The sequence below is a fragment of the Ziziphus jujuba genome, chromosome 1 (genome assembly GCF_031755915.1).
Source record: "Ziziphus jujuba cultivar Dongzao chromosome 1, ASM3175591v1".
Taxonomy (NCBI): Eukaryota; Viridiplantae; Streptophyta; class Magnoliopsida; order Rosales; family Rhamnaceae; genus Ziziphus; species Ziziphus jujuba.
In genome coordinates, this window is record NC_083379.1 from 39,356,459 (window position 1) to 39,465,853 (window position 109,395).

At 34.5% G+C, this 109,395-nt stretch overlaps 6 protein-coding genes across 42 annotated transcripts; 3 read left to right on the forward strand and 3 right to left on the reverse strand.

Moving 5' to 3' along the window:
- Positions 1-11,788: 11,788 nt before the first annotated feature.
- On the reverse strand, positions 11,789-16,155 carry LOC132800462 (uncharacterized). The gene is made up of 2 exons (XM_060814154.1): positions 15,612-16,155; positions 11,789-12,237 (listed from the first exon to the last, which is right to left on the reverse strand). The coding sequence occupies exons 1-2, from the start codon at positions 16,153-16,155 to the stop codon at positions 11,789-11,791; spliced, it is 993 nt and encodes a 330-aa protein (XP_060670137.1).
- A 4,124-nt stretch (positions 16,156-20,279) lies between these two features.
- LOC107431946 (plant UBX domain-containing protein 1) lies at positions 20,280-21,053 on the forward strand. Its single transcript, XM_016042985.3, has one exon. It carries the CDS (start codon positions 20,280-20,282, stop codon positions 21,051-21,053), a length of 774 nt encoding a protein of 257 aa, XP_015898471.3.
- Positions 21,054-21,690: 637 nt separating this feature from the next.
- On the forward strand, positions 21,691-47,774 carry LOC107434299 (uncharacterized). 37 transcript variants are annotated; one of them, XR_009634210.1, is made up of 12 exons: positions 21,726-21,888; positions 22,038-22,113; positions 22,827-27,412; positions 28,549-29,017; positions 29,120-29,271; positions 31,390-31,523; positions 31,603-31,714; positions 32,126-32,288; positions 33,759-34,016; positions 34,125-34,596; positions 34,726-34,778; positions 34,862-35,089. XR_009634210.1 is itself a non-coding variant. In XM_048463028.2 (5 exons), the coding sequence occupies exons 1-5, from the start codon at positions 21,802-21,804 to the stop codon at positions 24,970-24,972; spliced, it is 501 nt and encodes a 166-aa protein (XP_048318985.2). In that variant the 5' UTR covers positions 21,691-21,801; the 3' UTR covers positions 24,973-26,046. The 37 variants fall into 37 exon arrangements, 1 of the variants encoding a protein (XP_048318985.2); XR_009634155.1 differs by adding an exon at positions 47,220-47,774 and having other exon boundaries at positions 21,724-21,888; positions 34,125-35,968; XR_009634182.1 differs by having other exon boundaries at positions 34,125-34,778.
- Positions 47,775-55,772: 7,998 nt separating this feature from the next.
- LOC107433158 (putative fasciclin-like arabinogalactan protein 20) lies at positions 55,773-56,272 on the reverse strand. The gene is made up of 2 exons (XM_016044418.2): positions 56,150-56,272; positions 55,773-56,015 (listed from the first exon to the last, which is right to left on the reverse strand). The coding sequence occupies exons 1-2, from the start codon at positions 56,270-56,272 to the stop codon at positions 55,773-55,775; spliced, it is 366 nt and encodes a 121-aa protein (XP_015899904.2).
- A 1,589-nt stretch (positions 56,273-57,861) lies between these two features.
- On the reverse strand, positions 57,862-58,816 carry LOC132800369 (uncharacterized). Its single transcript, XM_060813889.1, has one exon. The coding sequence runs from the start codon at positions 58,768-58,770 to the stop codon at positions 58,018-58,020; it is 753 nt and encodes a 250-aa protein (XP_060669872.1). The 5' UTR covers positions 58,771-58,816; the 3' UTR covers positions 57,862-58,017.
- Positions 58,817-89,519: 30,703 nt separating this feature from the next.
- LOC112490679 (receptor-like protein 33) lies at positions 89,520-92,510 on the forward strand. Its single transcript, XM_025070903.2, has one exon. It carries the CDS (start codon positions 89,520-89,522, stop codon positions 92,508-92,510), a length of 2,991 nt encoding a protein of 996 aa, XP_024926671.2.
- The last annotated feature ends 16,885 nt before the right edge of the window (positions 92,511-109,395 follow it).

A 109,395-nucleotide genomic window follows, 5' to 3' on the forward strand; every position in this document is an offset into this window, starting at 1 on the left:
GTCAATGTAAAATTCCACCGGAAGCAAAAAGTCAACATTTGATCCCTTCTCGGTCAAATTTGAGAAATTTCTGGTGTACTTCGGGACGGGGTAGTACATATGAAGTTAATTATACGGCAGCTATTTATATACGACAAGTTGAGTACGAGAATCCATTAATAGTTTCCAACATATTAGTATATATTATCCTTACAATCACAATTCTTTAAAGAAAGACAAATCAATGACCAAATAACAATTAATAGTGAGTATTAACATGCCTTTGTGTATGTATTAGAGAACAGAGCGAAAGATATATTATGCATAAAAATATTACATAGACAAAAAGAAAATTATTAATTAATTACCAAGAAAATAACTGAAATTACATAAAAATCAGTCTAATTGGTCCCAAATCTTAAACATCCTCATCATCAACTTCCTATGCACCCTGCTGTAGAGGAACGTATTTATCGTCTCCATGACTACTATTCCTAAAATAGTTAGTCTAGCAAGAAGTACTAAGCGAAAGCAATACTAAAATTAAACCGAACACCATGAAAGGTAGTAATGGTAACAAGTTCTCTGTAAAACCCTTTGATCACCCAAGAAAACCTGTTACTAGCTTCATTGTGGATATCTTTCTTCACATCGTACCATGATATATCAAGGTCTGAAAAGCAGGGTCAAAGAAGTTATCAACACCATGAACAATCAGACCTCCATCGTTATAAAGATTTAGTTCAGTGACTGTGACTCCGTTGAGGGATGTGTATCCATCTGTTCGTAGAGTAGTGACTACCAGAGGATGACCGAGAAGCAGTGTATCAATTTTGGAACCATGGTGAAGAGATTGTAGAGCCTCGCCATCAAATTTCGAAGGCACAACATGATACTGAAGCAGAGTTAATGGTGGCTGTGTGTATTTGGAGGAATAGAAAGCACCATCTTGACAGCTAATAATAGTAAGAGTGGAATTGCCAGTTAACAGTTCTGAAACATTGAGATCGTTGAGGAACACTTGGAGGATCATTGACATTACTTGGTAGCCTTTATCGGAAAGGGTTCTTGCCGCTATGACCAAGTTGAAGTTGTTGTTTCCTTCAGCTTGAGTTGAGACGAGGACCAGAAAAACAAGAACACTCAAGACTAATTTGGATGCTATGTGTGTATGAGATAGTGTAATTAAGGATATTATGGGAAAGACAGGAATTAGTTAGGCAATTATATATATATATATATATATACGCGAACCGACTCCCTAGTCCTCTTCCTATAATGATTTTAATTTTACTTGTCTATCCAGGAAAGTTTACTACTAATGGTATTGTGATATTTTCAAAATGGTATAGGAAGAAATTAATTATTATAATTTGTACGTTATACTTGTAAATCTATTTACATGTTAGGATACTACATTACACACCAAATTGAATCAGAGTACTTGAAGAGACCAATCACTAAGCCATTATGTAAATTTTCCTTGTTTTGCTTTCAAATAGGACAATTATGCTTCAGATTTTATTTTATTTTTATCTTTATAAATTTTTTTCACAAGTATATTCAGTAGTTCGAATTGCTTTCTTGAGAGGCACGCAAGGCATATGTGAGATTTGGAAGTCTTCAAACTTCAATATTGAAATTTGTTAAATAGCAACATACATATATTCTTTTGCTCGAAAAGAAAAAAAAAATTGTAAAAAAACATTAGTTTACTTGCTTTCAGGTTTAGAATAACAAAATTGTTATCATTTTTTTTATTTAAATACAAAAATGTTATAATTAAGAACATAAGTTTTAATGAAATCACTATTTACCATGCTTAACAGTTCAGCTGAGCTATCTTTAGTTACAACAAATTGTCACAAACTTGGTGCTATATTTTTGTGTAATTAGAGAAGTCATGGGCACTTACACACACACAAAATGTAGAAATCAATGTGCTTTTCTAGTTGTAGCCAAAACAACTAAGAAAAAAGTCTAGGAAAAATTCTCTTTAGAGCAGCAAAACATCCAAACTGCCTGAAACTTAGGGATATTTGGCAATGTTTTTCTTTTATTATGAAAGCATATTCCAAAATGAAAATTACGAATGAATATTTTTCTTTTGTTCTAAGAAATTAAGGGACTCTAAGTACTTATCTCAAATATGGTACCTGAAAAAAAAAAAAATCTATATATATATATATATATATATATATTTTTCCATGTTTTGTAATTTTTTTTCATTTTTTTTCATTTGTTTCTGAAAATTATTTATAAAAGGACAATGAACAAACATATGTAAGGTTTTCAAAGAACATTAAGTTTTTATTTCTTTAAAATATTAAACTGCTTTCAAAACAGTTCTCCGCAATAATTATGAACAATAACAGGGGATAAATTCAGCCAAAAAAAACAGGGGACATATGTTCAAAGGGCCCATGCATATTCTCTTTATAATCAATGAATCTTAAATCTAAAACATAGAAATAAAAATATAAAAGGATACAAAGTTTACAGTGGTTCGGCTATAATAAGACTACATCCATCCACTCTTCAATTCTCTCTCTGACCAATTCTTATTAAAACCTCCTCTGTGACAGTATAACAATAGCAGCTTAGAATCAACAAACTAAACTTGGTTCTTGAAATTGAAGTAAATAATTAAAGACAGTTAAACCCCAAAACCCTAATTACACCTTTAATTGAACTAATTTACCAAAGATAAACATGTTTAACATCAAGAACATGATCAAGTATACTTTCATATCCATCATCTTTATCGCAACAAAAGTAATACCCAAACCAACCACAGCCATTGCTAATAGCAAAAACCAATAATCTGTCAATTCTATTATCACCCAAGAAAATCCACTTACTACTCTTAGTGGGTATCTTCGTTCTTCATATCGAACCAAGAATATATAAGGCCTGGAAAGCAGGATAAAAGAAGTCATCAATGCCGTGGATAATCAAACCTCCATCATTATGAAGATTCCATTTGGTTACTTTGACTTCATTAAGGGATATTGGATATTCATCGCTTTGTGGAGTAGTGACAACCAGTGAATGACCAAAAAGCAGAGTATTAATCTTGGAACCATGAGGAAGAGAACTCAAATCCCCACTCTCAAGTTTCAGAGGCACAACATGATACTGAAGCAGCGTCAGTGGTGGCTATGGGTATTTGGAGGAGAAGAATACATCGTCGGGAGGACAAAACACAGTGAGCGTGGAATTGCTGGATAACCACTCGGAAACATCGTGAGTCTTGAAAAAAGGTCAAAGATCATGGACATTGCATGATAGCCTTTGTCAGAGAGCGCTTTTGATGCCATTGGCAAGTTGAAGTTATTGTTTCCTTCAGCTTGGATTGAGAGAAGAACCACCAAAAGGAGAACGCAGAACAACGACTTGGATGCCATGGGAGCTTAGCTTCAATATTAACGCAGCGGAAAGCTAAGACACAAAGAAATTTGTTAGGAAAGGATATGAGAGTTGTGACTTGGAAAACTGGTCATGTATATACGGAAATTCTATGGTGAGGACGGTCCGCATGAGGACCACAGTATTAGTGACGGTTTTTCATAGTATTAACGACGGTTTTTTAGAAAATCGTCACCAATACTATGAAAAACCGTCACCAATACTGTGGTCCGCATGAGGATCGTCCGCACCATAGACGGACTACATGTATATATATATATAGATGGAATCCCAATTTTGGAAACTTATAATACAAGTAACATTATTATTGGTATTAGAATTATTATTGGTATTAGAGTTCTAATGGACTCTGAATTACTAGTATTGGATTAGAGTTCTATATCACTACAAATTCTGAAAACTTGAGTAACCTTATTGGATTAGAATTCTATTGGACTCCCAACCTAAACTTAAATAGCATTTATTTTGATTAGACTTCACAAAAATGTAATATAATTTTATTCCAAAAAAGCGAAAAGAAAAGAAAATTCAGATTTCTTATTACTGTACATAAAGAAAGAAAATGTTTCTAACTTAAAAACTCGTCCTTATATGTGTACTTTTTGTTTGCTTTGTTATATATGTTAGATTTATCAACTAATAATAGTTGCTTCCCACGTAACGTATAAATTAAGGTTGCATTTGTGGATATATATATATATATATATGAAATATGCTAATTAATTTGCTGCAAATTCTCATGTATTAGAAAATGTCATGCTTAAAAAAACAGGAATAACATGCATATCATGGTTCGATTTCATGTTGCGGATTCAGGGGAGGGTAGTCCATTGTCAAATCGTTTTTGGACTGTACAAACTTAAAATATTATGTCCATGGATATATAACTAAGCCACACTATACATTTAATCACTAAAAAAAGAAAAAAACTTTATTTGATGAGAGTAAATTGCTAAATTAGCATTAGCTAGATGTTTAATTATCCAGATGGAAAATTGAAAGGACCTTGTACATATAAACACATTGAATTCATTTAAAATGGACTGCAGGTAGCAGGGGAACATTTTTTAGGAACAACATGAACCTAGGCAGACTACCTTGCCAAAACATTGAGCTCAAGGACATCAATCTACATTATACTCATGGAATTGTGCATTCCCAGTGTTAAGTTGTAGGTTTTGCATTCCTCTTGTATTGAGCAATGCACTTATTTAAATAGAAATCCAATCTATTAGGAATGAAAAAACAAACATAAAATTCTCAGTAGCTAGTTCTTGAAGTTTGTTGAAAAATATTGTGAAGTTTGTTATTAGACTTGTGTAGCCGAACTCTAATTAATAAAATTTGGATTTTAATTGAAGAATTGAGATGTTTATCAAATTAACCTATATATGTTTAATTGATGACCCGCATATGAAGTAGAAATAATAAGTTATGACTTGAATATGATAAGCAGAATTCTACAACTCTTGATCCATAAAAGTAGATAAGGATATAGTTTTCTTTTCCTTTGAGTAGAATTAAAATTTCTAAAATAAATTTCTAAAAGTTAGTTTTGAAGCTTCATCAAACTCATTCGATTACCATATATAGAATTTAAAAATTAACATGCCATTACAACATTCATTTTTCTTTTTTCCTAGAAAAATCTTCAAGCTCTAATTATTATTTAACAGCCATCACAGAGTGATTGTACTATTTACAAGCTTTTAATCCGAAAAAATAAAAAAAAATAAAAAAAAAAATATATATATATATATGTAACACCCCGTCCCAAAGTACGTCGGAATTTTTACATATTGACCGAGGTTAATTGTTGACTGAGAGGGTCAAAATTTGACTTTTTGTTCTGGATGGAATTTTACATTGACCAAGGCATCATTTCAAAGTACGTATCATCCCGAGTTCGTAGACTACTAGCATGTTGAAATCGGAGCTACCATTTGAAAGTTATGCGCAAGGCAAGTTGCAGTCCAATCTGTCCAAGGGTGCCAAGTTTGACTTTTTATTTATGTAGAATTTCGATTTGATTCTTATATGGTTGTAAAGTACTCGTCGATACGAATCTATAGACTAGCGGCACGCCTAATTTGGACATCCAGTTAAAAAGTTATGGACTCGCAAAGTTTTTTTGATACATTATTATTTTATATTATTTTTAATTAAATGGTTTTATTGTGGAAAATGAGCGCCACGTGTCAAGCCCTCAGCCTTTCCCGTGAGTGTGCAGTGGCACCCATGGGATGGCTTCTTATTGGCTCAAACCCGTGTGTGAGCCGGTGACCAAAGAGAGAGAGAGAGAGAGAGAGAGAGAGAAAGAGAGAGAGGGGAGGAGAGAGAGAGCAGAGACCACCACCAGCCACCCTTTCCTTACACGCACCACCCTACCTTGAAGTACACTTGAAAACTGACCGGCCAGCCAAAAATCACGGCCAACCGATCGTCGACGCGCCCTGATCGAGACTTTTTCCGGTGGCGGCCCCGACTTCTTCAAACCTAGATTTCTCCCTATTCTAGCCTCTATTTGCCTCACCGCCAGTCCCATCCGTTCACCCATCCTTCGATCTGCATTTCCTCCAAAAATCACGACTAGTGGCCACCGGACGCGCCGCTGGCGGTGACGAGTTCCGGTGACCATGGCAGCTCATCGGGAAATCGACTTTTCGGCGAGTTTCTAGTTGCATCGCTCATCCTTTCCCACTAATTCCAACCCTTTGAACCCAAATCCGGTGTTCACTTTCCTTAATTCTTAACGGATTGTGAGAATCAAAGGCCTAAAATCTAAGAGCTTTCCGATGAGATTCCGGCCACCTCGGGTCCGATCTCCGGAAAGTAAGACCAGATTCGTAATCCTCATTTCACAAGCTTCGATTCAGTATATTACTCATAAATTTTGGTTTTCGTTTGTGTTCTTTCCTTGGGTATCCATGTCAGGACCCGTCCAGAATTCCTTCCCCGGAACCCTAGACAAGCTCTGATCCCAGGGAAATACCACCGAACCTTCCAACGGAAAATCTGGCAGCACCTCCCCTAAGGGTAGGACTTACCAAAAATTACCTGCACTGAAAACACATTTCAAAAATTCATCCCCTTATTCCTCCCACATTACTACAATTTAATTCCACAAATTTACAGCACTTCAAATAACAGCAACTCAGTGCATAAATAATAACTACACGTCCAATACAGTATACAGAGCGTTATACAACAAATGTGGAATTAATACCATGACAGATAAGAAGTAATACAAGATGAAGAGGAAAAAGGGAAGAAATACTTCTTGAACCTTCGGCAACGAACTGAGACGTTGGGCTCGCCCCGGACAATCAACGTCTCCAACCTGGACCTAGGGGAACGGAATTTAAGAGTGTGAGATGCTAATCATCTCAGTGAGTGACCCTATCTACTATACAATATAATATCACGGTAATAACGTAGGTAAATAATAATTACTTGGAAATAATAATTTCTCTCAAAACCCTTACAATTCTCTCGGTTGGAAAAGTTCCCCTTTTAAAACCTTTTCACAAAACCCTTTGTTCGTACTTTCCGAAAACCAAGGAACCGAATAATTTAATAAACAACAAATAAATAAATAAATACCCCAAATATAAATGAACTGCAATAAATTATAATAAATAATTTTGTACTCTTTGGGGTTTGAAATTTTATCTGAAAATTACACTTGACGCACCACACCATATACCAGTGATGCCCTCCGATACCCAGCGTCCTGAGCACCGACTGGCGGGGAGATTAAAGAGAGAAACTTGCAAACGGCACTTCGGCGTCCCGACAGTACCGCTGCTGAAACCATCATCCCGGCCAAGGGAGGGGCGGTTGTGGCCAATATCAAACTTGCCTGCCCACGGTCCAATGGCAACTCACGGGTGAAATAATAATACTTGCGCGCTGAACCACATATACATATACTAGAACACCAATACTGTGTGAATGCGTCTAAAACAATTATTAAACCAACCGTACCATTTTCCAAAATTACTGTGGAAAATATACCAAATTTTCACAAAATATCATCCCACATATTTTTATTTAACAAACCGGTATGAAAACATCGATAACAAATAAACCATAATTTTCTCGTAATACGAGGTTCAACAATTCAAATACCGCGGGCATAATTTATAAAATCAGACCACCAATTGAAACAATTATTTTCATAAAATATTTAACCCAATTATGCCCGAAAAAATAATACTTAAAACCACATACGACTATTACTGAAATATACTTTGCTCATGCACAATAAATAAATTAAACCACAATAAAACCATAACTAAATTGTACCACATGAGCATAATTTAAATACCAATTAAACATAATTAATTGCCCAAAAATGATATAAAATCCAGACACAATCAATTACTGAAAATACTTGCTCATGTGTAATAAATAACATTTAATCACAATAAAATAATAATCGGGAATTTCTTAATGACCCCAAAATTTCATTTAGCACCAATGGGTAAATATATATATAAAATAATATTTTTCCCGATTATATTTAAGATACGCCACATGAGCACCAATTACAGATATCAATTTAATACCACATAAATACAATTAATTACCCCATAAACATTTTCAAAGGTGGGTCACTCACCTGGAGCACGCAATTAACCTAAGATCCACCATGGGATCAATTCCATGACTCACTCGTGCTCCTAGAACAAAATCCACACATAGTCAAATAAATTAATATTTTAATCGGGTAATAATACCCGGTACCCGGGGGGTCAAACACAAACGTTATCCAAAATAATCGAATAATATACCGAATCGAAGCTTGAGCGACGAGGATCACGGATTCGGTCTTACTTTCCGGTGATCGGACCCGAGGTGGCCGGAATCTCGCCGGAAAGCTTTCGGGTTTCGACTCCTCAATTCTCCCAAACCGTCGCGAATTGGCGGAAAAGGATGTTGGATTCAGGTTCAGGAGGTCGAACACAGTCGGGAGGGATCGGCGGGGTGACTGGGTACTCGCCGGAACAGTAACTTCCGACGAGTCGCCGCGGTCACCGGCAACCGTTGGCTGAGATTTTTTTGGCGGTTTTGTAGATCGAGGGGAGAGGGTTCCAACAGGACCAGCGGTGAGGCAAACGGAGGCCGGACGGCGGAGAAATCACGGTTTGAAGATTTCCGGCCCCTCGCCGAAAAACGCTCCGATCCCGGTGCGTCGGAGGTCCGATGGCCGTGAAATTTGGTGGGTAGGCCGGACTTGAGGAGGTGGTGAAGGGTGGCTGGCGCATGTGACCAGAAAATGGCCGGAATGGGGTCAATTGGCGGTGGAGGGAAAAATTGCCGCCGAACTTCGCCGCCTCGATCCGGGCGAGTCCGGCTGCCGACGGTCGTGAAAATTGGAGGTTTGGGTCGCCACGAGTTGGGCTTCACCAGTGGCCGGCGCGTGTAGCTTTCCGGTTTCCGGACGGTGGCCAACCGGTGGTGGCTGGTCGTTTCTCTCTCTCCCTCTCTCTCTCTCTTCTCTCTCCTCTCTCTTTCTCTCTCTTCCCCGAGATTTTTGTCAAATAAAAGCCACCGTGTGACACTGTTCATCCACGTGGATCAATCAGGTGACGACACGTGGTATTTCACTGTTCATCAACTTAAAAATATTAAAATATTACGGTATCCGGCAAACTTCACCTGTCCATAACTTTTTAACCGGATGTCCGATTTAAGCGTGCCGCTAGTCTGTGAACTCGTATCGACGAGCACTTCACAACCATGCATGAGTCAAAGCTCATTTCCCCATAAATAAAAAGTCAACTCCGGCACCCATTGGACAATTTGGACCTCAACTTGTTTTGCTCATAACTTTCAAACCGTAGCTCCATTTTCAACGTGCTACTAGTCTACGGACTCGTGCCAACGTGTACTTCGTAACAGTATCTCAGTCAACCTAGAATTCCAATCGGATCAAAAAGTCAACTTTTGACCCCTTCGGTCAACGGTCAACAGTCAACCTCGGTCAACGTGCAAAAATTCCAACCTGGTTCGGGACGGGGTGTTACAATCCATTTGGGAGTTACCTGATTAAAATATTAAAATAATTAGTTTTGCGTATTGTGGATATTTGAGGTGCACGTGTGGGTAGTGGAGTTGATCCTGCAGAGGATCTCGATTGATACACGTACTTGAGATGAGTGACCCACCTTTAAAACTATTTTGGGGTGATTAATTATATTTATTTTGTGTTAATTTAATATTTAGAAAATATGCTCATGTGGTGGAATTTATTTATAACTGTGGTAAATTGTAATATATATATATATATATATATGCCCATTGATGCTAAATGAAAGTTTGGTTTATTAAAAAATTCTTGATTATTATTATTGTGATTTAATTGAATTTATTACGCATGAGCAATGTGTTTTCATTTAATTAATTGTATTTGGATTTTAATATTATTTTTGAGCATGATTCGATTTTAAGTATTTCAAGAAAAATATTGGTTTAAGTTTGGTGCTTTCAAATTATAGAATTATGCCATTGAAATATTATTTGATTGATTTTATGATTTGGGAAAAAGTTATTTATATATTTTTATTGGTGGATTTATACTGGAGATATTAAAGAAATAATGTGGGATTGTGAATTTGAAAAATTGTATGTTTCCCACGGTGAGTTTTGGAAAAATTATTATTTTTCAAATAATATGGTTATTCGTTTTAGACGCACTCATACAATACTGGTTTTCTGTACTGTATATGTGGATGAGCGCGCAAATTATAATGTCTCCTGTGAGTTGCCATCGGACCGAGGGCAGGCAAGTTCTATATGGTGCACATACGCTGCCCTCCTCCATGGCTGGGTTGATGGTTTAAGCAGCGGCGTTGTCGGGACGCCGAAGCGACCGTATGCAAGTTTCTCTCTTTAACCTCCCACCGGACGGTGCTCGGGATGCTGGGTATCATAGGACATCACTGGTATATAGTGTGATGCATTAAGTATTATTTTTCTGATATAAATTTCAAATCCTAAAGTTTTAAAATTGTATTTAAATTAAATGTATTTAAATTGTTTTATCATCTATTTTCAATTAGTATTTTTCTAAAATGTATTCATTCATATTTTATGACCCTTATTTTAAATTAATATTTTTAAAATGCATCTTGTCATATTTTTATTATATAGATTGATTGAATATTTCAAAATGAATTTTATAATATATTTCTATCACTTATTTTACATGATCGAATATAATTATTTAAATTATATTTTTGACACCGTTTAATTTAGTTTATTAAATCAAATTTTACGAATTATATATTGAATTTCAATTTTATGTTATATTTCTTTAATGCAAGTATTCTAAATTTATTTTATTATATTTTATTGTATTTTATTCGTATTTGGAATATTTAATTATTTATTAAATTAATTATTCCTTGATCTTTGGAGCAAAAAAGATTGGGTTTTGCGAAAATATTTTAAAAGGGAAACTTTTCCAACGTAGTGAATGGTGAAGGTTTTGAGAGAAAATATTGTTTTCAATTAATTATTAATTATTTACTTATTTATTTTTTTCAATTATTCAAGTGTACCATGACTATCGTTGCAATTATAATTGTACAGTAGATAGGGTCACTCACTGAGATGATTAGCATCTCATATTTCTTAAACCCGTTCCCCTAGGTACAAAGATTAGTAGACGTTTGTCCGGAGCGAGCTTGACCTTCGTTGCTGTCGTATTTTGAGGAGTTCTCTTTCTTTTCATTTATTTCTATTGTAATATTTCTTTCCATCCTTTGTTATATAGCTTTCATATTTAATTGTACTTTATGATGCTCTGTATACTGTATTGGACATATTTTATTAAATACTGCATTAGTTCCCTGTTTAACTTATGGAAGTGCTGTTTATTGTGGAATTAAATTGTAGTAAAGTGGAGGAATAAGGCGGTATATATATAGAAGTGTGTTGAATTAAATTGTAATAAAGTGGAAGAATACGGCGGTATATATATAGAGTGTGTTTTCAGTACAAGAAATTTGTGGTAAGTCCAACCCTTATGGGAGGTTCTGCCGGATTTCCTGGGCAGAGCTTATCTAAGGTTCCGGTGAAGGATCTTGGACGGGTCCTGACATATATATATATATTGTATAAATCATATCAATTATCTTAACATTCAAGGACAAAGCACAATCAGACCCAAAACCAATAATATCCCATGTAGATAATGGAAGAAACCAATTTTATGTTTGAACAGCCTAGAAAATCCATTACTGACTTGTGTGTAATTTTCATTCTCCGCATCTGAAATTGGATCTGGAAAATACAAAGGCATAAAACCATTCCCGATGGGGATTATCATTAAGTATTTATTTACTGCATGGATGATCAAACCTCAATCGTTTTAAAGATTCCATTGAGTAACTTTGACTTCATGGAGGGATGTGTAGTTGTCATTCGGTAGAGTGGTGACTACCAGAGGATGACTAGGGAGCAGGGTATCAATCTTGGAACCATGAGGAAGAGAGCTCAAATTCCCACTCTTAAGTTTCTGAGGCACAACATGATACTGAAGCTGCGCCAATGGCGGCAGTGGATTTTTGGAGAAGAAAGCATCGTCGGGTGGACAAAAGACAGTGAATATGGAATTGCCGGAAACATTCATGTGATTCTTGAAGAGCACGTCCAAGATCATGGACAACATTGCATGATAGCCTTTGTCAGAGAGGTTTCTTGATGCCATTGCCAAGTTGAAGTTGTTGTTCTTTCCTTCCGCAGTTTGGGTTGAGAGAACAAGAACCAGAAAAATAACAACCCCAAAAAATGATTTCGACGATGCCATAAGAGCTATAGCTACATGAATGTAATATAGAAAGACTACAAGAAAAGAAAAATTAGATGGAAAGGATTAGAAAGCTAAAGGCTACTTTTTTTTTTTTTTTCCCTTCTTTTTAAATCATTAGAGCTTGGCAATAATTATATATATATATATATATATATATGCACGGAGTCCTAATCCTATAATAATTTTAATAGGATAATTTCACTATTAATGGTGGTGTTATTAGGAAGCTCAATATGTATAGAGTTTCAATTCAAATCAACTACGGAAACCATATTTAGGAAAACTATAGTATTTATTACATCACTATAACGTATGGTATAGCATATAATTAAACATATATGGCTATATATATTATAAAGTTCAAATGTGCCTAGGCAGTTTTAAAAAATAATATATTTTATATAATTATATATATTGTTATTAGAAAACCATATATTACCGATATATTGCTATGTGTTAATTGCATATTAATATCCGGAAATTTTAAAATTTTGTGATTTAAATTCTAAAATTTAGAATTGCATGAATTATATTTTATATTTTTAAATTATTGCAAATTAGTCTAATTGATTAATGCGTTAACTTTGTCATTAGATGACACAACTAATTTTTCCAACAGAAAAGCACAGTATTTTTTGAAAAAAAAAAGTCATTACTTTTTTATTTTATATTTATAGTTTTTTATTTGAAAAAATTTACCTGTTTCTATTTTATTTAAATTAATTTCAAAGAAATCAAATATTTTTGGATCTAAAATTAGATTAAGAATAAAAATAAAATTTTTGATTTAATAAAATATTTTTATTAAAACGATAATTAAATAGAATAATTTTACTAGGCTCAAAAATATTTTTATGCCTAAACCATAAAAAAAATTAGTCCAAAATAAAAAAAAATTAGACAAAAATAAAAATTATTTTTTTTGGTTTTTCATTTCGGTCTAATAAAATAATAAAAATAAATTATTAGACAAAAAAATAAAATAATAAAAATAATAAATAATAATAAATTTATTTTTTATTCTTTTTGTTAGACAAAAATAAAAAAGCATAAAAATTAAAACTTATTTTTTTTTCTAATTACAGTCTAATTTTAATTTTTTACAGTTTGGGCATGAAAAATTATTTTATTTTTTGGTCTAATAAAGTTATTTTATTTAATTTCTGACCTAATAAAAATATTTTTATAAGAGGAAAAATTTCAATTTTATTTTTTTTATTTTTGTCCCTGTTTTGGTCTAATTTTAGTTTTTAAATTTTTTTATTATTTTCTTTTTATGGTTTGGGCATAAAAAAATATTTATTTGATTGTTGATCAAATAAAAATATTATATTTAATTTTTGTTATATTTTCATTAGACCAGAAATTCCAATAGTTTTATTTTTGACTTTTGTCTAATTTTTTATCTAATTTTATTTTTTTATTTTGGTCGAATTTTGTTTTTAATGGTTAGAGCACAAAAAATACTATTAATTTTTGGTCTAATTTTTAGTCCCAAAATATTTAATTTATTGCTAAACTTAATTTGTATAATATAAGAGTGGATACAATTTTCCGAATAAAAATTATAAATACAAAATGGAAAAAGAATAAATTTGTTATTTTTTTATTATTTAAAAAAATTATGATATTAGCTTGCTGCTGGTGTTAGCTACTGACAAAGTTAACTTAGAAAATTGGGCCAATTTGCAAAAAATTTAAAACTTTAAAATTCAATTTACACAAATTTAAATTTCATGGTTTAAATCATATAATTCTGAAATTTCAAAATTCCCATGCACAATTAACTCTTTTACTATTATAAATCATATAAGAAAGCACTGATGAGATTCATTTAATATTATTGTAAATTGATAAAGTCTGAATTTTTTTTTTAACCCTATGTAAGTTTTTTTATTTGTTTATTTATTTTTTTATTACAATTTTCTTTGTTTATTGGACATGAGATAAAATACTTAAAAATATGGTGGACAAAGTTCCATTTATCATTTTTTTTGAATCATATAATATGCTACTTTTAGTCAAGTAATATTTATTTAGTTAGTATGCTACTCACATTTACATCTAGAAAAAGGTTGAGGGTTTGAGATAGGGGGATTGTTGTAAAATGATAAAAAAAAGAAAAAAAAGAAAATTGCCACTTTTAAATCATTACATAAAGTGCTCATGTATAGTTAAAAAAAAAAAAAAAGGGAAATCTTATAAGGTTATGCAATAGATAATGGATAACTGGAGCACATACATATATGCTACTTAGAATAAATATAAAAAAACTAAATTCAAGTTATCATTTAAATTTTGGGTTAATTATTAAATAAAATTACTTTTATTGCTTGTTGCTCACAAAAACCTCCCTCTTGCATTGACCAACTTGTATACAAAGCACTACAATTTATATATTAGAAAAATTAAAAAGAAAAAATCACAAACACACAGATACTAAATTCTTATTTGCATGAGGCTACTGCACCCTAATTAATAAATTTAAATTCGACCGAGAGTTGAGGTGTTGAAACAAGTATATATGTAACTCTTTTTTACCGAGGGATTTGACACTACTTTGTAATCTTCCTAATATCTGGCATATGGATTTTTTGTTTTTTTTTTTTGTTTTTTTCTATACTTCTATTTCAAGGTCCAATATTAAATCTATAAAATTTCCCCGTGAATGTGCCAATATCTCTTCATTTTGTTCAAATAATCATAAAACAAGCAAGAATTTCCCTGTGAATGTGTACCGATTAATTGATATGTTTGGAGGAAAGATATTGTCTATTGCACTTTGAATCTCCCTAAAACAATAGATTAAGAAGGAATGGCCAAAGGTAAACATCTAAAGAAGATACAAGTTGTTTAAAAAAAAAAAAAGAAAAAAATATACAATCCAAATCAAATAAATTTAAGATTGATGAAGTTAATTATACGGCAGCTATTATGTACGACAATTTGAGTATACGAATCAATTAGATTCCAACATATTAATAGTGAATTTTAATATGTAAATGAGGACAAATCAAAGACCAAATAGCAATTAATAGTGAATATTAATTAATGTGCATTTATATATGAATAAGGAAACATAGGATAATATTATGCATAAAAATATAACATAGACAAAAAAATTTAATTGACTACAAAGAAAAGAACTAAAATCACAGAAAAAATAGGTCTAATTGGTACCAAATCTTAAGTAAACATCATCATCCTCATCAACCCTGTAGAGGAACATATTTATCGTCTCCATGAATACTACTACTAATATAGTTAATCCATAAAGGCGTACTAAGTGAAACCACTACTAAAATTAAACCAAACAGCAAGAAAGATAGTAATGGAAACAAGTTCTCTCTAAACCCTTTGATCACCCAAGAAAACCTGTTACTAGCTTCATTGTGGATATCTTTCTTCACATCGTACCTTGGATATATCAAGGTCTGAAAAGCAGGGTCAAAGAAGTTATCAACGCCATGAACAATCAAACGTCCATCCTTATAAATATTCGATTCAGTAACCGTGACTCCGTTGAGGGATGTGTATTCATCTGTTGGTAGAGTAGTGACTACCAGAGGATGACCGAGAAGCAGTGTATCAATCTTGGAACCATGGTGAAGAGATTGCAGAGCCTCGCCATCAAGTTTCGAAGGCACAACATGATACTGAAGCAGAGTTAATGGTGGCTGTGTGTATTTGGAGGAATAGAAAGCACCATCTTGAGGGCTAAAAACGGTGAGAGTCGAATTGCCCGTTAACAGTTCTGAAGCATTGAGATCGTTGAGGAACACTTGGAAGATCATTGACATTACGTGGTAGCCTTTATCGGAGAGGGTTCTTGATGCCATGACCAAGTTGAAGTTGTTGTTTCCTTCAGCTTGAGTTGAGACAAGGACAAGAAAAACAAGAACGCTCAAGACTACTTTGGATGCCATGTGTGAATGAGATAGTATAGTGTAGCGTAGTGTATTATGGGAAGGATATGAATTAGCTAGGCAATGATATACATATATATATATATATATATATATACACGAACCGACTTCCTAGTCCTAATCCCAGAACGATTTTAATTTTACTTGGCTATCCAGGAAAGTTCACTATTAATAAATTTATTGTTATATTTTCAAAATGGTATAAGCAGTACAATTAATTTTTATAATTTGTTTGTAATACTTGTGCATCGATTTAAACGCTGGGATACTAAATTAAACATCAAATTGAAATAGAGTTCTTGAGGAGTATCCAATTACTAAACCATTATTTAAATTAACCTTGTTTTGCTTCAAGTTGGATGAGCTTCATATTTTATTTTATTTTTATCTTTATATTATTTATTTTTTACAAGGAAAAAGTTTCATTTACTCTATTTAATTTTATTATTATTTCATTTAGATCCCACATTTTTTAAAAATTATCATTTACCTCTCTTTCGTTTTCAAAAATTACCAAAAGGAAATTTATTTGTCAATTTTCACAAGTTAATTTTAACGATTAAATATCAAATATAATACTTCTATAATGTTATTCAATCATAAAATATATATATTTTTTACTTTTTTTTGGGCTTTAATTGTTATAATTAATTGGTAAAAGCTGAGAAAAACAGTAAATAGACTTGTTTTGATATATATCAAATATTAAAAGAAGTTTAATGATAATTTTTTAAAAATATAGGCTTTATATAAAATAATAACAAAACAAAAAGGGTGTAAATAAAATTTACCCTTTTAAAAATATATTAACAGTTTGAACTACTTTCTTGACCCAAGACATATACGAATATTATTAATTTTTTTTTTCCGCCTCCTATTTCCCACTTAGACGTATACGCGTTGGAAGTCTTCAAACTTTAATGTTGGAAATTTGTTAAATAGCAATATATATTCTTTTGCTAAAAAAAAAAAAAAATTGTCAACAAACATTAGTTTACTTTCTTCCAGGTTTAGAATAACAAAAATTGTTATGATTTTTTTTTTTTGAAAATACAAATTTGTTATAATTAAGCTCATGGACAGCACATAAGCTGTAATTAAATTACTATTTACCATGCTTAAAGTTGGATTATTCCATTAGGACAGTCCAACCAAGCTATCTTCCTTCATTAGTTATAATAAAATGTCGCAAACTTGGTTATATATTTTTGCAGAGGGTGTAAAAATCATGTTATTATCTAGTTGTAGCTGGAATAAATTGGAAAAAAGTTTGAGAATTCTCTTCTAAACAGAAAGACATCCAAATTGCCTGAAAACTAAGGGATATTTGGCAATGTTTTAAGAAATTAAGGGGCTCTAAATGATATATTTTTTTTCTTCTGTTTTTAATACAATAAATTTCTCCCATCTGATGTTTTAAATCCTGACTTTCAATTATTTGTATGAGTGGCTTACTGATTGGGTTAACTCATTTTATTATATCAAAATGATACTTGAAAATAAATTTTTTTACATGTTTTTTAATTTGTTTTTTGTTTTAAAAAATTATTTATAAAAAGACAATGACCAAACACGTGTAAGGTTTTTAAAGATCATCAAGTTTTTATTTCTTTAAAATATTGAACTGCTGCTTTGAAAAGAGTTCTTCGCAATAAGTATGAACAACAACAGGGAACATATTCAACGAAAAAACAAAAAAAAGCTCATGCATATTCTCTTTATTATTGCACTGGTATCCTAATGAATCTTGAATCTAAAGCAAATAAGAAACAAGGCAATTAATTTTTGTTCCGAACACAATGGCCAAACATATATAAGGTCTTCCAAGAACATTCGTAAACACAATGGCCAGAAATATGTAAGGTCTTCTAAGAACATTCATTTTATTTTTTTAAATATTAAACTCCTTTCAAAACCGTTGTCCCCTATAATTATGAACAGTAGCAGGGAATGTGTTCAAAGGACCATGCATATATATATATATATATATATATATGTATGTATATATATTTACATTGGTATCCTACGGAATCTTTAATCTAAAACAAGAGAGAAATAATAAAAATATAAAAGATTAAGACAAGGTTTTATAGTGGTTCGGCTATAATAGGATTATAGCCTACATCCACTCTTCAAATCTCTCTCTGACTAATTCTTATTAAAACCTCTGTGACAGTACAACAAAATCAAAGCAGCTTACAATCAACAAATTACACTTCGTTCCTGAATTAAACTAATCAATTACGGAAAATTAAACCCAGCAACCCCAATTACACCTTTAATTGAACTATTTACTAAGCATAAACAGCTTTAACATCAAGAATATGATCAACTACCTCCTCCGTCTGCTGTATACGCTCATATCCATCTTCTTTATGTTTGCAGCAGCAACGAAAGTAGAGACCCAGACCAATCACAGCCATTGCTAATAGCAAAAACCAATTATCTTTCAATTTGCTTATCACCCAAGAAAATCCACTGACTACTTCTGTGTGGATATTGTTCTTCAAATCGAACCATGGATATATCAGGGTCTGGAAAGCAGGATCAAAGAAGTTATCAACGCCATGAATAATCAAACCTCCATCATTATAAAGATTCCATTCGGTAACTATGACTCCATTGAGGGATGGATATTCATCGCTTTGTAGAGTAGTTACAACCAGGGGATGGCCAAGAAGCAGAGTATCAATCTTGGAACCATGAGGAAGAGAACCCAAATCCCCACTTTCAAGCTTCAGAGGCACAACTTGATACTGAAGCAGAGTCAATGGCGGCTGTGGATACTTGGAGGAGAAGAACGCATCGTCGGGAGGACAAAACACAGTGAGCGTGGAATTGCCGGATAACCATTCGGAAACATCGTGGGTCTTGAAGAAGACATCAAAGATCATGGACATTGCATGATAACCTTTGTCAGAGAGAGATTTCGATGCCATAGCCAAGTTGAAGTTGTTGTTGTTTCCTTCGGCTTGGATTGAGAGAAGAACCACCAAAACAAGAAGGCAGAAAAGCGATTTGGATGCCATGGTAACCTTCAAGATTAACTCAGCAGAAAGCTAAGGCAGAAAGAAATTCTTAGGAAAGGATATGGGAGTTCTGAGTTTGAAACAGGCAAATATATGGATATATATAGAGATGGAATCCCAAAATTTGGAAATTTATAATAGAAGTAACATTATTATTAGTATAGGATTAGGATTAGAGTTCTATTCCAACAGCAATTTGGAAAACTTGAGCAGCCTTGTTGGAGTAGAATTCTATTCGATTTTCAACCAAAACTTACGCAACATTATTAGTATTGGATTAGAATTCTATTGCTCTACCAATTTCAAAACTTGAGTAATATTTTTGGACTAGAGTTTATTTACTCCAATTGCTAAAAAATAAAAAACGAAGTCGTTTCAACTTAAAAACTTTTCGTTATGGTTGTTTTATTATATTTGTTCATTTTCTTTTCTCCGTTATGTTAGGTTTATCAACTAATAATAGTTGCTGTCCACGTAATAAATAAATTAAGGTTGTATTTATAGAATTATATATGCTTAAAAAAAAAAGAAAAAAAAGAAATAACATGCATATGTCACGGAGACCAACATGTATGAAAATCCGATTTTATGTGGCGTATTTGATAAGGTGTAAAATCTGTATACACAAAAATAAAAAATAAAAAATAAAAAATAAAAAATATATATATGTATATGAAGTCCTAATCTAACTAGGAATATAAAACCAAACAATTATAGGAATAGGAAACTAAACAACGAATCACAAAATAAAATCCTAAAAAAAAAAAAAAAATCTCATAACCCCAACAATATATATATATATATATATATATGGATTTGGAAAGTAGAAAAATATAAAATAAAATAAAACATAGGTACAGGAAACAAGTGAAGTGGTCCAGTCCTATCCCTATATATACAAAACAAAACGCACGTGCGTTTTAGCTTTTGCTATTTGGCCTTTCGCATACCAGCGTATATAAGATTTGGAAAGTAGAAAAAAGGAAACAAGACCCCAGTTCTGTTATATATATAATACAATACAAGAAGCTGTTTTTTATATATATACATATAAGAGATTTGAAGAATAAGGAAACAAGAACATCTAAATTCTCAATGACGGTTGATTGGTCTGCTACCGTAGCTTTGAAAAGAAGAAGGTTCACAAACATTCATCCAATGGACGCCCAGAAAGTAAAGGCCAAGCTTGCAGCTGCAAAAGTCAAGTTTGGACGGGAAATCCATGTGTTTGAAACATCATCACCACCATCTTCTTATTCACAACCATATGAATATGAAGAGAAGGATGACTTGTATGAGTTTACTGCAGAAGATTACTATCGACTATTGTCATTGTCAACCTCCAAGAAAAAGGAAGATAACTTTTTGTTGAAGACTCGGAAAATCAGAGAGGCAGAGGAGGCGGCACGCAGGTCAAAGATAACAAGGGCCACAATCAGGGTCCGATTTCCTGATAACCACACATTGGAGGCCACGTTCCATCCATCGGAAACAATTCAGAGCCTGGTTGATCTTCTCAAGAAAGCTATAGCTCGACCAGATTTACCATTCTATGTATATACAACACCTCCTAAAGAGAAGATAAAAGACATGTCACAGGATTTTTACTCTGCTGGCTTTGCTCCTGGTGCCATCTTGTATTTTGCATATGATATACCACCAAAAGGAGATCATACTGCACTTCCTTTCCTCCAGGAAGAGATAATGTGTTTGAAAGGTTTGGAATTCATCGTTGAGCATCAAGGTTCTGTTCAATACTCTCAGCCTGTACCTGAACCATGTACAACACAGGCACCAACCCTTGTTGTCCAAGAGCGGAAGCCTGCTGCAGAAAAGAAATTAACCAAGCCAAAGTGGCTGAAATTGTGACGCCCTCAACAACTGTGTATATATGATTATGAACTTGTCAAATCTGTTTAAATTTATTACCTATTATTTATGTAGTTCATGAATTTTAATTCTATGAATGCCAAATTACCTATATAGTTGGCTCATTGTCAAGATAAAAAAAACAAAAAAAAAATTAATAAATTTTTATATTATTTTTTTCTAAGATAAATGTATAATAACCCTTTTATATTTTGGAATTTAACTTGTTTCGTTCTAACAAAAAGGAATTATATGATCCTTTGGCCAGATTAGTATTGTTCGTTAATATATTTACAATATTAACTATGCATTACGAGTGTGACTAACAATTTTTCTATGTTTATGCGTATATATATACTTTAAAAAACACAGAGTAATTAAAAAAAATTAATTATCTAATAAGCATAAATTAATAAAATATATATTTTTAAAAAAATTGATAAAAATATTTTATATTCCATAAGCAAGGTCGCCAAAAAATGGGGTACGGTCAAAGATGCAACGGGTACAGCGCATCCCTATTTTTTTTTTTTTTTGGGGGTAATTTAATTAGGTAATATTCTATTTTTTAGGCGGTCGGTTTTTATTTAATTTTTAAATAAATGAGCCAACCTGGAACTTTCGATAACTAGCCGGTAAGTTTTAAAAACTAGCCGTTGGACTCCTTCATATAACCACCTTTGCGTCACAATTACGCTTACTTCTGAGTTGGAGAGAGAGAGAGAGAGAGAGAGAGAGAGAGAAAGAGATGGCTCTCTCCCATCTAGGGTTGGACGGAGAATTTTTGATGTGTCCCGAAGCAGGAGTTAAAGAGTTTTTCAATCTGAGTACGCAGGTTTAGTTGGATATTTTTCCATCTGTAAAATCTGGGTGATCTGGGTTCTTCCACTTCTTCCTTTCCTTTTTTCTTTCATGTTTAAATTTTTTCTTTATATGATTTTTGATTTAGTTTTCCTTTTGTTTTGTTTCTCTGTTCTGTATCAGAAAAGGATTCTTATTTTGGTTGGTTGGTTGGTTTCAGAAACAAAGGGGATTTTGATTCGAACGTCAAATATTCAAGGTAACTCGATCAATTTATCAGAGGCCGATCACCACTACTATGGTTTTGATCTAAAAATTAGAAACTAAACCCTAATTTAAGAATCGCTTTCTTTTCTTTTTCTTTCTTTCTTTTTTTTTTTTTTAGCAAAAAAAAAAAAGAAAAAAAGAAAAAAGAATTGTATTATTAAATCCTAATTCTTTTTATGCTGTCTGCGATAAAATTCCACCAATTCCAGTTAATCATGAATTACGAGGTCAGAAATTGAACGTTTCCTTCTTGATTTTCTTCTTCTTTGGGTTATTTGGTCTTTTTGCTTTTGTTTTTGTTTTTGCCTTTTTTTTTTTTTTTTTTTTTTTTTTGAAGTTTGAAGTGGTGGCTTCTTATGGGAGAAATTCTCTCAAACTCTAATTTTTACAAATTAAAATCTGCATAAATTGCAAATTGCGTTGAAAGAAAAACGCTGACTCCTAATTAATGCCTTTATTCAGAATTCTTCTTTTTAAACTGTTCTTCTGTTTCGGTTCCTTTTTTTAAGTGTTGATTTTGAATGATATAAAAATATAACATTTATAACTATAAAAACAAAATTTTAAATATCTATTGATTTCTTCCTTTATCCTCAATTACAAGAAAGTTAAAATTGAATAATTAGCATGAGTTGGAACTTTTCTTGTCCATGACTTACTATACCTCATAGTGATATTCATGGAAATTTAGATCCATTTGTGAAGGTTCATGGAGGGGTTCCTGTGGCTTCTAGAGTTCATTTCCAAGTGCAAAACCTGGATGCTCAAGTCCAGCGCAATTTGGTGATGCAATCTTTTCAGTTGGAAAGGATTTGGAGGTTGATGGAGGAAATTCAAATCTGTTCACAGATCCAAGTAAGCTTTCTCAGATATTTAATTTCTAGTATCAGGCTCTTTTTCTTGTCCTATTCCCTGAGTAGGATTCTTAACCTTTATTTTGTTGTTTAGTTAACCTTTCTTTTTTTGTTTAGTTATTTGCTTTCTGTGCTGAAATTTGATGTATGTTATATATTATATATTTATTCCTTGAAGAAAGTTTTGAACAGAAAATCAAGGAAGAGCGATAAAAGAGAATCCAAGAGAGGCATAATGAGTTCTTAAATGAGATTTCTGTTCAAAAATAGGCATTGCCTCTTTTTTTTTTTTTTTTTTTTTTTTTTTTTTTTAAATAAATTTGCTTTTCACTTTTTATTTTTCTTATGCATTTCTCCTTAAGCTATTTGCTTTTAAGGATGAGGTATGTTGATTTACTAATTTCCTTGCTTCTAGCCTGTCGGGTATTGCTTTAGTTTGTAACCAGCTGGAAACCAAAAACGATAGGGCACCTGGATAGACTCTAGTGGTTGTGCCATCGTTAGTTTAACCTGGATGGGAATTAGAAGTAAAAATTTGGCTACCTATTGTACATAAGGTTGTCTATGCTTGGCTTCCAGTTTTTGATTAATGACATGAACACCAGACAACTATTTATATTTATTCCTTCCTTTTATCATTTGATGTTGGGGTTCCAGTTTTAAATTAATGACATGAATGCCGGACAACTACTTTATTATTCTTCGTCCTTCCAGTTTGTAACCTGATGGACACCTGGATGGACCCTTTCTAGTGGTTATGCCATCTTCAGTTTACCTGGATGGGAATGAGAAATAAACAAGTACCTAGTGTACGTTTGGCTGTGTGATTCCTCATCTTGCAGGGAAAAAAATTGTTCACCAGATATTGAATGTGCTCCTGACAACATATGAGTATCTGATGAACAAGCATGACAGACCAAAAGTAAGTAAATTACACTGGCATGATATCACAATATATGAATGACAATTGAATACAGAATGCTTTTTCCAAGTTAAATGCTGACTTAAAGCGTTATATCATACTTTTTAAGTGTTTTGAGTTTGTCTTGATACATTGAAGCTTATTTATTAGCAATTTATAGCTCTTTGAATGTATGCAAGTTGAGGTTTTAAAATTTATAGTTCTTGTGATGTAGCTGTATGTTTCAGCAGAAATTCTTTCACAACACTTAGCAATTATAAAGAACCAGTTGGATAGAGGTATGTTTATCTTACAACTACATACATGTGCATTCATGTCCATACTGCTCTCAAGTCTTAATTGACAAGAAAATGCATTTGCTACCTAAAAAATTTATGGCAACAGGATTTGGTGTTAACGTGCCCATACACCAAATTTCTCAAACATGCTTCTGTTGCTAAAATTTTAATTCTGTATAGGTTTCTAGAGATGTTCATTCCACGAAGATGTTGTTAATGTCACTATTTGCAACTTTAACACTGGTAAGGCTAGTGGTAGCCTAAATCGTGATGTATAATTTTCAAAACAGATTAATATCAAAATGGTGTTCTTGATCATTTGTAGATCTGTATAATATTTGTTAAGGTTTTTATTGCATCTTGCTTGTTTATTTAGTATGTTTTTCTTTGCTTTGTCTCTTTTTTGTTTGTATTCGAGGATTCTCATCCTCTCTTTTGTAATTTTATTTATTTTTTTGTTTTTTATATGATGAAGTAAAGTTTCCTAATTTAAAAAAAAAAAAAAAAGATTTTTCAAATTACATTACCTTATACTTTTGACAATATTTTACTTGTGAATGCTTAGAATTATATTGTTGAGGTTTTTATTCAATATATTACTTGGTCTATCAATCTTAAGTTCTAACTTCAGTTGTTCTTTCATTCTTGAATTCTGTTCCTTTGTTGAAAATGAATTGCCCAGAAAAGATTGGGAGACTTGTAGGATTTTAAGGCTTCTCTTATCAGAAGCTTTTGTTGAAGGAGGGTCGAAGAAAATCAGGATCAATTGGAATTTCGAACGTAACACTGCATGTTAGTTGAATTCTTATACTGTGCTTTCTTTCTCTTGAATATTTACTATTCCCATATAATTACACAATTTTATATGCTCAGACTATGACCCAAAAAACAAAAGAAATTTACATGCTTGGTCAGGTCTACAACTTTTTATGCTTGGACTATGACCCAAAAAACAAAAGAAATTTACATGCTCGGTCAGGTACACAATTTTATATGCTCGGACTATGACTGAAAAAACAAAAGAAATTTACATGCTCTGTCAATGCATGACTCTGCTATGGAGAGGCATGCTTGGTCAATGCATGACTGTTACTTTGCAATAAATGCATTCATCCTTATCTTAGCTTGCTTCATATGGAGAGGCATGTTCTATCAATACATTTGGTTTTTTTGCTCTTTTAAAAGGGCTGAGGGAAGGGAGAAGAAAATGGTCTCTATCTGTGGCATGAGTTTTCAAGCTCTCTCGAGTGCCTTTCCCATATGTAACCTTTAAGTACACAATTTTATATGCTCGGACTATGACCCAAAAAACAAAAGAAATTTACATGCTCTGTCAGGTACACAATTTTTCATGCTCAGACTATGACTGAAAACAAAAGAAATTTACATGCTCGGTCAGTGCATGACTCTGTTATGGATTGGCATGCTCAGTCAATGCATGACTCTGTTACTTTGCAATAAATGCATTCATCCTTATCTCAGCCTGCTCCATGTGGAGAGGCATGTTCTATCAATACATTTGGAAGGGAGAAGAAAATGGGCTCTATCTGTGGCATGAGTTTTCAAGCTCTCTCTCCTGCCTTTCTCATATGTAACCTTTAAGTACACAATTATATATGCTCGGACTATGACCCAAAAAACAAAAGGAATTTACATGCTCGGTCAGGTACACAATTTTATATGCTCGGACTATTGACTGAAAAAACAAAAGAAATTTACATGCTCTGTCAGTGAATGACTCTGTTATGGAGAGGCATGCTCAGTCAATGCATGACTCTGTTACTTTGCAATAAATGCATTCATCCTTATCTCAGCCTGCTTCATGTGGAGAGGCATGAATCAATACATTTGGTTTTTTTGCTCTTTTAAAGGGGCTGAGGGAAGGGAGAAGAAAGTGGTCTCTATCTGTGGCATGGTTTTTCAAGCTCTCTCGAGTGCCGTTCCCATATGTAACCTTTAAGTACGCAATTTTATATGCTTGGACTATGACCCAAAAAACAAAAGAAATTTACGTGCTCTGTCAGGTACACAATTTTATATGCTCGGACTATGACCCAAAAAACAAAAGAAATTTACATGCTTGGTCAGGTACACAATTTTATATGCTCGGACTATAACCCAAAAAACAAAAGAAATTTACATGCTCGGTCAGTGCATGACTCTGTTACTTTGCAATAAGTGCATTCATCCTTATCTCAGCCTGCTTCATGTGGAGAGGCATGTTCTATCAGTACATTTGGTTTTTTTGCTCTTTTAGAAGGGCTGAGGGAAGGGAAAAGAAAATGGTCTTTATCTGTGGCATGAGTTTTCAAGCTGTCTCAAGTGCCTTTCCTTTCCTCGTTTGTAACCCAACATTGAGTTGGTTCATATTTTCATTATCTTCATTTGCTCATGTTAGTTTGCCTCTAAATATACATTTATTGTATTTTTTCTGCAAGTCAATAGTAATACCTAAGCATTACCTTCCAACTGTTATTATACTTTGTGGGAAGCTTGACAATTTAGATCGGATATTATCCAAGTTAAAAGCAACAGATCATCATAGGGTGCGATAATTTTTTCTTTTCAAGTGCTTTTACTTTACCCGGTTCTAGGAGAACGTTGATCCCAAAAGAGTCTTCGGTCCAGTTTGAGCTTGCTCTTGAGCTGGATTCCAAGGACTCGAACTTTAAACGGAAACCATCATAAATATATTGTCACTCACCAGTTTCTTTTCTTTTCACAGTGACCCAGCTATATCCATTATGGAGTATTGGTACCTTTGGTTTTACATGTGGGAGTGCATGTGGTCCCTCATTGAACAGTTTAAGAGACCAAATTCACCAATATCTATATTTATTCTGAGGGGATTGATTCTGAAAGTTTTTAATGTTCCTGGTATCCTTGTTTGGTTTTCACTTGTTGAGGTAGTTGTTGGCCAGTTATGCATCTTGTCCTCCTTAAAGCTTGAGGGAAGTGAAGAAAGGGTACAAAGTGTTAATGATGGATGGCCAGACTTTTGGGAGCACACTAAGTGCCATCATCGAACAGTTTAACAGAACAAATTCACTAATATTTATATTTCCTTTGAGGTGATTGATTGGCCAGTTATGCATCTTCCCCTCTTCAAAGCATGAGGAAAGTGGGGAAATGGTACAAAGTGTTAATAGTGGATGTCCAGACTTTTGGGAGCACACTTAATGCCCTCATTGAACAGTTCAACAGACCAAATTCACCAATATTTATATTTCCTCTCAGGTGAGATTGAGATTGATTCAGAAAGTTTTAATATTCTTGTTGTCTTTTTTGGTTTTCACTTGTTAATGTCAGAAATTGAGCACTACCTTCTTTATAATCCTTTTGAATTTTGTAATTTTCTTCTTTTTTAGGCTATTTTCTCTTGTTAAAACTGTTTAGGAAGCTACTGATAACCGCGGTGAGATATTATCTTGCAATATGTGTTTGTGAGTTCAAATTTTATGAGTATGACCTTCAACCATAGTTTGCTTGTATATTCGCACACTTAAAGTAGGGTTTGGATCTGTTTTCCCATTAATTTTCCATTTATTGTTTTTTCTACATTATTGGTTAAGTTGCTTGAGAATTAAGGATGAAGGTGCTCTTTTTTTTTTTTTTTTTTTTCCCCAGTAATTGTAATTGGTGCATTAAACACTACTAACTGGAGCTGCTGACTTCTTTTTTCACAAATGTTCATCTTTTTTGGTTCCATTTTTAAGATTTTGATTGACTAAGTGATATATTGATTTTGAATGATATAACATCTATAACCTAAAAAAAGGAAATTACAATATCGATTTATTTTATAACCTAAAAAAAAGAAATTAAAATATCGATTGATTTTCTTCCTTTCTCCTCAAGTAGTAGAAAGTTGAAAAGATTCAATAATTAGTAAGTGTTGGAAAGTCTCTTTGAGTCCATAAGTAAGTATAATGCCTCATGTTATATTCATGGAAATTTAGAGATCTGTTTGGGATGGTTCCTGTGGCTTCTAGTCCATTTCCTGTTGCCGAACCTGTATTCCCAAGCCCAACGCACTTTGGTGGTACAATGCTTGCAGCTGCAAAAGTATTTGAGCACGATAGGTGAAAGCAGCTGCAAAAGTATTTGAGCATGATAGGTGAAATTCAGAGGAAACTTTTTGAGCAAGTGAACTTTCTCAGATATCTAATAGCTTGTCATTATTTTTTCAGTTTTCTATATCCTTAACAAGCTTCATTTTATTTATTTATTTATTTATTTTTTAATCCTATTCTCCGATGGGCGGATTCTTACCATGACTTTTGAACAAATACAGTTTTAATTAACTTGGCTTCTTTGCTTAAATTTGATATACGTAGATTATAATTTTTTTGTTTTTTTTTGAACAAATACAGTTTTGAACAGAAAATGAAGAGCGACAAAAGTGAATCTAAGAAAGACATAAGGAGTTCTAAAGTGAGAACTTCACTTTTTATTTTTCCAAGACATTTCTCCTGGGGATTTGATTTTGAGGATGATCTATGTTGATTTAGTTTGTAACCTGATGGAAAACCGAAAACGACAGGGCACCTGGATGTGCCATTTCTAGTGGTTGTGACATCTTTAGTTTCACCCGGATGGGAGTCAGAAATAAACATATGGGACCTGGTCTAGATAAAATTGTCTATGTTGGGCTTCAAGAGGAGAGGTGTAGGACAGTTGTTTCATGACAAGAACACCAGGCAGCTACTTTAATTTTCTTCCTTCCTTTTATCATGTAACATTTAAGCTTTGTGATTCCTCATAATCATATTGCAGGGGTGAATTTTTCACCAGAAATTCAATGTCCTCCTGACAGTATATGAGTATCCGATGAGCAAGCATGTAAGACCAAAACAACAAAGCATGATAGACCAAAGCTACTTTAGTTTTCTTCCTTTTATCATGTGAGGTTTAAGCTTTGTGATTCTCACAACCATATTGCAGGGATGAATTGTTCACCAGAAATTCAATGTCCTCCTGATGGTATATGAGTATCAGATGAACAAGCATGACAGACAAAAACTAAGTAAAATTCACAGGCATTATATCATAACCTATGAAGGATGATATAAAGAATGCTTCTTTCAAGTCAAATGGTAAGTTGAAGCATTATTTTTATTTACATGCTTGTTTATGCATCAGTGTAACAAATGTAGAATGCTTTTCCTTTTATGTGCATGGATTCTGATATTTTTGTTTTTCCCTTTTAAATAGAACAACCTCGAGGAGTGCTGGACTACCTGTTGCCTAATATTTTTAACTCATAGGAGACGGTCGATTTTTTTTTTTTTTTTTTTTTTTTGGGGGGCCAGTGGTTTAGCAAACCATTTGAGAGCAATGATCTTTCCTTTCTAGACATTGATCTTCTTTGGTTCTTTTTTTATTTTTTTCTTTTTATCATCCTTTGTTATTGTTGTTGTTGTTTTGCAATTGCATGGAAGATATCTAATAATCCTTGTAATTGTTCTTGATTCATCATAATAAGGTTTTACTTTCTAATGAGGAGAATCCCTTGATCATAAATTTGTCTTCGCTACTTTGATCATTTGTGCTTCAGAGGCTGAAAGTCAAGTTTAAAAGATATCTTACATTTATCACTTCTAATTTCCACTTTTGAGGTGTTTTTAGTTCTTGACACATTCAAGTTGAAAATTATGAGAAAAATATAGCCACATTGAAGCGTGGCTATAAAATTTTTAGTTCTTCTGATGTAACTGTATAGTTCAGCAGAAATTCTTTCATGACACTTGGTAATTATACATGACCAGTTAGATAGAGTTATGCGCATCTTTGGTACACATGCATGTGCATTCATGTCCATACTACACTGAAGACTTTTGTTGATTTAATGATTAACAAAGAAAATGCATTTGCTACCCATAAAATTTATGGCAAAGAACTTTGGTTTAAATATGCCCATACACAAAATGTCTCAAACATGCTTAGGTGCTAAAATTTAAATTCTGTATAGGTTAGCAGAGAAGTTGACTGCACAATAAAGAGGTTGTTGTCACTTTTTGCAACTTTAATGCTGGGAAGACTAGTGGTAGGCTGAATTATGATGTGTACTTTTTGATACAAGTAAATATCAAAATTTTGTTCTTAATTAATCATCTGTAGATTTGAATTATATATCCGGTGAGGATTTTTTTTTTTTCATAATATTTATTTAAGTTGCTTATTGCATCTGGCTTGTTCCTTAAGGTGCTTTAGCTCTTTTTGTTTGTATTTGAGCATTCCCGTCCTTTCTTTTCTCTGTGTGTGTGTGTGTGTGTGTGTCTTTTTATTTATTTTTTTGAACTATAAAGTAAGTTTCCTATTAAAAAAAAGAAAAAAAAAAGAGAAAAGATTGTCTGACAACATTAACTTAGGTGTTTGACATTATATTTTTATTTGTAATGCTAAGAATGTTATTGTTGAAGTTTTTATTCATATCTTATTCAGTCTAGAAATCTTAAGTTTTAACCACTGATATTCTTGCATCCTTAACTTCTTTTGTTATGTTGAAAATGAATTTGCTGAAAAGATTGAGAGACTTTTAAGATGTGAGAGTCAGGGTTCTGCTTATCATAAACTTCTGATAAAGAGGGTTGAAAAAAAATCTGGGTATTGGAAGTTCAAAGGTAATATAGCCTTTGACATACTTCGAAGGAATTCATAAACTATGCTTTCTTTTTTACTTTTCTCTTTTTTAACCTTTAAATACTTAATTTTACATGCTCGCATGACTCTGTTATGGAGCTTTGCAATACATGTAATCGTCTCAGCCAGCTTCATGCGGAGAGATATGCTCTGCTTCTATTTCATTTGATCTCTTTTTGCTTTTCTAAAATTCTGTGAGGGAAGGGTGAAGAAAATCATCTTTCTTGGTGGCTTGATTTTTCAAGCTTTCTCGGTGCCTTTCATTTCTTCAGTTGTAACCAACATTGAGTTAGTTCATATTTTCACTATCTTTTCTTGCTCATGTTAGTTTGCCTAACTACATGTTTATTGTATTTCATCAGCAAGTCAATAGTAATATACATAGGCATTACCTCCCAACTGATATGAGACTTTGTAGGAAGCTTGAGATTTTAGATTGGATATTACCCAAGTTAAAAGCAACAGATCATAGGTTGTCCAATAGTTTTGTCTGTTCAAATGCTTTTATACGTTTGTTTTGAAATATTCTAGTTTGGATATATTGTCACAAGCTGAAAATTGTCACTCTCCAGATTCTTTTCTTTTCCACAATGACCAACCACTTGATCTTATGGTTGGATGGCCTGACATTTGGGAATGCATATGTTTCCCTCATTAACAGTAACTACAACAGTCCAAATTCACCGACATTAAAATTTCTTCTCAGGTGATTGATTCTGAATTTTTATAATGTTCTTAGTATCCTTTTTGGTTTTCACTTGTTGAGGTTGTTGTTCACTTGCTAGGCATCTTCCCCTCTTTAGAGCTTGTAGGAAGTTGTGCAAGATATCTCCAGTGACCGAAGTGTCAGAGGGAGTGCTGTTATTTGGTCATATAGCATGTCTCAGAGGGCATTTGGTAAATGGATCCTTTTTCAGTTCTTAGAAAAATAAATTGGTTATCAAGCTACTTTTATGCTTTTTGCTGTCAACTTGATTAATTTCTTGCACCACCCTTGTACCACAAGTGCCCAAATAAACTATTTGATGTGCCTTTTTTTTATATTTTTTTTTAAATGATTACATTTATTTTTGGCTAAACCTAGTGAAGAAACTTATAGGTCTGACTTTTCTAGTGCCATGATAGCATTTGGGCTTGTGGTGTTGGAATAATAAATCTTTAAGTTGCTGATACAGTGATCATATTTGATACTAACTGGAATCCACAGGCAACATATGATATTACCATTTCTTGATTTCTGTAAAATTGAAACGGTTTGTTATTTAATAATCTAAAGTTGGTTTAGTTTTCTGGTTGATATGTGATCAGGTGGATTCGCAAGCTAAGTCAAGAGATCATAGAATTGGCCTGAAAAGGGATATGCTTGTTCTTTTTGATTTGAAAGTAGGCATCTTTATCAGTTACCATGCTCTTTGATCATAGAATTGGCCAGAAAACGGATAATTTGAAACAGTAGGCATCTTTCCGCTTGGTAAGATTATGACATCTAACACTAAGCTTTATCAGTTCATAATGTTTTCTGTTGTCTATATCATGCTCTTCTTTTTTATCCTTTCTGCCGAGGAGGATTCTTACCATGCTCTTTTTGGCTTCTTTGTTCAAATTTGGTATATGTAGATTATATATACATTTGCTTAGTGTAGATTGTATTTAAATTTATTGTATGTGTGGCATAATCTGTAATCTTGCTAAATGATATATATATTTACTAACTTGCTTGTGTGTGGTGTTTCTTAGTTGAATTGGATTAAGTAGCGGTTCTAGAAAAGATTTGATATCAAAGAAGCTGCATCTCAAAATTGCACTTGGAAACATCTTTCATCTTTCTTAATGAAGAGTATCTCCTTTGACATTTTCTATCTGATTTTAGTATCCGTACAAGAGACATGAAACCTAAGAATAGGTTGCCGAGCTAATCATCTCCTAAAGCTCATTGCTTGTCTGCCAAATAAATTTTTTTCTGGCTAATTGCTGTAAAAGTATTTTGTAAATCAGTGTATATATATTATATGCTGTTTTCTTTTTTTTTTTTTTTTTTTTTTGGATTGAACGCATTTGTTTGAGGCTAAACTTAGCAGAGAAAGATAGTGTGCATATATGCTTTTTGTTACTCCATGATAGCATTTGGGCTTGTGGTGTTGGAGAAAATTTTCAAGCTGCTAATATGGAGATCATATTTGATATTGACTGGCATCCCCAGGCAATGTATGGAATTACCATTTCTTGATTTCTATAAAATTGAAATTGTTTGTCATTAAGTCTATTTAGTTTTCTGGTCAATAATATGATTAGGTGGTTTTGCAAACTCAGTCGAGAGCCATAGAATTCACCAGAAGTAGGGATGTGCATGTATAAGAGTAAGCATCTTTCCCCTTGGTAATCTTATGATGCTAGGTGAATGTATAAGGCTTCATCTTCAGCTTTTCTATCCACTTGGACCTTTAATTGACTGCTCCGGGTTCCAAGTGATGAAAAATCTACTTTTTAACATAAATCTTCTTCACGATTTCTAGGGACACCTTCAGTTTTCTTTAACATTTGGTGTTTGGATCCTTTTTCAGCTTGTAAACGATGACATAGTGTGATTGGTTTCTTTTAAGGTTTATTTGTGTTTTCTTTTATGGTCTATTCTATGTTTAATGTGGGTCCACCTCTTTGATGTGCTTTTAGAAAAAACCTTGTTTTGGACAACATAAATATGAAACTCTTACTGAAGTCTAGAATTCATGTTGCCGAATATATTTAACTCATCAGAGGATTTTTCTCAGTGGTGTGCAACGAACCACTTGCTCATCAGATAAAGCAAGTCTTGAATTTCCTTTGCTTTCTAGACATTGATTTTCTTTGTTTCTTTCTGTTTTTTCTCATCCATTTGTTATTGTTGTTTTGCAATTGCATGGATATCTAATCATCTTTCTATTTGTTTTTGGATCATCATAAGAAGGCTTTACTCTCTGAGGAGGAGAATCTGTTGATCATAAATCTTCACCAAGTGTGTGCTTCAGAGGCATATCTTTCCTTTATATGAGTTTTAATGTCCACTTGGGAAGTATTTTTTAGTAGATGTTAATACATTGAAGTAATTGAAGTATTTATTGTTCTGCTAACTAATTTTTTTTTTTTAATGCCTTGCAGAATTCTGTCTATGTACCACCAAATTATATGGCATGACAACCAGATATTAACAATGAAATGAGAGGTATTCTGCTGTGAGTTATTTTAACAAGAGATATTCATTTTTTATTTTTATTTTTTTATCTATGTTGAAGCTTAATAATTGAAACATATTTCTCGTTCAATGTTTCAGGGACAAAGACCAAAAGAAAAATGTTGACACAATATTTAAGTTAACATGATTTAATGACAAAAAAAAAAAACACACACACACACACACACAAATAAAAAATTAAGTAAAAATAAAGACGCCAACTTTAAAAAGATAGAGTAAAACAAAAAAAGCCATGAATAAGAACAAAAGATTTTAGTTAAAAGAAAAAATCATAAAAATACAACAAAAAGAAATAAGTTAAAAAGAGAACGGAATTAATAATACCAGACAAATGATGAATTAAATATATATATATATATATATATATGACGGAAAAAACAAGAGTTTTTAAAAAAAAAAAAAAAACACTAAAAAAACAAAAATACAAATTAAAATGAGCACATAGTTGTTGATTCCACTGGTGGTTACTTGTTTGTAAAGAAATAGATGTAGGAATGGAAGTGCAGCAAGTTTTTCACTCTCCGACACAATTTTTTTGAAGTTTGAAGTGGTAAGTAGTGCTTCTTTATAGCCGATGCTTATCATTGAAATTTTCTCATACTCTATTTTTTATAATTTAAGATCTGCATAAATGTAAATTGTGATAAAAATGCATACTCCTATCAATGCCTTAATCCAGAATGCATGCTTGTTTAATATCTGTCCTCGTCCTTGAGCAATACTTTGCTGCAGGTTTGCAACTTTCTATTGATTTTCTTCTTTCAAGTGTTTCCTTAGGAAATTTTTTTATTACATCCATCGGACATTGATTACAGATTTAGTTTGGAGTACAGTGGAACTATTTTAATATCCAAGAGATGTGGAAATGATTCTGAGCCTCTACCCTCTGTCCTCATTATTTGAGGAATTTATTTTATTATTTGCTGTGGGCATGAACCCCGGGAAAGTCAAGTTTGGAGTACAGTGGAACCACATAAAAAAATCAGGGATTTAAAGGGAAGCAATAACAATTTTAATTAGTGCCTTGAAGCTTGATTCATATACAGATAGCTTTTTGCTTTTGAAAATGCAATATATTCCAAGCCAGATTTATGTAGGGACAGTTTTTGACCATAAAAAATGCAGTATATTCCACAATGAGAAGGATTTTATCAAGATTTTTAAAAATCTTTTTACTGGATGGTCTTCTGATTTGCAGCTCTTTTGTCCCATGGGAGACTTTGGTCTTATTCTTAGAAATCCAGTTAGATTTATGTTATTTTTTCTTGCATGGTGAACTCAATAATCATGTCATATTGAACATGAATTAAAAATGACAGTCCAATATGTTTCCTATGTTTCTGGATGGTCAGGAAAGGATGGATGGTACGTTAATTTTGTTATGTGTCACAGAGAAAATTCCATCCATTTTAAATATAGTTGTGAAGATAGGGTCAGTGGGCATTTGGTCGATCTTATTCCTAGAAATCCAATTAGATTTATGTTATTTTTCTTATTCCTAGAAATCCAATTAGATTTATGTTATTTTTCTTGGATGGTGCATCAATCTTAATAATGTCATATTGAACAAGAATTGAAAATGACAGCTCTGTATGCTTCCTATGTTTTTGGATGGGAAGGAACTAAGAAGGGACAAGAAAAGAAGATTCATGGTGTTAAAGATACCCTTGGCACCTACTATTACAGATCTAACATGTATAGATGATCTTATGATGTTTTGTAGTGGTAATGAATCTTAAGTTCTTCCTGTTGGGTCAACTTTGAATTTTAAGACATCAAGTTTGTTCTTTTCTAATAATTAAGAGAATAAGAGGTCATGCTAAAGCTTTTTTGAAAGATATAAGGAATCTCAAATAGGTCAATTGCGATCAATATAAGCATAAGACGCCAACCTTTTCAATCAACAGACTGATCTGAAACAGGTAAATTTCTCGTTGTTTAGTTATGTTTCTTGAAAATATTTTTAGTTCTGTTTCATGGTTTTTCCTGCTGTATTTCCATTTACGTTTGTGGGTTTGTTAGTTGGCTTGTCTATTTCTTTTTGCATTAATTTTATTTTTATGCTATCCTTCTGATTTTGAGCATTTTGCCAAATTCTCTGGTTGTTTGGAATTGTGAAGTAACTTAGAAAAACAAAAGTATGTTGGTTTTGTTGGCTCTGTTTTGGGATTATTACTTATTTTGGTGTTGTAAGCCTACATGGACTCTTTTCCTAAATCTAATTAAGTGGAGTAGTCCCCTTAGGGGGCGTTTGGTACGCCGGATAGGTCCGGATCGGACAGGATAATTAGTGCAGTACTATGTTTGGCATAGTTACAGACTGAATAATGGACTAATTGTACCATGTTTGGTGCCAAATCGGATTGGATAGGACTATTTTGTAATTATATTTTTAATTAAAAAAAATAAAAATTTTAAAAGTTAAATTTATATTAAAAAAAAATTATTACATCTAATTAAAGTTGTACATATAAATATTTATATATTTATATATACATGCAAAATATACAAAATTTGTTATATACATCCACAAATAATATTAATATATAACTTTAGAAATAGCTTAAAATTAACTTAAGACATAGTATGCCATAAATAACAATTAATTAAAAATAAATATATTTTAATGGTATGCATAAGACAATTGAATATTTTTTCAACCCATAAATTACATAAATATATTGTTTCCAAAACCAATAAAAATAAAATTTTAGTATGGTAAATCATAAATAACAATTATTCACAAATAAAGAAATAATTAACAGTATATGTAATTAATAACTTGTTGATAATATAAGAATATCCATATCCAAATTATACGTATATGTATATAGATTTCACATGTAGCAATTCAAATAACAAGTACTATATACATAAATATAAATATATTGGATTTTACAAGGATAATTTACTTATAAAACAAATAAGTAAATACACTTGTTGATAGCAATCCAAATAAAAAACCTACTATAAAACCATTACGCCATTCATTGTTCAATTGAGCATGTGTATGTGCGGTGGTATTTCGTATTAGATTTGCGTCATTACGATTCCGCATCCGTTGTTCTATATACTCAACATATGCAATTTCAGCTTCTTGGGTTGTATTATATGCTTGATATAAATTATCTCTAAATCCTTGCACTTGTTGATGACATTCAGGCCAAGAATTATATATCCCTGGTTCTCTACCTTTAAACACAACATAAACTCTTCTCTTTGCCATTTAATATTCCTGCATATAAGAATACATTATAATATAATATAGTAATACAATTAAAAAATCAATAAATCAACTCAATCACGCGCATATGAATATTCTAAAACATAACACATAATCATAAAATTATCCTTACATGCAAATTTAGAAACAAACATCCACCACCATACAACAAGTTCATAAGTTTCAAACCTAATTGTTCATAATTATCATCCTCCCATACATAAACAGAAATATGTAGTCCACTACTTTACTAAATTAGTTATCCAAAAAGTCACGAGCATATGCAATCTTTCCCGCATCCGTTTTAATAACCTTAAAAACCTCTATATTCGATGGATCCGATCTCATTGCCTTAGAGATTTTGAAGTTATCACTGGCCTCAAATCCTAACCTGTCAAGCTCCATAGCTAAATATTGTGGATAATAAGCCTCGGATTTTTCCAACTTTGCAACCAATTTATCAAATAATTTCTCTGCTGCATTGCCTAAACCGGCTACAATGTCATCGTCCTTCGATCTAGATTTTCGTTTACCTCTTGCTTGGACTTGTGTAGATGGTTCACTACCTCCTCGATTCACAGACATTGGAGAATCGACATTATCAATTGTTTCATCTGCAGTGTGTAGATTTATTTCATTGATCATATCAATTGGAGTTTGTGCTCCATGTCCGGTTGCCCGATCCTTCCCAAAAATATTAGCAAGCTTCTCATAAATAGGAAAAGATTTTTCTCTCCAATCTTTTGCACTTGGGGCACTCTAAAATACAAAAAGCCAACGTTTAGCTAAGAAAAAATAAATGCTGGATAACAAACTAAAATTGAAATTAACATATATTTTCAAATAATATTCAAAACCTGCACATATGCTTGCCAAACTTCTTCACTGTCAACCTCCACGCATTTAAGAGAGTCATTACATCCAAATCCACTTTTGTTCAACATGTCATATATTATACCATATTGCTTCTTCCACTTTCTCATCTTCGACTCAATATGTGGATTGGCTCGCAGTCTCGAATTAGGACACAGATCAGATAGTCGCCTCTCAATCATAGTAAGTGTGCCAGGCTTAAATGACCCTGTATCACAACGTTGCCCACTAGCTACAGCTTCATCTAAGATAATCAGTAAAGCTTCTTCCTCTCGTTGAGTCCATGTACGCCTAGAGTCACCACCCCTATTATCGTTACTGCTACCTCCAACTTCCATTGCTATTTATGTAAAAATTCCATGATTCCAAAAATACCATAAAAAATATGAATTTAATAACAAATAATAAAAATCTCATATGTTATATTTAATATAATTTAGTCTTCATACAAAAGATGTAACAAACACAATAAAATTAAACAGTTACAAACTTATATAAATCATAACAATCAACTATTAACCACGACGACTTCTCCACTCATCAAACATATGCCTAGCTAACTCATTTCTCCAATTAGTCCATTGATCCGAAGAACCAATTGATCCTATAATATCTTCATCCCCACTTATGTTAGCATCGTTACTCATATCAAACTCAGCTTCTCCAGGATCAAGTGCCATTTCTCTCCTAATAAGATTATGTATCAAACAACATGCAGTAATTATCTTAATTTGGGTTGAAATTGGATAGAACGATGGACTTCTTAAAATTGCCCATCGCGTTTTTAGAACCCCAAAACATCTTTCTATTATATTTCTAGCAGATGCATGCTTTATATTGAAATACTCTTCATGATTTGCAGGTGCACAACCATCTCTCCATTCGGAAAGGTGATATCTTGTTCCCCTATATGGTGCAAGAAATCCTTCACCATTAGTGTAACCAGCATCCACTAAATAATAATAACCTAACACAGAAAAATGGCTCCTATTAGATAACATAATGTTAGTCCACTACAATATAAACTTTAAAGATTGCTTTTACCGGTGGGTACTTTTAATCCATTTGGCCTACTTAATGCATCTCGAAGTACTCTTGAGTCTGAAGCGGAACCTTCCCAACCAGGTAATACAAATATGAATTCCATATTTGGGTTACATACACCTAAGACATTTGTGGCTATCTCACCCTTCCTGGTTCGATATCTCGGCTTATCGATTTCGGGTACATTAGCCTTAATATAAGTTCCATTTAATGCTCCCAAACAATTCTAGGTCACAAACAAAATTAGTTACAATGAGAAGAGAAAGATGAAGGCAAACTCACAGATTCAAGAAGAAGAACACAGAGCTTGATCTGGGCAGAGGCACGCGAGAGACACCACCAACGCCTTCGATGAGCTCCGGACAGAAATTTGACCCAGGGGGAAGGATGGGTCAGCTTAATCCTCCTCTCGAGGGATTATTTTACTGTAGCGGCTAACTTATCCGCTTCTTCATTTGTTCCTTCCAAACACCGGATTGGGACACAATCCTGTCCAATCCGGTGAAACAAACACGCCCTTAGGAAATTGTCTTTCTTGGTCTGGATACATCATTAATTTGCCTTATCTGTTGTTGGGAAGATGCAGTGGCTATGGTAGGTTGGTGACTAAGGTAGGCCATAGGCGCGGTTGCTAACTTGTCTATCATTCTCTTTTGAAAAACTGGATTCTTCAACTGACATGGCCTGAGACAGAATAGTTTTTATGGAATCACATGGGCTTGTATCCTTCCTAGTTGGTGTCTTTTGGTTGTATTCAGTTTGAATCTAGGAATTATTGTTGTTTTAAGAGAGGGTATTTGTCGTCGTCTATGCATTACTATTGATAATGAAAGGGCTTATGTGTCACTATGCAATATGCTGCGAGCGAAAGGACTCAAAATTAAAAATTAATGTGCCTTGTCCCATATCCCATGGTTACCAAAGATGGACTGCTAACTGTTCAGTTTGTTTATAATGACCCAATTTTAAATTGGACCCCATGTAACTTCTGAATTTTCTAGGATTTGCAAGTGGATCAGGGGAAATAATTTATGAGAAGGATGTCAACCTTAAAGGAGTAACAACCGTCTCAGTGGAAGTTTCCTAAATAGTTCGATCACTTGATAAAATTGTTTGTCTTAGATTTTGTCTTAAACAACAAGAACTTATGCCATGGAACATGCCAAAAGCATGTGTTTTGTTTTTGTTAGATATACAGGAAAAGTACATGATCTAATATGACGCTATAAACTTGGATCTTAAATCTTAGGCTACATTATCAAAATTGGCAAAGTTTCAGTGTTGTGGAGATAAGAATCGTAATGAGAAGTAATGGAATTTTATATTGTCGTATTGGAGAACTGGTGGGGTAGAATATCAGTGTATTCATATGGATGATGCTTGTATTATCTTGAGAAAGTTATAGTATCCTGTTATGTAAATGCGGCTGTAGATGGGGAAGTATCTGTATTGATACAATACAACATGAGTAATAGGAGTTGTACTGAACATGGCTGGAGGTACTTAAATAAATAAATGAAAAAATCCTGCTAATTTAGTCTTTTTTATCTTTTTTAAAACATAAAATATAAATAGGTTTTTTAAATTAAAAATAAATATTTTTTGAAACAAGGACAAAGTAATCTATTTGAAATCAAGTAAAGAAATACTTAAATAGTTTATGGAGAACTAAATTCAAACAAATGTGACCCTTAGACATGTAACTGCACCAATCCAGATAACAAATTTCTCCTCACGCATCATTGTAGTGTCTATTGGTTTGATTGTTAGATACTCCTTGTCATATCCTTGTACTTGAGCAATATCTGTGAACATATGCTAATGTGTTTAGAATTGTTTATCTCAAATTCATTAGCTAAGAACATATATTATTACATTCACGCTATGTTCTCATTAGTTGCACCGATAAACAGAAGTAGATATTAGGTGTTTATACCTACCATAGATAATCTATATGAGAGTAAAAATTCTAACATGTTTTCGTTTGTTTATATATAGGATGAACAATGAAAATTCCAATGTCTTTTGCACATTCGTTTGTTTATGCATAGATATGATAACCTTATTTTTACTTTTTTGTAGTGAATATGGATCGAAGAAAATTAACTGCATTATTGATGCTTCCAAATGATAAGGCATTAGAATATTTTTGTACATGCTTTATAGTTGTCGGGTTTATGTACATGTATGTAACAATGTGATTGAGAAATGATAGAGGTGCTAGGAATCGAATAAATAGGACTGCAGAGTTGCGTTCGTCTTTTGTAACTAGTTTGTTGGACAATGATGTTAACTGTATTAGTCAACTTAGGATGGATAGGAGAACATTTGGTATTTTATGTCAGTTATTACGCCATGATGGATATGTTAAAAGAGATGGTACTGTTACATTGGAAGAGCAAGTGTGTATATTTTTGCATATAATTGCTCATCATACAAAAAACCGTACAATTATCACTAGATTCAATAGATCGGGGGAAACAGTTAGTAGATATTTCAATTCAGTGTTGAATGGAGTGTTACGTTTACATAGGACATTATTGAGGCATCCTGAACCTGTGTCAGATAATTGTTCGGATGATAGATGGAAAATATTTAAGGTATGTTAATCAATTAGTTTGGTTACTTTATTTAATTCGTAGATATATGTGGCAATATCTTATGTAACTAATTTTGTTTGTGACCTAAAATTGTTTGGGAGCATTAGATGAAACTTATATTAAGGCTAATGTACCCGAAATCGATAAGCCGAGATATCGAACCAGGAAGGGTGAGATAGCCACAAATGTCTTAGGTGTATGTAACCCAAATATGGAATTCATATTTGTATTACCTGGTTGGGAAGGTTCCGCTTCAGACTCAAGAGTACTTCGAGATGCATTAAGTAGGCCAAATGGATTAAAAGTACCCACCGGTAAAAGCAATCTTTAAAGTTTATATTGTAGTGGACTAACATTATGTTATCTAATAGGAGCCATTTTTCTGTGTTAGGTTATTATTATTTAGTGGATGCTGGTTACACTAATGGTGAAGGATTTCTTGCACCATATAGGGGAACAAGATATCACCTTTCCGAATGGAGAGATGGTTGTGCACCTACAAATCATGAAGAGTATTTCAATATAAAGCATGCATCTGCTAGAAATATAATAGAAAGATGTTTTGGGGTTCTAAAAATGCGATGGGCAATTTTAAGAAGTCCATCGTTCTATCCAATTTCAACCCAAATTAAGATAATTACTGCATGTTGTTTGATACATAATCTTATTAGGAGAGAAATGACACTTGATCCTGGAGAAGCTGAGTTTGATATGAGTAACGATGCTGACATAAGTGGGGATGAAGATATTATAGGATCAATTGGTTCTTCGGATCAATGGACTAATTGGAGAAATGAGTTAGCTAGGCATATGTTTGATGAGTGGAGAAGTCGTCGTGGTTAATAGTTGATTGTTATGATTTATATAAGTTTGTAACTGTTTAATTTTATTGTGTTTGTTACATCTTTTGTATGAAGACTAAATTATATTAAATATAACATATGAGATTTTTATTATTTGTTATTAAATTCATATTTTTTATGGTATTTTTGGAATCATGGAATTTTTACATAAATAGCAATGGAAGTTGGAGGTAGCAGTAACGATAATAGGGGTGGTGACTCTAGGCGTACATGGACTCAACGAGAGGAAGAAGCTTTACTGATTATCTTAGATGAAGCTGTAGCTAGTGGGCAACGTTGTGATACAGGATCATTTAAGCCTGGCACACTTACTATGATTGAGAGGCGACTATCTGATCTGTGTCCTAATTCGAGACTGTGAGCCAATCCACATATTGAGTCGAAGATGAGAAAGTGGAAGAAGCAATATGGTATAATATATGACATGTTGAACAAAAGTGGATTTGGATGTAATGACTCTCTTAAATGCGTGGAGGTTGACAGTGAAGAAGTTTGGCAAGCATATGTGCAGGTTTTGAATATTATTTGAAAATATATGTTAATTTCAATTTTAGTTTGTTATCTAGCATTTATTTTTTCTTAGCTAAACGTTGGCTTTTTGTATTTTAGAGTGCCCCAAGTGCAAAAGGTTGGAGAGAAAAATCTTTTCCTATTTATGAGAAGCTTGCTAATATTTTTGGGAAGGATCGGGCAACCGGACATGGAGCACAAACTCCAATTGATATGATCAATGAAATAAATCTACACACTGCAGATGAAACAATTGATAATGTCGATTCTCCAATGTCTGTGAATCGAGGAGGTAGTGAACCATCTACACAAGTCCAAGCAAGAGGTAAACGAAAATCTAGATCGAAGGACGATGACATTGTAGCCGGTTTAGGCAATGCAGCAGAGAAATTATTTGATAAATTGGTTGCAAAGTTGGAAAAATCCGAGGCTTATTATCCACAATATTTAGCTATGGAGCTTGACAGGTTAAGATTTGAGGCTAGTGATAACCTCAAAATCTCTAAGGCAATGAGATCGGATCCATCGAATATAGAGGTTTTTAAGGTTATTAAAACGGATGCGGGGAAGATTGCATATGCTCGTGACTTTTTGGATAACTAATTTAGTAAAGTAGTGGACTACATATTTCTGTTTATGTATGGGAGGATGATAATTATGAACAATTAAGTTTGAAACTTATGAACTTGTTGTATGGTGGTGGATGTTTGTTTCTAAATTTGCATGTAAGGATAATTTTATGATTATGTGTTATGTTTTAGAATATTCATATGCGCGTGATTGAGTTGATTTATTGATTTTTTAATTGTATTACTATATTATATTATAATGTATTCTTATATGCAGGAATATTAAATGGAAAAGAGAAGAGTTTATGTTGTGTTTAAAGGTAGAGAACCAGAGATATATAATTCTTGGCCTGAATGTCATCAACAAGTGCAAGGATTTAGAGATAATTTATATCAAGCATATAATACAACCCAAGAAGCTGAAATTGCATATGTTGAGTATATAGAACAACGGATGCGGAATCGTAATGACGCAAATCTAATACGAAATACCACCGCACATACACATGCTCAATTGAACAATGAATGGCGTAATGGTTTTATAGTAGGTTTTTTATTTGGATTGCTATCAACAAGTATATTTACTTATTTGTTTTATAAGTAAATTATCCTTGTAAAATCCAATATATTTATATTTATGTATGTAGTACTTGTTATTTGAATTGCTACATGTGAAATCTATATACATATACGTATAATTTGGATATGGATATTCTTATATTATCAACAAGTTATTAATTACATATACTGTTAATTATTTCTTTATTTGTGAATAATTGTTATTTATGATTTACCATACTAAAATTTTATTTTTATTGGTTTTGGAAACAATATATTTATGTAATTTATGGGTTGAAAAAATATTCAATTGTCTTATGCATACCATTAAAATATATTTATTTTTAATTAATTGTTATTTATGGCATACTATGTCTTAAGTTAATTTTAAGCTATTTCTAAAGTTATATATTAATATTATTTGTGGATGTATACAACAAATTTTGTATATTTTGCATGTATATATAAATATATAAATATATAAATGTATAACTTTAATTAGATGTAATAATTTTTTTAAATATAAATTTAACTTTTAAAATTTTTATTTTTTTTAATTAAAAATATAATTACAAAGTAGTCCGATTTGGCACCAAACATGGTACAATTAGTCCATCATTCAGTCTGGAACTATGCCAAACATAGTACTGCACTAATTATCTTGTCCGATGCTATCCGATCCTGTTCGATCCTGTCCGATCCGGACCTATCCGGCGTACCAAACGCCCCCTTGTACTCCCAGGTTGAAGAAGAAGAAGAAATAAAATGGCAAAAAAAAAAAATGCCAGACTGAAGGAGAAGAAGAACGAAGAAGAAGAAGAAGAAGAAGAAATTTTGTCTACAGATTTGCCCTACCAGATTGAAGAAGAAGAAGAAATAAAATGGCCAAAAAAAAAAAAAAACAAAACAAAACAATGCCAGATCGAAGAGAAGAACGAAGAAGAAGACATTTTTTCCTCCAGATTTGTACTACTAGATCGAAAATAAAATTGCAGAAAAAAACAAATTGCCAGATCAAAGAACAAGACAAACGAAGAAGAAAAATATGGCCCGAAGGAAATAAATGAAAAACGAAGAAGAAGAAGAACAATGTAGATGAAGAAGAAGAAGAACGAGAACAGAGAAGAAGAAAAAGAAAAAGAAAAAGTCTTTTCTGGCAGATCAAAAAAGAGGAATATGGGCAGATCTAATAAAAAAGAAATAAACTGAAACATGAAGAAGAAGAAGCAGACAAACAATGAGAAGAGAAAGAAGAAGGCAAACTCACAAATTCAAGAAGAAGAACACAGAGCTTGATCTGGGCAGAGGCACGCAAGAGACACCACCAACGCCTTCGATGAGCTCCGGACAGAAATTTGACCCAGGGGGAAGGACGGGTCAGCTTAATCCTCCTCTCGGGGGATTATTTTACTGTAGCGGCTAACTTATCCGCTTCTTCATTTGTTCCTTCCAAACACCGGATTGGGACACAATCCTGTCCAATCCGGTGAAACAAACACGCCCTTAGGAAATTGTCTTTCTTGGTCTGGATACATCATTAATTTGCCTTATCTGACCAGAAATTTGAAGTTTCTGAAGTATTTGCATCTTGATGAATGCAATATCATTGGATCATATCCCAACTTACTTGGTAACCTCACAAAAATCGCTTCTGGACCTTGTTTTAAGTAGCAGCTTACTCCATGGGTTCATCTCTACTTCTATCTTAAGACAGGTCAATATGGTTGTGCTAGATCTGTCATCAAATAATTTAAGAGGTGCTGTAGCTTTAGAGCAACCTCTACTATCTTAGCATCTCATATAACAGTCTATCTTTGGTTGGTTCTAACCGCTTGGTTAATCACAAAATGCCCAACCTTTTACATATTATTTTTGTTCTCTTGTAATGTTATCAAGTTCCCACACTTTTACACGCCTTTGAAAATTTGGGATTGCTAGACCTTTCCAACAATAATATTCAAGGCAATATTCCTAAATGGCTATGGAGTGTAAGGAGTGATTCACGGTTATATTCAAAGATTTAGATCTACTTCCGTGGAAAAAACCAGGAAATGTTGACCTTCGCTGCTTTAAGATCATCTTCCAATTCCATCACCTTCCCTTGTAAGCATTCTAATATCAAACGGTCAATTGATAGGAGAGATACCTTCTGGAATCCGTGACCTTAATTCTCTTTGGATCTTGATTTGTCTAATAATAGTTTGAATGCAAGTATACCTCCATGCATTGGAAAGCTAGACTACAGTATCTTGAGTTTGGACTTGGGCTGAACATGTTATGTCGTTCTCTCCCTGAAATGTTTGGAAATTTCAGTTCCTCGAATATTTTGAATCTTAATGGAAATCAATTGGAAGGGTCACTGCCACAATATTTGCTCAATTGTAAAATGTTGGAAACAACAAGATAAATGACTCCTTCCCACAGTGGTTGGAATCTCTTCCAAAGCTACAGGCTCTTATTTTGAGATCTAACAGATTCCATGGAATAGGTAACCCCAATGTTAGTTCCCTTTTAAATGCTGCAAATCATGGACATATCCCATAATGAGTTTAATGGTCTTTTTCTGACAAAATATTTTTAGGCAATGTTTGCTATGATGGATGCATAAACTGATAAGCTTAAAATATATGGGAGATTACATATATTATCATGAATCTATCAGTCTATCAGTGAAAGACTTATGTCTTGAACATTAGAAGATGCAGATGACATTCACAGCCATTGATTTCTCAAGATATAACTTCAAGGGAGAGACTACAAAGACCATTAGAAAGCTTAAATCCCTTAGGAGCTCAATTTTTCTCACAATAAACTAAGTGGTTCCATTCCATCATCTTTAGGTAGTTTGAGTAATTTTGAATGGTTAGACCTCTCCTTAAATGAGCTTGTTCGTGAGATTCCTAAGCAGTTGACAGATATCACATTCCTTGCAGTCTCAAACCTTTCAAATAACCAGTTGAGGGGATCTATACCATGTGGTAATCAGTTCAGTACATTCAATGGCAATTCATTCAATGGAAACTAGGGATTATTCGGATTTCCACTTTCTAAAGTTTGTAGTAAAGTTGATCAAGCACAACCACCTTTGCCATCGACATTTGAGCACGAAGATGACTCTGAGCCTACAATTGGATTTGATTGGATATGGATGTGGACTGGGCATTGGAATATCTGTGGGATATCTAGTGATTTTAGATAGAAAACTTGACAGGTTTTTGAAGTTATTGGAGGAGAAATAAGGCAGAAAATGGTGGTTAAGACTAAAGCTTATTGCTTGCTTTAGTGGCAGGAGAAGAGTTAGAGTAGCTAGACGAAATGGTGCGCTGCATTCAGAAAGTATACATGCCAATAAAATGTTTGCAAATATCTCCTCTGTTTCTTAATTGCATTGCTTTCGGTAATATTACTGATTATTCCATATACTACTACTTGGCAACATTTTGAATGTTGCAGTAAGTCTGTTAGACTCTTAATATTTTTGTAAATGGGATTATAAATAAACAATTACCTGTATTAGACTCAAAGACTATGTTACATATTTTCATCATTTTTATTGGCTCTGCTTTCTATTGTTAATCTCATATTATTCTTCTGAATGAAAATATATTTTTCTTAGTTATAGGTAAGTTAAAGTACCCTTTATCTGGTTTGTAAGTAAATTATTATGTTTTTCAAAATTACAAAATAACTACTGTTTAATTGTAGAAATTATGAATCTGTAAAGTCTGAATTGGACGACATGTCCTGTTCAAATTATTGTCCTTTGGATTGAGCAGACTTTGATACCACCAAGTTGGTTTTGAAATCACGAATCAAGCTCTGTTACAATGGCTTGACCTTAAAAAACGATAAAAGGAAGCAACAAGAGGCTGCAAACATAAACAAAACATATTTGGAGATGCTCTCATCACAGCTTAAACTTTTTAACACTTTTCTTCTTGTAATTCTCAAATTCCTTTTATTATACATCTTTAATTACAAGATCACTCCTAAATATGATAATGCTAACGCATCTTCATACATCCATGAAACATGCCTATCATTTGATACATATATATATATATATATATATATAGGCATGTACTACCACAAACCATGTACATACCAGTGATTATTCATGTATATATGCATATCTATTCATGTACCACAGTTGATTCCCATAAACTATGCCTTATCTTCCAAAGAGTCCATAGAAGCCCAGCTATCAATGGAAAAAGTGGTCTTGAATTTGATGTCTTGAAGGCACAAAGATGGTGAAGAAGAAGAGGCAATGAATAGTGGGGCATAGAGGAGGAAGAGAAGGAAACAAAGTAGTTTATTAGCGGCCATGTTTGTTTAGATAAATAGCAAAAACTGAAATTCAACGTATCAAAGTATGATTTTCGAAGGTTATAGATATGAAGGTATGATTCATGGGAAGAAAATCTCTCTGATGATCAGTTCCTCTTGTGCGAATTTGATTTCCATCTTCACATGGATTAATAAATTAACGAGGGACCTCGTAAGCAGTGGACTTTTTTTTGGCATTTTGTCATTTTGCTGCAGTCAACAAAGACCAGCAAAACGGGAAAATAATATAACTAAAAAAAAAGAAAGAAAATAATAATATGGTTTTGCCTTCATAATTTTCTTTTATTGAGGTGATGTTTGTTACGTTTTTGGGTTTTGGTTTTTAATTTTTTTCTATTTAATTATTTATAATTTACTTACTTTTCCTTTTATGTTGTTATTTTTTTAGTATTTATAATTTTTGTTTAGTTTTATATTTAATTTTTATTAGTAAAAGCTACTGTTTCCTCTTCGCCTCCAATATGTATATTAAAAAAAAAAATAAAAAATTCATTCTTATCTTTTCCAAGAACCGTCCAGCGGGTTGCTCATAAATTGACCATTTTTTAAAGTTTTAATTTTTATTTGGGTCAAGAAGCAAGTACCTGTTAGAAGACTCACTTTTTTAACATGCCGTCATTTTCGTGACAAGGTTCATGACGAGGAACAAAAGCTACTAACTTTACCAAGTCAATTTGGATCAAACTTGTGCCCAATTATTCCACATATTCTTTTTTTGTTAGCTGAGTCAGAACGCATATTATTAAATCAGTAAACAAATTAGGACAAAAGTCTTTTTTTTTTTTTTAATATATACATTACGAGATTCCAACTAAGGTTATTGTTTAACGAAACAATGATTATTACCATTGGATTATCCCCGCAAAGACTATTAGGATAAAAGTTAGATAAATTGAAGTTAATTAAATCAGTTGACTTGTCATTCCCAAATATATCACATGTTTAGCGAGTTTGATTTGGTCATAGCGTGTTAGTTTAGTTTTTTTGGTCTTCGAGTTAGTTTAGTTAAGGAGAATATAGATAACTAATTAGAGATGCATAGCTGAAAAATTCTACAAATTTTTTTTTTTTTTTTTTGGGGGATAAAAATCTAAATACTATTGCTTTATGAATGCATGACCATGATAAACTAACACTATTACACCATTTTTTTTCTTATCTTTCGGTGAAAAATACTCTCATTGGGACCAATTCTCATTATTTTTTTCTTTTCTTCTGTATTTATCTCATGGGGAGATATTCATGGTTTTGTTGTAAAATCGTAATGAATCTTAAATATATAAAACAAAGAAATAAGAATTATATATATAAAGAATTGCTCCATCGCAACCTCTATGACAGTAAGAAAAGCCTACTTACAATCAATCAAAAAAGTTAATTGAATGAACTAAATCATAATGAAGTTGTAACCAAATTAAGAACCCAATTACACCCTTAATTGAAGTACAAATTAATTTACCATATTTTATCATGAAACTGCAGCTTTAACGTCAAGTACCTCTTTAATTACATCCTCCTCTTCCTCCTGCAGCTGCTGTAGTAAGCATTCAGATTTATCGTCTCCATCGCTTTGATCCCCCCGATAGTAATAGCAGAAGATAAACACGAGCAGACCCACACCAACCACCGCCGAAGCCAATACAAGAAGCCAATTATCTGTCAGTTCTGCTCTCATCTCCCTCAACGAAAATCCACTCACTACTTGAACGTGGATATCATTCTTCACATCAAACCAGGGGTATATCAGCGTCTGGAAAGCTGGATCAAAAAAGTTTTCTACTCCATGCACAATCAAACCTCCATCCTCGTATACATTCCATTCGGTGACTTTCACTCCATTGAGGGATGGGTATTCGCCGCCGATTGGTAGAGTAGTGACAACCAGAGGATGACCAAGAAGCAGAGTATCCATCTTGGAACCATGAGGAATAGATTTCAGAGCCTCAATGTCAAGTTTCAGAGGCACAACATGATACTGAAGCAGTGTCAATGGCGGCTGTGGGTATTTGGAGGAGAAGAAAGCATGGTCGGGAGGGCAAAAAACTGTGAGTGTGGAATTGCCAGTTAACCATTCGGAATCGCTCTGAGTCTTGAAGAAGACGTCAAAGATCATGGACATTGTATGATAGCCTTTTTCAGAGAGGGTTCTTGATGCCATGGCCAAGTTGAAGCTGTTGTTGTTGTTGTTTCCTTGAGCTTGGATTGAAAGAAGAAGAACCAGAGAAATAACAACACCAAAGAGTGACTTGGATGCCATAAGAGCTAGCTCCAAGAACGCAATAGAAAGAGTAAGAACCGCAAGAAAAATAAATTCGTAGTACGAGAAGAGTTAGAAAGCTAAGGGCGCAATTTAATTTTTTTGATAATTAATGCTAGGCAATTATACACACACACACACACACACACACAGAGTTCTAATCCTATAATAATTTTAATACGTACTTTCACTACTAATGGTATTGTTATTGTAATGCTCACTAGGTATAGAGTTTCAATCCAAATCAACTATGGAAACCATATTTAGGAAACTAGAATATTTATTACATCAATATAACGTATGGTATAAGTTAATATATATAAATATATTGCTATTATAAAATCATATATGATACATAGTCGAAACATGTGTAGAAAACTCATATAATTTGCAGTTGCCAATTGTAGAATAAATATAAACTTGGATTCGAGTTCTTGGTGTGTTCAATTACTAAACCTAAGGGTAACCTACGGCTCTCTTTTTTGTGAGGCAGGGCATAAGTGAAAGTCTTCAAAACTAAAAATATATGTTAAGAAGCAATATATATATATTAATTTTTTTTTCTTTATTATTTAAAATTTAATTTCTTCCAAACGCCGTTTTTAGTAGCTTTCAGGCTTATAATTTCATAAAAGCTCATCATTTATGGACAAACCAATAAAAACCTAAATTACTAAGAACAATTTCAAATTTGAGTTGTCCTATTAGGAGAGTTCAACCAAGGAGAGTGTATTGTTTGTGCGATTACAAATTGCATTTTGTTGTTTTTCATTCAAATTATTGATGGGAAACTTAAGAGATTGTTGATAAGGCCAGTTTAATATTAAGGTTAAATAATTTTTTTTAAACCCAATGTAGGTTTTCTTTGTTTATTGGACATGCGATAAATTAAATCACATTATAATATGGTGGACGAAGTTTCATTTACCTTTTTTTTTAAATATATATTATGCCCTTTTTTTTTTTAATAATATAATAACCTCCCTCTTGCATTGCCCCACTTTGTATAGTTACCCAAAAAAAGTCCTTTATATATTAGAATAAATTAAAAAAAGAAGAAGAAAAACCTCAAGTACTAAATTCTTAGTTGCATAAGCTACTTCACTCTAAGTAATAAATTTAGAATTGACTTAGAGTTGAGGTGTTGAAGCGAGTTATGTGTATGGTCTTTTTCTACCTTGGGATTCGACCCTATATTTTTTTAAATTCATAGAGATGCTAATGTGTACAAATCTTTATAATCCTTCCTACATCTCACAAATGGAATTTTGTTTCAAAGTTCAATATTTGATCTGTAAAATTTTCCTGTAAATGTACGTAGCAGTACAAATTGATTAATATGTTTTAAGGAAAGACAATGTCAAATGCACTTCGAGCCTCCCCAACACAACTGGTTAAGAAGGAATGTATTGAGCATGAGTTTGTGTATGCCCGAATAAAGATAAACATCTGATTAAGATCCAAGCAAAATAAAACAAATTTTGGATCGATGAAGTTAATTAAAAGGCAGCCGTTGATTTACAACAATTCGAGTATGAGAATCCATTAGATTTCAACATATCAATATATATCAACCTGTCAGGACCCGTCCAGAATTCCTTCCCGGAACCTTAGACAAGCCCTGATCCCAGGGAAATACCACCGAACCTTCCAACGGAAAATCCGGCAGCACCTCCCTTAAGGGTAGGACTTACCAAAAATTACTTGCACTGAAAACACACTTCTATATTCACCCCCTTATTCCTCCCGCAAAACTACAAGTTGTTTCCACAATTTACAGCACTTCACAACAATAACAGCAGCTCAGTGCATAAATAAAACATAAGTGTTTAAATAATATACAGAGCTTCATGAAGTGCTAATCAACAGAAATACAACAAAGATGAAAGAAATAATACAACTGAAACGAATGAGTACAAAAGTACTTCTCGAAACACGATAGCGGCGGAGAACTGGTTCACCCCTGAAGAATGTCTATCACCCTTTGCACCTAAGGGAACGGAACTTAAAAATGTGAGATGCTAATCATCTCAATGAGTGACCCTAGCTACTGAACACTTTCACTAATAATAATAATAATAATATAACAAATAAGGTAATTGAATTGATACCAACAATTAATAAATAAATAATAATAATAACAGCTGGAAATAATAATTTTTCCCTCAAAACTCTCACCAATCACTCCATTGGAAATGTTCCCTTTTTAAAATAATTTCACAAAACCCGATATTCGTACTTCCCGAAAACCAAGGGATCAAACCATTTGATAAACAATAAATAAATAAATACCCCAATATATAATTAAAATGTAGTAAATCATTATAAATAACTTTGAACACTTTTGGGGTTTGGAACTTTATCTGAAAATTTCACTTGACGCACCACACCATATACCAGTGATGCCCTCCGATACCCAGCGTCCCGAGCACCGACCGGTGGGGAGATTAAAGAGAGAAACTTGCAAACGGCACTTCAGCGTCCCGACAGTACCGCTGCTGAAACCGTCATCCCGGCCAAGGGAGGGGCGGCTGTGGCCAATATCAAACTTGCCTGCCCACTGTCCAATGGCAACCACTGGAGACATAATACTTGCGCGCTAAACCACGTGTACATACACCGGAACACCAATACTGTATGAGTGCGTCTAAAATAATTATTAAACCAACTATACCATTTTCCAAAATTACCGTGGGAAATATATTAAATTTTCACATTCACCATCCCACATATTTTTATTTAACAAACCGGTACGAAAACATTGATAACAAATACCAAAATTTTTCTCGTAATATGAGGTTCAACAAATAAATACCGTGGGCATAATTATAAAATTAAGCCACCAATTTAACAAATATTTTCATAAAATATTTAAACCAATTATGCCCAAAATAATACTTAAAACCACGTACGACTATTACCAAAATATACTTTGCTCATGCATAATAAATAAATTAAATCACAATAAAACCATAACTAAATTATACCACATGAGCATAATTTAAATATCAATTAAACACCAATTAAACATAATTAATTGCCTAAAATATTTTTGAAGGTGGGTCACTCACCTGGAGCACGCAATTAACCTAAGATCCACCATGGGATCAATTTCATGACTCACCCGTGCTCCTAGAACACAGTTCACACACAGTCAAATAAATTAATATTTTATTCGGGTAAATAATATCCGGTACCCGGGGGGTTAAACACAAACGTTAACCAAAATGGTCGAATAGTATACCGAATTGAAGCTCGTGGAACGAGGATCACGGATTCGGTCTTACTTTCCGATGATCGGACCCGAGGCGGCCAGAATCTCGCCAGAAAGCTTTCAGAATTCAACTATTTGATTCTCTCAAACCATCATGAATTGGTGGAAAAGGATGCCAGATTTGGATTCAGGAGGTCGGAAACAGTGGATAAGGACCGGCTGTGCAACTGGGTACTCGCCGGAACAGTAACTTCCGGCGAGCCGCCGCGGTCATCGGCAACCGTCATCGGTGGAGGCGCGTGCGGTGGCCGTTGGTTGAGATTTTTGGAAGTTTTGTAGATCAAGGGGAGAGGGTTCCAATGGGACCGGCGGTGAGGCAAACGGAGGCCGGACGGGGGAGAAATCGGGGTTTGAAGATTTTCGACCCCTCGCCAAAAAACGCTCTGATCCCGGCGCGTCGGAGTTCCGGTGGTCGTGAAATTTGGTGGGTAGGCCGAAATTGAGGAGGTGGTGAGGGGTGGCTGGCGTGTGTGGCCTGAAAACGACTGAAAATAGGGCAAACGGCGGTGGCCTGCGGTGGAGGGAAAAATCGCCGCTGAGCTTCGGCGCCTTGATCTGGGTGTGTCCGGCGGCCGGCGGTCGTGAGATTTTGGGGTTTGGCCGGAAATGAGGAGAGGCTTCCATCTGGCCGGCGCGTGTAACGAGAATCGGCCGGAAAATTGGCCGGAATCCAGTGGCCGGTCGGTTTCTCTCTCTCTCTCTCTCTCCTCTCTCTCTTCCCCGAGATTTTTGTCAAATAAAGGCCACAGTGGTGACACTGTTCATCCACGTGGACCAATCAGGTGACGACATGTGGCATTTCACTGTTCATCGACTCAAAAACATTAAAATATTACGGTATCCGGCAAACTTCACGCGTCCATAACTTTTTAACCGGATGTCCATTTTAAGCGTGCCGCTAGTCTGTGAACTCGTATCGACGAGCACTTCACAACCATGCATGAGTCGAAGCTCATTTCCCCATAAATAAAAAGTCAACTCCGGCACCCCTTGGACAGTTTGGACTTTAACTTGTTTTGCTCATAACTTTCAAACCGTAGCTCCGTTTTCAACGTGCTACTAGTCTACGAACTCGTGCCAACGTGTACTTCGTAACGGTACCTCAATCAACCTAGAATTCCATCCGAGTCAAAAAGTCAACTTTTGACCCCTTCGATCAAAGTCAAAGTCAACGGTCAATAGTCAACCTCGATCAACGTGCAAAAATTCCGACATGGTTTGGGACGGGGTGTTACAAACCTCACAAACACAACACTGTAAATGAATACAAATGAAGGACCCAAATAGCTTGCAATTAATGGTGAATGTTAATATGCCTTTATATATGTACAAGAGAGATTATGCTAAAACATATGACAGAGCAGACAAAAAAATTAATCAATTAATGACAAAGAAAAGAACTAAAAGTACAGAAAAATCAATTTAATTGGTCCGAAATTTTAAGCATCATCATCATCATCAACATACTAACATAGTCAATGCAATAAGGAACCACTACCAATATAGAAACAAGTTCTCTTTAAGCCCTTTGATCACCCAAGAAAATCTGTTACTAGCTTCAGTGTGGATATCTTTCTTCACGTTGTATGATGGGTATATCAAGGTCTAAAAAGCAGGATCGAAGAAGTTATCAACGCCATGAACAATCAAACCTCCATCGTTATAAAGATCCCTTTCAGCGACTTTGACTCCATTGATGGATGCGAATTCATCGGTTGGTAGAGTAGTGACTACCAGAGGATGACCGAGAAGCAGCGTATCAATCTTGGAACCATGAGGAAGAGATTCCAGAGCATGACCATCAAGTTTTGAAGGCACAACATGATACTGAAGCAGAGTTAACGGTGGCTGTGTGTATTTGGAGGAATAGAAAGCATTTAAGCATCATCCTGAGGGCTAAAAACAGTGAGAGTAGAATTGCGTGTTAACAGTTCTGAAACATTGAGATCGTTGAGGAACACTTGGAAGATCGTTGACATTACTTGGTAACCTTTATCGGAGAGGGTTCTTGATGCCATGACCAAGTTGAAGTTATTGTTTCCTTCAGCTTGAGTTGCGACAAGGACCAGAAAAAGAAGAACGCTCAAAACTAATTTGGATGCCATGTGAATGAACCATTATGGTGTAGTGTATGTAGTATGGGAAGGAATTAGCTAGGCAATTATATATATATATATACACACACACACACACACGAATATACTCCTTAATCCTAGTCCTAGTCCTATAATGATTTTAATTTTACTTAGCTATACAGGAAAGTTCAGTACTAATGCTATTGTTATATTTTCAATATAGTATAAGCAGTAATTAATTATTGTAATTTGTATATTGTACTTGTACATGTATTTACACGCTGGGATGCTAAATTAAACATCAAATTGAGTTCTTGAGGAGTCCAATTACTAAACCATTATGTAAATTTACCTTGTTTTGCTTTCAACTAGGATACGGTTTAGATTATTATTATTATTATTATTATTATTTTTCACAGATATGTTCAGTAATTTGAACTGCTTTCTTGAGAGGCACGCAAGATATATATGAGATTCTTAGTCTTCAAACTTCAGTATTGGAAATTTGTTAAATAGCAATATATGTATATATATATATATATATATGCTTATTCTTTTGCTAAAAAAAAAAAAATTGTAAATAAGCATTAGTTTTCTAGCTTTCAGGTTTAGAATAACAAAATTTTTATATTATATTTTTTGAAAATACAAAATTGTTATAATTAAGCTCATGGACAGAACATAAGTTGTAATTTATTTACTATTTACCATGCTGAGAATTGAATTATAAGTTCCTTTATTTGTTTATTTATTTTTTGAAAGAAGCTATCTTCCTTTATTTTTACAATAAAATCAATGTCACAGACTTGGTGCTTTATTTTTGCAAAATTTGAGAAGTCATACACACACGATGTAAAGATCCATGTGCTTTTCAAGTTGAAGCCGGAACAAATAAGAAAAATTTTAGGAAAATTCTCTTCTGAAAAGAAAAACATCCAAATTGCCTGAAACTTAGGGATATTTGGCAATGGTTCTTTTATTGAAAAAGTTTTCCAAAACGAAAATAACGAATGAATATTTTTCTATTGTTTTAAGAAATTAAGGGGCTCTAAGTGCTTATCTCAAAATGGTACTTGAAAATAATTTTTTTTTTCATTTGTTTCTGATAATTATTTATAAAAAGCAATGGCCAAACTCACGTAACGTTTTCAACGATCATTAAGTTTTTAATTTTTTTCAAAATATTAAACTGCTTTCAAAACAGTTCTCCACAATAATTATGAACAATAAGAGGGGATATATAATTCTACCAAAACAGAGGACATATATTCAAAGGGCCATGCATATTCTCTTTATAATTGCATTGATATCCTAATGAATCTTGAATCTAAAAAAAATAAAAAACAAAAATATAAAGAACATTAAGAACATTAAATTTTGTTCCAAACACATGTAAGGTCTTCCAAGAACATGAATTTTAGGATCTTTTAAATATTAAACTGCTTTCAGAACTGTTGTCCCCAATAATTAATGTATTCAAAGGACCATGCATATTCTCTTTATAATCACATTTATATCCTAGTGAATCTTAAATATTAAACAAGTGAGAAATAATGAAAATTTAAAAAGAAAAGACAAGGTTTTATAGTGGTTCGGCTATAATGAGCCTACATCCACTCTTCAATTCTCTCTGACCAATTCTTATTAAAGCGTCTATGACAGTACAACAAAAGCAGCTTACAATCAACAAATTAAACTTCGTTCATGAATTGAACAAATTAATTAAAGAAAATTAAAACCAGCAACCCCAATTACACCTTTAATTCAACTAATTACTAAACATAAACAGCTTTAACATCAAGAACATGATCAACTGCCTCCTCCTGCTGCTGCATACGCTCATATTCATCTTTATTATCTTTGCAGCAATAAACGTAGCGCCCAAGTAGACCCAAAACAATCACCACCATTAATGCCAATGCGAACAGCAGAGACCAATTATCTTTTAATTCTCTTATCACCCAAGAAAATCCGCTGACTACTTCTGCATGGATATTGTTCTTCACATCGAACCAGGGATATATCAGGGTTTGGAAAGCAGGATCAAAGAAGTTATCAACGCCATGGATGATCAAACCTCCTTCATTATAAAGATTCCATTCAGTCACTATGACTCCATTGAGAGATGCATCTTCATCTTTTTGAAGAGTAGTGACAACCAGGGGATGGCCAAGAAGCAGAGTATCAATCTTGGAACCGTGAGGAAGAGATGCCAGAGCACCAATGTCGAGCTTCAGAGGCACAACATGATACTGAAGCAGTGTTAATGGCGGCTGTGGGTATTTGGAGGAGAAGAACGCACTGTCCGGAGGACAAAACACAGTGAGCGTGGAATTGCCGGATAACCATTCGGAAACATCGTGGATCTTGAAGAAGATGTCAAAGATCATGGACATTGCATGATAGCCTTTGTCAGAGAGAGATTTCGATGCCACTGCCAAGTTGAAGTTGTTGTTGTTGTTACCTTCAGCTTGGATTGAGAGAAGAACCACCAAAACAAGAACGCAGAACAACGATTTTGATGCCATGAGAGCTTAATTTCAAATTAACGCAAAGGAAAGCTATGACTGAAAGAAGTTGTAGGATGCGATATGAGAGCTCTGACTTGGAAACGGGGAAATATATAAATAAAGATGGAATCCCAATTTTGGAAACTTATAATTCAAGAAATATTATTATTGGTATTAGAGTTCTAGTGGACTCCAATTTTTTGAAACTTATAATACAAGTAATATTATTATTGGTATTAGAGTTCTAATGTACTCCAAATTTTTGGAAACTTAAATTACAAGTAACATTATCATTGGTACTAGAGTTGTACTGGACTCCCAATTTTCAACACTAAAGTAACATTATTTATTAATATTGGATTAGAGTTCTATTGAACTCCTAATTTTGGAAACTTAAGTACCATTATTGGATTAGAGTTCTAATTAATCTATTACCATGCATTTACACTGTGTATACTAAAGCATATGGATAGAGGGTAATAAACACATGTCACAGTCTAGCAATATTATTCTTATAAATTGATCTATTGTATCAATGTTAACTTGTACATCACGTTAGTGTTATGGTTTGTGCCTATGTTATTTTAGGTAAGTGCACACTTGTACTTTGTATGTATTCTGTGATCTTATCAATACAATTGTCAGCTTCCCTCAAATCTTCTTACACTGCTTTATAGGGAAGGAAGCTTTTTTTGTTATCGGTTGATTTTGATTCTATAAAATGATTTTAGTTTATCAGGAAAAAAATTTAAAGGAACAATAGTGAATACCAGAAGAATATATCGGATATTAATTAGAGTTATATATATATATATATATACTGAAAAAGCATTGATTTGGCCATGCAAACTAAATTAAAAATTAAAGTTGACGACTGAAAATTTAATATACAAAACACAATTAATTTATTTATGCGTATTCATACTTCATTATCAATTTATTCCTATTTATATGTCAAAACACACTCGATATTACTACTCCATAAAACAGGTAATTAACAGAGACAAAACTACTCCACACCAGGTAAACAGACAAAAAATCCACATAGGAAGAGCTTAATTTGAGATACAACCAGATGAGCTTCAAAACAGCAGATTAACACAGTAGAAGGATCACTTCCATCACTTGCATAAAATTAAAGCAGTGCCTTAGCAACTACAATGACAAATTCCAGGATGAATATGTTGGGAAAAAATTGGGGTCTCCTGCCAATTTCTTCAGGATTTTGGGATCGATGGCAAAGAGAAATCAATGAAATAATTTATTAAAACACACATAAAAACAACAGAAAATAAAAAGAGAATATATGAGAATATTTTAACGTGGTGGTTCGGCGATCAATATGATCCCTATGTCCAAGGAATGCATATGCTAAAAAATCCACTATTAAACTTGGAAGATTTACAAAGACGGTGAAGAACTCTCTCTTTTTCTTTTGTTGACTCTCTCAATCTCTCTCTGAGTCTTAGATCTATGCCATATGACATTAGGGCTCAAATATAACGCACTAAAATAAAGACAAAAGAGTAAATCAACATAAGAATTCATAAAAGCCTCATTGTAGCGCCTCGCAGTGCACAACGGGCGTAGTGGGGATGAACTCTCGGGTTCCTTGCTCGCTTCAAGACTGCACCAGCGCTGCGGCCTGTCTTGGTGTCGCCGTGGGACTCTCGTAGCTTTTTGGTCGTTGCCACAGCACAGCAGCACTCCTTCGCTAGTGCCGTGGTGCCCTCCTTTCTAGATATTGGCTGCACCATGACTAAACCAGCACTGCGGCGCTACCTTGCCAGCACTGTGGCAGCTCTTTCTAGCAGGCGCTGCGGCATCCATGCTACTGTCCAGCAGCTTCTGCAGCTTCTTATCTTTGATCTTTTTGTGTTCTTTAGTCTTCACACCAACAGAATAGTACTTGGATAGTATAAGCAATTATATCCAGTTGGACAAGGATCTTCTCTGCTAAACCTAAGCTTAAAATGATGGAACAAACAGTATGTTTGAGGGGAGTTACAGTTCTACTACTAGTTATAGAAACTCCCTCAACCACTGCCACCAATGCCATGGGCATCGCCACCACCATCATCAAGCTAAGCTTCCTGTTAATCACCGTTAATATGATTGATTTTTCTCTTTTCCCACTTCTCTTTCAACTCAATATATATGTTTGCCCAAATGCTCTTTTAATAGTTATGCACACTGTAATTCCATTAGATTGAACATTTTAAAAACCGTTGTTATGAACCTAAGTTTTGAAGATTTTAAGCTTTAATATTATATTAAATTATGATTTCAAGTGCTTAAATTATTAGGATATGGATTTATTATATATATTAATCTATGTCATATTTAACAATCCATAATGGATACATGCTCTTAAGTCTGATTTGGAAACAAAAAGAAAAAGTCATGCACTTCCAAACTAATCATTTAAAATTGAGTTGAAGTAAACTAATTTTAATCATTAACCCACTCAAAGATTAATTGTTCCTTTTTTTTTTTTTTTTTTTGGGTCTTTCGATTCGGATTGATCACTAGAAATCCTTGAAATATATATAAAATTATAATGGAAAACTTAAAATAAATAAATATTCTGATATAAGTACTAAATAATTAAAATACAAATAAGTTTTGGGTAAGCGGGCTTCAGGCTGAGTATGAACTTCTTTGGGATGGACTTCAAATCAAGTTTTGGGCCATTACAATCTTTTCGACACACATGCCCTGTCCAGCCCAGACATTGTACAATTTCCTTTTCAATATTAATCTATGCAATTAATCAAGTGCTATAAAATATAAAGCCTGTAAAACAAAATTAAAGCTTCTATGTTATGATATATGATTATGCATGTACGAAAATTCCCATTAGATTCTTTAATTAAGCAGAACATTCTTTTTTGGTGAATAATTAAGCTGAACCATTTATGTAATCAGGAAAGTTCACTAGTGATGCTATTGTTGATTTATTATTGTTTTACAAAACCAGAACAGGTAAATTAAATAGGCCTTTCTTTCCTTGATAATAAACTGCAATTTTAAGGAGATCAGACTCACTGGGTTATTTTTCTATAATTTTTTATTTACTTAATGTTCATATGTACGATTAAACATGTACTATATGAAATAGAAAATTTGTAACAGAACTGCTTTGTGGGAACTGTGCATTTGAAGTGATATACCTTGCATTATATTTTATAGTTTTGGAGAATTAATTTGCTTGCTAAAATTGGAGAATCAAATTCACCACCACTTAACATGTTCCGGAAATTGGAAAGCTGCCCTCCTGCTTTGTCTCTGTCACTCAAGCACATTCATTTACTTCGATTTTATATTCATCAAATGTTGGCTTCTCACTTAATGGATAAATATTTTACTCTCAGCATGCAGGTGAAAGAGCCACACATATTATTTACATGCATTTTTTTTGCTGGGAAAAAAGAACATTCAATTCAATTTTATTTTAGACTTCCTGCCAAAAGGTTGACAAAATTCATTTGTGTTCAATGTAGGTCTTTGAAGCGACTTCTTACATGAAATCTTTCAAGAGGTAAGCATGATTTATCTTTTTCGATAACTATAGAAGATTTTAGTATTGGTTGATGATCTTTGAGGTCCCTAATTGTTGTCTAGATTTTTTTTTTTTTTTAAGGTGTTATATACGAAATATTCTCCCCAGTTGACCTTGGATTTGTCAATACTATGGTTTTTGTGAAATTTCCTTTATTATTTAACTCTTATGCTGCACATGCTTAAACTCCTTAATACCTGTAATTGGGAACGTTATTCATAATAATTTATTTGCTATCAAGAATTTTTTTTGTCCTAATTTGCTTGTTTAAGTTAAAACATGTATTTTATAAACTTTATATTCAGTTGAACGGTCATATTTCATGGGTCCCAAGATTCTCATACTTTCTTTACTTGTTTGGTATTAAACTATTAGTACTGACATATTCAACAATATATCATTTTACCGCATCATTACTTAAACAAAAAAATATAAAGGGAGAGAATGAGATAATAAGAATAAAAAATAAAATAAAATGAAGTACCAGCCTCTAGCTTTTCAGAGTGGTAGATAATTTTTATAAATATAATTTTGAATTTTGAATTTTTTGGAACTAGTCTTTAGTGAGAAAATTAAATTTTTGTCGGCAAAAGATTTTTTCCCAAAAAAATAAAAATATCTTGGTAATACGCGATGAAACTGCCGGCGAATATGTTTATACTGACAATATTGTTTCATCAGTAAAAGGCGAATTTCTTGTAGTGTTTATAAGTAGTTTTCACAGCAGTTTGAAACTGACAACAATATCCCACTGATGTGCCAAACCTGTTAGTACACCATTAGCGGCTCATTTCAGGCTTTCATATGCTTTATCTCCACAATCAGATGATGATGTTGACTATATGTCTCGAGTTCCTTTTTCTATGCAGTAGGATCTCTCATGTATGCTATGGTTTGTTTACGTCCAGATTTGGGATATGCAGTTAGTGCGATTAGTAGATACATGGTGAACCCTGGTAAAGAACATTGGAAAGTAATTCAATGGATTTTTAGATATTTGCGTGGCTCTTTTGATGTTTGTTTACAGTTTGGGAGGACTAGAGATGGAGTCATTGGGTATGTAGATTCTAATTTTGCTGGAGATTTGGATAAAAGAAGATCTCTCATTGGGTATGTGTTTACTATTGGTGGCTGTGCTATTAGTTGGAAAGCTACTTTGCAGAATACAATTACGTTGTCAACTACTGAGGCAGAGTACATGGCTATTACTGAGGCTTGTAAGGAAAGCTATTTGGTTGAAAGGATTATTTGGTGAGCTTAGTGATGATTTGCAGATCACCATAATCTTTTGTGATAGTCAGAGTGCAATCTTTCTCACGAAAGATCAGACGTTTCACGAGAGGACAAAGCATATAGATGTTCGGTATCATTTTGTGCATGATGTTATTACTCGTGGTGATATTGTTGTTAGCAAGGTGAGTACTCATGATAATCTTGCTGACATGATGACGAAGACACCTCCAGTAGCCAAGTTTGAGCATTGCTTGGACTTGGTTGGTGTTCATTGCTAAGCTTTGGCTTTTATGGAAAAGGATGGAAACTTTTATCAAAGATTAGAGTTTTGTATTTTTCATTCCTTGGATGGAATTCATGTCAAGGTGGAGATTATTAAAGTTGGTGACCCGAATTCTTGTTGGTCTGAGCCGAAAAACTCGCGGTGCGACCCATTTGGTGAAGTTATTTTAAGAGGAAAAATGGGGCTCTGTGGTGGTAGCGGAGGTCGAGGGCTGATCCTTTCCAATTTTTAGGTTTATTTCGTCCGTACAATATATATATATATATATATATATATATATTTTTGGGGGTTTTTGGATATATTGAGTTTTTTACGCTTTATTTGGTTACCTTTTGTACCAATCTTCATCAATAAAAGTTTGCCTCTCTTTGCCCGTGGTTTTTTCCCGTCCAGGGTTGTCCACATAAATCATTGTGTGTTTTTTCTTCTTCTATTGCTATTGTTTTGTTCTAGTCTTTGCAATAAGTGGTATTAGAGTTAGGCTCAATTTCGACAATGGCATCTGTGAAGTATGATATTTCGTTATTGGATCGCGACACCAGATTTGTGTTATGGCAGGTTAAGATACGGGCTGTTCTTGCACAGATGGATTTGGAAGATGTGCTATTATGGTTTGATAAGATGCCCTGTTCTTGAACTGCGGAGGAGAAACAACATAAGGATCGTAAAACCCTAACTCAAATTCAACTTCATCTCTCTAATCAGATTCTGTAGGACGTTTTGAAGGAGAAAATTGCCACTACATTATGGCTGAAATTGGAGCAATTGTGCATGACGAAATGTTTTACTAGCAAATTGCATCTGAAGCAGTGATTGTATTCTCATCGTATGTCTGAAGATATGTCCTTGGCTGATCACTTAGCTGTCTTTAAGGAAATTGTTGCTGATTTAGAGGCTATGGAGGTTAAGTACAAAGATGAGGATTTAGGGTTAATTTTGCTATGTTCACCGCCTTCTTCATATTCGAATTTTAGGGATACGATTTTGTATAGTGGGGATACTCTTACTTTAGAACAGGTTTATGACGCTTTATTCTCTAAAGAAAAGATGAAACAGCTTGTAGTGGGATCCGAAACTCAAGCAGAAGGTCTTGTTATTTGAGGTAGGACGCAAGAAAGGAATTTTTGTGGTGACGGAAGAGGCAGATCAAGGTCAAGTAACAAGGAAAAGGTGTGTAGGTACTGCAAGAAGAAGCGACACATTAAATCAGAGTGTTATAAATTATAGAATAAGAATAAAAGGGCCGCTGCTAATCAAAAGGGAAAACAACTGGACAATTCTGGTCAGGCTAGTGTTGCAGAAGACAATTACAGTGATGGAGAGCTCTTTGTCATTTTTGATAATAACTCGAAACCATGTGATGGATAGATTTTAGATTCTGGTTGTACGTTTCATCTGTGTCCTAATCAGGATTGGTTTTCAACATATGAAACTGTATCTAAGGGTGCTGTGTTGATGGGAAATAATGCATCTTGTAAGATCGCAGGTGTTGGAACAGTCAGAATTAAGATGTTTGATGGAGTTGTCCTGTCAGGACCCGTCCAGAATTCCTTTCCGGAACCCTAGACAAGCCCTGATCCCAGGAAAATACCACCAAACCTTCCAATGGAAAATTCGGCAGCACCTCCCCTAAGGGTAGGACTCACCAAAATTTTCCTGCACTGAAAACACACTTCTATAAACATCCCCTTATTCCTCCCACGTTACTACAAATTGATTCCACAAATTTCAGCACTTCAAAAAAAAAAAAAAACAGCAACAACCCAGTGCATAAATAATAACTACACGTTCAATACAGTATACAGAGCATTATACAGATAAATGTGGAATTTATACAATGACAGATAAGAAGTAATACAGGATGGAGAGGAAAAAGGGAAGAAATACTTCTTGGACTTTCGGCAACGAACTGAGACGTTGGGCTCGCCCCGGAAAATCAACGTCTCCAACCTGGACCTAGGGGAACGGAACTTAAAAGTGTGAGATGCTAATCATCTCAGTGAGTGACCCTATCTACTGTACACCTTTAATATTAATAATATACCAAATAAAGGAATTTAATTAATCCATATCGAACAATTACATAAATAAATAAATACACATTGAAGGTAATACTTTCTTTCAAAACCCTCACTATTCACTCCGTTGGAAATGTTCCCCTTTTAAAACATTTTCACAAAACCCGATATTCGTACTTCCCGAAAACCAAGGGACCAAATAATTTAATAAACAACAAATAAATAAATAAATACCCCAAATATAAATAAACTGCAATAAATTATAATAAATAATTTTGTACTCTTTGGGGTTTGAAATTTCTATCCGAAAAATTTGTACTTGACGCACCACACCATATACCAGTGATGCCCTCCGATACCCAGCGTCCTGAGCACCGACTGGCGGGGAGATTAAAGAGAGAAACTTGCAAATGGCACTTCGGTGTCCCGACAGTACCGCTGCTGAAACCATCATCCCGGCCAAGGAGGGGGGCGGCTGTGGCCAATAACAAACTTGCCTGCCCACGGTCCAATGGCAACTCACGGGTGAAATAATAATACTTGCGCGCTGAACCACATATACATATACCAGAACACCAATACTGTGTGAATGCGTCTAAAATAATTATTAAACCAACCGTATCATTTTCCAAAATTACCGTGGGAAATATACCAAATTTTCACACTTACCATCCCACATATTTTCATTCAACAAATCGATACGAAAACATCGATAACGGATAAAAATAATTTTCCTCGCAACATGCGGTTCAACAAATAATATACCACGTGCATAATTATGAAAATTAAACCACCAATTTGAACAAATAATTTTCTTAAAATATTCAAACCAATTATGCCCAAAAATAATACTTAAAATCACGTACGATTATTACTGAAGTATACTTTGCTCATTCATAATAAATACCATTTAATCACCATAAAAATAAGAATCGGAAATTTCTTAATGACCCCAAAATTCCATTTAGCACCAATGGGTAATTATATATATAAAATAATATTTTTTTCCGATTATATTTCAAATACACCATATGAGCATAAATTCCAGATATCAAATAAACACCAAATAAATATAATAAATTGCCCAAAATATTTTTAAAGGTGGGTCACTCACCTGGAGCACGCAATTAACCTAAGATCCACCATGGGATTAATTCCATGACTCACCCATGCTCCTAGAACAAAATCCACACACAGTCAAATAAATTAATATTTTAATCGGGTAAATAATACCCGGTACCCGGGGGGTCAAACACAAACGTTATCCAAAATAATCGAATAATATACTGAATCGAAGCTTGAGCGACGAGGATTACAAACCCGGTCTCCATCGACCCTAATTCCGTCGGAGGTGGCCGGAATTTGACCGGAAAGCTTCGGTCGGTTTTCAATTCCTCGTATCTCGCAAACCGCTTCGAATTTTTGAGATTGGAGGCCATATTTGAACTTAGAGGACCCAAAATAGGGGGAAAGAAGGTTTAATTTGGATTGGGCTGGCCGGAAAACACAAGAAAAGAGGAGAGAGAAATTTTTTCGGCCGGCGGCTTCTCCGGCCCGATCGGGGCGCATCCGGCGGCCTGTGACCGTGAAAATTGGCGGCCGAGCTCGCCTCCTCCCTCCGCTCATCACTGGCCGACGTGTGTGGACTATGGGTGGTTGGAATTTGAAAAATACGGTGAGGCCGAGAGGGAGGAACGAAGGGAAAGGAAGAAGAAAAGAAGAAGAAGAAGAGGAAGAAGAAGAACAGGAACGGGGCTGGGTTCCCTTTTTTCCCATGTGGGGGAAAAGAAAAGAAAAAGAAAAAGAAAAAGAAAAAAAGAAAAAATAAAATAAAATAATAAAAAATAATTAAATAATTAAATAATAATATTATTATTTAAAATAATAATAAAATAATATGATATTACACATGGTTGACATGTGGCTTCTCAACATGGTGACACATGGTCACCTTCATTAAGTCACACATGGCACATCATTACACGTTAAAAAAAAATAATATTAAAATAATACAGTATTTAAAAAAAACTCTACAGGTCCATAACTTTCAAACCACATGTCCAAATCGGACGTGCCGCTAGTCTACGGACTCATATCGACGAGCACTTCACAACCATGCATGAGTCAAAGCTCAACCTTGCATGAATAAAAAGTCAACTCCGGCACCCCTTGGACAGTTTGGACCTCAACTTGTTTTGCTCATAACTTTCAAACCGTAGCTTCGTTTTCAACGTGCTACTAGTCTATGAACTCGTGCCAACGTGTACTTCGTAACGGTACCTCAGTCAACCTAGAATTCCAATCGGGTTAAAAAGTCAACTTTTAACCCCTTTGGTCAATGGTCAACAGTCAACCTCGGTCAACGTGCGAAAATTCCGACATGGTTCGGGATGGGGTGTTACATGTCTGGACACTGAGGGATGTGAAACACGTCCCAGATTTGAAAAGGAATCTCATCTCATTGAGTACTCTTGATTCGAAAGGGTATAAGTACACCGGTGAAGGTGGAGTTCTGAAGGTTAGTAAAGGTGCTCTTGTTGTGATGAAAAGGTAGAGAAAATCTGCCAAGTTATATATCTTACAGGGCTCTACTGTTATAGGAGATGCAGCTATTGCTACACATTCCTTATCAGATTCGGATGTCACTAGACTTTAGCATATACGTCTTGCTCACATGAGTGAAAACGGTATGGCTGAGTTGAGCAAGAGAGGACTTCTAGGTGATCAGAGTATTATTAAATTGGAGTTTTGTGAGCACTGTGTCTTTGGGAAGTAGAAGAGAATCAGATTCACAAAAATCACTCACAACACCAATGGTATACTTGATTATATACATTCTGACCTATGGGGACCATCTAGAGTGCTTTCTAAAGGAGGTGCTAGTTATATGTTGACCATTATTGATGATTTCTCTCAGAGACTTTGGGTGTTCTTTTTGAAACAGAAGAGTGAAGTTTTTAGTATGTTTAAAGATTGGAAGACCATGATGGATAAGCAAATAGGGAAGCAGATAAAACATCTGCGCACTGACAATGGCTTGGAGTTTTGTTCTAACCAGTTTAATGTCCTATGCAAGTCAGAAGGAATTATGAGACACCATATAGTTCATCAAACTCCACAACAAAATGGTGTAACAGAGTGGATGAACAGAACTATAATGGAGAAAGTATGATGTATGCTTTCTAATGCTGGTTTACCAAAGTCGTTTTGGGCTGAAGCGGCTTCTACATCTTGTTTTCTCATTAACCGGTCTCCTTCAACTGCTATTGACAAAAAGACTCCTTTAGAGGTATGGTCTGGTACTCCTGTTGATTACTCTAATTTGAAGATTTTTGGATGTCTTATATATGCTCATGTTGATAATGGGAAATCAGAACCTAGATATGTTAAGCGTGTTTTTCTATGTTATAATTCTGGTGTGAAAGGATATAAATTGTGGTGTTCTAAAATTGGTAAAATCATAATTAGTAGAGATGTTGTTTTTGATGAAAATGCTATGCTGCTAGACTTGACTTCTAATGATTATTATGACACAAGTCAGCAAAAATCGATTACACAGGTTGAGTTTCAGATTGGGTCAGGATCTATATCAGAGTTGACACCTTAGCCTAGTTTAAAGACACACAGTGGCGTTGTTTCTATACCACCACCTCCAGCACCACAGTATTCGATCGCTAAGGATAGGCCTAGAAGAGATGTTAGACCTCCATAAAGATATGCTGAGGCTGATTTGGTTGCCTATGCCTTGAATGTAGCAGAGAGTATTGATTCAAGTGAAGAACCTTCTACTTATTCAGAGGTAGTTAGTTGTGATGATTCTAGCATGTGGATGATTGTTATGTAGGAAGAGATAGAGTCTCTACATAAGAATGGCACATGGGAGTTGGTAAGATTGCCCAAGGGTAAGAAAGCTATTCGTTGCAAATGGGTGTTCAAAAGAAAGGAAGGGATACCTAGAGTTGAGAAAGCTAGATATAAGGCAAGACTAGTTGCAAAGGGTTATAGTCAGCTTCCAGGTGTTGACTTTATAGATGTGTTTTCACCAATTGTAAAGCATAGTTCAATTAGAGCTTTGCTTGGTATTGTGGCTTTGCATGATTTTGAGCTTGAGCAGTTAGATGTGAAGACAACATTCTTAATGTTGAACTTGAGAAGGACATCTACATGCAACAACCAGAGGGCTTTGTAGTTTCAGGTAAAGAGGACTATGTGTGCTTGTTGAAAAAGTCCCTTTATGATTTGAAACAGTCTCCCGGGCAATGGTACAAGAAGTTTGATTCATTTATGATCTCTAATGGTTTTAAGAGATGCAGTTATGATAGTTGTGTTTATTTTAAAATTAGTGATGATGGGTCATCTGTTTATTTACTCTTGTATGTGGATGACATGCTGATAGCAGCAAAGGATCAAAGAGAGATAAGAAAGGTTAAAGCCCAACTTAGTAGAGAGTTTGAGATGAAAGATTTAGGAGTGGCAAAGAAGATTCTAGGAATGGAGATTCTTAGAGATAGACAGGCAGGCAGATTGTATCTAAGTTAGAAAGGCTATATTGAGAAAATTCTTAGTAGGTTCAATATACAGAATGCCAAATCTATTAGTACACCATTAGTGGCTCATTTCAAGCTTTCATATGCTTTATCTCCACAGTCAGATGATGATGTTGACTATATGTCTCGAGTTCCTTATTCTAGTGTAGTGGGATCTCTTGTAACAGCCCAGCCTAGACCACCCGTATGCAGATATTGTCCTCTTTGGGTCTGGGGAATCCTCTTACAACCCAGCCCTCAAGGGTTTAAAACGCGTCTGCAAGGGAAAGGTATCCACACACTTATAAGCCATGCTTTGTTCCCCTTTCCAACCGATGTGGGACTTCATAATCCTCCCCCTTTGGGGCTCAGCGTCCTCGCTGGCACACCGATCTGGGTACTGGCTCTAATACCATCTGTAACAGTCCAGCCCAGACCACCCGTATGCAGATATTGTCTTCTTTGGGCCTGGAGAATCCTTTTACAACCCAGCCCTCAAAGGTTTAAAATGCGTCTGCAAAGGAAAGGTATCCACACCCTTATAAGCCATGCTTCGTTCCCCTTTTCAACTGATGTGGGACTTCACATCTCTCATGTATGCTATGGTTTGTTCATGTTCAAATTTGGGATATGCAGTTAGTGCAGTTAGTAGACACATGGCGAACCCTAGTAAAGAACATTGGAAAGCAGTTCAGTAGATTTTCATATATTTGCATGGCTTTTTTGATGTTTGTTTGCAGTTTGGGAGGACTAGAGATGGAATCATTGGGTATGTAGATTTGGATAAAAGAAGATCTCTCACTGGGTATGTGTTTACTATTGGTGGTTGTGCTATTAGTTGGAAAGCTACTTTGTAGAATACAATTGCGTTGTCAACTACTGAGGCAGAGTACATGGCTATTACTGAGGCTTGTAAGGAAAGCTATTTCGTTGAAAGGATTATTTGGTGAGCTTAGTGATGATTTGCAGATTACCACAATCTTTTGTGATAGTCAGTGTAATCTTTCTCACGAAAGATCAAATGTTTCATGTGAAGACGAAGCATATGGATGTTCGGTATCATTTTGTACGTGATGTTATTACTCGTGGTGATATTGTTGTCAGCAAGGTGAGTACTCATGATAATCCTGCTGACATGATGACGAAGACACTTCCAGTAGCCAAGTTTGAGCATTGCTTGGACTTGGTTGGTGTTTGTTGCTACGCTTTGGCTTTTGTGGAAAAGGATGGCAACTTTTATCGAAGATTGGAGTTTTGTATTTTTCATTCCTTGGATGGAATTCGTGTCAAGGTGGAGATTGTTAGAGTTGGTGATCCAAATTCTTATTGGCCTGACTCGAAAAGCCTGCAGTGCGACCCGTTAAATGAGTTTATTTTGAGAGAAAAAATGGGGTTCTATGGTGGTAGCGGAGGTCGAGGGCCGATCCTTTCCAATTTTTAAGTTTATTCCGTCCGTACAATATATATATATATATATATCTATATTTTCGGCGATCGGATATATTGAGTTTTTTTATGCTTTATTTGCTCACTTTTTGTACCAATCTTCATCAATAAAAGTTTGCCTCTCTTTGCTCGTGGTTTTTCCCATCAAGGGTTTTCCACGTAAATTTGTGTGTGTTTTTTCTTCTTCTATTGCTATTGTTTTGTTCTAGTCTTCACAACATATCTTGTTCAACAAATTAACTATGCTCTATTAATGATGCTTTTTCCAATAGACAGTCTAGCTTGATTGGACGAAAAAAAGAAAATATAATACCAAAATGTTTTTTCCTACACATATAATGAACCCTGTTGATAGAGTACTTTATTAGGAACAGATTCAATATAATTTTAAACACCTTGTTGGAGTACTTTTGGAACAATTGACCAAAATAATAGTAAGTTTTTTTTTTAATTACAATTTACAAATATGTTTTGAAGAAATCACCAGTTGTATTGTAGCCCTGATCTACATCTACATACCTATAAATAAAATTTAGTTGTTCGATATGAGAGTGCAACTGGAGTTACTTTTTGGGCCAACTTTTCAGAGTGGCAGATAAGTTTTATAAATATAATAGCATGATTTTTTGGCTATAATATTGTTGTTCCATGGTATATATTACAATAACAATTATGAATTGCAAGAGTTAACGATTTCCTATAATTCATGATTAAACAAGATTACGCATATGGTTTACTTTAGTTTTTTCATTGTAATTTGAAACTTGAATATATACAACTACTTCATTAAATTTATTTTAATTCCTCTAATCTCATCAAATCTGAAAAGGTTAAATTCTTAAGAAAATAGATATGAGATACTTACCATGTGGAATTCTTTGCCTCTTCTTTTTCTTGCATTCACAACTAATTACCTGCTCTTTTCCTCTAACAAGCAAAGCAGCACCATTATGCCCTTATGATCAAAGCCTTTCTTTGCTCCAATTCAAGAATACCTTTCCCATTGATACACTTCAACTAGTGTTTCTTATTGGGAGGATTACGATGAAATTGTTGGTTATCCAAAGACAGTCTTGGAAGGAAGGAACAAATTGCTGCAATTGGGATGGTGTCAAATGTGAAAATGGAACAGGCAAAAGGGCTTGGACCTCGCTTGCAGCTTGCATCAAAATCCCATACATACCAACTGTATATCCTAGTTGTTCAGTAGTGCTTCTTGAAAATATATATTTTTGCTTCTGTCTTAAGGTTGTTCCAGCTGTGTTTTTGTTTATGTTTATGGTTTTCATTATTTGGCTTGTATTGCTATCAACACCATGAATAATCAAACCTCCATCATTATAAAGATTCCATTCGGTGACTTTGACTCCATTGAGGGATGCATATTCTTCACTTTGCAGAGTAGTGACAACCAGAGGATGACCAAGAAGCAGAGTATCAATCTTGGTACCATGAATAACAGAACTCAAAATCCCCATTCTCAAGCTTTAGAGGCACAACATGATACTGAAGCAGTGTCAATGGCGGCTGTGGGTATTTGGAGGAGAAGAACGCACCGTCCGAAGGACAAAACACAATGAGCGTGGAATTGTCGGACAACCATTTGGAAACATCGTGAGTCTTGAAAAACACGTCCAAGATCATGGACATTGCATGATAGCCTTTGTCAGAGAGAGATTTCGATGCCATTGCCAAGTTGAAGTTGTTGCTGTTGTTACCTTCAGCTTGGGCTGAGAGAAGAACTACCAAAACAAGAATACAGAACAACGATTTGGATGCCATGGGAGCTTAGTTTCAAGATTAACCCAGCAAAAAAGCTAAGACGGAAAGAAATTGTTAGGAAAGGAGATAAGAGTTCTGAGTTGGAAACAGGGAAATATATAGATGGAATACCAAATTTGAAAACTTATAATACAAGTAACATTATTATTATTAGTATTGGACTAAAGTTCTAATGGACTTCAAATTTTGGAAACTTATAATGCAAGTAACAATTATTATTGGTATTAGAGTTCTATTGGACTCCCAATTTTCGAAATTAAAGCAACATTATTCATTATTGGATTAATTAGAGTTCTATTGAACTCCCAAATTTTGGAAACTTAAGTAACATTATCGGATTATAATTCTAACTAATCCAATATCATGCATTTACACTAAAGTGTACTAAAGCATATGGATTGATTGGGGTGATAAACACGTGTCATATCCTTGCAATATTATTCTTATAATCTGATGTAGTATATCTATGTTTACTTGTATATCACGTTAGTGTTGGGTTTGTGCCTCTATAATTTTAGGTAAGTGCATACTTGTACTTTGCATATACTTTGTGATCTTATCAATACAATTGTGAGCTACTCTCAAATCTTCTCACACTGATTTTTAGGGAAGGAAGCTTGTTTTGTTATTGGTGGATTTTGATTCTATAAAATGATTTTAGTTTAGAAAGAAACAACTAAAAGGAACAATAGTGAATACCAGAAGAAGATGAAATTGGATATTAATTAGAGTTTTATATATATGTACTAATAAAGCATAAATTTTGGCCGTGTAAGCTAAATTAAAAAATAAAATTTGAGGACTGAAAAATTCATATACGAAACACACTAAATTTTATTGGATAAATATCATGATAATCCTTTTATTTTGTTATATTTTCAATATTACATTTTTATTATGAAAAATATCAAACACGGGCACCTTCTATTTCATTTTAGTCTCAATATAGAACATTTTTTTCAAATTTTTATATATCAATAAATTAAAATTTAAATAAGTTTCCTTTTATTTAATAAAATTCTTTTACTTATTCTTAAAGAGAAAATGATAACAAAAATTAATAAATGAAAATAATATGATCAAAATCATAATAGTTTCCTAAGGACCAATTTCTCACTAGAATTTCATATATAAAATGATTGGCTCATATATATGGATGGGCTATATTTTCTTTAGAGGTAAAAATATGGATCATATAGAATTTAGAATTTAGTAGATATCCATATAAGATTTAAAAGCCAAAGCCAAATGAAATGAGGTTGACTAATTAATTAGCATGCTTTTATACTTACACATATTATATCATATATAAGATCATTAATACAGTCACCAAATTTATTTACTAAACTTTAAGTCGCTATGTGAAAATTGATATCTAGTAATACTCACAGAGCGACGGTATGAAACAAATACATCTGAAAAAACAAAATCACTACTCAAAGTTAATGCGTCAGTAAAAATTCAATAAATATACGACGCATCCCAAAACTATCGATGTCAAATGGTCGCTAAAAACAACAACACGTGACACATCCGTTAAGAGTCGCTGAATATGCAGCTGAACAGAGTCGCCTTTAATACTGTGCATACATTTTATCTGAATTGTATTATTTAAATGCTAGACTTATGAAAAATGATTAACCATCCACTTATCTATGTTTACATAATAACAAAATTTAATTATATGAGATTATTGTTCAATTATATAATTTTTCATGTACAGTTTATTCTTGCAAATCTCTTAAATAGTATTCGTTTTTTTTTTTTAAAGATATTGGTAACAGGCGACGCACAAAAATCATTATGAGTCGCCTGTTCCTCTTTTAATTTTATTTTTTTTAAATCAATCTGATTTTCTTTAAAACTTCAAATAACCAGTAAAAATATTTAAGCAACATAACTGAGTTGATTTTTTTTTTTTAAAATATAGGTAACAGGTGATGCACAGTCTTCTTTATGCGTCACCTATTCTCTTTTTTTTTTCTTGTTGTTCTTTTAATCAATCTAATTTTATTTCAACTACAAATAACCAGTAAAAATATTATAGCAACATAACTAAGTTGGTTTTTATTTTTATTTTTTTTTTATTTTTAGATTTTGGTAATAGGCGACGCACAATGAAGATTATGCGTCGCCTGTTCTCCTTTTTTTCTTTTTTGGTTCTTTTTGTCAATCAAATATTATTTCAACTACAAATAATCAGTGAAAATATTAGAGTAACATAACTGAATTATTTTTTTTTTTTTACAAGATTTTGGTAACATGAGGTAATAAGTAATAGGCGATGCACATTATGTGTCTCCATAAGTAATAGGTGACTCACATTAGGCGATGCACATTGTGCGTCTCCATCAATAATAGGCAACGCACATTGTGCGTCTCTAGTTAGTAATATGCAACACACATTAGGCGACACACATTGTGCGTCTCCATAAGTAATAGGCGAATGTGTGTCTCTAGTTAGTAATTATGCATCACCAGTTACCAATATATTAAAAAAAAAGTCATCTCAATTATGTTACTCTAATATTTTTATTGGTTATTTGTAGTTGAAATAAATTTAGATTGATAAAAAGAACCCAAAAAAAAAAAAGAGAGAACATGTGACGCATAAAGAAGTCTGTATGTCACCTGTTACCTGTTACCTATTTCTTTAAAAAAAAAAAAAAAGCAGCTCAATTATGTTGTTCTAATATTTTTACTGGTTATTTGTAGTTGAAATAAAATTAGATTGATAAAAAAAACCAAAAAAAAAAAAAAAAAGAACACGCGATGCATAAAGAAGTTTGTGCGTCGTCTATTACCTATATTTATTAAAAAACAAATCAGTTCAGTTATGTTACTTTAATATTTTTACTGGTTATTTGTAGTTGAAATAAAATTAGATTGATAAAAAGAACAAAAAAATAAAAAATAAAAAAATAGAATAGGCGACGCATAAAAAAGTTTGTGCTTTAGCTGTTACCTATATTTAAAAAAAAAAAAATAGCTCAGTTTTATTGCTCTAATATTTTTACTGGTTATTTGTAGCTGAAATAAAATTAGATTGATAAAAAAAAACCAAAAAAAAAAAGAAGAGAGTAAGCGACGCATAAAGAAGTCTATGCGTCACCTGTTACCTATTTTTAAAAACAAAATAAAAAATAGCTCAGTTATATTGCTTAAATATTTTTACTGGTTATTTGAAGTTTAATTAAAATTAAATTGATTAAAAAAAAAAAGGCGACACATAATGATGTCGATGCGTCCCTTGTTACCAATACGTTAAAAAAAAAAAAATCCATCTCAGTTATGTTGCTCTAATATTTTCAATGGTTATTTATAGTTGATATAAAATTAGATTGATTAAAATAATAAAAAAAAATAAAACAGGCGATGTATAATGAAACCTATGTGTCACCTGTTACCAATATCCTAAATATTTGTAACAAAAAAAAATCAGCTCAGTTATGTTGCTTAAATATTTTCATTACTTATTTGAAGTTGAAATAAAATTAGATTGACTTAAAAAAAAAAAAAAGATAATATTTAAGCAACACAATATCTTTAAAAAAAAAAAAAACAGCTTTATTGTGTTGCTTAAATATTTTCACTGTTTATTTGAAGTTGAAAGAAAATCAGATTGATTAAAACTAATATATATATATATATATATATATGAGAACAAGTGACATGTAATGAAAGGTCTACATCGCTCGTTCATTTTATCTTTAAAAAAAAAAAAATCAGCTCAGGTATATTGCTTACATATTTTCACTAATTATTTGAAGTTGAAAGAAACCAGATTGATTTTAAAAATAAAAAATAAAAGGCAACAGGAGAGGCATAACGAAGCTTCTGCTTCGCCTGTTCATATGATTAAAAAAAAATAAAAGAAAAATTACCAGCTTAATTATGTTGCTTAAATATTTTCACTGGTTATTTGAAGTTGTAAGAAAATCATATTGATTAAAAAATATAAAAAATGTATAGGCGACTCGGAATGAAACTGATGCGTTGCCTATTCCCTTTAGAATGGGTCGCCTTAAATATCTGGCGACCCATGTATCATTTAATGTGCTGCTTGTTATTTCAAAATAAAACAAAAAAATTTAATCTATTATAAATTTTAAATTAAATAAACTACTATTGATACCTAAAAACCTAAAAGTTCATCTCGTTGAACATACTTACGTCAAGCAATTGGACTATAAGTCCTTGTTGCATTAGATCAATTTACAATTGTTATACCCTATCTCAAATTAGGTCGTGAGAGATGTGTTTTTGTGTTTCGTGTATACACATATATGTGAATAATTGAAAAGAGAATTGATAAAACTGTTTTCTGTTTTTAGATCAATGGAATTGATGTTCATTGGAATGCTATATAAAAATATTTGCAGAGGAAATTTCAAAAAGCTAATTAAATCTTAAAAATATATTTTAAATACTAGGGTATTAGGCAACTCTTTTAAATGCAACTGTGTCATCTGTTCTTAAAATTTTGGAGACATAACAGGAACATTTATGAGAGTTGCATGTAAAAGCAAATGCAAATTTTAAACTCAAATAAAGTACAAAATCCTATTTAAAGGATAAAAAAACATAAATAAAAGAACAGACAACGCTATCTGAAGATAATGCGTCGCCGTTTCCTCTAGTTTGTTAAAGAAAAAAATATATATAATTTAAGAGACTTGCAAGTTTAAGCAAAAAATAAACCGTACTTCGAAAAAAAAATTTAAAGAATTAAAAAAAAAATAGGCGACTCTAAAAATGTTATTGCGTTGCCTGATCCGTTGTCACGTTTAACCTTTAGCGACACTATTTATTTAAATGGGTCGCCTATTTTGCCATTTTCTGAAATTTTTGGCGTGTATTAAAATTTTACGCGAGCATTTGAATACCATTTCTTTTCACAAAATAGATGTTAGTACAGTACCTAATAGATGTTAGAATTGGAAGCAATCTTAAAGAGACTTGAAGAGTGGGATATTTCGGGTTTAAGTTTCCATTTGCCTGTGTTACTGTCAGGAAGTTAGATTTCTTTGTGTCGCGCTTGTGGTTAGCTTGACTTCTTTTTCTTCGTCTCCATGGTTTCGATGAGTTTCTTTTTTCTTTATGATTGGCGGTGACATGTGGTGGGTTGGATTATTTTTTATTTATTTATTTTTTCATTATAATGGGAGGTTACGTTCGCTGGGCTTTCTTAATTTTGCTTTTGTTGAGGTTCGCTAGGTTTTGTTAATCTTGCTTTTGTCGATAATTTGTTTGTGATATTGTTTGACATTGTTCTGCTTAGATTGGTAGGGAAATGGATAAATCGTGGATAACAAAAGATAGAATCTCAAGCGATTTTGCTAAGGGGGTGAATGAATTTTTGAAATTTAGCATGGAAAATGCTAATGATTGTAATGCCATACGGTGTCCTTGCATGGAATGTGGGAATATGAAAATCCATACTATTAGGGATATTAAAGGCCATATATATTGGAATGGGTTTGATGTCAACTATCGGCGATGGATTTGGCACGGTGAGTCATGTGCTGACAGTATGTTGATGAGATGGGATCTATATGTGTTAACTTTAATAAAATTGGATATAAATCTGACCCATTCATTATGGCTTCACAAGTTTAACAAATATTTTATGTTGAAGATTAACTTGATTCGAGATGGTCTGTTATTTTAACTCCACCACGACATTGTACTTTTGTTGAAGAAGAATTGGTTGAAGAAGATGCTTTTGGCGATACTACGATGGCTCACAATCCATTTGCCATACAATTGCCAAGTGTTGATGAAAATGGTAATGAGGATGAATGTGAGAGTGGCTATGTTCGTAATGACTATGAGAGGATATAGACAAACAATATCTTCTAAATAAATTGGTACGTATATTTATTAACTTAGGTTTTAAGTAATATTTATGACATTTATTATTATTCATTAAATTATTTTTTTGATCCGCTTCATTATGTGTTTTCCACTTTTAATTAGGAGAAATGTGCCTTGCCAAATCTTAAGAATGTAATATTCTACTAAATTACAAAATTAATAATGATTAATATTTTATTTATTTTGCATAAGTGTTAATAGCTTTTTTAATTTTTCCATATGCAGTATGAGGGTGTAATATCGTCAACAAGAGGACGTCAACTTCCATGAATGCACAACTTCCATCTCAATGAGCATGCATTCATGGAAGTTTAATTAATATTAAATCTGTTATGAAAAAAATACAATAGTTTACAAATTATATAAAAATATGTCAATGAGATAATATTTAATTTATTTGATAATTAGTTTGTTATGAAAAAATATTTATTTTAAAATTTTGTATTCTAATTATTTCGGATGGAGCTAATTTTTTTTTTTTTTGTATTTTAATTATTTTTATATTTTTACTATTTTAATCACTTTTCACAAAATTAAAAAAAATGTAAAATTAAAAAAAAAAGGGGCGACGCATTAATACATAACAAAGTCATCTAGCATATTTGGCGATCTTTAATTTGCTGTTTTTAGCAACTCATATATTTAGCGATACTTTAAAAAAAGTCGCTAATACTTTTTTAGCGACAGTGTGGTGAAGCATCACTAAATAGTGCGTCGCTATAAGTGGATTGTTAGAATACGTCGCTAAAAATCAATATGCGTCTTTCAAAATTCAATGATAGGCAACTCTCTTGGTGCGTGGCTAAAAATCTATCTGAGTTACTAAAAACTCAAAGATAGGTGACTTTTATCATGCACGCTAAAAATCAATATGCGTTGCTAAAAACACAAATACAGGAGACTCTTATGATGCGTCGTTAAAAATCTATATGAGTCGCTAAAAACACAAAGATAGGTGACTCTTATGATGTGTCGCTAAAAACTCAAAAATAGACAACTCTTATAATGCGTTACTTATTATTTTATGGTTTTAGCGATATGACGTTAGGCGACTCCATGCGATACGTCGTTATTTATTTTGTGCAATGCATTTATTGCATCATTTATCAATGCAATTCTAGTAATGAGTACTAGTTAAATCATGTCATATAGTATTCTAACAGTTGTAATTACATATAATATATATATATATATATACTTGGAGGAGAAGAACGCACCGTTGGGAGGACAAAACACAGTGAGCATGGAATTGCCGGATAACCATTCGGAAACATCGTGGGTCTTGAAGAAGACGTCAAAGATCATGGACATTGCATGATAGCCTTTGTCAGAGAGAGATTTCGATGCCACTGCTAAGTTGAAGTTGTTGTAACCTTCAGCTTGGGTTGAGAGAAGAACCACCAAAACAATAATACAGAACAACGATTTAGATGCCATGGGAGCTTAGTTTCAAGATAAGCACAAAGGAAAACTAAGACTGAAAGAAGTTGTAGGAAAAGATATGAGAGCTCTGACTTGAAACAAAGAGATATATATAGATGAAATTCCAATTTCGGAAACTTATAGTACAAATAACATTATTATTGGTATTGGTATTGGAGTTCTAATGGACTCCAAAATTTGGAACTTTCCAGCGCAATTAACATTATTATTGGTATTAGAGTTTTAATGGACTCCAAATTTTGGAAAACTTATAATAGAAGTTGTAACACCCCATACCAAAAAATGCACATAATTAAATAAGTTTGACTAAGTTTGACCAAGAATGACCAAATGAACAATATGTGGGTCCGAGTTGACTTTTTCAACAATTAATATTTTTGGTTTAACTGAGGTACCATTGTATAGATCTCGTTGTTATGAGTTCATGGACTGGTGGCACGCCAAATTCCGAGTTACGGATAAAAAGTTATAGTTATGAGAAGTTTTAAACATAAGTTTTTTATCAGTGTCCAAACCAGTTCCTAATTTTTGTCTGTTAGTGATTTAGGCTCTATATACGCCTCGATAATTGTGCCAAACAGGAAGAAAAAGCCAAAAATACTTTTTTCCTCTCCAAAAAAAAAAAAACTCGAGGGAAAAAAAAAAAAAAAAACCCCATACCCACGGGCTCCAACCGACCCTTTTTACCTCCAACCGGGTTTACGCCGTTTGACCCATCGGCGGTCACCACCTTGCTACATGTGCTAGCCAGAGAGGAGCGGAGGGAGGAGGCGAGCTCGGCCCTAAAATTTTCCGGCCACCGGACGCCGGACGGGCCCAGATCGAGCCGACGAAGCTCGACGGCTGGAGTTTTTCTCTCTCCTCGATTTGTGTGTTTTCGGGCCAACCCAGCTCACCCCATACCTCTATCCCACCATTTTCAACCTCTCTGAGTCCATTTCTGGGGTTAGATTTCCCAAAATCTCCACCGTTTGAGAGATCCCTCAAGTTTAAATTCGGCCGAAACTTTACCTCGATTTTTCGGCCACCGGAGGAGTCACCGGACCAAGGTAAGGCCACTGGTGAACTCCTTGTCTCTTGGGCTTTCCATAGACATATAATTTGTGAATTTTGGAGATCGTCTGGCAATTTTCCTATTTTCGGATTGTTTTATTAATTTTTCGGATAAGATTAGATTGTGTTTGGACAACAATTGGTCAAATCAGTTGAAATTGGAGTTGGATTAGTACAATTAGATATTATTGGAACCTGTTTGGTGGGTCAATTGCGAAAAATTAGGCTTAGGGCAAAAAGCCCCAATTTGGAGTATCGGGTTCGAAGGGGACACGGTATAATTGGACCGCTCGGTGTCCAATTTCAAAAATTTTAGAGTTCGATAAATTATTGTAAGGCATTTGGGTTATAATAATGCCTTTAGTTTAGTTATTGGAGCCTGAGAAATATTTTTATATTATGACAGGCACTGGTACTGAGACCAGAGGTGAGCCTACAGGAGAGCAGAGTTGAGCAGCATCTGTACTGTGAGTGGTTATATTATTTTTAAACAATTTGGGTATAGTATACTATGTATGTGGTTTAAATATTTTACGTTTATATATCATTTGATTGGAATGTTGTTTTATGCGTATATAAATAATTGCTTCACATATATGCGTTATCATTTTATATGATTTTTGAGAATATTTTAAGTGATTTTCAATTTTAATGGGTCTATAAATGGACTTGTGATATTTAAATATCTTGGTAATTAAATTGAGAATTTAAATCATTTTGGAAACTATTTGGTTTGAGAAACCAGATTGAAAATCATATAATTTTAAGCACGATCAAATATTTTATAATTTTATGTGCTTAAAATTGGTTTATGGTGAATATATTTCACTGTGGTATTTCTGGTTTTCGTATGAAATGACGATTTGAAAATTTTGAAATATTTAAACAAGCGGTTGAGCTTGACAGTTAAATTATGATTTATGATACAGTATTGTTTGGAAAAGTATATATACAATCTTACAAGATTGTTTCCTGAATACTGTATTGGTTATTTTAAATTGATGTACCATGTAATGCCAATACCTTGGATCAGTATTATTTTATATTATATTACCGCGCACTAGGTTTACCACGGTGCCGTGAGGTTGGTTTCATCCAACGGTTATCTATTATTACCACAGACTGTGAGGTCGGGTTTATCCGACAGTTTGTTATTATTACCACGGTGCCGTAAGGTTGGTATCATCCAACGGTTTATTATTGCCAAAGACCATGAGGTTGGGTATGTCCCGATGGTTATTTGTTATTTCCACGACACCGTTCATATATTGAAGGTCGTGAGGTGGGTGTATACCACGGTTTGTATATTGGTATGTCATATGGTACATTGTATATGTTTATATATATTGTTGATTTACAAATATTGTGGTGATTTCTACTTTTTCATATTTATTTGGTGGAACTGTATTCATTATATTTTATGCCCAATTGTTTATATCATGATTTGAGACATTTCATAATATTACAATGATCGTTCCTTCATACTTTTGAACATCAGTTTTCATAATATTAATTGGGGTACAAGTTTAGGTTTTTGTGAAATGATTTTTAAACGGGGAACCTTTCAACGACTGGAATGAGAGGTATTGAGAGAAAGATTTTTCAGAAATAAATCATTATTTTTCATTTATACTATGCCACACACTAAGATTCTTTATCTCACGTTTTATTGTTTTAAATTCGTTCCCCTAGGCCCATGCAGCTAGTAGCAGTCTACCTCGTGCACAGCGTACCGCTTGTTTCCTTCCACTACAGCAGCTGTATTTATCCTTTCTTTACCTATTGTTATCTTCTGGACTTATTTATTTCTTATTTGTACTCATAGACCTTGTTGACACTCTTAGAATGCTCTAATATTAAATTTGGGACTCTGTAGAGACCACGGTATTTATGTTTTGGTTATGGCCTATAGTACCTTAGGCCGGTTGTGGACTTTTATGCTGTTGTGGATTTATTTATATTTATATGTTGGGGTATTATTGATATTACTTGTGTGGGTTGTCCACGTGTCAAGTGGAGTTCCATTGGATATTCTTAGGAATTGTCCAGTGGTACTTCACCAAGAGAAGAACGCACCGTCAGGAGGACAAAACACAGTGAGTGTGGAATTGCCGGATAACCATTCAGAAACATCGTGGGTCTTGAAGAAGACGTCAAAGATCATGGACATTGCATGATAGCCTTTGTTAGAGAGAGATTTCGATGCCACTGCTAAGTTGAAGTTGTTGATGTTTCCTTCAGCTTGGATTGAGAGAACCACCAAAACAAGAATGCTGCACATTGACTTTGACGCCATGGGAGCTTCAAGATTAATGCAATGGAAAGCTAAGATTGAAACAAATTGTAGGAAAAGATGTGAGAGTTGTGACATGGAAACAGGAAAATATATATCGATGGAATACCTATTTTGGTAACTTATAATACAAGTAACATTATTATTGGTATTAGAGTTCTATTAGAACTCCCTCCCAATTTTGGAAACCTATAATACAAGTAATCTTATTGTTTGAAAGTTCTACTAGAACTCCCTCCCAATCTCGGACACTTATAATGCAAGTAACATTATTGCAGTAGAGTTTTATTGCACCCTCGAGAAACTAAAGTATCATTATTCGTTATTGGATTAGAGTTCAATTGAACTCCTAATTTTGAAAACCCTTCGTCATGAGCTCTACTAGACTCCCAATTTTGGAAACTTAAGTAACTATGGGTGTATATTTCATTACTCTCTAAACAAGTAAGGTATGTCTAAATTACAAAATAATTGCGATTTTATTGTCTGACTTGGCTTGGTCTCAATCCCTTCGGCCCAGGATCACTAAGACTTGTAGTTCAAATTAATAATGAGGGACCTCATAATCAATGGACATTGTTAGGCATTTTGTCATTTTGTAGCCGTCAACAAAGACCGGCAAACTAGAAATAAATAAATAAATAAATAACAAAAAATAAAATGTTTTGGTGATTTTCTAGAGTTTTTGTGTCCTGAGACAAAACAAATATGGCTTGGCCCTAATATTTCATTTATTGAGGTGACATGTAGGTTTTTGCTTTGTGCTTTTTGCTTTTTGCTTTTTTTTTTCAATAAAAAATTATGTATAATTTGCTTACTTTAATGTTTTGGTAGTTGTAACACCCTCTCCCAAATCGCAACAGAATCCGTGCATGTTGCAATTTCCAGTTGACCAGGGTACAGGTTGACCGTTGACCGAGGGGGTCAAAAGTTGACTTTTTGCTCCAGTTGCAATTTCCAGTTGACCAGGGTACCGTGGCGAAGTGCATGATGCCCCGAGTTCGTAGACTAGTAGCACATCGAAAACGGAGCTACGGTTTGAAAGTTATGGTCAAAACAAGTTGAAGTGCAAACTGTCCAACGGGTGCCGGAGTTGACTTTTTTTTATGGGGGAAATGAGCTTTGACTCATGCGTGGTTGTGAAGTGCTCATTGATACGAGTTCACAGACTAGCGGCACGCTCAAAACGGACATCCGGTTAAAAAGTTATGGACGCGTGAAGTTTGCCGGATACCGTAATATTTTAATGTTTTTGAGTCGATGAACAGTGAAATGCCACGTGTCAGCTCCTGATTGGTCCACATGGCATGAACAGTGTCACACGGTGGCTTTTATTTGATAAAAATCTCAGGGAAGAGAGAGAAAGAGAGAGAGGAGAGAGAAAGAGAGAGAAAGTCCGACGGCCACCGGAGATTTTCAAAATTTCTGATCGATCTACTGTACACATGTCAGCCAGCAAGGTTCCCCTCCCCATTTTCGGCAAAACCTCAAATTTTCACGGCGATCGGCCGCCGGACGCACCCGGATCGGACGTTCGAAGATCAGCGGCGACTTTTTCCCTCCACCGCCGATTGACCCATTTCCGGCCATTTTCCGGCCACACGCGCCAGACACCCTTGATCCCCTCCTCAAGTCCGACCGACCCACCAAGTTTCACTGTCACCGGACCACCGACGCGCCGGGATCGGAGCGTTTTTCGGCGAGGGGTCGGAAATCTTCAAACAGTGATTTCTCCGCCTTCCGGCCTCCGTTTTCCTCACCGCAGGTCCCGTTGGATTGCTCTCCCCTCGATCTACAAATCTGCAAAAAATCACAGCCAACAGCCACCGCATGCGCCGCCGCCGGCAACGGTTGCCGGTGACCGCGGCGGCTCGCCGAAAGTTACTGTTCCGGCGAGTACCCAGTTTCCCGGCCGGCTCCAGTCCACTGTGTTCGACCTCCTGAACCTGAATCCGGCATCCATTTCTACCAATTTACGACGGTTTGGGAGAATTGCGGAGCCGAAACCCCGAAAAGCTTTCCGGCGAGATTCCGACCTCGTCGGGTCCAATCACCGGAAAGTAACACCGAATCAGTGATCCTCATCACTCGAGCTTCGATTCGGTATATAACTCGTAACTTTTAGGTATCGTTTGGTGTTCGCTCCCCGGGTACCCATTTGGGAATTACCCGAATAAAATATTAATATTTTTGGTTGGTGCACTGTGGTTGTTTAGGTGCGCGTACGAGTGGCGGAGTTGATCCCGAGGAGGATCTTAGTTGATTTATGCGCTCAAGGTGAGTGACCCACCTTCAAAAATTATTTTGGGCAATTAATTATGTTTAATTGGTATTTAAATTGGTATTTAAATTATGCTCATGTGGTGTGATTTAATTATGGTTTTATTGTGGTTTAATTTATTTATTATGCATGAGCAAAGTGTATTTTGGTAGTATTTGTACATGGTTTTAAATTTGATTTTTCGGGCATAATTGGGTGAAATATTTTACGAAAATATTTGTTTAAATTTATAATTATGCCCGAGGTATTTTTATGGTTGCATTTCGTACTTCGAGAAAATTGTGGTTTGTTGGTTATCAATGTTTCGTACCGGTTTATTAAATAAAAATATGTGGGATGGTAAGTGTGAGAATTTAATGTATTTCCCACGGTAATTTTGGAAAACGGTACGATTGGTTAATAATGTTTATTTTTAGACGCACTCATACAGTATTGGTGTTCTGGTGTATGGACACGTGGTAGCGCGCAGGTATTATGTGGTTTAGCGCGCGGTTATTATTTCTCCCGTTGTTGCCATTGGACCGTGGGCAGGCAAGTTTGTTTGCGCACAGCCGCCCCCTTCCTTGGCCGGGAGATGGTTTCAACAGCGGTACTGTCGGGACGCCGAAGTGCCGTTTGCAGGTTTCTCTCTTTAACCCCCCCCCCCCCCGGCCAGTTGGTGCTCGGTACGCTGGGCATCGGAGGGCATCACCGGTATATGGTGTGGTGCGTCAGGTATAAATTGCAAATAATGTTTTAAACCCCAAAGGTGTTCAAAATTATTTACTATAATTTATTATATTTTAATTATATATTGGGGTATGCATTTATTTATTTATTGTTTATCAAATGGTTTAATCCCTTGGTTTTCGGGAAGTACGTACATCGGGTTTTGTGAAAATGGTTTAAAAAGGGAACATTTCAAACTGAGCGATTGGTGAGAGTTTTGAGGGAAATTATTATTTCCAACAGTTATTATTATTTATTTATTTATTTATTGTTGGTATTTATTCAATTCCCTTAATTGTTATTATTATTATTAAAAGTGTTCAGTAGTTAGGGTCACTCATTGAGATGATTAGCATCTCACGTTTTTAAGTTCCATTCACTTAGGTGCAAGTGGTGGTAGACGTTCTTCCGGAGCGAACCAAGTTTTCCACTGCTGTTGTGTTTCGAGAAGTACTTCTGTACTTTTTCATTTCAGTGTATTATTTGTTTCATCCTTGTTGTATTTCTGTTGATTAGCACTCCTTAAAGCTCTGTATACTATTGAGACACTTATGTTTTATTTATGCACTGGACTGTTGTTATTGTTGAGAAGTGCTGAAATTTGTGGAACAATTTGTAGTAATGTGGGAGGAATAAGGGGATAAATTTTAGAAGTGTGTTTTCAGTGCAGGTAATTTGTGGTAAGTCCATCCCTTAGGGGAGGCTCTGCCGGATTTTCCATTGAAGGGTCCGGTAGGGTTTTCCTGGGATTAGAGCTTGTCTAGGGTTCCGGGGAGGAATTCTGGACGGGTCCTGACAGTAGTTATTAGTGTCAATAATTGTTAGAATTTGTTAGGCATTTTATATTTTCCCTTTTATTTTATTTTTTTATCAATTATAATTTTTGTTTAGTTTTTATATATTTATATTTCATTTTTATTGGAAAAAGTTATTGTTTCATTGAACAATAATATGAACCCCTCCATCTTCAATATTTATTAAAAAAAAAAAAACATTTTTATCTTTTTTGCTTATCAATTGACCTTTTTTATTTTATTTGGGTCAAGAGATCAAAATACCTGTTAGAAGACTCACTTTTTTAACATGCTGTCATTTTCATGACGAAGGTGAAAAATTATAATTTAACCAAGTCAATTTTGGATCAAAATTATTCAGATTAAAAAAAAAAAAAATTGGATCAAACTTTTTACCCAAATTATTCAAATATACATATTCAATGCATCATTTTTAGGATTTGTTAATGAAAATAGTAAATAAATTAGGCGATTAAAGTTAAACAAATTGAAGTTAATTAATTTATTCTACTTGTCATTTCCCAGTTATATCACATATTTAGGGAGTTTGATTTGGTCATAGCGTGTTAATTTAGTTTTCTTGGGTCTGCGTGTTAGTTTAGTTAAGGAGAATATAAATAACTAATTAGTTTATACATAAGTGAAAAAATCTAAACAATTTTTTTTTTGGATAAAAATATAAACAATATTACTTTATGAATCATGCATGATTATGATAGTCAGGATCAGGAAAGAGGTTTAGATGAGTCATACTGACTAAGGAAACTTGCTTAATTTTAATAATTCAATCTTACATCAGCGTGAAACAAGATTAATTTAAAATCAAAGTCTTATTAACTAAAAAACTTGCTAACTATTGTGGTTGCTTATGAACTGCCGGGTTAGATTACTGTTTAACTAGTGGGTAGCGTAAAACCAGGATAATCAAAGTCTTTTACTAATTTTTTTATTTTTTTATTTTTTATTTTTATTTTTATGTGAAAAGGAAAACATAGAATTGTTGACATACTTTGCTTCCCATCATGAAACTCTAATTGCACTACCATATAAATTATATACAATTTTATTATGATGGATTTACATTTTTAACCTTATATATAAAAATATAATTAAGAATATTCATTAATTTAAACGCATTTAGGAAGTGGATAAACAAATTTCATATGTTCAGCGATGTGCAACCGAACATTTTCAAAGACTTTGCATTTCAATATTTAAAGGGTGACCAATATATTTATTAGAGTGCAAAATACATTCATATGTCTTTTTATTTTACTCTGATTCTCAGAATGTAACATACAACTCCAATCTGGGACAGAAGTTAAAAAATTTGTATGTGACACTGCATGGGACAGTTGACTTTGGCAGCCTATAAATACACATGCACATTTATGCATTGCACACAGCAATTTCAAACCAAATATAGTTTCTTACTTATTTCATGTTTGATATAATTACTCAAACAACCATGGTCTCCATATCATGGCTTTATTTTCTCATTTTCCTCTATCTTTCTTTGTCGTCCATATCCTCTCCTTCTCCATCTGCATCATTTCCTTTGTGCCACCCTGATGATAGTTCTGCTTTGCTCCAATTTAAGAACTCCTTTTCCATTGATATGGTCTATACTCCTTATCATGGTCGATCTTGTGGTGCTATTCCTTCTAAAACAATCAGTTGGGATGAGAATGGCACGAAAGATTGTTGTGTGTGGAGTGGAGTTACATGTGATAACAGGACAGGTCATGTTATTGGACTTGATCTTACATGCAGTAGTCTTAAAGGAGTCATCCATTCCAACAGCAGCCTTTTCTTCCTTCGCCATCTTCGGAGTCTGATCCTCTCCTATAATGATTTTTGGGGCTCCACAATTTCATCTGAATTTGGTAAGCTTACTCATTTGGTCCACCTTGAAATTTTTGAATCTGGATTTTCAGGGTATTTTCCACCAGAATTCTCATATCTATCCGAATTGGTTTCACTTGTTCTCTCTTCAAATGATGAATTGATACTAGATACGTTTACCTTAAAAAGAATCTTTTCAAATTTAACATCTCTTGAAGAACTTTATCTATTTCAAGTTGACATGACTTCTGTTGAACCTGTTTCATTGATGAATTTATCTTCATCTATGACATCTCTTACGCTTGACTTTTGCAATCTGCAAGGAAATTTACCAGATAACATCTTTTACCAATGGCCAAACCTTGAAAAACTGTCTTTAGAAGCAAATGAGAACCTTACTAGTTTCTTGACTAAAACTAATTGGAGCAGTCCACTCAAGTACTTGGATCTTTCTTTTACTGAATTCTCAATAGATTTGCCTCATCTAACTAAAAGCATGAAGTCTTTGGAAACTTTGCTTCTGAGTAATTGTAAAATATTAGGATGGAATCCCACACTACTTCTTAACCTCACACAAATGACTTCGTTAGACTTCTCATTTAACAATTTTGGTGGTCAGGTTCCATGGTCATTTTTGAATCTAAAGCATCTCACTTATTTAAGATTTCAATTTAACAACTTTACTGGCCAGCTTCCGGACATTTATGCTCATAACTCGTCGCAAATTTCCTTTTCGTCTGACTCATCCAAAAATCAATCTTTGGGCCCTCTTCCATTGTATTTGGAATGTATCTCTTTGGATGGTAACTTACTCGATGGTAAAATACCTCATTGGATATATTCCCTCCAACTTTTGCAAATTCTAACACTTTCAGATAACCAGTTCACTGGTCAAATTGACGAATTCAAGTCCCGTTCATTGAAGGAACTTGATCTAAGCCATAACAAACTACATGGACCCATTCCTAGGTCAATTTTTCAACAAGTAAATCTCACTTGGCTAGATCTTTCCTCAAATAACTTGAGTGGTGTTGTAGGATTGGACGAGTTTTCGAGGTTGCAGAATCTTGTATGTCTTCAACTTTCGTTTAATAGTCTATCATTGAGTTCCGAAATCTCTTTCAACTATACTTTGCGCAGACTCACCTTATTGCATTTGTCTTCCTGCAACATAACAAGATTCCCCAATTTCATAAGAAACTCAAAACATTTGTTGGAATTAGATATCTCTTCCAACCATATTGATGGTCCTGTTCCCAACTGGCTATGGAATATTGGGAAGGATTCATTATTTTATCTAAACTTTTCACACAATTTTTTGACGAGAATGGAACAACTTCCATGGAAGCAATTGCAATATCTTGACCTTCAATTCAATTTGCTTGAAGGACAACTCCCAATTCCATCATCATCCATAGTTGTTTTTCTAATCTCAAATAATCAACTGAGTGGAGAGATACCATCTTTGATTTGCAATCTTAGTTTCCTTGAAGTCCTTGATTTATCTAATAATGTTTTGGATGGAAAGATTCCGCCATGTATTGGAAATTTTAGTTACAGCTTATCGGTGTTGAATCTGGGGATGAATAAATTGCATGGCAGAATCTCTGCCACATTTGCAATGGGAAACTCGTTGAGGAATCTGAACCTTAATGGAAACCAACTTGAAGGGCTTCTGCCACCATCTTTGCAAAATTGTAAAAAGCTGGTAGTTTTAGACCTTGGAAATAACAAGATAAATGACACTTTTCCCTATTGGTTGGAATCTCTTCCGGTGCTACAAGTTCTTATCTTGAGGTCTAATAGATTCCATGGTTTCATAGGCAGTTCCAAAACTGAACTCTCATTTCGAAAGTTGCGGATCATAGATCTCTCTAACAATGAATTTAGTGCTGATTTGCCAGCAAAATATTTTGAGAATTTTTTGGCCATGATAGATGCACCTCCAGAAAAATTGAAGTACATGGGAGAATCATATTATCAAGATTCTGTGGTTATAGCAATAAAAGGCTTTGATATCAAAGTGGCAAGAATTCTAAACATTTTCACAACCATTGATATGTCTAATAACAATATCACAGGAGAGATTCCAAAGTTGATTGGGAAGCTTAAGGCATTCAAAGGTCTCAACCTCTCTCATAACAAATTGAGTGGTTCTATTCCACCATCGTTCAGAAATTTAATTAATCTTGAATGGTTAGACCTCTCATCAAATGAGCTAGCTGGTGAGATTCCTCAGCAATTGACAGAAATCACATTTCTTGAAGTGTTGAACCTGTCAGATAATAGATTGGTCGGAAGAATACCTCGTGGCAGGCAATTCGATACATTCGATAACACTTCTTACAGTGACAACTTGAAATTATGTGGATTTCCATTGTCCAAAACATGCAACAATACTAGTGATGAAGCAGAGCAATCTTCACCCAAGTCGTTCCAAAATTTTGGTGATCTGGAGCAAAGAAATGGGTTTAATTGGAAGCATATGGTACTGATGGGGTATGGATGTGGATTGGTGTTGGGAATATCTGTGGGATATATTGTGCTCTTCAACAAACAACCTGATTGCTTTACGAAAATTGTGATCAAGTACTGGAGGAGAATGATGGGCTAGACATATGCAAGCGGGAAAAAAACCAATGCAAAATGCTCGTTCAAATGGTGGCTTGACAACAGCAAACAAGTAATGGAAACGGTGGCTTGAAAGAAGCATTTACTTCGTAGAAAGGTTGGAGAGTGAATTTTATATTTTATATAAAGGTAAATTCTGTATATTTTCATGGTTTTGGCTTGTTGTGTGTAATGTGTAATTAGTGTCAAATTCCTGCTTGTAACTATACTAATTGTATTTTAAGCCTTCTGTACATACGCATCTTCTTCAACAAATTAACTACGCATTATTAATGATGCTTTTTCCTAAGGACAGTGTAGCTTGATTGGATGAAAAAAAAGAATACATAATACCAAGTTTTTTTTTTTCTTTTCTTCTCCTACGCATATAATGAACCCTTTTGATAGAGAACTTTATTAGGAGAAGATTTAATATAATTTTAAATACCTCGCTGGAATACTTTTGGAACAATTGACCAAAACAAAAGTAAAAAAACTGAACGTTAGCAAAGACGTTTTTTTCTTTTTTCTTTTTTTCCCTTTTTAGCTACAATTTACAAACATGTATTGGTGATAAACAATCTAAATGTCAGCAAGGATTTTTTTTATTATTATTATTAATTACAATTTACAAACATGTATTGAAGAAATCACCAACGTATTGCGGCCTGATCTGCAGCTACAAACCTATAAATAAATTTTAGTGGGATGGTGTGTGCAAAATTTTGTTCAATATGAGAGTCCAAGTGGGAGTTACTTTTTGGGCCAACTTTTCAGAGTGGTAGATAAGATACTTTTTATAAATATAATACTATGATTCTTTGGCTATAAGAATGTTGTTCTATAATATATGTTACAATAAGAATTATGAATTGCAAGAGTTAACATTTTCCTATAATTCATGATTAAACAAGATTATGCATATGATTTACTTTAGTTCTTTCACTTTGAAACTTGAATATATACAACTACTTCATTAAATTTACTTTAATTCCTCGAATTTCATCAAATCTGAAAAGGTTAACTTCTTAAGAAAATAGATATGGGATACTTACCATGTGGAATTCTTTGCCTCCTCTTCTTTCTCATGCATTCACAACTAATTACCTGCTCTTTCTCTCCAACAAGTAGAGCAACACCATTATGCCCTTATGATCAAAGCCTTTCTTTGCCCCAATTCAAGAAAACTTTTTCCCATTGATACTACTTCAACTAGTGTTTCTTATTATGAGGATTATGATGAAATTGTTGGTTATCCAAAGACAGTCTTGGAAGGAAGGAACAAATTGCTGCAATTGGGATAGGGTCAAAGGTGAAAATGGAACAGGCGATTGGCTTGGACCTCAGTTACAGCTTGCTTCAAAGTCCCACACATGCCAACTATATTCTAGTTGTTTAGTTGTGCTTCTGGAAAATACATATTTTTTGTTCTGCTTTATGGTTTTTCCAGGTGTGTTTTTTTTTTATGTTTGTGGTTTTGGTTATTTGACTTGTATTTATTTTTTTGACTTTTAGTTCTTTGCTATACTTGTGGTTTATCGCATTTTACCAAACTGTTTTAGTTTTGTTGGCTTGTATAAATTCTTAAAAAAGCTCACTAAATTAACTAGTTTGCAAACTCCATTTAGTTGTGAGATTACTTCCAATGTGATATGCTTTTCTTTCCCTACTTTCTTACTAATCGATTATGCATCTGTGTAATTAATGTGTGATGTGCTTGTTGGATAAAATCATTGTTTTCACTTCTTTTGGTGTAAAAGATTTGATTAATTTTTGTGGAAAATCCTAATGGATAAATATTTTTGTTTTGGAAATCCTAATGAGCATATCTTGAATCTAAAACAAGTAATTAAGAAATAAAAATATAAAGAAGAGAAGTTTTATAGTGGTTCGGCTATGATAAGCCTACATCCACTCTTCAATTCTCTCTCTAACTAATTCTTATTAAAACCTCTGTGTCAGTACAACAAAAGCAACTTACAATCAACAAATTAAACTTGTTCTTGAATTGAACTAATTAATTAAAGAAAATTAAACCCAGCTTAAACAGCTTTAACATCAAGAACATGATCAACTACCTCCTTGTAACACCCCGACCCAAACCACATCGGAATTCGTGCACGTTGACCGAGGTTGACCATTGACCGAGTGGGTCAAAAGTTGACTTTTTGTTCCAATTGAAATTTCTAGTTGACCATGGTACCGTGGCAAAGTGCATGATGCCCCGAGTTCGTAGACTAGTAGCACGTCGAAAACGGAGCTACGGTTTGAAAGTTATGGGCAAAACAAGTCGAGGTGCAAACTGTCCAAAAGGTGCTGGGAGTTGACTTTTTATCGTTGTATAATTTTGTTTTGACTTTTGTATGGTTGTAAAGTACTCGTCGATACGAGTTCATAGACTAACGGTACGCTTAAATTGGACATTTGGTTAAAAAGTTATGGACGTGTGAAGTTCGCCGGATACCGTAATATTTTATTATATCAGGCTTAAGTGCACAGTAACACCACGTGTCGACACCTGATTGGTCCACGTGGGTGAACAGTGTCACCCATGGTGGCTTTTATTTGGCAAAAACAACAGGGAGGAGAGAGAAAGAGAGAGAGGGAGAGAGAGAAACGACTGGCCGCCGGAGTTGTCAAATTTTCCGGCCGATTATTGTTACACGTGCTGGCCAGACGGGAGCGCCTCTCCATTCCCGACCAACCCTCAAAATTTCATGGCCAACCGATCGGCGACGCACCCGGATCGGAGAGTTTTTAGGCGACGGCGATTTTTCCCCTCCACCACCGGCCACCGTCGTTTGACCCATTTTCGGCCATTTTCAGGCCACACGCGCCAGTCATCCTTCACCACCTCCTCATTTCCGGCCAGCCCACCAAATTTCACGGCCATCGGACCTCCAACACGCCGGGATCGGAGTATTTTCCGACGAGGGGCCGAAAACTTTCAAACCCAAATCTCTTCGCCGTCTGGCCTCCGTTTGCCTCACCGCCGGTCCCGTTGGAACCCTCTCCTCTCGGTCTACAAAACCCCCAAAAATCTCAGCCATCGGCCACTGGACGCTCCGCCGCGGGTGACGGTTGCTGGTGACTGCGACGACTGGCCGGGAATCACTATTCCGGCGAGTACCCAGTTGTACCGCCGGTCCTTCTCCACTAATTCCGACCTCTTGAATCCAAATTCGACATCCTTTTCCTCCAATTCGCAACGGTTTGGGGAATCGAGGAGTTGAATCCCAAAAGCTTTCCGGCCACCTCGGGTCCGATCTCCGGGAAGTAAGACCGAATCCGTGATCCTCGTCACTTAAGCTTCGATTCGGTATATTACTCGTCAATTTTGGTTGTCGTTTATGTTTGCTCCCCAGGTACCCATTTGGGAGTTACCCGATTAAAATATTAATATATTTGGTTGGTATATTGTGGATGTTTTAGGTGCACGTGTGGGTAGTATAGTTGATCCTGCGTAGGATCTTAGCTGATATACGTGCTTAAGGTGAGTGACCCACCTTTAAAAATATTTTGGGGCAATTAATTATATTTAATTGGTGTTTAATTGATATTTGGAATTATGCTCATGTGGTGCAATTTAATTATAATTGTGAAAAATTACTATTTTATTTTGATTTAATTTTATTTATTATGCATGAGTAAGGTATTTTCAGTAATAAATCATATGTGGTTTTAATATTATTTTTGGGCATAATTGGTTTAAATATTTTAAGGAAATTATTTGTTTAAATTGGTGGTTTAAATTTTATAATTATGCCTGTGGAATATTACTTGTTGGACCTCGTGTTACGAGAAAAATTATTTGTATATTGTTATCGATGGTTTCGTACCGGGTATGTTAAAGGAAAATATGTGGGATGGTAAATTTAAAAACTGGTATATTTCCCACGGTGATTTTGGAAAATCGGTACGGTAATAATTAATTTAATAATTATTTTAGACGCACTCATACAGTATTGGTGTTCCGGTGTATATGTGGTTAGCGCACAAGTTATTATGTCTCCCGTGAGTTGCCATTGGACCGAGGGCAGGTAGGTTTGATATTGGCCACTGTCAGGACCCGTCCAAAGTTCCCCACCGGAATCCTAGACAAGCCCTGATCCCAGGGAAACCCTACCGGACCCTCCTATGGAAAATCCGGCAGAACCTCCCCTAAGGGATGGACTTACCACAAAATTCCCTGCACTGAAAACGCACTTCTATAATTGTCCCCTTATTCCTCCCACAGTACTACAAGTTGGTCCCACAATTTCAGCACTTCAATATAAATACAGTAATCCAGTGCAAATTAAATACATAAGTGTCCCATACAGTATACAGAGCTTTATGAAGTACTACTAAGTATAGAATACAGCAAGAGTGAAAGAAATATTACAACTGCAATAAAAGAAGAAACAGGTACTGCCGAACTAAAACAGCGAGGAAGATCAAGTCCGCTCCGAATGAACACCGACAACCTGGTACCTAGAGGAACGGAATTTAAGAGTGTGAGATGCTAATCATCTCAGTGAGTGACCCTATCTACTAAACGATATAATACCACGGTAATACAGTAGATAGATAATAATTAATTGGAAAATAATAATTTCTCTCAAAACCCTTACAATTCTCTCAGTTGGAAAAGTTCCCCTTTTAAAACATTTTCACAAAACTCTTTGTTCGTATTCCCCGAAAACCAAGACATCAGATAAATACCAGAAACAGTAAGAATTAAATTTTAAATTCCAATACAGCTTTAAAACATTTTATTTTTAAAACCCAGTTCTGAAAATCATTTGATGCACCCACTATATACCAGTGGCGCCAACAGTACCCAGCGTCCCGAGGTACCGCCAGACAGGAGGTTATAGAAAGAAACCGGCATACGGTCACGTGGCGTCCCACTGCGCCGCTGCTAACCTGGTGTCCCGGCCATGGAGGGGTGGCCACCCTCATCCGATGGCAACCACAGGACAACCTCATAATATCACCTGCGCGCTACTCACACCCACCTGCGCGCTAATCATAACCGTGTGCACACTAACCATATCACATATAAACAGAACACCAGTACGTGCACGGTGCATCTAAAAATCATAAAATTCACAAATTTAAATTATATCATAGATTTCACATTTTGCATAAACATAGCGGGCATAGTCCATTTGCTTGAATCCGGAATTTCTCCGTAATTTCTTTATAATCAACACCATAAATTCCATGATTTTCAAATCCACCAACTCCCAAATCCACCAATTCAAATATTCACATTTTCCCAATAGCATAAATAATTCTCGAAATATGATAATCAAATCTCATAATATCTCATGGGCATACTTTATAAAAATTGGAGTCACCAACATAAACAAATATTTTCTTCGAAATATTTGAAAATCAAATCATGCCCGATTTAATGTTAAAACCACAAGAATTTCAAAATTCTCAAAAACCATAAAATAATTTCACATGGCATAAATTTATATAATGCACATTTTCTTAAATTCAATAAATTCCACAATAAATCAAATAAATATTTGGCACATAGAAATTAAATTCCAAATATTCAAAGCACACATAATAATCACAATTTAATTCCCGAAATTAATTTGAAGGTGGGTCACTCACCTTATGCACGTATCTCAATCAAGATCCTCCGTAGGATCGACTCCGCTACTCGCACGTGCACCTAAACATCCACAGTACCAAACCACAAATATTAATATTTTATTCGGGTAATTCCCAAATGGGTACCCGGGGAGCGAACACCAAATGATATCTAAAATTTATGAATTATATACCGAATCGAAGCTCGAGCGGTGATGATCACACATTCGGTCTTAATTTCCGGTGATCGAACCCGACGGGGTCGGAATCTCGTCGGAAAGCTTTTCGGGTTTCGGCTCCGCAATTCTCCCAACCCGTCGTGAATTGGTAGAAACGGATGCCGGATTCGGGTTCAGGAGGTCGAACACAGTGGACTGGAGTCGGCTGGGAAACTGGGTACTCACCGAAACAGTACTTTCTGACGAGCCGCCACGGTCACCGGCAACCGTCGCCGGCGGTGGCGCGTGCGGTGGCCGTTGGCTGTGATTTTTAACAGAATTAAAGATCATGGGGAGAGCAATCCAACGGGACCGGCGGTGAGGCAAACAAAGGCCGGACGGTGGAGAAATCACGGTTTGAAGATTTCCGGCCTCTCACCGGAAAACGCTCCAATCCTCGCGCGTCGGTGGTCCGATGGCCGTGAAACTTGGTGGGTTGGCCGGACTTGAGGAAAGGATGAAGGGTGTCAGGCGTGTGTGGCCGGAAGATGGCCAAAAGTGGGTCGATCTGCGGTGGCCGACGGTGGAGGGAAAAACTCGCCGCCGATCTTCGAACGTCCGATCCGGGCGCGTCCGACGGCCGATCGCCGTGAAAATTTGAGGTTTTGCCAAAAATGAGGAGGGGAATTTTGCTGGCCGGCACGTGTACAGTAATTTGACCGGAAAATTTGAAAAATTCCGGTGCCGGTCGGACTCTCTCTCTCTTTCTCTCTCCTCTCTCTCTTTCTCTCTCTTCCCCAAGAATTTTATCAAATAAAAACCCCTGTGTGACACTGTTCATGCCACGTGGACCAATCAGAAGCTGACACGTGGCATCACTGTGCACTTAAGCTAGATATATTAAAATAATATGGTATCCAGTGAATTTCAAACGTCCATAACTTTTTAACCAAACGTTCGATTTAAGCGTACCGCTAGTCTATGAACTCGTATCGACGAGTACTTTACAACCATACAAGAGTCAACACAAAATTACATCTCAAGAAAAAGTCAGCTCTCGGCACCTTTTGGACTGTTTGCACTTCAACTTGTTTCGCCCATAACTTTCAAACCGTAGCTCCGTTTTCGACGTGCTACTAGTATACAAACTCGGGGCATCATGCACTTCGCCACGGTACCCTGGTCAACTTGAAATTCCAACTGGAACAAAAAGTCAACTTTTGACCCGCTCGGTTAACGGTCAACCTCGGTCAACGTGCACGGATTCTGGTGTGATTTGGGACGGGGTGTTACACTACAGCCGTCCCCCTCCTTGGCCGAGATGACGGTTTCAGCAACGGTATTGTCGGGACACCGAAGTGCCGTATGCAAGTTTCTCTCTTTAATCTCCTGCCAGTCGGTGCTCGGGACGCTGGGTATCGGAGGGCATCACTGGTATATGGTGTGTTGCGTCAAGTATAAATTTTCGGATAGAAATTTCAAACCCCAAAGTGTTCAAAAATTATTTATTATATTTTATTACATTTTATTTATATTTGGGGTATTTATCTATTGTTTATTAAATCGATTGATCCCTTGGTTTTTGGGAAATACGAATAACGGGTTTTGTGAAAAGGTTTTAAAAGGGGAATATTTCCAATGGAGTGAATAGTGAGGGTTTTGAGAGAAATTATTATTTCCCAATTAATTATTATTTATTTATTTATTTAATTGCTGGTATTAATTAAGTTCCTTTACTTGTTATATTATTAATATTAAAAGTGTTCATTAGATAGGGTCACTCATTGAGATGATTAGCATCTCACATTTTTAAATTCCGTTCCCTTAGGTGCAAGGGCTAGTAGACGTTCTTCCGGAGCGAATCAAATCTCCATCGCTATCGTAGTTCGAGAAGTACCTTTGTATTCGTTTATTTCAATTGTAATATTTCTTTCATCCTTGTTGTATTCTCTGTTTAATAGTACTTTATGAAGCTCTGTATACTGTTCTGGACACTTATGTATTATTTATGCACTGGATTACTGTTATTCCTGTGAAGTGCTGTAAAATTGTGGAATCAATTTATAGTATTGGGGGAGGAATAAGGGGATGAATATAGAAGTGTGTTTTCAGTGCAGGAAATTTATGGTAAGTCAAACCCTTAGGGGAGGTTTTGCTAGATTTTCCTTTGGAGGGTCCGGTAGGGTTTCCTTGGGATCAGGGCTTGTCTAGGGTTCCGGTGAGGAATTTTGGACGGGTCCTGACAGTTGGTATCAGAGCTCTAAGTTCTAGTATTCCTAAAGGACGGTGCATTATTGTGCATCTCATTCGCGTCTAATCTCTCGTTTTACACGTCTTAAAGCGTTCTTTCCCTTTGTCTCGAAGCAAATTCGTTACCTGAGTTTGAATAAATTCAATCTTCGAGGGTGTCAATTAGAATCATCTATCCTAACGGGAATTCCGATGGCCTAGTCGATGGTCGAGGATTGCCTTTTCTTTTGAAGGTCAAGTAATGGGGGCAGATCCAATCTTTGAATCTTTTTGGGATCTGAAGCGACCCTAGATATGGATCGAGTGGTTATGCATCTTATGTTTATGGACCATTAGCACAAAGGAGTAAAGTTAAAGTGTTTCAGCTTACCTGAAGTGGTGCTTCGTGGAGGAGTTAGGAAGCCTTTACGGAGGTTAATTTCTGTCGTCATTGTAAAGAGCTATTGGAGAATGGTTGTTAAGGGTCTATGGCCCAGGTGGTTGATGTCGAAGAAGATGGTGAGCGTTGGAACCGCTAATAGTGGGAAGCAAATCGAAAGCATTTTTCCCAACAAGTTATCTGGATTACGACCGTAAAAAGGATATCGAATCATTATTGATTTGGCTTTGGACGTCGATCTATTTCAGTACTACCATACCGTGTGACTCTGTCAAAGTTAAAGGACTGAAAGGCTCAACTGCAAGGTGAATAAAGGTTTCACTAGATCGAGCTTATCATCGTGAATGACATCTGTTCCGTTCATGGAGAAGAAAGATGATTGCCTAAGGGTGTGTATCGGCCACCAACGACTTAACAAGGTGACCACCCATAATCGATACTTGTTGTCGAGTATGAATGTGTGTCGATCAACCTTAAGGTCAAGATATTTTTCCGATCGATTATTAAAAATTAAATACTTTTCAAAGTGATATTTGAAATTAAAAGTATTTTATTCAAGTATTTTTTGTTTATGTTCGTACATGTATTTGTATGTTATATTGTTTGATATTATACTGCATATACTGAACCATACGGAGGCGGCAAACCAATGTGGTCCATGTAGAGCTAGCCCTATAATCATGTTGCCTACAAGTCCAGGGGATCAGACGACCAATATAGGCAACCACCCTGGTTTGTATTGGTAGCGAAGTGTCGACGACAGCTGGAATCATGGATTATGTAGCATGTTAGAAGGTATCGTACGTACCTCCATTACGAGCATGCACATTTCATTTTATGCTATGGATTTTAAGATATGATTTTATGCATTTATTCATGTTTTTATTATTGTTCCAATGTGGAGTTTTAACAATTGCCTATGCAAGTTAAGGTATTTTACACTAATTAAAATAATTTTCGTATTATTATTATTTCATAAATTATATTTCGATTTTTGAAGAACTTTGGAAATTTAATTTGGGTTGATAAATTGTGTATATTTTATGTTGGTGGTATATTTGAAAAATATATTTTATTATTTGTTTTATGTTATGGTTTTTCCAAGACCGACTTAAGGTTTAAGTATCGTCAATTGAGAATCCAAAGTAGGATATCGTTAGGTTCAAAAAGGAGATCCTAAAGGGAGCTCCAGTTTTGTTTGTGAAGAAGAAAGATGGTAGTCTACGACTATGCATCGACTACCGCCAACTTAATAAGGTAACCATCCCTAATCGCTATCCATTGCCAAGGATAAATGATCTATTTGACCAACTCTAAGGTGCCAAAGTGTTTTCCAAGATCGACTTGAGATCTGGATACCATTAGTTAAGGATCCGAGAGTCGAACATTCCTAAAACTGCCTTTAGGACGAGGTACGGACATTATAAATTCCTAATGATATCGTTCGGACTCACCAATGCCCCAGCAGCTTTTATGGATTTGATGAACCGGGTGTTTCATCTGTACTTGGATCGTTTTGTCATTGTATTTATAGATGACATCCTGATCTATTCTAGGAGTCAAGAAGAGCACGTGAGCCATTTGAAGAGAGTGCTCCAAACTGTAAGGCAGCATCAGCTATATGCTAAATTCGATAAGTGTGAGCTCTGGTTAAATCAAGTGGGTTTTCTCGGATATATCGTGTCAGCCGAAGGCATCTATGTGGACCCTGATAAGGTGAAGGCAGTGTTGAGTTGGGAGTGGCCTACCACTATGAGGGAAGTACGAAGTTTTCTTGGATTAGCAGCATATTACCATCGTTTTATAGAAGGGTTTTTGAGAATTGCTGGATCGCTTTATAACTTAACCAGAAAGATCGGTTGAAGATTGCCCAAGATCGACAGAAGAGTTACGCCGATGTACGTAGGAAGGATTTGGAATTCGAAGTAGGAGATTGGGTATTTCTAAAGTTATCTCCATGGAAAGGAATAGTACGCTTTGGCCGACGAGGTAAGTTGGGTCCTCGTTATATTGGGCCTTACGAAATTACGAAGAGGATTGGCCCTGTGGCTTATAGATTGGCATTACCAAAAGAGCTAGCTCGAGTGCACAACGTGTTTCATGTTTCGATGCTATGGAAATATATTGCAGACCCTTCACACGTACTCGAGACTCCTGACACAGAATTAAGGGAAGATCTTTCGTATGTGGAGCAACCAGTGCAGGTTTTGGATCGCGAGGAGCGGGTGCTACGTAACAAGACTCTTCCTTTAGTTAAAGTTTTATGGCGGAACCATTTAATTGAGGAAGCAACGTGGGAGCCCGAAGCACAGATGCGTGATCAGTATCCTTATCTGTTCCAGTGACGTGCGGAATTTCGAGCACTAAATTCTTATAAAGGGGGAAGGTTGTAACACCCCGACCCAAACCACATCAGAATTTGTGCACGTTGACCGAGGTTGACCATTGACCGAGTGGGTCAAAAGTTGACTTTTTATTCCAGTTGAAATTTCTAGTTGACCATGGTACCGTGGCGAAGTGCATGATATCCCGAGTTCGTAGACTAGTAGCACGTCGAAAACGGAGCTACGGTTTGAAAGTTATGGGCAAAACAAGTCGAGGTGCAAACTGTCCAAAAGGTGCCGAGAGTTGACTTTTATCATTGTATAATTTTGTTTTGACTTTTGTATGGTTGTAAAGTACTCATCGATACAAGTTCATAGACTAGCAGCACGCTTAAATTGGACATCTAGTTAAAAAGTTATGGACGTGTGAAGTTCGCCGCATACCGTAATATTTTATTATATCTGGCTTAAGTGCACAGTAACGCCATGTGTCGACACCTGATTGGTCCACGTGGGTGAACAGTGTCACCCACGGTGGCTTTTATTTGGCAAAAACGACAGGGAGGAGAGAGAAAGAGAGAGAGGGAGAGAGAGAAACGACCGGCCGCCGGAGTTGTCAAATTTTTTGGTTGATTCTTGCTACATGCGCCGGCCAGACAGGAGCACCTCTCCATTCCCGGCCAACCCTCAAAATTTCACGACCAACATACCGGTGACGTGTCCGGATCGAAGCATTTTCCAGCGACGGTGATTTTTCCCCTCCACCACCGGCCACCGCCGTTTGACCCATTTCCGGCCATCCTTCACCACCTCTTCATTTCCGACCAGCCCACCAAATTTCAAGGCCATCGGACCTCCGACGCGTCGGGATCAGAGTATTTTCCCGCGAGGGGCCAAAAACCTTCAAACCCAGATCTCTTCGCCGTCCGACCTCCGTTTGCCTCACCGCCAGTCCCGTTGGAACCCTTTCCTCTCGATCTACAAAACTCCCAAAAATCTCAGCCATCGTACCGGGTATGTTAAAGGAAAATATGTGGGACGGTAAATTTGAAAACTGGTATATTTCCCACGGTGATTTTGGAAAATCGGTACGGTAATAATTAATTTAATAATTATTTTAGACGCACTCATACAGTATTGGTGTTCCGATGTATATGTGGTTAGCGCACAAGTTATTATGTCTCCCGTGAGTTGCCATTGGACCGAGGGCAGGCAAGTTTGATATTGACCACAGCCATCCCCCTCCTTGACCGGGATGACGGTTTCAGCAACGGTACTGTCGGGATGCCGAAGTGCCGTATGCAAGTTTTTCTCTTTAATCTCCCGCCAGTCGGTGCTTGGGACGCTAGGTATCGGAGGGTATCACTAGTATATGGTGTGGTGCGTCAAGTATAAATTTTCGGATAGAATTTCAAACCCCAAAGTGTTCAAAAATTATTTATTATATTTTATTACATTTTATTTATATTTGAGGTATTTATCTATTGTTTATTAAATCGATTGATCCCTTGGTTTTCGGAAAATATGAATAAAGGGTTTTGTGAAAAGGTTTTAAAAGAGGAACATTTCCAACGGAGTGAATAGTGAGGGTTTTGAGAGAAATTGTTATTTTCCAATAAATTATTAATTATTTAATTGCTGGTATTAATTAAGTTCCTTTATTTGTTATATTATTAATATTAAAAGTGTTCAGTAGATAGGGTCACTCACTAAGATAATTAGCATCTCATGTTTTTAAATTCCATTCCCTTAGGTGCAAGGGGTGGTAGACGTTCTTCAGGAGCGAATCAAATCTCCGCCGCTATCGTAGTTCGAGAAGTACCTTTGTATTCATTTATTTCAATTGTAATATTTCTTTCATCCTTGTTGTATTCTCTGTTTAATAGTACTTCATGAAACTCTGTATACTGTTCTGGATACTTATGTATTATTTATGCACTGGATTACTGTTATTCCTGTGAAGTGCTGTAAAATTGTGGAATCAATTTATAGTATTGGGGGAGGAATAAGGGGATGAATATAAGAGTGTGTTTTCAGTGCAGTAAATTTGTGGTAAGTCCAACCCTTAGGGGAGGTTCTGCTGGATTTTCCTTTGGAGGGTCTGGTAGGATTTCTCTGGGATCAGGCCTTGTCTAGAGTTTCGATGAGGAATTTTGGACGGGTCCTGACACTCCTCCTGCCGTTGTATACGCTCATATTCATCTTCCTTATCTTTGCAGCGACTAATGTAGCCCACAAGTAGACCCAAACCAATCACCACCATTGGTAATAGCGAAGACCAATTATCGTTCAATTCTTTTATCACCCAAGAAAATCCACCCCTTACTTCTGTGCATATATCGTTGTGCACATCGAACCATGGATATATGAGGGTTTGGAAAGCAGGATCAAAGAAGTTATCTATGCCATGGATAATCAAACCTCCATCATTAGAAAGATTCCATTCGGTGACTTTGACTCCATTCAGGGATGCATATTAGTCACTTTGCAGAGTAGTGACAACCAGAGGATGACCAAGAAGTAGAGTATCAATCTTGGTACCATAAGTAACAGAACTCAAATCCCCATTCTCAAGCTTCAGAGGCACAACATGATACCGAAGCAGTGTCAATGGCGACTGTGGGTATTTGGAGGAGACGAACGCACTGTCCGGTGGACAAAATACAGTGAGCGTGGAATTGCCGGACAACCATTAGGAAACATTGTGAGTCTTGAAAAACACGTCCAAGATCATGGACATTGCATGATAGCCTTTGTCAGAGAGAGATTTCGATGCCATTGCCAAGTTGAAGTTGTTGTTATTGTTACCTTCAGCTTGGGTTGAGAGAAGAACTGCCAAAACAAAAAAGCAGAACAACGATTTGGATGCCATGGGAGCTCAGTTTCAAGATTAACGCAGCAAAAGAGCTAAGACAGAAAGAAATTGTTAGGAAAGGAGATAATAGTTTTGAGTTGGAAACAGGGAAATATATAGATGGAAACCCAAATTTGGAAACTTATAATACAACTAACATTATTATTATTAGTATTGGAATAGAGTTCTAATGGACTCCAAATTTTGGAGACTTATAATGCAAGTAACAGTTATTATTGGTATTAGAGTTCTATTGGAATCCCAATTTTCGAAACTAAAGTAATATTATTCATTATTGGATTAATTATAGTTCAATTGAACTCCCAAATTTCGGAAACTTACGTAACATTATCCGAATATTATTCTAACTAATCCAATATGATGCATATACACTTAGGTGTACTAAAGCCTATGGATTGACTAGGGTAATAAACACGTGTCATAGCCTTGCAATTTATTCTTATAATCTGATGTAGTATATCTATGTTTACTTGTATATCACGTTAGTGTTGGGTATGTGCCTCTATAATTTTAGGTAAGTGCATACTTGTGCTTTGTATATATTTTGGGATCTTGTCAATATAACTGTGAGCTTCTCTCAAATCTTCTCACACAGATTTTTAGGGAAGGAAGCTTGTTTTGTTATTGGTGGATTTTGATTCTATAAAATGATTTTAATTTAGCAAGAAACAACTAAAAGGAACAATAGTGAATACCAGAAGAAAATTAAATTGGATATTAATTAGAGTTTTATTATATGTACTAATAAAACATAAATTTTGGCCGTGTAAGCTAAATTAAAAAATAAAATTTAAGGACTGAAAAATTCATATACAAAACACACTAAATTTTATTGGATAAATATCATTATAATCCCTTTATTTTGTTATATTTTCAATACTATATCAAGGACGGCCACCTTCTATTTCATTTTAGTCTCAATATAGAACATCTTTTCGAATTCTTATATATCGATAAATTAAAATTTAACTAATTTTCCATTTATTTAATAAAATTCTTTTACTTATTCTTTAATAACAAAAATTAATAAATGACAATAATATGATCAAACTCATCGTAATTGCCTAAGGACCAATTTCTCACTAGAATTTCATATATAAAATGATTGGCTCATATAAATGGATGGGCTAGATTTTTTTTGAGGTAAAAATATGGATCAAGTAGAATTTAGAATTTAGTAGATATCCATAAGATTTAAAAGCCAAAGCCAAGTGAAATGAGGTTGACTAATTAGCATGCTCTTATACTTACATCTATAAAATCATATATAAGATCATTAATACAGTTACCAAATTTATTTACTAAACTTTAAGTACTAGTTAAATCATAGCATATAGTATTCTAATAGTTGTAATTAGATATAATATAATATATATATATATATATGGGTTAATTAGTTTTCAAAATTTAGACTAATTTTAATTGTTAACCCACTGAAACTTTTAAATTTTTGGTCTTCCAAAAAAAAAAATTTCGGGCTTTGAATTCGGATTGCTCACTGGAAATCCTAAAGAAAAAGAAAAAGATATAAAATTATCATGGATAACTGAAAATTAATAGATACTTTAAACCGGGCTTCGGGCCGAGTATGAGAACATCACATACCTGACAGTGACAGGAGATTGAACTCTGGATGGGCTTCATTGGGATGGGTTCAAATCAAGTGTTGGTCCATTTAAAGCTTTTATACACACATATCTGTTTTGCCCCGCCGTTGTACTATTTCCTTTTTAATTTATTATTATTATTAATGTTATTATTATTTTTGCTTGGATTACCCGGTTAATTTTATTTTTTTGATAAAGGTTACCTTGTTAATCAAGTGTTAGAAATTATAAATCTTGTACAACAAAAATATAGCTTTTACATTACAACATATGATATATATGGTGTTAGAACAATTTTCGTATTATATTTTTTAATTAAAGATATGAATATATATGGTGTTAGAAAAATTTTCCTATTATATTTTTTAATTAAAGCTGAACAATTTATGTATTTGGAAAATTTCATTAGTGACGCTATTGTTAATATGTTGTTGCTTTACGAAACCCGATCAGGTAAAAATTTAGCTAGGCTTAGACTTTTTCTTTCATTGACGATAAACTGCAACTTCATGGAGATCAGACTACTTGGGAGGTAATGTTTTTGAAAGATGATGAAATTTTGTTGTGACAAACCATTTAAAAAAATAAAACATCTTGTTGCTTCTTTATAATAAATTTTAAATGATAACATATGACACATTGAACAGCATATAGCCCACTGCTCCTTAATATACAATATATGCATACAGCTAGAGAACTTAATAAATTGCTAATTAATCATGCTATGCTACAACATTTTGTATTATTAAAATGTTTCATTGATTCCGTGCAAAATCTAAATAATCAATCATGAATCTTGAAAAGAAAATTGAAGGAATTAATAATGAAGACAAGGTCTTCAAATTCTCTCTCTGACCAATTTATTATTTAAACCTCTGTGACAGTACAACAAAAGCAGCTTACAATCAACAAATTAAACTTGGTTCTTGAAGTTGAAGGAATTAATTATAGACAAATTAAACCCAGCAACCCCAATTACACCCAATTACACATTTAAGTGAACTAATTTACAAAACAAAAACAGCTTTAACATCAAGAACATGATCAGCTACCTCCTCCTGCTGTATAGGCTCATATTCTTCTTTATCTTTGCGGAGCACAATTAGACCCAAACCAAGCACCACCATTAAGGCCAATAATAGCAAAGATCAATTATCTTTTAATTCTCTTATCACCCAAGAAAATCCGCTGACTACTTCTGCGTGGATATCGTTCTTCAAATCGAACCAGGGATATATCATGTTGGAAACAGAGGACTAAAGGAGAAACCAAGAAAATTGATTTTTATTAATATAAAACAATTGGTACACTCTCACGTATAAAGAGAGCAACACACTCACTCACACAAATGAGCAACACACACTAACACACTCACACTCACTTGATTTTTGACTTACACTAGGACACAAAACACCTTTTCACACTCTTCTCACTCAAAGGACACACACTCTCACTCACACGTACAGCACTCTCTCTTTTTCTATTGCTATTGGACATAACACCTAACTCATACATCATCACCTATTTATAGAAGAGAAAGTAGGTTGTAGATACTTCTAGAAATATTTAATTATAGATATTTTTCTCACCACTTCCAAAGCACTAGTTGTTCTCCATTTTTAAAGAGAAAACAAGATAACTCTAGATTCTTCTAGGGAGCTAAGTCGGAAGAGAAAACAAGATAACTCTAGATTCTTCTAGGGA

Bases quoted from the DNA above. Each gene is read 5' to 3' on its own strand.
- LOC132800462 (XM_060814154.1), bottom strand. From the start codon at position 16,155: ATGGCATCCAAAGTAGTCTTGAGCGTTCTTGTTTTTCTTGTCCTTGTC. The intron at 12,238-15,611 runs GTAACAGGTTTT...ACATTCATGTAG, and splicing joins AGATATCCACAATGAAGCTA to CTATAGCTCTTATGGCATCG.
- LOC107431946 (XM_016042985.3), top strand. From the start codon at position 20,280: ATGACGGTTGATTGGTCTGCTACCGTAGCTTTGAAAAGAAGAAGGTTC.
- LOC107434299 (XM_048463028.2), top strand. From the start codon at position 21,802: ATGGCTCTCTCCCATCTAGGGTTGGACGGAGAATTTTTGATGTGTCCC. The intron at 22,114-22,812 runs GTAACTCGATCA...ATGGAAATTTAG, and splicing joins TCGAACGTCAAATATTCAAG to ATCCATTTGTGAAGGTTCAT. The intron at 22,977-24,111 runs GTAAGCTTTCTC...CTTGTGATGTAG, and splicing joins AAATCTGTTCACAGATCCAA to CTGTATGTTTCAGCAGAAAT.
- LOC107433158 (XM_016044418.2), bottom strand. From the start codon at position 56,272: ATGGCATCCAAATTAGTTTTGAGCGTTCTTCTTTTTCTGGTCCTTGTC. The intron at 56,016-56,149 runs GTAATGTCAACG...AAATACACACAG, and splicing joins TCTCCGATAAAGGTTACCAA to CCACCGTTAACTCTGCTTCA.
- LOC132800369 (XM_060813889.1), bottom strand. From the start codon at position 58,770: ATGGCATCAAAATCGTTGTTCTGCGTTCTTGTTTTGGTGGTTCTTCTC.
- LOC112490679 (XM_025070903.2), top strand. From the start codon at position 89,520: ATGGTCTCCATATCATGGCTTTATTTTCTCATTTTCCTCTATCTTTCT.